General features: G+C 43.2%; 1 pseudogene; it reads right to left on the bottom strand.

Moving 5' to 3' along the window:
* Window positions 1-79,593: 79,593 nt before the first annotated feature.
* On the bottom strand, window positions 79,594-137,675 carry LOC124788657 (annotated as a pseudogene).
* Window positions 137,676-144,179: the final 6,504 nt, after the last annotated feature.

Raw genomic sequence — 144,179 nt, 5'->3', positions numbered from 1 at the left:
ATTGCCATATTCATCCACTAAGACTCAAATGTCGTACGAGGCGTGTTTGTAATGCGGGTACCGTTCCATCTTCTTTCCTGTTACTTCATACCGTCGTTCGTATCAGGTAGTATTAAGTGGGAAGGTTTAGATTGCCCTATTCATCCACTAAGACTCAAATGTCGTACGAGGCGTGTTTGTAATGCGGGTACCGTTCCATCTTCTTTCCTGTTACTTCATGCCGTCGTTCGTATCAGGTAGTATTAAGTGTGTAGGTTTAGATTGCCATATTCATCCACTAAGACTCAAATGTCGTACGAGGCGTGTTTTTAAAGCGAGTACCGTTCCATCTTCTTTCCTGTTACTTCATACCGTCGTTCGTATCAGGTAGTATTAAGTGGGTAGGTTTAGATTGCCATATTCATCCACTAAGACTCAAATGTCGTACGAGGCGTGTTTGTAATGCGGGTACCGTTCCATCTTATTTCCTGTTACTTCATACCGTCGTTCGTATCAGGTAGTATTAAGTGGGTAGGTTTACATTGCCATAATTATCCACTAAGACTCAAATGTCGTACGAGGCATGTTTGTAATGCGAGTAATGTTCCATCTTCTATCCTGTTACTTCATACCGTCGTTCGTATCAGGTAGTATTAAGCGGGTAGGTTTAGATTGCCATATTCATCCACTAAGACTCAAATGTCGTACGAGGCGTGTTTGTAATGCGGGTACCGTTCTATCTTCTTTCCTGTTACTTCATACCGTCGTTCGTATCAGGTAGTATTAAGTGGGTAGGTTTAGATTGCCATATTCATCCACTAAGACTCAAATGTCGTACGAGGCGTGTTTGTAATGCGAGTACCGTTCCATCTTCTTTCCTGTTACTTCATACCGTCGTTCGTATCAGGTAGTATTAAGCGGGTAGGTTTAGATTGCCATATTCATCCACTAAGACTCAAATGTCGTACGAGGCGTGTTTTTAATGCGGGTACCGTTCTATCTTCTTTCCTGTTACTTCATACCGTCGTTCGTATCAGGTAGTATTAAGTGGGTAGGTTCAGATTGCCATATTCATCCACTAAGACTCAAATGTCGTACGAGGCGTGTTTTTAATGCGAGTACCGTTCCATCTTCTTTCCTGTTACTTCATACTGTCGTTCGTATCAGGTAGTATTAAGCGGGTAGGTTTAAATTGCCATATTCATCCACTAAGACTCAAATGTCGTACGAGGCGTGTTTGTAATGCGGGTACCGTTCCATCTTCTTTCCTGTTACTTCATACCGTCGTTCGTATTAACTAGTATTAAGTGGGTAGGTTTAGATTGCCATATTCATCCATTAAGTCTCAAATGTCGTACGAGGCGTGTTTTTAATGCGGGTACCGTTCTATCTTCTTTCCTGTTACTTCATACCGTCGTTCGTATCAGGTAGTATTAAGTGGGTAGGTTTAGATTGCCATATTCATCCACTAAGGCTCAAATGTCATACGAGGCGTGTTTTTAATGCGGGTACCGTTCTATCTTCTTTCCTGTTACTTCATATCGTCGTTCGTATCAGGCAGTATTAAGTGGGTAGGTTTAGATTGCCATATTAATCCACTAAGACTCAAATGTCGTACGAGGCGTGTTTTTAATGCGGGTACCGTTCTATCTTCTTTCCTGTTACTTCATACCGTCGTTCGTATCAGGTAGTATTAAGTGGGTAGGTTTAGATTGCCATATTCATCCACTAAGACTCAAATGTCGTACGAGGCGTGTTTTTAATGCGTGTACCGTTCCATCTTCTTTCCTGTTACTTCATACCGTCGTTCGTATCAGGTAGTATTAAGTGGGTAGGTTTAGATTGCCATATTCATCCATTAAGACTCAAATGTCGTACGAGGCATGTTTTTAATGCGGGTACCGTTCTATATTCTTTCCTGTTACTTCATACCGTCGTTCGTAGCAGGTAGTATTAAGCGGGTAGGTTTAGATTGCCATATTCATCCGCTAAGACTCAAATGTCGTACGAGGCGTGTTTGTAATGCGGGTACCGTTCTATCTTCTTTCCTGTTACTTCATATTGTCGTTCGTATCAGGCAGTATTAAGCGGGTAGGTTTAGATTGCCATATTCATCCACTAAGACTCCAATTTCGTACAAGGCGAGTTTTTAATGCGGGTACCGTTCTATCTTCTTTCCTGTTACTTCATATCGTCGTTCGTATCAGGCAGTATTAAGTGGGTAGGTTTAGATTGCCATATTCATCCACTAAGACTAAAATGTCGTACGAGGCGTGTTTTTAATGCGGGTACCGTTCTATCTTCTTTCCTGTTACTTCATACCGTCGTTCGTATCAGTTAGTATTAAGTGGTTAGGTTTAGATTGCCATATTCATCCACTAAGACTCAAATGTCGTACGAGGCGTGTTTTTAATGCGTGTACCGTTCCATCTTCTTTCCTGTTACTTCATACCGTCGTTCGTATCAGGTAGTATTAAGCGGGTAGGTTTAGATTGCCATATTCATCCATTAAGACTCAAATGTCGTACGAGGCGTGTTTTTAATGCGGGTACCGTTCTATCTTCTTTCCTGTTACTTCATACCGTCGTTCGTAGCAGGTGGTATTAAGTGGGTAGGTTTAGATTGCCATATTCATCCACTAAGACTCAAATGTCGTACGAGGCGTGTTTGTAATGCGGGTACTGTTGTATCTTCTTTCCTGTTACTTCATATCGTCGTTCGTATCAGGCAGTATTAAGCGGGTAGGTTTAGATTGCCATATTCATCCACTAAGACTCAAATGTCGTACGAGGCGTGTTTGTAATGCGGGTACCGTTCTATCTTCTTTCCTGCTACTTCATATCGTCGTTCGTATCAGGCAGTATTAAGTGGGTAGGTTTAGATTGCCATATTCATCCACTAAGACTCAAATGTCGTACGAGGCGTGGTTGTAGTGCGGGTACCGTTCTATCTTCTTTCCTGTTACTTCATATCGTCGTTCGTATCAGGCAGTATTAAGCGGGTAGGTTTAGATTGCCATATTCATCCACTAAGACTCAAATGTCGTACGAGGCGTGTTTTTAATGCGGGTACCGATCTATCTTCTTTCCTGTTACTTCATATCGTCGTTTGTATCAGGCAGTATTAAGTGGGTAGGTTTAGATTGCCATATCAATCCACTAAGACTCAAATGTCGTACGAGGCGTGTTTTTAATGCGGGTACCGTTCTATCTTCTTTCCTTTTACTTCATACCGTCGTTCGTAGCAGGTAGTATTAAGCGGGTAGGTTTAGATTGCCATATTCATCCACTAAGACTCAAATGTCGTACGAGGCGTGTTTGTAATGCGGGTACCGTTCTATCTTCTTTCCTGTTACTTCATACCGTCGTTCGTATCAGGTAGTATTAAGTGGGTAGGATTAGATTGCCATATTCATCCACTAAGACTCAAATGTCGTACGAGGCGTGTTTGTAATGCGAGTACCGTTCCATCTTCTTTCCTGTTACTTCATACCGTCGTTCGTATCAGGTAGTATTAAGCGGGTAGGTTTAGATTGCCATATTCATCCACTATGACTCAAATGTCGTACGAGGCGTGTTTGTAATGCGGGTACCGTTCTATCTTCTTTCCTGTTACTTCATATTGTCGTTCGTATCAGGCAGTATTAAGCGGGTAGGTTTAGATTGCCATATTCATCCACTAAGACTCCAATTTCGTACGAGGCGAGTTTTTAATGCGGGTACCGTTCTATCTTCTTTCCTGTTACTTCATATCGTCGTTCGTATCAGGCAGTATTAAGTGGGTAGGTTTAGATTGCCATATTCATCCACTAAGACTAAAATGTCGTACGAGGCGTGTTTTTAATGCGGGTACCGTTCTATCTTCTTTCCTGTTACTTCATACCGTCGTTCGTATCAGTTAGTATTAAGTGGTTAGGTTTAGATTGCCATATTCATCCACTAAGACTCAAATGTCGTACGAGGCGTGTTTTTAATGCGGGTACCGTTCTATCTTCTTTCCTGTTACTTCATACCGTCGTTCGTATCAGGTAGTATTAAGTGGGTAGGTTTAGATTGCCATATTCATCCACTAAGACTCAAATGTCGTACGAGGCGTGTGTTTAATGCGGGTACCGTTCCATCTTCTTTCCTGTTACTTCATACCGTCGTTCGTATCAGGTAGTATTAAGCGGGTAGGTTTAGATTGCCATATTCATCCATTAAGACTCAAATGTCGTACGAGGCGTGTTTTTAATGCGGGTACCGTTCTATCTTCTTTCCTGTTACTTCATACCGTCGTTCGTAGCAGGTGGTATTAAGTGGGTAGGTTTAGATTGCCATATTCATCCACTAAGACTCAAATGTCGTACGAGGCGTGTTTGTAATGCGGGTACTGTTGTATCTTCTTTCCTGTTACTTCATATCGTCGTTCGTATCAGGCAGTATTAAGCGGGTAGGTTTAGATTGCCATATTCATCCACTAAGACTCAAATGTCGTACGAGGCGTGTTTGTAATGCGGGTACCGTTCTATCTTCTTTCCTGCTACTTCATATCGTCGTTCGTATCAGGCAGTATTAAGTGGGTAGGTTTAGATTGCCATATTCATCCACTAAGACTCAAATGTCGTACGAGGCGTGGTTGTAGTGCGGGTACCGTACTATCTTCTTTCCTGTTACTTCATATCGTCGTTCGTATCAGGCAGTATTAAGCGGGTAGGTTTAGATTGCCATATTCATCCACTAAGACTCAAATGTCGTACGAGGCGTGTTTTTAATGCGGGTACCGATCTATCTTCTTTCCTGTTACTTCATATCGTCGTTTGTATCAGGCAGTATTAAGTGGGTAGGATTAGATTGCCATATTCATCCACTAAGACTCAAATGTCGTACGAGGCGTGTTTGTAATGCGAGTACCGTTCCATCTTCTTTCCTGTTACTTCATACCGTCGTTCGTATCAGGTAGTATTAAGCGGGTAGGTTTAGATTGCCATATTCATCCACTAAGACTCAAATGTCGTACGAGGCGTGTTTTTAATGCGAGTACCGTTCCATCTTCTTTCCTGTTACTTCATACCGTCGTTCGTATCAGGTAGTATTAAGCGGGTAGGTTTAAATTGCCATATTCATCCACTAAGACTCAAATGTCGTACGAGGCGTGTTTGTAATGCGGGTACCGTTCCATCTTCTTTCCTGTTACTTCATACCGTCGTTCGTATTAACTAGTATTAAGTGGGTAGGTTTAGATTGCCATATTCATCCATTAAGTCTCAAATGTCGTACGAGGCGTGTTTTTAATGCGGGTACCGTTCTATCTTCTTTCCTGTTACTTCATACCGTCGTTCGTATCAGGTAGTATTAAGTGGGTAGGTTTAGATTGCCATATTCATCCACTAAGGCTCAAATGTCATACGAGGCGTGTTTTTAATGCGGGTACCGTTCTATCTTCTTTCCTGTTACTTCATATCGTCGTTCGTATCAGGCAGTATTAAGTGGGTAGGTTTAGATTGCCATATTAATCCACTAAGACTCAAATGTCGTACGAGGCGTGTTTTTAATGCGGGTACCGTTCTATCTTCTTTCCTGTTACTTCATACCGTCGTTCGTAGCAGGTAGTATTAAGTGGGTAGGTTTAGATTGCCATATTCATCCACTAAGACTCAAATGTCGTACGAGGCGTGTTTTCAATGCGGGTACCATTCTATCTTCTTTCCTGTTACTTCATACCGTCGTTCGTATCAGGTAGTATTAAGTGGGTAGGTTTAGAATGCCATATTCATCCACTAAGACTCAAATGTCGTACGAGGCGTGTTTGTAATGCGAGTACCGTTCCATCTTCTTTCCTGTTACTTCATACCGTCGTTCGTATCAGGTAGTATTAAGTGGGTAGGTTTAGATTGCCATATTCATCCACTAAGACTCAAATGTCGAACGAGGCGTGTTTTTAGTGCGAGTACCGTTCCATCTTCTTTCCTGTTACTTCATACCGTCGTTCGTATCAGGTAGTATTAAGCGGGTAGGTTTAGATTGCCATATTCATCCATTAAGACTCAAATGTCGTACGAGGCGTGTTTTTAATGCGGGTACCGTTCTATCTTCTTTCCTGTTACTTCATACCGTCGTTCGTATCAGGTAGTATTAAGTGGGTAGGTTTAGATTGCCATATTCATCCACTAAGACTCAAATGTCGTACGAGGCGTGTTTGTAATGCGGGTACCGTTCCATCTTCTTTCCTGTTACTTCATACCGTCGTTCGTATCAGGTAGTATTAAGTGGGAAGGTTTAGATTGCCCTATTCATCCACTAAGACTCAAATGTCGTACGAGGCGTGTTTGTAATGCGGGTACCGTTCCATCTTCTTTCCTGTTACTTCATGCCGTCGTTCGTATCAGGTAGTATTAAGTGTGTAGGTTTAGATTGCCATATTCATCCACTAAGACTCAAATGTCGTACGAGGCGTGTTTTTAAAGCGAGTACCGTTCCATCTTCTTTCCTGTTACTTCATACCGTCGTTCGTATCAGGAAGTATTAAGTGGGTAGGTTTAGATTGCCATATTCATCCACTAAGACTCAAATGTCGTACGAGGCGTGTTTGTAATGCGGGTACCGTTCCATCTTATTTCCTGTTACTTCATACCGTCGTTCGTATCAGGTAGTATTAAGTGGGTAGGTTTACATTGCCATAATTATCCACTAAGACTCAAATGTCGTACGAGGCATGTTTGTAATGCGAGTAATGTTCCATCTTCTATCCTGTTACTTCATACCGTCGTTCGTATCAGGTAGTATTAAGCGGGTAGGTTTAGATTGCCATATTCATCCACTAAGACTCAAATGTCGTACGAGGCGTGTTTTTAATGCGAGTACCGTTCCATCTTCTTTCCTGTTACTTCATACCGTCGTTCGTATCAGGTAGCATTAAGTGGGTTGGTTTAGATTGCCATATTCATCCACTAAGACTCAAATGTCGTACGAGGCGTGTTTGTATTGCGAGTACCGTTCCATCTTCTTTCCTGTTACTTCATACCGTCGTTCGTATCAGGTAGTATTAAGCGGGTAGGTTTAGATTGCCATATTCATCCACTAAGACTCAAATGTCGTACGAGGCGTGTTTCTAATGCGGGTACCGTTCTATCTTCTTTCCTGTTACTTCATATTGTCGTTCGTATCAGGCAGTATTAAGCGGGTAGGTTTAGATTGCCATATTCATCCACTAAGACTCCAATGTCGTACGAGGCGAGTTTTTAATGCGGGTACCGTTCTATCTTCTTTCCTGTTACTTCATATCGTCGTTCGTATCAGGCAGTATTAAGTGGGTAGGTTTAGATTGCCATATTCATCCACTAAGACTAAAATGTCGTACGAGGCGTGTTTTTAATGCGGGTACCGTTCTATCTTCTTTCCTGTTACTTCATACCGTCGTTCGTATCAGGTAGTATTAAGTGGTTAGGTTTAGATTGCCATATTCATCCACTAAGACTCAAATGTCGTACGAGGCGTGTTTTTAATGCGGGTACCGTTCTATCTTCTTTCCTGTTACTTCATACCGTCGTTCGTATCAGGTAGTATTAAGTGGGTAGGTTTAGATTGCCATATTCATCCACTAAGACTCAAATGTCGTACGAGGCGTGTGTTTAATGCGGGTACCGTTCCATCTTCTTTCCTGTTACTTCATACCGTCGTTCGTAGCAGGTGGTATTAAGTGGGTAGGTTTAGATTGCCATATTCATCCACTAAGACTCAAATGTCGTACGAGGCGTGTTTGTAATGCGGGTACTGTTGTATCTTCTTTCCTGTTACTTCATATCGTCGTTCGTATCAGGCAGTATTAAGTGGGTAGGTTTAGATTGCCATATTCATCCACTAAGACTCAAATGTCGTACGAGGCGTGTTTGTAATGCGGGTACCGTTCTATCTTCTTTCCTGCTACTTCATATCGTCGTTCGTATCAGGCAGTATTAAGTGGGTAGGTTTAGATTGCCATATTCATCCATTAAGACTCAAATGTCGTACGAGGCATGTTTTTAATGCGGGTACCGTTCTATATTCTTTCCTGTTACTTCATACCGTCGTTCGTAGCAGGTAGTATTAAACGGGTAGGTTTAGATTGCCATATTCATCCACTAAGACTCAAATGTCGTACGAGGCGTGTTTGTAATGCGGGTACCGTTCTATCTTCTTTCCTGTTACTTCATATTGTCGTTCGTATCAGGCAGTATTAAGCGGGTAGGTTTAGATTGCCATATTCATCCACTAAGACTCCAATGTCGTACGAGGCGAGTTTTTAATGCGGGTACCGTTCTATCTTCTTTCCTGTTACTTCATATCGTCGTTCGTATCAGGCAGTATTAAGTGGGTAGGTTTAGATTGCCATATTCATCCACTAAGACTAAAATGTCGTACGAGGCGTGTTTTTAATGCGGGTACCGTTCTATCTTCTTTCCTGTTACTTCATACCGTCGTTCGTATCAGGTAGTATTAAGTGGTTAGGTTTAGATTGCCATATTCATCCACTAAGACTCAAATGTCGTACGAGGCGTGTTTTTAATGCGGGTACCGTTCTATCTTCTTTCCTGTTACTTCATACCGTCGTTCGTATCAGGTAGTATTAAGTGGGTAGGTTTAGATTGCCATATTCATCCACTAAGACTCAAATGTCGTACGAGGCGTGTGTTTAATGCGGGTACCGTTCCATCTTCTTTCCTGTTACTTCATACCGTCGTTCGTAGCAGGTGGTATTAAGTGGGTAGGTTTAGATTGCCATATTCATCCACTAAGACTCAAATGTCGTACGAGGCGTGTTTGTAATGCGGGTACTGTTGTATCTTCTTTCCTGTTACTTCATATCGTCGTTCGTATCAGGCAGTATTAAGTGGGTAGGTTTAGATTGCCATATTCATCCACTAAGACTCAAATGTCGTACGAGGCGTGTTTGTAATGCGGGTACCGTTCTATCTTCTTTCCTGCTACTTCATATCGTCGTTCGTATCAGGCAGTATTAAGTGGGTAGGTTTAGATTGCCATATTCATCCACTAAGACTCAAATGTCGTACGAGGCGTGGTTGTAATGCGGGTACCGTTCTATCTTCTTTCCTGTTACTTCATATCGTCGTTCGTATCAGGCAGTATTAAGCGGGTAGGTTTAGATTGCCATATTCATCCACTATGACACAAATGTCGTACGAGGCGATTTTTAATGCGGGTACCGATCTATCTTCTTTCCTGTTACTTCATATCGTCGTTTGTATCAGGCAGTATTAAGTGGGTAGGTTTAGATTGCCATATCAATCCACTAAGACTCAAATGTCGTACGAGGCGTGTTTTTAATGCGGGTACCGTTCTATCTTCTTTCCTTTTACTTCATACCGTCGTTCGTAGCAGGTAGTATTAAGCGGGTAGGTTTAGATTGCCATATTCATCCACTAAGACTCAAATGTCGTACGAGGCGTGTTTGTAATGCGGGTACCGTTCTATCTTCTTTCCTGTTACTTCATACCGTCGTTCGTATCAGGTAGTATTAAGTGGGTAGGTTTAGATTGCCATATTCATCCACTAAGACTCAAATGTCGTACGAGGCGTGTTTGTAATGCGAGTACCGTTCCATCTTCTTTCCTGTTACTTCATACCGTCGTTCGTATCAGGTAGTATTAAGCGGGTAGGTTTAGATTGCCATATTCATCCACTAAGACTCAAATGTCGTACGAGGCGTGTTTTTAATGCGGGTACCGTTCTATCTTCTTTCCTGTTACTTCATACCGTCGTTCGTATCAGGTAGTATTAAGTGGGTAGGTTTAGATTGCCATATTCATCCACTAAGACTCAAATGTCGTACGAGGCGTGTTTTTAATGCGAGTACCGTTCCATCTTCTTTCCTGTTACTTCATACCGTCGTTCGTATCAGGTAGTATTAAGCGGGTAGGTTTAAATTGCCATATTCATCCACTAAGACTCAAATGTCGTACGAGGCGTGTTTGTAATGCGGGTACCGTTCCATCTTCTTTCCTGTTACTTCATACCGTCGTTCGTATCAACTAGTATTAAGTGGGTAGGTTTAGATTGCCATATTCATCCACTAAGTCTCAAATGTCGTACGAGGCGTGTTTTTAATGCGGGTACCGTTCTATCTTCTTTCCTGTTACTTCATACCGTCGTTCGTATCAGGTAGTATTAAGTGGGTAGGTTTAGATTGCCATATTCATCCACTAAGGCTCAAATGTCATACGAGACGTGTTTTTAATGCGGGTACCGTTCTATCTTCTTTCCTGTTACTTCATATCGTCGTTCGTATCAGGCAGTATTAAGTGGGTAGGTTTAGATTGCCATATTAATCCACTAAGACACAAATGTCGTACGAGGCGTGTTTTTAATGCGGGTACCGTTCTATCTTCTTTCCTGTTACTTCATACCGTCGTTCGTAGCAGGTAGTATTAAGTGGGTAGGTTTAGATTGCCATATTCATCCACTAAGACTCAAATGTCGTTCGAGGCGTGTTTTTAATGCGGGTACCATTCTATCTTCTTTCCTGTTACTTCATACCGTCGTTCGTATCAGGTAGTATTAAGTGGGTAGGTTTAGATTGCCATATTCATCCACTAAGACTCAAATGTCGTACGAGGCGTGTTTGTAATGCGAGTACCGTTCCATCTTCTTTCCTGTTACTTCATACCGTCATTCGTATCAGGTAGTATTAAGTGGGTAGATTTAGATTGCCATATTCATCCACTAAGACTCAAATGTCGAACGAGGCGTGTTTTTAGTGCGAGTACCGTTCCATCTTCTTTCCTGTTACTTCATACCGTCGTTCGTATTAACTAGTATTAAGTGGGTAGGTTTAGATTGCCATATTCATCCATTAAGTCTCAAATGTTGTACGAGGCGTGTTTTTAATGCGGGTACCGTTCTATCTTCTTTCCTGTTACTTCATACCGTCGTTCGTATCAGGTAGTATTAAGTGGGTAGGTTTAGATTGCCATATTCATCCACTAAGGCTCAAATGTCATACGAGGCGTGTTTTTAATGCGGGTACCGTTCTATCTTCTTTCCTGTTACTTCATATCGTCGTTCGTATCAGGCAGTATTAAGTGGGTAGGTTTAGATTGCCATATTAATCCACTAAGACTCAAATGTCGTACGAGGCGTGTTTTTAATGCGGGTACCGTTCTATCTTCTTTCCTGTTACTTCATACCGTCGTTCGTATCAGGTAGTATTAAGTGGGTAGGTTTAGATTGCCATATTCATCCACTAAGACTCAAATGTCGTACGAGGCGTGTTTTTAATGCGTGTACCGTTCCATCTTCTTTCCTGTTACTTCATACCGTCGTTCGTATCAGGTAGTATTAAGTGGGTAGGTTTAGATTGCCATATTCATCCATTAAGACTCAAATGTCGTACGAGGCATGTTTTTAATGCGGGTACCGTTCTATATTCTTTCCTGTTACTTCATACCGTCGTTCGTAGCAGGTAGTATTAAGCGGGTAGGTTTAGATTGCCATATTCATCCGCTAAGACTCAAATGTCGTACGAGGCGTGTTTGTAATGCGGGTACCGTTCTATCTTCTTTCCTGTTACTTCATATTGTCGTTCGTATCAGGCAGTATTAAGCGGGTAGGTTTAGATTGCCATATTCATCCACTAAGACTCCAATTTCGTACGAGGCGAGTTTTTAATGCGGGTACCGTTCTATCTTCTTTCCTGTTACTTCATATCGTCGTTCGTATCAGGCAGTATTAAGTGGGTAGGTTTAGATTGCCATATTCATCCACTAAGACTAAAATGTCGTACGAGGCGTGTTTTTAATGCGGGTACCGTTCTATCTTCTTTCCTGTTACTTCATACCGTCGTTCGTATCAGTTAGTATTAAGTGGTTAGGTTTAGATTGCCATATTCATCCACTAAGACTCAAATGTCGTACGAGGCGTGTTTTTAATGCGGGTACCGTTCTATCTTCTTTCCTGTTACTTCATACCGTCGTTCGTATCAGGTAGTATTAAGTGGGTAGGTTTAGATTGCCATATTCATCCACTAAGACTCAAATGTCGTACGAGGCGTGTGTTTAATGCGGGTACCGTTCCATCTTCTTTCCTGTTACTTCATACCGTCGTTCGTATCAGGTAGTATTAAGCGGGTAGGTTTAGATTGCCATATTCATCCATTAAGACTCAAATGTCGTACGAGGCGTGTTTTTAATGCGGGTACCGTTCTATCTTCTTTAGTGTTACTTCATACCGTCGTTCGTAGCAGGTGGTATTAAGTGGGTAGGTTTAGATTGCCATATTCATCCACTAAGACTCAAATGTCGTACGAGGCGTGTTTGTAATGCGGGTACTGTTGTATCTTCTTTCCTGTTACTTCATATCGTCGTTCGTATCAGGCAGTATTAAGCGGGTAGGTTTAGATTGCCATATTCATCCACTAAGACTCAAATGTCGTACGAGGCGTGTTTGTAATGCGGGTACCGTTCTATCTTCTTTCCTGCTACTTCATATCGTCGTTCGTATCAGGCAGTATTAAGTGGGTAGGTTTAGATTGCCATATTCATCCACTAAGACTCAAATGTCGTACGAGGCGTGTTTGTAATGCGGGTACCGTTCTATCTTCTTTCCTGTTACTTCATACCGTCGTTCGTATCAGGTAGTATTAAGTGGGTAGGTTTAGATTGCCATATTCATCCACTAAGACTCAAATGTCGTACGAGGCGTGTTTGTAATGCGAGTACCGTTCCATCTTCTTTCCTGTTACTTCATACCGTCGTTCGTATCAGGTAGTATTAAGCGGGTAGGTTTAGATTGCCATATTCATCCACTAAGACTCAAATGTCGTACGAGGCGTGTTTTTAATGCGGGTACCGTTCTATCTTCTTTCCTGTTACTTCATACCGTCGTTCGTATCAGGTAGTATTAAGTGGGTAGGTTTAGATTGCCATATTCATCCACTAAGACTCAAATGTCGTACGAGGCGTGTTTTTAATGCGAGTACCGTTCCATCTTCTTTCCTGTTACTTCATACCGTCGTTCGTATCAGGTAGTATTAAGCGGGTAGGTTTAAATTGCCATATTCATCCACTAAGACTCAAATGTCGTACGAGGCGTGTTTGTAATGCGGGTACCGTTCCATCTTCTTTCCTGTTACTTCATACCGTCGTTCGTATTAACTAGTATTAAGTGGGTAGGTTTAGATTGCCATATTCATCCATTAAGTCTCAAATGTCGTACGAGGCGTGTTTTTAATGCGGGTACCGTTCTATCTTCTTTCCTGTTACTTCATACCGTCGTTCGTATCAGGTAGTATTAAGTGGGTAGGTTTAGATTGCCATATTCATCCACTAAGGCTCAAATGTCATACGAGGCGTGTTTTTAATGCGGGTACCGTTCTATCTTCTTTCCTGTTACTTCATATCGTCGTTCGTATCAGGCAGTATTAAGTGGGTAGGTTTAGATTGCCATATTAATCCACTAAGACTCAAATGTCGTACGAGGCGTGTTTTTAATGCGGGTACCGTTCTATCTTCTTTCCTGTTACTTCATACCGTCGTTCGTAGCAGGTAGTATTAAGTGGGTAGGTTTAGATTGCCATATTCATCCACTAAGACTCAAATGTCGTACGAGGCGTGTTTTCAATGCGGGTACCATTCTATCTTCTTTCCTGTTACTTCATACCGTCGTTCGTATCAGGTAGTATTAAGTGGGTAGGTTTAGAATGCCATATTCATCCACTAAGACTCAAATGTCGTACGAGGCGTGTTTGTAATGCGAGTACCGTTCCATCTTCTTTCCTGTTACTTCATACCGTCGTTCGTATCAGGTAGTATTAAGTGGGTAGGTTTAGATTGCCATATTCATCCACTAAGACTCAAATGTCGAACGAGGCGTGTTTTTAGTGCGAGTACCGTTCCATCTTCTTTCCCGTTACTTCATACCGTCGTTCGTATCAGGTAGTATTAAGCGGGTAGGTTTAGATTGCCATATTCATCCATTAAGACTCAAATGTCGTACGAGGCGTGTTTTTAATGCGGGTACCGTTCTATCTTCTTTCCTGTTACTTCATACCGTCGTTCGTATCAGGTAGTATTAAGTGGGTAGGTTTAGATTGCCATATTCATCCACTAAGACTCAAATGTCGTACGAGGCGTGTTTGTAATGCGGGTACCGTTCCATCTTCTTTCCTGTTACTTCATACCGTCGTTCGTATCAGGTAGTATTAAGTGGGAAGGTTTAGATTGCCCTATTCATCCACTAAGACTCAAATGTCGTACGAGGCGTGTTTGTAATGCGGGTACCGTTCCATCTTCTTTCCTGTTACTTCATGCCGTCGTTCGTATCAGGTAGTATTAAGTGTGTAGGTTTAGATTGCCATATTCATCCACTAAGACTCAAATGTCGTACGAGGCGTGTTTTTAAAGCGAGTACCGTTCCATCTTCTTTCCTGTTACTTCATACCGTCGTTCGTATCAGGTAGTATTAAGTGGGTAGGTTTAGATTGCCATATTCATCCACTAAGACTCAAATGTCGTACGAGGCGTGTTTGTAATGCGGGTACCGTTCCATCTTATTTCCTGTTACTTCATACCGTCGTTCGTATCAGGTAGTATTAAGTGGGTAGGTTTACATTGCCATAATTATCCACTAAGACTCAAATGTCGTACGAGGCATGTTTGTAATGCGAGTAATGTTCCATCTTCTATCCTGTTACTTCATACCGTCGTTCGTATCAGGTAGTATTAAGCGGGTAGGTTTAGATTGCCATATTCATCCACTAAGACTCAAATGTCGTACGAGGCGTGTTTTTAATGCGAGTACCGTTCCATCTTCTTTCCTGTTACTTCATGCCGTCGTTCGTATCAGGTAGCATTAAGTGGGTTGGTTTAGATTGCCATATTCATCCACTAAGACTCAAATGTCGTACGAGGCGTGTTTGTATTGCGAGTACCGTTCCATCTTCTTTCCTGTTACTTCATACCGTCGTTCGTATCAGGTAGTATTAAGCGGGTAGGTTTAGATTGCCATATTCATCCACTAAGACTCAAATGTCGTACGAGGCGTGTTTTTAATGCGAGTACCGTACCATCTTCTTTCCTGTTACTTCATACCGCCGTTCGTATCAGGTAGTATTAAGTGGGAAGGTTTAGATTGCCATATTCATCCACTAAGACTCAAATGTCGTACGAGGCGTGTTTTTAATGCGAGCACCGTTCCATCTTCTTTCCTGTTACTTCATACCGTCGTTCGTATCAGGTAGTATTAAGTGGGTAGGTTTAGATTGCCATATTCATCCATTAAGACTCAAATGTCGTACGAGGCATGTTTTTAATGCGGGTACCGTTCTATATTCTTTCCTGTTACTTCATACCGTCGTTCGTAGCAGGTAGTATTAAACGGGTAGGTTTAGATTGCCATATTCATCCACTAAGACTCAAATGTCGTACGAGGCGTGTTTGTAATGCGGGTACCGTTCTATCTTCTTTCCTGTTACTTCATATTGTCGTTCGTATCAGGCAGTATTAAGCGGGTAGGTTTAGATTGCCATATTCATCCACTAAGACTCCAATGTCGTACGAGGCGAGTTTTTAATGCGGGTACCGTTCTATCTTCTTTCCTGTTACTTCATATCGTCGTTCGTATCAGGCAGTATTAAGTGGGTAGGTTTAGATTGCCATATTCATCCACTAAGACTAAAATGTCGTACGAGGCGTGTTTTTAATGCGGGTACCATTCTATCTTCTTTCCTGTTACTTCATACCGTCGTTCGTATCAGGTAGTATTAAGTGGGTAGGTTTAGATTGCCATATTCATCCACTAAGACTCAAATGTCGTACGAGGCGTGTTTTTAATGCGGGTACCGTTCTATCTTCTTTCCTGTTACTTCATACCGTCGTTCGTATCAGGTAGTATTAAGTGGGTAGGTTTAGATTGCCATATTCATCCACTAAGACTCAAATGTCGTACGAGACGTGTGTTTAATGCGGGTACCGTTCCATCTTCTTTCCTGTTACTTCATACCGTCGTTCGTAGCAGGTGGTATTAAGTGGGTAGGTTTAGATTGCCATATTCATCCACTAAGACTCAAATGTCGTACGAGGCGTGTTTGTAATGCGGGTACTGTTGTATCTTCTTTCCTGTTACTTCATATCGTCGTTCGTATCAGGCAGTATTAAGTGGGTAGGTTTAGATTGCCATATTCATCCACTAAGACTCAAATGTCGTACGAGGCGTGTTTGTAATGCGGGTACCGTTCTATCTTCTTTCCTGCTACTTCATATCGTCGTTCGTATCAGGCAGTATTAAGTGGGTAGGTTTAGATTGCCATATTCATCCATTAAGACTCAAATGTCGTACGAGGCATGTTTTTAATGCGGGTACCGTTCTATATTCTTTCCTGTTACTTCATACCGTCGTTCGTAGCAGGTAGTATTAAACGGGTAGGTTTAGATTGCCATATTCATCCACTAAGACTCAAATGTCGTACGAGGCGTGTTTGTAATGCGGGTACCGTTCTATCTTCTTTCCTGTTACTTCATATTGTCGTTCGTATCAGGCAGTATTAAGCGGGTAGGTTTAGATTGCCATATTCATCCACTAAGACTCCAATGTCGTACGAGGCGAGTTTTTAATGCGGGTACCGTTCTATCTTCTTTCCTGTTACTTCATATCGTCGTTCGTATCAGGCAGTATTAAGTGGGTAGGTTTAGATTGCCATATTCATCCACTAAGACTAAAATGTCGTACGAGGCGTGTTTTTAATGCGGGTACCGTTCTATCTTCTTTCCTGTTACTTCATACCGTCGTTCGTATCAGGTAGTATTAAGTGGTTAGGTTTAGATTGCCATATTCATCCACTAAGACTCAAATGTCGTACGAGGCGTGTTTTTAATGCGGGTACCGTTCTATCTTCTTTCCTGTTACTTCATACCGTCGTTCGTATCAGGTAGTATTAAGTGGGTAGGTTTAGATTGCCATATTCATCCACTAAGACTCAAATGTCGTACGAGGCGTGTGTTTAATGCGGGTACCGTTCCATCTTCTTTCCTGTTACTTCATACCGTCGTTCGTAGCAGGTGGTATTAAGTGGGTAGGTTTAGATTGCCATATTCATCCACTAAGACTCAAATGTCGTACGAGGCGTGTTTGTAATGCGGGTACTGTTGTATCTTCTTTCCTGTTACTTCATATCGTCGTTCGTATCAGGCAGTATTAAGTGGGTAGGTTTAGATTGCCATATTCATCCACTAAGACTCAAATGTCGTACGAGGCGTGTTTGTAATGCGGGTACCGTTCTATCTTCTTTCCTGCTACTTCATATCGTCGTTCGTATCAGGCAGTATTAAGTGGGTAGGTTTAGATTGCCATATTCATCCACTGGAACTCAAATGTCGTACGAGGCGTGGTTGTAATGCGGGTACCGTTCTATCTTCTTTCCTGTTACTTCATATCGTCGTTCGTATCAGGCAGTATTAAGCGGGTAGGTTTAGATTGCCATATTCATCCACTATGACTCAAATGTCGTACGAGGCGATTTTTAATGCGGGTACCGATCTATCTTCTTTCCTGTTACTTCATATCGTCGTTTGTATCAGGCAGTATTAAGTGGGTAGGTTTAGATTGCCATATCAATCCACTAAGACTCAAATGTCGTACGAGGCGTGTTTTTAATGCGGGTACCGTTCTATCTTCTTTCCTTTTACTTCATACCGTCGTTCGTAGCAGGTAGTATTAAGCGGGTAGGTTTAGATTGCCATATTCATCCACTAAGACTCAAATGTCGTACGAGGCGTGTTTGTAATGCGGGTACCGTTCTATCTTCTTTCCTGTTACTTCATACCGTCGTTCGTATCAGGTAGTATTAAGTGGGTAGGTTTAGATTGCCATATTCATCCACTAAGACTCAAATGTCGTACGAGGCGTGTTTGTAATGCGAGTACCGTTCCATCTTCTTTCCTGTTACTTCATACCGTCGTTCGTATCAGGTAGTATTAAGCGGGTAGGTTTAGATTGCCATATTCATCCACTAAGACTCAAATGTCGTACGAGGCGTGTTTTTAATGCGGGTACCGTTCTATCTTCTTTCCTGTTACTTCATACCGTCGTTCGTATCAGGTAGTATTAAGTGGGTAGGTTTAGATTGCCATATTCATCCACTAAGACTCAAATGTCGTACGAGGCGTGTTTTTAATGCGAGTACCGTTCCATCTTCTTTCCTGTTACTTCATACCGTCGTTCGTATCAGGTAGTATTAAGCGGGTAGGTTTAAATTGCCATATTCATCCACTAAGACTCAAATGTCGTACGAGGCGTGTTTGTAATGCGGGTACCGTTCCATCTTCTTTCCTGTTACTTCATACCGTCGTTCGTATCAACTAGTATTAAGTGGGTAGGTTTAGATTGCCATATTCATCCACTAAGTCTCAAATGTCGTACGAGGCGTGTTTTTAATGCGGGTACCGTTCTATCTTCTTTCCTGTTACTTCATACCGTCGTTCGTATCAGGTAGTATTAAGTGGGTAGGTTTAGATTGCCATATTCATCCACTAAGGCTCAAATGTCATACGAGGCGTGTTTTTAATGCGGGTACCGTTCTATCTTCTTTCCTGTTACTTCATATCGTCGTTCGTATCAGGCAGTATTAAGTGGGTAGGTTTAGATTGCCATATTAATCCACTAAGACACAAATGTCGTACGAGGCGTGTTTTTAATGCAGGTACCGTTCTATCTTCTTTCCTGTTACTTCATACCGTCGTTCGTAGCAGGTAGTATTAAGTGGGTAGGTTTAGATTGCCATATTCATCCACTAAGACTCAAATGTCGTACGAGGCGTGTTTTTAATGCGGGTACCATTCTATCTTCTTTCCTGTTACTTCATACCGTCGTTCGTATCAGGTAGTATTAAGTGGGTAGGTTTAGATTGCCATATTCATCCACTAAGACTCAAATGTCGTACGAGGCGTGTTTGTAATGCGAGTACCGTTCCATCTTCTTTCCTGTTACTTCATACCGTCATTCGTATCAGGTAGTATTAAGTGGGTAGATTTAGATTGCCATATTCATCCACTAAGACTCAAATGTCGAACGAGGCGTGTTTTTAGTGCGAGTACCGTTCCATCTTCTTTCCTGTTACTTCATACCGTCGTTCGTATCAGGTAGTATTAAGCGGGTAGGTTTAGATTGCCATATTCATCCATTAAGACTCAAATGCCGTACGAGGCGTGTTTTTAATGCGGGTACCGTTCTATCTTCTTTCCTGTTACTTCATACCGTCGTTCGTATCAGGTAGTATTAAGTGGGTAGGTTTAGATTGCCATATTCATCCACTAAGACTCAAATGTCGTACGAGGCGTGTTTGTAATGCGGGTACCGTTCCATCTTCTTTCCTGTTACTTCATACCGTCGTTCGTATCAGGTAGTATTAAGTGGGTAGGTTTACATTGCCATATTCATCCACTAAGACTCAAATGTCGTACGAGGCGTGTTTGTAATGCGGGTACCGTTCCATCTTCTTTCCTGTTACTTCATACCGTCGTTCGTATCAGGTAGTATTAAGTGTGTAGGTTTAGATTGCCATATTCATCCACTAAGACTCAAATGTCGTACGAGGCGTGTTTTTAAAGCGAGTACCGTTCCATCTTCTTTCCTGTTACTTCATACCGTCGTTCGTATCAGGTAGTATTAAGTGGGTAGGTTTAGATTGCCATATTCATCCACTAAGACTCAAATGTCGTACGAGGCGTGTTTGTAATGCGGGTACCGTTCCATCTTATTTCCTGTTACTTCATACCGTCGTTCGTATCAGGTAGTATTAAGTGGGTAGGTTTACATTGCCATAATTATCCACTAAGACTCAAATGTCGTACGAGGCATGTTTGTAATGCGAGTAATGTTCCATCTTCTATCCTGTTACTTCATACCGTTGTTCGTATCAGGTAGTATTAAGCGGGTAGGTTTAGATTGCCATATTCATCCACTAAGACTCAAATGTCGTACGAGGCGTGTTTTTAATGCGAGTACCGTTCCATCTTCCTTCCTGTTACTTCATACCGTCGTTCGTATCAGGTAGCATTAAGTGGGTAGGTTTAGATTGCCATATTCATCCACTAAGACTCAAATGTCGTACGAGGCGTGTTTGTATTCCGAGTACCGTTCCATCTTCTTTCCTGTTACTTCATACCGTCGTTCGTATCAGGTAGTATTAAGCGGGTAGGTTTAGATTGCCATATTCATCCACTAAGACTCAAATGTCGTACGAGGCGTGTTTTTAATGCGAGTACCGTACCATCTTCTTTCCTGTTACTTCATACCGTCGTTCGTATCAGGTAGTGTTAAGTGGGTAGGTTTAGATTGCCATATTCATCCACCAAGACTCAAATGTCGTACGAGGCGTGTTTTTAATGCGAGCACCGTTCCATCTTCTTTCCTGTTACTTCATACCGTCGTTCGTATCAGGTAGTATTAAGCGGGTAGGTTTAGATTGCCATATTCATCCACTAAGACTCAAATGTCGTACGAGGCGTGTTTGTAATGCGGGTACCGTTCCATCTTATTTCCTGTTACTTCATACCGTCGTTCGTATCAGGTAGTATTAAGTGGGTAGGTTTACATTGCCATAATTATCCACTAAGACTCAAATGTCGTACGAGGCAGGTTTGTAATGCGAGTAATGTTCCATCTTCTATCCTGTTACTTCATACCGTCGTTCGTATCAGGTAGTATTAAGCGGGTAGGTTTAGTTTGCCATATTCATCCACTAAGACTCAAATGTCGTACGAGGCGTGTTTTTAATGCGAGTACCGTTCCATCTTCTTTCCTGTTACTTCATACCGACGTTCGTATCAGGTAGTATTAAGTGGGTAGGTTTAGATTGCCATATTCATCCACTAAGACTCAAATGTCGTACGAGGCGTGTTTGTAATGCGAGTACCGTTCCATCTTCTTTCCTGTTACTTCATACCGTCGTTCGTATCAGGTAGTATTTAGCGGGTAGGTTTAGATTGCCATATTCATCCACTAAGACTCAAATGTCGTACGAGGCGTGTTTTTAATGCGAGTACCGTTCCATCTTCTTTCCTGTTACTTCATACCGTCGTTCGTATCAGGTAGTATTAAGTGGGTAGGTTTAGATTGCCATATTCATCCACTAAGACTCAAATGTCGTACGAGGCGTGTTTTTAATGCGAGCACCGTTCCATCTTCTTTCCTGTTACTTCATACCGTCGTTCGTATCAGGTAGTATTAAGCGGGTAGGTTTAGATTGCCATATTCATCTACTAAGACTCAAATGTCGTACGAGGCGTGTTTGTAATGCGGGTACCATTCTATCTTCTTTCCTGTTACTTCATACCGTCGTTCGTATCAGGTAGTATTAAGTGGGTAGGTTTAGATTGCCATATTCATCCACTAAGACTCAAATGTCGTACGAGGCGTGTTTGTAATGCGAGTACCGTTCCATCTTCTTTCCTGTTACTTCATACCGTCGTTCGTATCAGGTAGTATTTAGCGGGTAGGTTTAGATTGCCATATTCATCCACTAAGACTCAAATGTCGTACGAGGCGTGTTTTTAATGCGGGTACCGTTCTATCTTCTTTCCTGTTACTTCATACCGTCGTTCGTATCAGGTAGTATTAAGTGGGTAGGTTTAGATTGCCATATTCATCCACTAAGGCTCAAATGTCATACGAGGCGTGTTTTTAATGCGGGTACCGTTCTATCTTCTTTCCTGTTACTTCATATCGTCGTTCGTATCAGGCAGTATTAAGTGGGTAGGTTTAGATTGCCATATTAATCCACTAAGACTCAAATGTCGTACGAGGCGTGTTTTTAATGCGGGTACCGTTCTATCTTCTTTCCTGTTACTTCATACCGTCGTTCGTAGCAGGTAGTATTAAGTGGGTAGGTTTAGATTGCCATATTCATCCACTAAGACTCAAATGTCGTACGAGGCGTGTTTTCAATGCGGGTACCATTCTATCTTCTTTCCTGTTACTTCATACCGTCGTTCGTATCAGGTAGTATTAAGTGGGTAGGTTTAGAATGCCATATTCATCCACTAAGACTCAAATGTCGTACGAGGCGTGTTTGTAATGCGAGTACCGTTCCATCATCTTTCCTGTTACTTCATACCGTCGTTCGTATCAGGTAGTATTAAGTGGGTAGGTTTAGATTGCCATATTCATCCACTAAGACTCAAATGTCGAACGAGGCGTGTTTTTAGTGCGAGTACCGTTCCATCTTCTTTCCTGTTACTTCATACCGTCGTTCGTATCAGGTAGTATTAAGCGGGTAGGTTTAGATTGCCATATTCATCCATTAAGACTCAAATGTCGTACGAGGCGTGTTTTTAATGCGGGTACCGTTCTATCTTCTTTCCTGTTACTTCATACCGTCGTTCGTATCAGGTAGTATTAAGTGGGTAGGTTTAGATTGCCATATTCATCCACTAAGACTCAAATGTCGTACGAGGCGTGTTTGTAATGCGGGTACCGTTCCATCTTCTTTCCTGTTACTTCATACCGTCGTTCGTATCAGGTAGTATTAAGTGGGAAGGTTTAGATTGCCCTATTCATCCACTAAGACTCAAATGTCGTACGAGGCGTGTTTGTAATGCGGGTACCGTTCCATCTTCTTTCCTGTTACTTCATGCCGTCGTTCGTATCAGGTAGTATTAAGTGTGTAGGTTTAGATTGCCATATTCATCCACTAAGACTCAAATGTCGTACGAGGCGTGTTTTTAAAGCGAGTACCGTTCCATCTTCTTTCCTGTTACTTCATACCGTCGTTCGTATCAGGTAGTATTAAGTGGGTAGGTTTAGATTGCCATATTCATCCACTAAGACTCAAATGTCGTACGAGGCGTGTTTGTAATGCGGGTACCGTTCCATCTTATTTCCTGTTACTTCATACCGTCGTTCGTATCAGGTAGTATTAAGTGGGTAGGTTTACATTGCCATAATTATCCACTAAGACTCAAATGTCGTACGAGGCATGTTTGTAATGCGAGTAATGTTCCATCTTCTATCCTGTTACTTCATACCGTCGTTCGTATCAGGTAGTATTAAGCGGGTAGGTTTAGATTGCCATATTCATCCACTAAGACTCAAATGTCGTACGAGGCGTGTTTTTAATGCGAGTACCGTTCCATCTTCTTTCCTGTTACTTCATACCGTCGTTCGTATCAGGTAGCATTAAGTGGGTTGGTTTAGATTGCCATATTCACCCACTAAGACTCAAATGTCGTACGAGGCGTGTTTGTATTGCGAGTACCGTTCCATCTTCTTTCCTGTTACTTCATACCGTCGTTCGTATCAGGTAGTATTAAGCGGGTAGGTTTAGATTGCCATATTCATCCACTAAGACTCAAATGTTGTACGAGGCGTGTTTTTAATGCGAGTACCGTACCATCTTCTTTCCTGTTACTTCATACCGTCGTTCGTATCAGGTAGTATTAAGTGGGAAGGTTTAGATTGCCATATTCATCCACTAAGACTCAAATGTCGTACGAGGCGTGTTTTTAATGCGAGCACCGTTCCATCTTCTTTCCTGTTACTTCATACCGTCGTTCGTATCAGGTAGTATTAAGTGGGTAGGTTTAGATTGCCATATTCATCCATTAAGACTCAAATGTCGTACGAGGCATGTTTTTAATGCGGGTACCGTTCTATATTCTTTCCTGTTACTTCATACCGTCGTTCGTAGCAGGTAGTATTAAACGGGTAGGTTTAGATTGCCATATTCATCCACTAAGACTCAAATGTCGTACGAGGCGTGTTTGTAATGCGGGTACCGTTCCATCTTCTTTCCTGTTACTTCATACCGTCGTTCGTATCAGGTAGTATTAAGCGGGTAGGTTTAGATTGCCATATTCATCCACTAAGACTAAAATGTCGTACGAGGCGTGTTTTTAATGCGGGTACCGTTCTATCTTCTTTCCTGTTACTTCATACCGTCGTTCGTATCAGGTAGTATTAAGTGGTTAGGTTTAGATTGCCATATTCATCCACTAAGACTCAAATGTCGTACGAGGCGTGTTTTTAATGCGGGTACCGTTCTATCTTCTTTCCTGTTACTTCATACCGTCGTTCGTATCAGGTAGTATTAAGTGGGTAGGTTTAGATTGCCATATTCATCCACTAAGACTCAAATGTAGTACGAGGCGTGTGTTTAATGCGGGTACCGTTCCATCTTCTTTCCTGTTACTTCATACCGTCGTTCGTAGCAGGTGGTATTAAGTGGGTAGGTTTAGATTGCCATATTCATCCACTAAGACTCAAATGTCGTACGAGGCGTGTTTGTAATGCGGGTACTGTTGTATCTTCTTTCCTGTTACTTCATATCGTCGTTCGTATCAGGCAGTATTAAGTGGGTAGGTTTAGATTGCCATATTCATCCACTAAGACTCAAATGTCGTACGAGGCGTGTTTGTAATGCGGGTACCGTTCTATCTTCTTTCCTGCTACTTCATATCGTCGTTCGTATCAGGCAGTATTAAGTGGGTAGGTTTAGATTGCCATATTCATCCATTAAGACTCAAATGTCGTACGAGGCATGTTTTTAATGCGGGTACCGTTCTATATTCTTTCCTGTTACTTCATACCGTCGTTCGTAGCAGGTAGTATTAAACGGGTAGGTTTAGATTGCCATATTCATCCACTAAGACTCAAATGTCGTACGAGGCGTGTGTTTAATGCGGGTACCGTTCCATCTTCTTTCCTGTTACTTCATACCGTCGTTCGTAGCAGGTGGTATTAAGTGGGTAGGTTTAGATTGCCATATTCATCCACTAAGACTCAAATGTCGTACGAGGCGTGTTTGTAATGCGGGTACTGTTGTATCTTCTTTCCTGTTACTTCATATCGTCGTTCGTATCAGGCAGTATTAAGTGGGTAGGTTTAGATTGCCATATTCATCCACTAAGACTAAAATGTCGTACGAGGCGTGTTTTTAATGCGGGTACCGTTCTATCTTCTTTCCTGTTACTTCATACCGTCGTTCGTATCAGGTAGTATTAAGTGGGTAGGTTTAGATTGCCATATTCATCCACTAAGACTCAAATGTCGTACGAGGCAGGTTTGTAATGCGAGTAATGTTCCATCTTCTATCCTGTTACTTCATACCGTCGTTCGTATCAGGTAGTATTAAGCGGGTAGGTTTAGTTTGCCATATTCATCCACTAAGACTCAAATGTCGTACGAGGCGTGTTTTTAATGCGAGTACCGTTCCATCTTCTTTCCTGTTACTTCATACCGACGTTCGTATCAGGTAGTATTAAGTGGGTAGGTTTAGATTGCCATATTCATCCACTAAGACTCAAATGTCGTACGAGGCGTGTTTGTAATGCGGGTACCGTTCCATCTTCTTTCCTGTTACTTCATACCGTCGTTCGTATCAGGTAGTATTAAGTGGGAAGGTTTAGATTGCCCTATTCATCCACTAAGACTCAAATGTCGTACGAGGCGTGTTTGTAATGCGGGTACCGTTCCATCTTCTTTCCTGTTACTTCATGCCGTCGTTCGTATCAGGTAGTATTAAGTGTGTAGGTTTAGATTGCCATATTCATCCACTAAGACTCAAATGTCGTACGAGGCGTGTTTTTAAAGCGAGTACCGTTCCATCTTCTTTCCTGTTACTTCATACCGTCGTTCGTATCAGGTAGTATTAAGTGGGTAGGTTTAGATTGCCATATTCATCCACTAAGACTCAAATGTCGTACGAGGCGTGTTTGTAATGCGGGTACCGTTCCATCTTATTTCCTGTTACTTCATACCGTCGTTCGTATCAGGTAGTATTAAGTGGGTAGGTTTACATTGCCATAATTATCCACTAAGACTCAAATGTCGTACGAGGCATGTTTGTAATGCGAGTAATGTTCCATCTTCTATCCTGTTACTTCATACCGTCGTTCGTATCAGGTAGTATTAAGCGGGTAGGTTTAGAATGCCATATTCATCCACTAAGACTCAAATGTCGTACGAGGCGTGTTTTTAATGCGAGTACCGTTCCATCTTCTTTCCTGTTACTTCATACCGTCGTTCGTATCAGGTAGCATTAAGTGGGTTGGTTTAGATTGCCATATTCATCCACTAAGACTCAAATGTCGTACGAGGCGTGTTTGTATTGCGAGTACCGTTCCATCTTCTTTCCTGTTACTTCATACCGTCGTTCGTATCAGGTAGTATTAAGCGGGTAGGTTTAGATTGCCATATTCATCCACTAAGACTCAAATGTCGTACGAGGCGTGTTTTTAATGCGAGTACCGTACCATCTTCTTTCCTGTTACTTCATACCGTCGTTCGTATCAGGTAGTATTAAGTGGGAAGGTTTAGATTGCCATATTCATCCACTAAGACTCAAATGTCGTACGAGGCGTGTTTTTAATGCGAGCACCGTTCCATCTTCTTTCCTGTTACTTCATACCGTCGTTCGTATCAGGTAGTATTAAGTGGGTAGGTTTAGATTGCCATATTCATCCATTAAGACTCAAATGTCGTACGAGGCATGTTTTTAATGCGGGTACCGTTCTATATTCTTTCCTGTTACTTCATACCGTCGTTCGTAGCAGGTAGTATTAAACGGGTAGGTTTAGATTGCCATATTCATCCACTAAGACTCAAATGTCGTACGAGGCGTGTTTGTAATGCGGGTACCGTTCTATCTTCTTTCCTGTTACTTCATATTGTCGTTCGTATCAGGCAGTATTAAGCGGGTAGGTTTAGATTGCCATATTCATCCACTAAGACTCCAATGTCGTACGAGGCGAGTTTTTAATGCGGGTACCGTTCTATCTTCTTTCCTGTTACTTCATATCGTCGTTCGTATCAGGCAGTATTAAGTGGGTAGGTTTAGATTGCCATATTCATCCACTAAGACTAAAATGTCGTACGAGGCGTGTTTTTAATGCGGGTACCGTTCTATCTTCTTTCCTGTTACTTCATACCGTCGTTCGTATCAGGTAGTATTAAGTGGTTAGGTTTAGATTGCCATATTCATCCACTAAGACTCAAATGTCGTACGAGGCGTGTTTTTAATGCGGGTACCGTTCTATCTTCTTTCCTGTTACTTCATACCGTCGTTCGTATCAGGTAGTATTAAGTGGGTAGGTTTAGATTGCCATATTCATCCACTAAGACTCAAATGTCGTACGAGGCGTGTGTTTAATGCGGGTACCGTTCCATCTTCTTTCCTGTTACTTCATACCGTCGTTCGTAGCAGGTGGTATTAAGTGGGTAGGTTTAGATTGCCATATTCATCCACTAAGACTCAAAAGTCGTACGAGGCGTGTTTGTAATGCGGGTACTGTTGTATCTTCTTTCCTGTTACTTCATATCGTCGTTCGTATCAGGCAGTATTAAGTGGGTAGGTTTAGATTGCCATATTCATCCACTAAGACTCAAATGTCGTACGAGGCGTGTTTGTAATGCGGGTACCGTTCTATCTTCTTTCCTGCTACTTCATATCGTCGTTCGTATCAGGCAGTATTAAGTGGGTAGGTTTAGATTGCCATATTCATCCACTAAGACTCAAATGTCGTACGAGGCGTGGTTGTAATGCGGGTACCGTTCTATCTTCTTTCCTGTTACTTCATATCGTCGTTCGTATCAGGCAGTATTAAGCGGGTAGGTTTAGATTGCCATATTCATCCACTATGACTCAAATGTCGTACGAGGCGATTTTTAATGCGGGTACCGATCTATCTTCTTTCCTGTTACTTCATATCGTCGTTTGTATCAGGCAGTATTAAGTGGGTTGGTTTAGATTGCCATATCAATCCACTAAGACTCAAATGTCGTACGAGGCGTGTTTTTAATGCGGGTACCGTTCTATCTTCTTTCCTTTTACTTCATACCGTCGTTCGTAGCAGGTAGTATTAAGCGGGTAGGTTTAGATTGCCATATTCATCCACTAAGACTCAAATGTCGTACGAGGCGTGTTTGTAATGCGGGTACCGTTCTATCTTCTTTCCTGTTACTTCATACCGTCGTTCGTATCAGGTAGTATTAAGTGGGTAGGTTTAGATTGCCATATTCATCCACTAAGACTCAAATGTCGTACGAGGCGTGTTTGTAATGCGAGTACCGTTCCATCTTCTTTCCTGTTACTTCATACCGTCGTTCGTATCAGGTAGTATTAAGCGGGTAGGTTTAGATTGCCATATTCATCCACTAAGACTCAAATGTCGTACGAGGCGTGTTTTTAATGCGGGTACCGTTCTATCTTCTTTCCTGTTACTTCATACCGTCGTTCGTATCAGGTAGTATTAAGTGGGTAGGTTTAGATTGCCATATTCATCCACTAAGACTCAAATGTCGTACGAGGCGTGTTTTTAATGCGAGTACCGTTCCATCTTCTTTCCTGTTACTTCATACCGTCGTTCGTATCAGGTAGTATTAAGCGGGTAGGTTTAAATTGCCATATTCATCCACTAAGACTCAAATGTCGTACGAGGCGTGTTTGTAATGCGGGTACCGTTCCATCTTCTCTCCTGTTACTTCATACCGTCGTTCGTATCAACTAGTATTAAGTGGGTAGGTTTAGATTGCCATATTCATCCACTAAGTCTCAAATGTCGTACGAGGCGTGTTTTTAATGCGGGTACCGTTCTATCTTCTTTCCTGTTACTTCATACCGTCGTTCGTATCAGGTAGTATTAAGTGGGTAGGTTTAGATTGCCATATTCATCCACTAAGGCTCAAATGTCATACGAGGCGTGTTTTTAATGCGGGTACCGTTCTATCTTCTTTCCTGTTACTTCATATCGTCGTTCGTATCAGGCAGTATTAAGTGGGTAGGTTTAGATTGCCATATTAATCCACTAAGACACAAATGTCGTACGAGGAGTGTTTTTAATGCGGGTACCGTTCTATCTTCTTTCCTGTTACTTCATACCGTCGTTCGTAGCAGGTAGTATTAAGTGGGTAGGTTTAGATTGCCATATTCATCCACTAAGACTCAAATGTCGTACGAGGCGTGTTTTTAATGCGGGTACCATTCTATCTTCTTTCCTGTTACTTCATACCGTCGTTCGTATCAGGTAGTATTAAGTGGGTAGGTTTAGATTGCCATATTCATCCACTAAGACTCAAATGTCGTACGAGGCGTGTTTGTAATGCGAGTACCGTTCCATCTTCTTTCCAGTTACTTCATACCGTCATTCGTATCAGATAGTATTAAGTGGGTAGATTTAGATTGCCATATTCATCCACTAAGACTCAAATGTCGAACGAGGCGTGTTTTTAGTGCGAGTACCGTTCCATCTTCTTTCCTGTTACTTCATACCGTCGTTCGTATCAGGTAGTATTAAGCGGGTAGGTTTAGATTGCCATATTCATCCATTAAGACTCAAATGTCGTACGAGGCGTGTTTTTAATGCGGGTACCGTTCTATGTTCTTTCCTGTTACTTCATACCGTCGTTCGTATCAGGTAGTATTAAGTGGGTAGGTTTAGATTGCCATATTCATCCACTAAGACTCAAATGTCGTACGAGGCGTGTTTGTAATGCGGGTACCGTTCCATCTTCTTTCCTGTTACTTCATACCGTCGTTCGTATCAGGTAGTATTAAGTGGGTAGGTTTAGATTGCCATATTCATCCACTAAGACTCAAATGTCGTACGAGGCGTGTTTGTAATGCGGGTACCGTTCCATCTTCTTTCCTGTTACTTCATACCGTCGTTCGTATCAGGTAGTATTAAGTGTGTAGGTTTAAATTGCCATATTCATCCACTAAGACTCAAATGTCGTACGAGGCGTGTTTTTAAAGCGAGTACCGTTCCATCTTCTTTCCTGTTACTTCATACCGTCATTCGTATCAGGTAGTATTAAGTGGGTAGGTTTAGATTGCCATATTCATCCACTAAGACTCAAATGTCGTACGAGGCGTGTTTGTAATGCGGGTACCGTTCCATCTTATTTCCTGTTACTTCATACCGTCGTTCGTATCAGGTAGTATTAAGTGGGTAGGTTTACATTGCCATAATTATCCACTAAGACTCAAATGTCGTACGAGGCATGTTTGTAATGCGAGTAATGTTCCATCTTCTATCCTGTTACTTCATACCGTTGTTCGTATCAGGTAGTATTAAGCGGGTAGGTTTAGATTGCCATATTCATCCACAAAGACTCAAATGTCGTACGAGGCGTGTTTTTAATGCGAGTACCGTTCCATCTTCCTTCCTGTTACTTCATACCGTCGTTCGTATCAGGTAGCATTAAGTGGGTAGGTTTAGATTGCCATATTCATCCACTAAGACTCAAATGTCGTACGAGGCGTGTTTGTATTGCGAGTACCGTTCCATCTTCTTTCCTGTTACTTCATACCGTCGTTCGTATCAGGTAGTATTAAGCGGGTAGGTTTAGATTGCCATATTCATCCACTAAGACTCAAATGTCGTACGAGGCGTGTTTTTAATGCGAGTACCGTACCATCTTCTTTCCTGTTACTTCATACCGTCGTTCGTATCAGGTAGTGTTAAGTGGGTAGGTTTAGATTGCCATATTCATCCACTAAGACTCAAATGTCGTACGAGGCGTGTTTTTAATGCGAGCACCGTTCCATCTTCTTTCCTGTTACTTCATACCGTCGTTCGTATCAGGTAGTATTAAGCGGGTAGGTTTAGATTGCCATATTCATCCACTAAGACTCAAATGTCGTACGAGGCGTGTTTGTAATGCGGGTACCGTTCCATCTTATTTCCTGTTACTTCATACCGTCGTTCGTATCAGGTAGTATTAAGTGGGTAGGTTTACATTGCCATAATTATCCACTAAGACTCAAATGTCGTACGAGGCAGGTTTGTAATGCGAGTAATGTTCCATCTTCTATCCTGTTACTTCATACCGTCGTTCGTATCAGGTAGTATTAAGCGGGTAGGTTTAGTTTGCCATATTCATCCACTAAGACTCAAATGTCGTACGAGGCGTGTTTTTAATGCGAGTACCGTTCCATCTTCTTTCCTGTTACTTCATACCGACGTTCTTATCAGGTAGTATTAAGTGGGTAGGTTTAGATTGCCATATTCATCCACTAAGACTCAAATGTCGTACGAGGCGTGTTTGTAATGCGAGTACCGTTCCATCTTCTTTCCTGTTACTTCATACCGTCGTTCGTATCAGGTAGTATTTAGCGGGTAGGTTTAGATTGCCATATTCATCCACTAAGACTCAAATGTCGCACGAGGCGTGTTTTTAATGCGAGTACCGTTCCATCTTCTTTCCTGTTACTTCATACCGTCGTTCGTATCAGGTAGTATTAAGTGGGTAGGTTTAGATTGCCATATTCATCCACTAAGACTCAAATGTCGTACGAGGCGTGTTTTTAATGCGAGCACCGTTCCATCTTCTTTCCTGTTACTTCATACCGTCGTTCGTATCAGGTAGTATTAAGCGGGTAGGTTTAGATTGCCATATTCATCTACTAAGACTCAAATGTCGTACGAGGCGTGTTTGTAATGCGGGTACCATTCTATCTTCTTTCCTGTTACTTCATACCGTCGTTCGTATCAGGTAGTATTAAGTGGGTAGGTTTAGATTGCCATATTCATCCACTAAGACTCAAATGTCGTACGAGGCGTGTTTGTAATGCGAGTACCGTTCCATCTTCTTTCCTGTTACTTCATACCGTCGTTCGTATCAGGTAGTATTAAGTGGGTAGGTTTAGATTGCCATATTCATCCACTAAGACTCAAATGTCGAACGAGGCGTGTTTTTAGTGCGAGTACCGTTCCATCTTCTTTCCTGTTACTTCATATCGTCGTTCGTATCAGGCAGTATTAAGTGGGTAGGTTTAGATTGCCATATTCATCCACTAAGACTAAAATGTCGTACGAGGCGTGTTTTTAATGCGGGTACCGTTCTATCTTCTTTCCTGTTACTTCATACCGTCGTTCGTATCAGGTAGTATTAAGTGGTTAGGTTTAGATTGCCATATTCATCCACTAAGACTCAAATGTCGTACGAGGCGTGTTTTTAATGCGGGTACCGTTCTATCTTCTTTCCTGTTACTTCATACCGTCGTTCGTATCAGGTAGTATTAAGTGGGTAGGTTTAGATTGCCATATTCATCCACTAAGACTCAAATGTCGTACGAGGCGTGTGTTTAATGCGGGTACCGTTCCATCTTCTTTCCTGTTACTTCATACCGTCGTTCGTAGCAGGTGGTATTAAGTGGGTAGGTTTAGATTGCCATATTCATCCACTAAGACTCAAATGTCGTACGAGGCGTGTTTGTAATGCGGGTACTGTTGTATCTTCTTTCCTGTTACTTCATATCGTCGTTCGTATCAGGCAGTATTAAGTGGGTAGGTTTAGATTGCCATATTCATCCACTAAGACTCAAATGTCGTACGAGGCGTGTTTGTAATGCGGGTACCGTTCTATCTTCTTTCCTGCTACTTCATATCGTCGTTCGTATCAGGCAGTATTAAGTGGGTAGGTTTAGATTGCCATATTCATCCACTAAGACTCAAATGTCGTACGAGGCGTGGTTGTAATGCGGGTACCGTTCTATCTTCTTTCCTGTTACTTCATATCGTCGTTCGTATCAGGCAGTATTAAGCGGGTAGGTTTAGATTGCCATATTCATCCACTATGACTCAAATGTCGTACGAGGCGATTTTTAATGCGGGTACCGATCTATCTTCTTTCCTGTTACTTCATATCGTCGTTTGTATCAGGCAGTATTAAGTGGGTAGGTTTAGATTGCCATATCAATCCACTAAGACTCAAATGTCGTACGAGGCGTGTTTTTAATGCGGGTACCGTTCTATCTTCTTTCCTTTTACTTCATACCGTCGTTCGTAGCAGGTAGTATTAAGCGGGTAGGTTTAGATTGCCATATTCATCCACTAAGACTCAAATGTCGTACGAGGCGTGTTTGTAATGCGGGTACCGTTCTATCTTCTTTCCTGTTACTTCATACCGTCGTTCGTATCAGGTAGTATTAAGTGGGTAGGTTTAGATTGCCATATTCATCCACTAAGACTCAAATGTCGTACGAGGCGTGTTTGTAATGCGAGTACCGTTCCATCTTCTTTCCTGTTACTTCATACCGTCGTTCGTATCAGGTAGTATTAAGCGGGTAGGTTTAGATTGCCATATTCATCCACTAAGACTCAAATGTCGTACGAGGCGTGTTTTTAATGCGGGTACCGTTCTATCTTCTTTCCTGTTACTTCATACCGTCGTTCGTATCAGGTAGTATTAAGTGGGTAGGTTTAGATTGCCATATTCATCCACTAAGACTCAAATGTCGTACGAGGCGTGTTTTTAATGCGAGTACCGTTCCATCTTCTTTCCTGTTACTTCATACCGTCGTTCGTATCAGGTAGTATTAAGCGGGTAGGTTTAAATTGCCATATTCATCCACTAAGACTCAAATGTCGTACGAGGCGTGTTTGTAATGCGGGTACCGTTCCTTCTTCTTTCCTGTTACTTCATACCGTCGTTCGTATCAACTAGTATTAAGTGGGTAGGTTTAGATTGCCATATTCATCCACTAAGTCTCAAATGTCGTACGAGGCGTGTTTTTAATGCGGGTACCGTTCTATCTTCTTTCCTGTTACTTCATACCATCGTTCGTATCAGGTAGTATTAAGTGGGTAGGTTTAGATTGCCATATTCATCCACTAAGGCTCAAATGTCATACGAGGCGTGTTTTTAATGCGGGTACCGTTCTATCTTCTTTCCTGTTACTTCATATCGTCGTTCGTATCAGGCAGTATTAAGTGGGTAGGTTTAGATTGCCATATTAATCCACTAAGACACAAATGTCGTACGAGGCGTGTTTTTAATGCGGGTACCGTTCTATCTTCTTTCCTGTTACTTCATACCGTCGTTCGTAGCAGGTAGTATTAAGTGGGTAGGTTTAGATTGCCATATTCATCCACTAAGACTCAAATGTCGTACGAGGCGTGTTTTTAATGCGGGTACCATTCTATCTTCTTTCCTGTTACTTCATACCGTCGTTCGTATCAGGTAGTATTAAGTGGGTAGGTTTAGATTGCCATATTCATCCACTAAGACTCAAATGTCGTACGAGGCGTGTTTGTAATGCGAGTACCGTTCCATCTTCTTTCCTGTTACTTCATACCGTCATTCGTATCAGGTAGTATTAAGTGGGTAGATTTAGATTGCCATATTCATCCACTAAGACTCAAATGTCGAACGAGGCGTGTTTTTAGTGAGAGTACCGTTCCATCTTCTTTCCTGTTACTTCATACCGTCGTTCGTATCAGGTAGTATTAAGCGGGTAGGTTTAGATTGCCATATTCATCCATTAAGACTCAAATGTCGTACGAGGCGTGTTTTTAATGCGGGTACCGTTCTATGTTCTTTCCTGTTACTTCATACCGTCGTTCGTATCAGGTAGTATTAAGTGGGTAGGTTTAGATTGCCATATTCATCCACTAAGACTCAAATGTCGTACGAGGCGTGTTTGTAATGCGGGTACCGTTCCATCTTCTTTTCTGTTACTTCATACCGTCGTTCGTATCAGGTAGTATTAAGTGGGTAGGTTTAGATTGCCATATTCATCCACTAAGACTCAAATGTCGTACGAGGCGTGTTTGTAATGCGGGTACCGTTCCATCTTCTTTCCTGTTACTTCATACCGTCGTTCGTATCAGGTAGTATTAAGTGTGTAGGTTTAGATTGCCATATTCATCCACTAAGACTCAAATGTCGTACGAGGCGTGTTTTTAAAGCGAGTACCGTTCCATCTTCTTTCCTGTTACTTCATACCGTCGTTCGTATCAGGTAGTATTAAGTGGGTAGGTTTAGATTGCCATATTCATCCACTAAGACTCAAATGTCGTACGAGGCGTGTTTGTAATGCGGGTACCGTTCCATCTTATTTCCTGTTACTTCATACCGTCGTTCGTATCAGGTAGTATTAAGTGGGTAGGTTTACATTGCCATAATTATCCACTAAGACTCAAATGTCGTACGAGGCATGTTTGTAATGCGAGTAATGTTCCATCTTCTATCCTGTTACTTCATACCGTTGTTCGTATCAGGTAGTATTAAGCGGGTAGGTTTAGATTGCCATATTCATCCACTAAGACTCAAATGTCGTACGAGGCGTGTTTTTAATGCGAGTACCGTTCCATCTTCCTTCCTGTTACTTCATACCGTCGTTCGTATCAGGTAGCATTAAGTGGGTAGGTTTAGATTGCCATATTCATCCACTAAGACTCAAATGTCGTACGAGGCGTGTTTGTATTGCGAGTACCGTTCCATCTTCTTTCCTGTTACTTCATACCGTCGTTCGTATCAGGTAGTATTAAGCGGGTAGGTTTAGATTGCCATATTCATCCACTAAGACTCAAATGTCGTACGAGGCGTGTTTTTAATGCGAGTACCGTACCATCTTCTTTCCTGTTACTTCATACCGTCGTTCGTATCAGGTAGTGTTAAGTGGGTAGGTTTAGATTGCCATATTCATCCACTAAGACTCAAATGTCGTACGAGGCGTGTTTTTAATGCGAGCACCGTTCCATCTTCTTTCCTGTTACTTCATACCGTCGTTCGTATCAGGTAGTATTAAGCGGGTAGGTTTAGATTGCCATATTCATCCACTAAGACTCAAATGTCGTACGAGGCGTGTTTGTAATGCGGGTACCGTTCCATCTTATTTCCTGTTACTTCATACCGTCGTTCGTATCAGGTAGTATTAAGTGGGTAGGTTTACATTGCCATAATTATCCACTAAGACTCAAATGTCGTACGAGGCAGGTTTGTAATGCGAGTAATGTTCCATCTTCTATCCTGTTACTTCATACCGTCGTTCGTATCAGGTAGTATTAAGCGGGTAGGTTTAGTTTGCCATATTCATCCACTAAGACTCAAATGTCGTACGAGGCGTGTTTTTAATGCGAGTACCGTTCCATCTTCTTTCCTGTTACTTCATAGCGACGTTCGTATCAGGTAGTATTAAGTGGGTAGGTTTAGATTGCCATATTCATCCACTAAGACTCAAATGTCGTACGAGGCGTGTTTGTAATGCGAGTACCGTTCCATCTTCTTTCCTGTTACTTCATACCGTCGTTCGTATCAGGTAGTATTTAGCGGGTAGGTTTAGATTGCCATATTCATCCACTAAGACTCAAATGTCGCACGAGGCGTGTTTTTAATGCGAGTACCGTTCCATCTTCTTTCCTGTTACTTCATACCGTCGTTCGTATCAGGTAGTATTAAGTGGGTAGGTTTAGATTGCCATATTCATCCACTAAGACTCAAATGTCGTACGAGGCGTGTTTTTAATGCGAGCACCGTTCCATCTTCTTTCCTGTTACTTCATACCGTCGTTCGTATCAGGTAGTATTAAGCGGGTAGGTTTAGATTGCCATATTCATCTACTAAGACTCAAATGTCGTACGAGGCGTGTTTGTAATGCGGGTACCATTCTATCTTCTTTCCTGTTACTTCATACCGTCGTTCGTATCAGGTAGTATTTAGTGGGTAGGTTTAGATTGCCATATTCATCCACTAAGACTCAAATGTCGTACGAGGCGTGTTTGTAATGCGAGTACCGTTCCATCTTCTTTCCTGTTACTTCATACCGTCGTTCGTATCAGGTAGTATTAAGTGGGTAGGTTTAGATTGCCATATTCATCCACTAAGACTCAAATGTCGAACGAGGCGTGTTTTTAGTGCGAGTACCGTTCCATCTTCTTTCCTGTTACTTCATACCGTCGTTCGTATCAGGTAGTATTAAGCGGGTAGGTTTAGATTGCCATATTCATCCATTAAGACTCAAATGTCGTACGAGGCGTGTTTTTAATGCGGGTACCGTTCTATCTTCTTTCCTGTTACTTCATACCGTCGTTCGTATCATGTGGTATTAAGTGGGTAGGTTTAGATTGCCATATTCATCCACTAAGACTCAAATGTCGTACGAGGCGTGTTTGTAATGCGGGTACCGTTCCATCTTCTTTCCTGTTACTTCATACCGTCGTTCGTATCAGGTAGTATTAAGTGGGTAGGTTTAGATTGCCATATTCATCCACTAAGACTCAAATGTCGTACGAGGCGTGTTTGTAATGCGGGTACCGTTCCATCTTCTTTCCTGTTACTTCATACCGTCGTTCGTATCAGGTAGTATTAAGTGTGTAGGTTTAGATTGCCATATTCATCCACTAAGACTCAAATGTCGTACGAGGCGTGTTTTTAATGCGAGTACCGTTCCATCTTCTTTCCTGTTACTTCATACCGTCGTTCGTATCAGGTAGTATTAAGTGGGTAGGTTTAGATTGCCATATTCATCCACTAAGACTCAAATGTCGTACGAGGCGTGTTTGTAATGCGGGTACCGTTCCATCTTATTTCCTGTTACTTCATACCGTCGTTCGTATCAGGTAGTATTAAGTGGGTAGGTTTACATTGCCATAATTATCCACTAAGACTCAAATGTCGTACGAGGCATGTTTGTAATGCGAGTAATGTTCCATCTTCTATCCTGTTACTTCATACCGTCGTTCGTATCAGGTAGTATTATGCGGGTAGGTTTAGTTTGCCATATTCATCCACTAAGACTCAAATGTCGTACGAGGCGTGTTTTTAATGCGAGTACCGTTCCATCTTCTTTCCTGTTACTTCATACCGACGTTCGTATCAGGTAGTATTAAGTGGGTAGGTTTAGATTGCCATATTCATCCACTAAGACTCAAATGTCGTACGAGGCGTGTTTGTAATGCGAGTACCGTTCCATCTTCTTTCCTGTTACTTCATACCGTCGTTCGTATCAGGTAGTATTTAGCGGGTAGGTTTAGATTGCCATATTCATCCACTAAGACACAAATGTCGTACGAGGCGTGTTTTTAATGCGAGTACCGTTCCATCTTCTTTCCTGTTACTTCATACCGTCGTTCGTATCAGGTAGTATTAAGTGGGTAGGTTTAGATTGCCATATTCATCCACTAAGACTCAAATGTCGTACGAGGCGTGTTTTTAATGCGAGCACCGTTCCATCTTCATTCCTGTTACTTCATACCGTCGTTCGTATCAGGTAGTATTAAGCGGGTAGGTTTAGATTGCCATATTCATCCACTAAGACTCAAATGTCGTACGAGGCGTGTTTGTAATGCGGGTACCGTTCCATTTTCTTTCCTGTTACTTCATACCGTCGTTCGTATCAGGTAGTATTAAGTGGGTAGGTTTAGATTGCCATATTCATCCACTAAGACTCAAATGTCGTACGAGGCGTGTTTTTAATGCGAGTACCGTTCCATCTTCCTTCCTGTTACTTCATACCGCCGTTCGTATCAGGTAGTATTAAGCGGGTAGGTTTAGATTGCCATAATTATCCACTAAGACTCAAATGTCGTACGAGGCGTGTTTTTAATGCGGGTACCGTTCCATCTTCTTTCCTGTTACTTCATACCGTCGTTCGTATCAGGTAGTATTAAGCGGGTAGGTTTAGATTGCCATATTCATCCACTAAGACTCAAATGTCGTACGAGGCGTGTTTTTAATGCGGGTACCATTCTATCTTCTTTCCTGTTCCTTCATACCGTCGTTCGTATCAGGTAGTATTAAGTGAATAGGTTTAGATTGCCATATTCATCCACTAAGACTCAAATGTCGTACGAGGCGTGTTTTTAATGCGAGTACCGTTCCATCTTCTTTCCTGTTACTTCATACCGTCGTTCGTATCAGGTAGTATTAAGCGGGTAGGTTTAGATTGCCATATTCATCAACTAAGACTCAAATGTCGTACGAGGCCTGTTGTAATGCGGGTACCGTTCCATCTTCTTTCCTGTTACTTCATACCGTCGTTCGTATCAGGTAGTGTTAAGTGGGTAGGTTTAGAGTGCCATATTCATCCACTAAGACTCAAATGTCGTACGAGGCGTGTTTTTAATGCGAGTACCGTTCCATCTTTATTCCTGTTACTTCATACCGTCGTTCGTATCAGGTAGTACTAAGCGGGTAGGTTTAGATTGCCATATTTATTCACTAAGACTCAAATGTCGTACGAGGCGTGTTTTTAATGCGGGTACCGTTCCATCTTCTTTCCTGTTACTTCATACCGTCGTTCGTATCAGGTAGTATTAAGCGGGTAGGTTTAGATTGCCATATTCATCCACTAAGACTCAAATGTCGTACGAGGCGTGTTTTTAATGCGAGTACCGTTCCATCTTCTTTCCTGTTACTTCATACCGTCGTTCGTATCAGGTAGTATTAAGCGGGTAGGTTTAGATTGCCATATTCATCCACTAAGACTCAAATGTCGTACGAGGCGTGTTTTTAATGCGGGTACCGTTCCATCTTCTTTCCTGTTACTTCATACCGTCGTTCGTATCAGGTAGTACTAAGCGGGTAGGTTTAGATTGCCATATTCATCCACTAAGACTCAAATGTCGTACGAGGCGTGTTTGTAATGCGGGTACCGTTCCATCTTCTTTCCTGTTACTTCATACCGTCGTTCGTATCAGGTAGTATTAAGTGGGTAGGTTTAGATTGCCATATTCATCCACTAAGACTCAAATGTCGTACGAGGCGTGTTTGTAATGCGAGTACCGTTCCATCTTCTTTCCTGTTACTTCATACCGTCGTTCGTATCAGGTAGTATTAAGCGGGTAGGTTTAGATTGCCATATTCATCAACTAAGACTCAAATGTCGTACGAGGCCTGTTTGTAATGCGGGTACCGTTCCATCTTCTTTCCTGTTACTTCATACCGTCGTTCGTATCAGGTAGTATTAAGTGGGTAGGTTTAGAGTGCCATATTCATCCACTAAGACTCAAATGTCGTACGAGGCGTGTTTTTAATGCGAGTACCGTTCCATCTTTATTCCTGTTACTTCATACCGTCGTTCGTATCAGGTAGTACTAAGCGGGTAGGTTTAGATTGCCATATTCATCCACTAAGACTCAAATGTCGTACGAGGCGTGTTTTTAATGCGAGTACCGTTCCATCTTCTTTCCTGTTACTTCATACCGTCGTTCGTATCAGGTAGTATTAAGTGGGTAGGTTTAGATTGCCATATTCATCCACTAAGACTCAAATGTCGTACGAGGCGTGTTTTTAATGCGAGCACCGTTCCATCTTCTTTCCTGTTACTTCATACCGTCGTTCGTATCAGGTAGTATTAAGCGGGTAGGTTTATATTGCCATATTCATCCACTAAGACTCAAATGTCGTACGAGGTGTGTTTGTAATGCGGGTACCGTTCCATCTTATTTCCTGTTACTTCATACCGTCGTTCGTATCAGGTAGTATTAAGTGGGTAGGTTTACATTGCCATAATTATCCACTAAGACTCAAATGTCGTACGAGGCATGTTTGTAATGCGAGTAATGTTCCATCTTCTATCCTGTTACTTCATACCATCGTTCGTATCAGGTAGTATTAAGCGGGTAGGTTTAGTTTGCCATATTCATCCACTAAGACTCAAATGTCGTACGAGGCGTGTTTTTAATGCGGGTACCGTTCCATCTTCTTTCCTGTTACTTCATACCGACGTTCGTATCAGGTAGTATTAAGTGGGTAGGTTTAGATTGCCATATTCATCCACTAAGACTCAAATGTCGTACGAGGCGTGTTTGTAATGCGAGTACCGTTCCATCTTCTTTCCTCTTACTTCATACCATCGTTCGTATCAGGTAGTATTTAGCGGGTAGGTTTAGATTGCCATATTCATCCACTAAGACTCAAATGTCGTACGAGGCGTGTTTTTAATCCGAGTACCGTTCCATCTTCTTTCCTGTTACTTCATACCGTCGTTCATATCAGGTAGTATTAAGTGGGTAGGTTTAGATTGCCATATTCATCCACTAAGACTCAAATGTCGTACGAGGCGTGTTTTTAATGCGAGCACCGTTCCATCTTCTTTCCTGTTACTTCATACCATCGTTCGTATCAGGTAGTATTAAGCGGGTAGGTTTAGATTGCCATATTCATCCACTAAGACTCAAATGTCGTACGAGGCGTGTTTTTAATGCGAGTACCGTTCTATCTTCTTTCCTGTTACTTCATACCGTCGTTCGTATCAGGTAGTATTAAGTGGGTAGGTTTAGATTGCCATATTCATCCACTAAGACTCAAATGTCGTACGAGGCGTGTTTGTAATGCGGGTACCGTTCCATCTTATTTCCTGTTACTTCATACCGTCGTTCGTATCAGGTAGTATTAAGTGGGTAGGTTTACATTGCCATAATTATCCACTAAGACTCAAATGTCGTACGAGGCATGTTTGTAATGCGAGTAATGTTCCATCTTCTATCCTGTTACTTCATACCGTCGTTCGTATCAGGTAGTATTAAGCGGGTAGGTTTAGTTTGCCATATTCATCCACTAAGACTCAAATGTCGTACGAGGCGTGTTTTTAATGCGAGTACCGTTCCATCTTCTTTCCTGTTACTTCATACCGACGTTCGTATCAGGTAGTATTAAGTGGGTAGGTTTAGATTGCCATATTCATCCACTAAGACTCAAATGTCGTACGAGGCGTGTTTGTAATGCGAGTACCGTTCCATCTTCTTTCCTGTTACTTCATACCGTCGTTCGTATCAGGTAGTATTTAGCGGGTAGGTTTAGATTGCCATATTCATCCACTAAGACTCAAATGTCGTACGAGGCGTGTTTTTAATGCGAGTACCGTTCCATCTTCTTTCCTGTTACTTCATACCGTCGTTCGTATCAGGTAGTATTAAGTGGGTAGGTTTAGATTGCCATATTCATCCACTAAGACTCAAATGTCGTACGAGGCGTGTTTTTAATGCGAGCACCGTTCCATCTTCTTTCCTGTTACTTCATACCGTCGTTCGTATCAGGTAGTATTAAGCGGGTAGGTTTAGATTGCCATATTCATCCACTAAGACTCAAATGTCGTACGAGGCGTGTTTGTAATGCGGGTACCATTCTATCTTCTTTCCTGTTACTTCATACCGTCGTTCGTATCAGGTAGTATTAAGTGGGTAGGTTTAGATTGCCATATTCATCCCCTAAGACTCAAATGTCGTACGAGGCGTGTTTGTAATGCGAGTACCGTTCCATCTTCTTTCCTGTTACTTCATACCGTCGTTCGTATCAGGTAGTATTAAGTGGGTAGGTTTAGATTGCCATATTCATCCACTAAGACTCAAATGTCGAACGAGGCGTGTTTTTAGTGCGAGTACCGTTCCATCTTCTTTCCTGTTACTTCATACCGTCGTTCGTATCAGGTAGTATTAAGCGGGTAGGTTTAGATTGCCATATTCATCCATTAAGACTCAAATGTCGTACGAGGCGTGTTTTTAATGCGGGTACCGTTCTATCTTCTTTCCTGTTACTTCATACCGTCGTTCGTATCAGGTAGTATTAAGTGGGTAGGTTTAGATTGCCATATTCATCCACTAAGACTCAAATGTCGTACGAGGCGTGTTTGTAATGCGGGTACCGTTCCATCTTCTTTCCTGTTACTTCATACCGTCGTTCGTATCAGGTAGTATTAAGTGGGTAGGTTTAGATTGCCATATTCATCCACTAAGACTCAAATGTCGTACGAGGCGTGTTTGTAATGCGGGTACCGTTCCATCTTCTTTCCTGTTACTTCATACCGTCGTTCGTATCAGGTAGTATTAAGTGTGTAGGTTTAGATTGCCATATTCATCCACTAAGACTCAAATGTCGTACGAGGCGTGTTTTTAATGCGAGTACCGTTCCATCTTTATTCCTGTTACTTCATACCGTCGTTCGTATCAGGTAGTACTAAGCGGGTAGGTTTAGATTGCCATATTCATCCACTAAGACTCAAATGTCGTACGAGGCGTGTTTTTAACGCGAGTACCGTTCCATCTTCTTTCCTGTTACTTCATACCGTCGTTCGTATCAGGTAGTATTAAGTGGGTAGGTTTAGATTGCCATATTCATCCACTAAGACTCAAATGTCGTACGAGGCGTGTTTTTAATGCGAGCACCGTTCCATCTTCTTTCCTGTTACTTCATACCGTCGTTCGTATCAGGTAGTATTAAGCGGGTAGGTTTATATTGCCATATTCATCCACTAAGACTCAAATGTCGTACGAGGTGTGTTTGTAATGCGGGTACCGTTCCATCTTATTTCCTGTTACTTCATACCGTCGTTCGTATCAGGTAGTATTAAGTGGGTAGGTTTACATTGCCATAATTATCCACTAAGACTCAAATGTCGTACGAGGCATGTTTGTAATGCGAGTAATGTTCCATCTTCTATCCTGTTACTTCATACCATCGTTCGTATCACGTAGTATTAAGCGGGTAGGTTTAGTTTGCCATATTCATCCACTAAGACTCAAATGTCGTACGAGGCGTGTTTTTAATGCGAGTACCGTTCCATCTTCTTTCCTGTTACTTCATACCGACGTTCGTATCAGGTAGTATTAAGTGGGTAGGTTTAGATTGCCATATTCATCCACTTAGACTCAAATGTCGTACGAGGCGTGTTTGTAATGCGAGTACCGTTCCATCTTCTTTCCTCTTACTTCATACCATCGTTCGTATCAGGTAGTATTTAGCGGGTAGGTTTAGATTGCCATATTCATCCACTAAGACTCAAATGTCGTACGAGGCGTGTTTTTAATCCGAGTACCGTTCCATCTTCTTTCCTGTTACTTCATACCGTCGTTCGTATCAGGTAGTATTAAGTGGGTAGGTTTAGATTGCCATATTCATCCACTAAGACTCAAATGTCGTACGAGGCGTGTTTTTAATGCGAGCACCGTTCCATCTTCTTTCCTGTTACTTCATACCATCGTTCGTATCAGGTAGTACTAAGCGGGTAGGTTTAGATTGCCATATTCATCCACTAAGACTCAAATGTCGTACGAGGCGTGTTTTTAATGCGAGTACCGTTCTATCTTCTTTCCTGTTACTTCATACCGTCGTTCGTATCAGGTAGTATTAAGTGGGTAGGTTTAGATTGCCATATTCATCCACTAAGACTCAAATGTCGTACGAGGCGTGTTTGTAATGCGGGTAATGTTCCATCTTCTATCCTGTTACTTCATACCGTCGTTCGTATCAGGTAGTATTAAGCGGGTAGGTTTAGTTTGCCATATTCATCCACTAAGACTCAAATGTCGTACGAGGCGTGTTTTTAATGCGAGTACCGTTCCATCTTCTTTCCTGTTACTTCATACCGACGTTCGTATCAGGTAGTATTAAGTGGGTAGGTTTAGATTGCCATATTCATCCACTAAGGCTCAAATGTCGTACGAGGCGTGTTTGTAATGCGAGTACCGTTCCATCTTCTTTCCTGTTACTTCATACCGTCGTTCGTATCAGGTAGTATTTAGCGGGTAGGTTTAGATTGCCATATTCATCCACTAAGACTCAAATGTCGTACGAGGCGTGTTTTTAATGCGAGTACCGTTCCATCTTCTTTCCTGTTACTTCATACCGTCGTTCGTATCAGGTAGTATTAAGTGGGTAGGTTTAGATTGCCATATTCATCCACTAAGACTCAAATGTCGTACGAGGCGTGTTTTTAATGCGAGCACCGTTCCATCTTCTTTCCTGTTACTTCATACCGTCGTTCGTATCAGGTAGTATTAAGCGGGTAGGTTTAGATTGCCATATTCATCCACTAAGACTCAAATGTCGTACGAGGCGTGTTTGTAATGCGGGTACCATTCTATCTTCTTTCCTGTTACTTCATACCGTCGTTCGTATCAGGTAGTATTAAGTGGGTAGGTTTAGATTGCCATATTCATCCACTAAGACTCAAATGTCGTACGAGGCGTGTTTGTAATGCGAGTACCGTTCCATCTTCTTTCCTGTTACTTCATACCGTCGTTCGTATCAGGTAGTATTAAGTGGGTAGGTTTAGATTGCCATATTCATCCACTAAGACTCAAATGTCGAACGAGGCGTGTTTTTAGTGCGAGTACCGTTCCATCTTCTTTCCTGTTACTTCATACCGTCGTTCGTATCAGGTAGTATTAAGCGGGTAGGTTTAGATTGCCATATTCATCCATTAAGACTCAAATGTCGTACGAGGCGTGTTTTTAATGCGGGTACCGTTCTATCTTCTTTCCTGTTACTTCATACCGTCGTTCGTATCAGGTAGTATTAAGTGGGTAGGTTTAGATTGCCATATTCATCCACTAAGACTCAAATGTCGTACGAGGCGTGTTTGTAATGTGGGTACCGTTCCATCTTCTTTCCTGTTACTTCATACCGTCGTTCGTATCAGGTAGTATTAAGTGGGTAGGTTTAGATTGCCATATTCATCCACTAAGACTCAAATGTCGTACGAGGCGTGTTTGTAATGCGGGTACCGTTCCATCTTCTTTCCTGTTACTTCATACCGTCGTTCGTATCAGGTAGTATTAAGTGTGTAGGTTTAGATTGCCATATTCATCCACTAAGACTCAAATGTCGTACGAGGCGTGTTTGTAATGCGGGTACCGTTCCATCTTATTTCCTGTTACTTCATACCGTCGTTCGTATCAGGTAGTATTAAGTGGGTAGGTTTACATTGCCATAATTATCCACTAAGACTCAAATGTCGTACGAGGCATGTTTGTAATGCGAGTAATGTTCCATCTTCTATCCTGTTACTTCGTACCGTCGTTCGTATCAGGTAGTATTATGCGGGTAGGTTTAGTTTGCCATATTCATCCACTAAGACTCAAATGTCGTACGAGGCGTGTTTTTAATGCGAGTACCGTTCCATCTTCTTTCCTGTTACTTCATACCGACGTTCGTATCAGGTAGTATTAAGTGGGTAGGTTTAGATTGCCATATTCATCCACTAAGACTCAAATGTCGTACGAGGCGTGTTTGTAATGCGAGTACCGTTCCATCTTCTTTCCTGTTACTTCATACCGTCGTTCGTATCAGGTAGTATTTAGCGGGTAGGTTTAGATTGCCATATTCATCCACTAAGACTCAAATGTCGTACGAGGCGTGTTTTTAATGCGAGTACCGTTCCATCTTCTTTCCTGTTACTTCATACCGTCGTTCGTATCAGGTAGTATTAAGTGGGTAGGTTTAGATTGCCATATTCATCCACTAAGACTCAAATGTCGTACGAGGCGTGTTTTTAATGCGAGCACCGTTCCATCTTCTTTCCTGTTACTTCATACCGTCGTTCGTATCAGGTAGTATTAAGCGGGTAGGTTTAGATTGCCATATTCATCCACTAAGACTCAAATGTCGTACGAGGCGTGTTTGTAATGCGGGTACCGTTCCATTTTCTTTCCTGTTACTTCATACCGTCGTTCGTATCAGGTAGTATTAAGTGGGTAGGTTTAGATTGCCATATTCATCCACTAAGACTCAAATGTCGTACGAGGCGTGTTTTTAATGCGAGTACCGTTCCATCTTCCTTCCTGTTACTTCATACCGTCGTTCGTATCAGGTAGTATTAAGCGGGTAGGTTTAGATTGCCATAATTATCCACTAAGACTCAAATGTCGTACGAGGCGTGTTTTTAATGCGGGTACCGTTCCATCTTCTTTCCTGTTACTTCATACCGTCGTTCGTATCAGGTAGTATTAAGCGGGTAGGTTTAGATTGCCATATTCATCCACTAAGACTCAAATGTCGTACGAGGCGTGTTTTTAATGCGGGTACCGTTCTATCTTCTTTCCTGTTACTTCATACCGTCGTTCGTATCAGGTAGTATTAAGTGAATAGGTTTAGATTGCCATATTCATCCACTAAGACTCAAATGTCGTACGAGGCGTGTTTTTAATGCGAGTACCGTTCCATCTTCTTTCCTGTTACTTCATACCGTCGTTCGTATCAGGTAGTATTAAGCGGGTAGGTTTAGATTGCCATATTCATCAACTAAGACTCAAATGTCGTACGAGGCCTGTTTGTAATGCGGGTACCGTTCCATTTTCTTTCCTGTTACTTCATACCGTCGTTCGTATCAGGTAGTATTAAGTGGGTAGGTTTAGAGTGTCATATTCATCCACTAAGACTCAAATGTCGTACGAGGCGTGTTTTTAATGCGAGTACCGTTCCATCTTTATTCCTGTTACTTCATACCGTCGTTCGTATCAGGTAGTACTAAGCGGGTAGGTTTAGATTGCCATATTTATTCACTAAGACTCAAATGTCGTACGAGGCGTGTTTTTAATGCGGGTACCGTTCCATCTTCTTTCCTGTTACTTCATACCGTCGTTCGTATCAGGTAGTATTAAGCGGGTAGGTTTAGATTGCCATATTCATCCACTAAGACTCAAATGTCGTACGAGGCGTGTTTTTAATGCGAGTACCGTTCCATCTTCTTTCCTGTTACTTCATACCGTCGTTCGTATCAGGTAGTATTAAGCGGGTAGGTTTAGATTGCCATATTCATCCACTAAGACTCAAAAGTCGTACGAGGCGTGTTTTTAATGCGGGTACCGTTCCATCTTCTTTCCTGTTACTTCATACCGTCGTTCGTATCAGGTAGTACTAAGCGGGTAGGTTTAGATTGCCATATTCATCCACTAAGACTCAAATGTCGTACGAGGCGTGTTTGTAATGCGGGTACCGTTCCATCTTCTTTCCTGTTACTTCATACCGTCGTTCGTATCAGGTAGTATTAAGTGGGTAGGTTTAGATTGCCATATTCATCCACTAAGACTCAAATGTCGTACGAGGCGTGTTTGTAATGCGAGTACCGTTCCATCTTCTTTCCTGTTACTTCATACCGTCGTTCGTATCAGGTAGTATTAAGCGGGTAGGTTTAGATTGCCATATTCATCAACTAAGACTCAAATGTCGTACGAGGCCTGTTTGTAATGCGGGTACCGTTCCATCTTCTTTCCTGTTACTTCATACCGTCGTTCGTATCAGGTAGTATTAAGTGGGTAGGTTTAGAGTGCCATATTCATCCACTAAGACTCAAATGTCGTACGAGGCGTGTTTTTAATGCGAGTACCGTTCCATCTTTATTCCTGTTACTTCATACCGTCGTTCGTATCAGGTAGTACTAAGCGGGTAGGTTTAGATTGCCATATTCATCCACTAAGACTCAAATGTCGTACGAGGCGTGTTTTTAATGCGAGTACCGTTCCATCTTCTTTCCTGTTACTTCATACCGTCGTTCGTATCAGGTAGTATTAAGTGGGTAGGTTTAGATTGCCATATTCATCCACTAAGACTCAAATGTCGTACGAGGCGTGTTTTTAATGCGAGCACCGTTCCATCTTCTTTCCTGTTACTTCATACCGTCGTTCGTATCAGGTAGTATTAAGCGGGTAGGTTTATATTGCCATATTCATCCACTAAGACTCAAATGTCGTACGAGGTGTGTTTGTAATGCGAGTACCGTTCCATCTTATTTCCTGTTACTTCATATCGTCGTTCGTATCAGGTAGTATTAAGTGGGTAGGTTTACATTGCCATAATTATCCACTAAGACTCAAATGTCGTACGAGGCATGTTTGTAATGCGAGTAATGTTCCATCTTCTATCCTGTTACTTCATACCATCGTTCGTATCAGGTAGTATTAAGCGGGTAGGTTTAGTTTGCCATATTCATCCACTAAGACTCAAATGTCGTACGAGGCGTGTTTTTAATGCGAGTACCGTTCCATCTTCTTTCCTGTTACTTCATACCGTCGTTCGTATCAGGTAGTATTAAGTGGGTAGGTTTAGAGTGCCATATTCATCCACTAAGACTCAAATGTCGTACGAGGCGTGTTTTTAATGCGAGTACCGTTCCATCTTTATTCCTGTTACTTCATACCGTCGTTCGTATCAGGTAGTACTAAGCGGGTAGGCTTAGATTGTCATATTCATCCACTAAGACTCAAATGTCGTACGAGGCGTGTTTTTAATGCGGGTACCGTTCCATCTTCTTTCCTGTTACTTCATACCGTCGTTCGTATCAGGTAGTATTAAGCGGGTAGGTTTAGATTGCCATATTCATCCACTAAGACTCAAATGTCGTACGAGGCGTGTTTTTAATGCGAGTACGGTTCCATCTTCTTTCCTGTTACTTCATACCGTCGTTCGTATCAGGTAGTATTAAGCGGGTAGGTTTAGATTGCCATATTCATCCACTAAGACTCAAATGTCGTACGAGGCGTGTTTTTAATGCGGGTACCGTTCCATCTTCTTTCCTGTTACTTCATACCGTCGTTCGTATCAGGTAGTACTAAGCGGGTAGGTTTAGATTGCCATATTCATCCACTAAGACTCAAATGTCGTACGAGGCGTGTTTGTAATGCGGGTACCGTTCCATCTTCTTTCCTGTTACTTCATACCGTCGTTCGTATCAGGTAGTATTAAGTGGGTAGGTTTAGATTGCCATATTCATCCACTAAGACTCAAATGTCGTACGAGGCGTGTTTGTAATGCGGGTACCGTTCCATCTTCTTTCCTGTTACTTCATACCGTCGTTCGTATCAGGTAGTATTAAGTGGGTATGTTTAGATTGCCATATTCATCCACTAAGACTCAAATGTCGTACGAGGCGTGTTTTAAATGCGAGTACCGTTCCATCTTCTTTCCTGTTACTTCATACCGTCGTTCGTATCAGGTAGTATTAAGTGGGTAGATTTAGATTGCCATATTCATCCACTAAGACTCAAATGTCGTACGAGGCGTGTTTTTAATGCGGGTACCGTTCTATCTTCTTTCCTGTTACTTCATACCGTCGTTCGTATCAGGTAGTATTAAGTGGGTATGTTTAGAGTGCCATATTCATCCACTAAGACTCAAATGTCGTACGAGGCGTGTTTTTAATGCGAGTACCGTTCCATCTTTATTCCTGTTACTTCATACCGTCGTTCGTATCAGGTAGTACTAAGCGGGTAGGTTTAGATTGCCATATTCATCCACTAAGACTCAAATGTCGTACGAGGCGTGTTTGTAATGCGGTTACCGTTCCATCTTCTTTCCTGTTACTTCATACCGTCATTCGTATCAGGTAGTATTAAGTGGGTAGGTTTAGATTGCCATATTCATCCACTAAGACTCAAATGTCGTACGTGGCGTGTTTGTAATGCGAGTACCGTTCCATTTTCTTTCCTGTTACTTCATACCGTCGTTCGTATCAGGTAGTATTAAGTGGGTAGGTTTAGATTGCCATATTCATCCACTAAGACTCAAATGTCGTACGAGGTGTGTTTGTAATGCGGGTACCGTTCCATCTTCTTTCCTGTTACTTCATACCGTCGTTCGTATCAGGTAGTATTAAGTGGGTAGGTTTAGATTGCCTTATTCATCCACTAAGACTCAAATGTCGTACGAGGCGTGTTTTTAATGCGAGCACCGTTCCATCTTCTTTCCTGTTACTTCATACCGTCGTTCGTATCAGGTAGTATTAAGTGGGTAGGTTTAGATTGCCATATTCATCCACTAAGACTCAAATGTCGTACGAGGCGTGTTTGTAATGCGGGTACCGTTCCATCTTATTTCCTGTTACTTCATACCGTCGTTCGTATCAGGTAGTATTAAGTGGGTAGGTTTACATTGCCATAATTATCCACTAAGACTCAAATGTCGTACGAGGCATGTTTGTAATGCGAGTAATGTTCCATCTTCTATCCTGTTACTTCATACCGTCGTTCGTATCAGGTAGTATTATGCGGGTAGGTTTAGTTTGCCATATTCATCCACTAAGACTCAAATGTCGTACGAGGCGTGTTTTTAATGCGAGTACCGTTCCATCTTCCTTCCTGTTACTTCATACCGACGTTCGTATCAGGTAGTATTAAGTGGGTAGGTTTAGATTGCCATATTCATCCACTAAGACTCAAATGTCGTACGAGGCGTGTTTGTAATGCGAGTACCGTTCCATCTTCTTTCCTGTTACTTCATACCGTCGTTCGTATCAGGTAGTGTTTAGCGGGTAGGTTTAGATTGCCATACTCATCCACTAAGACTCAAATGTCGTACGAGGCGTGTTTTTAATGCGAGTACCGTTCCATCTTCTTTCCTGTTACTTCATACCGTCGTTCGTATCAGGTAGTATTAAGTGGGTAGGTTTAGATTGCCATATTCATCCACTAAGACTCAAATGTCGTACGAGGCGTGTTTTTAATGCGAGCACCGTTCCATCTTCTTTCCTGTTACTTCATACCGTCGTTCGTATCAGGTAGTATTAAGCGGGTAGGTTTAGATTGCCATAATTATCCACTAAGACTCAAATGTCGTACGAGGCGTGTTTTTAATGCGGGTACCGTTCCATCTTCTTTCCTGTTACTTCATACCGTCGTTCGTATCAGGTAGTATTAAGCGGGTAGGTTTAGATTGCCATATTCATCCACTAAGACTCAAATGTCGTACGAGGCGTGTTTTTAATGCGGGTACCGTTCTATCTTCTTTCCTGTTACTTCATACCGTCGTTCGTATCAGGTAGTATTAAGTGAATAGGTTTAGATTGCCATATTCATCCACTAAGACTCAAATGTCGTACGAGGCGTGTTTTTAATGCGAGTACCGTTCAATCTTCTTTCCTGTTACTTCATACCGTCGTTCGTATCAGGTAGTATTAAGCGGGTAGGTTTAGATTGCCATATTCATCAACTAAGACTCAAATGTCGTACGAGGCCTGTTTGTAATGCGGGTACCGTTCCATCTTCTTTCCTGTTACTTCATACCGTCGTTCGTATCAGGTAGTATTAAGTGGGTAGGTTTAGAGTGCCATATTCATCCACTAAGACTCAAATGTCGTACGAGGCGTGTTTTTAATGCGAGTACCGTTCCATCTTTATTCCTGTTACTTCATACCGTCGTTCGTATCAGGTAGTACTAAGCGGGTAGGTTTAGATTGCCATATTTATTCACTAAGACTCAAATGTCGTACGAGGCGTGTTTTTAATGCGGGTACCGTTCTATCTTCTTTCCTGTTACTTCATACCGTCGTTCGTATCAGGTAGTATTAAGCGGGTAGGTTTAGATTGCCATATTCATCCACTAAGACTCAAATGTCGTACGAGGCGTGTTTTTAATGCGAGTACCGTTCCATCTTCTTTCCTGTTACTTCATACCGTCGTTCGTATCAGGTAGTATTAAGCGGGTAGGTTTAGATTGCCATATTCATCCACTAAGACTCAAATGTCGTACGAGGCGTGTTTTTAATGCGGGTACCGTTCCATCTTCTTTCCTGTTACTTCATACCGTCGTTCGTATCAGGTAGTACTAAGCGGGTAGGTTTAGATTGCCATATTCATCCACTAAGACTCAAATGTCGTACGAGGCGTGTTTGTAATGCGGGTACCGTTCCATCTTCTTTCCTGTTACTTCATACCGTCGTTCGTATCAGGTAGTATTAAGTGGGTAGGTTTAGATTGCCATATTCATCCACTAAGACTCAAATGTCGTACGAGGCGTGTTTGTAATGCGAGTACCGTTCCATCTTCTTTCCTGTTACTTCATACCGTCGTTCGTATCAGGTAGTATTAAGCGGGTAGGTTTAGATTGCCATATTCATCAACTAAGACTCAAATGTCGTACGAGGCCTGTTTGTAATGCGGGTACCGTTCCATCTTCTTTCCTGTTACTTCATACCGTCGTTCGTATCAGGTAGTATTAAGTGGGTAGGTTTAGAGTGCCATATTCATCCACTAAGACTCAAATGTCGTACGAGGCGTGTTTTTAATGCGAGTACCGTTCCATCTTTATTCCTGTTACTTCATACCGTCGTTCGTATCAGGTAGTACTAAGCGGGTAGGTTTAGATTGCCATATTCATCCACTAAGACTCAAATGTCGTACGAGGCGTGTTTTTAATGCGAGTACCGTTCCATCTTCTTTCCTGTTACTTCATACCGTCGTTCGTATCAGGTAGTATTAAGTGGGTAGGTTTAGATTGCCATATTCCTCCACTAAGACTCAAATGTCGTACGAGGCGTGTTTTTAATGCGAGCACCGTTCCATCTTCTTTCCTGTTACTTCATACCGTCGTTCGTATCAGGTAGTATTAAGCGGGTAGGTTTATATTGCCATATTCATCCACTAAGACTCAAATGTCGTACGAGGTGTGTTTGTAATGCGGGTACCGTTCCATCTTATTTCCTGTTACTTCATACCGTCGTTCGTATCAGGTAGTATTAAGTGGGTAGGTTTACATTGCCATAATTATCCACTAAGACTCAAATGTCGTACGAGGCATGTTTGTAATGCGAGTAATGTTCCATCTTCTATCCTGTTACTTCATACCATTGTTCGTATCAGGTAGTATTAAGCGGGTAGGTTTAGTTTGCCATATTCATCCACTAAGACTCAAATGTCGTACGAGGCGTGTTTTTAATGCGAGTACCGTTCCATCTTCTTTCCTGTTACTTCATACCGACGTTCGTATCAGGTAGTATTAAGTGGGTAGGTTTAGATTGCCATATTCATCCACTAAGACTCAAATGTCGTACGAGGCGTGTTTGTAATGCGAGTACCGTTCCATCTTCTTTCCTCTTACTTCATACCATCGTTCGTATCAGGTAGTATTTAGCGGGTAGGTTTAGATTGCCATATTCATCCACTAAGACTCAAATGTCGTACGAGGCGTGTTTTTAATCCGAGTACCGTTCCATCTTCTTTCCTGTAACTTCATACCGTCGTTCGTATCAGGTAGTATTAAGTGGGTAGGTTTAGATTGCCATATTCATCCACTAAGACTCAAATGTCGTACGAGGCGTGTTTTTAATGCGAGCACCGTTCCATCTTCTTTCCTGTTACTTCATACCATCGTTCGTATCAGGTAGTATTAAGCGGGTAGGTTTAGATTGCCATATTCATCCACTAAGACTCAAATGTCGTACGAGGCGTGTTTTTAATGCGAGTACCGTTCCATCTTCTTTCCTGTTACTTCATACCGTCGTTCGTATCAGGTAGTATTAAGTGAATAGGTTTAGAGTGCCATATTCATCCACTAAGACTCAAATGTCGTACGAGGCGTGTTTTTAATGCGAGTACCGTTCCATCTTTATTCCTGTTACTTCATACCGTCGTTCGTATCAGGTAGTACTAAGCGGGTAGGTTTAGATTGTCATATTCATCCCCTAAGACTCAAATGTCGTACGAGGCGTGTTTTTAATGCGGGTACCGTTCCATCTTCTTTCCTGTTACTTCATACCGTCGTTCGTATCAGGTAGTATTAAGCGGGTAGGTTTAGATTGCCATATTCATCCACTAAGACTCAAATGTCGTACGAGGCGTGTTTTTAATGCGAGTACCGTTCCATCTTCTTTCCTGTTACTTCATACCGTCGTTCGTATCAGGTAGTATTAAGCGGGTAGGTTTAGATTGCCATATTCATCCACTAAGACTCAAATGTCGTACGAGGCGTGTTTTTAATGCGGGTACCGTTCCATCTTCTTTCCTGTTACTTCATACCGTCGTTCGTATCAGGTAGTACTAAGCGGGTAGGTTTAGATTGCCATATTCATCCACTAAGACTCAAATGTCATACGAGGTGTGTTTGTAATGCGAGTACCGTTCCATCTTATTTCCTGTTACTTCATACCGTCGTTCGTATCAGGTAGTATTAAGTGGGTAGGTTTACATTGCCATAATTATCCACTAAGACTCAAATGTCGTACGAGGCATGTTTGTAATGCGAGTAATGTTCCATCTTCTATCCTGTTACTTCATACCATCGTTCGTATCAGGTAGTATTAAGCGGGTAGGTTTAGTTTGCCATATTCATCCACTAAGACTCAAATGTCGTACGAGGCGTGTTTTTAATGCGAGTACCGTTCCATCTTCTTTCCTGTTACTTCATACCGACGTTCGTATCAGGTAGTATTAAGTGGGTAGGTTTAGATTGCCATAATCATCCACTAAGACTCAAATGTCGTACGAGGCGTGTTTGTAATGTGAGTACCGTTCCATCTTCTTTCCTCTTACTTCATACCATCGTTCGTATCAGGTAGTATTTAGCGGGTAGGTTTAGATTGCCATATTCATCCACTAAGACTCAAATGTCGTACGAGGCGTGTTTTTAATCCGAGTACCGTTCCATCTTCTTTCCTGTAACTTCATACCGTCGTTCGTATCAGGTAGTATTAAGTGGGTAGGTTTAGATTGCCATATTCATCCACTAAGACTCAAATGTCGTACGAGGCGTGTTTTTAATGCGAGCACCGTTCCATCTTCTTTCCTGTTACTTCATACCATCGTTCGTATCAGGTAGTATTAAGCGGGTAGGTTTAGATTGCCATATTCATCCACTAAAACTCAAATGTCGTACGAGGCGTGTTTTTAATGCGAGTACCGTTCCATCTTCTTTCCTGTTACTTCATACCGTCGTTCGTATCAGGTAGTATTAAGTGGGTAGGTTTAGAGTGCCATATTCATCCACTAAGACTCAAATGTCGTACGAGGCGTGTTTTTAATGCGAGTACCGTTCCATCTTTATTCCTGTTACTTCATACCGTCGTTCGTATCAGGTAGTACTAAGCGGGTAGGCTTAGATTGTCATATTCATCCACTAAGACTCAAATGTCGTACGAGGCGTGTTTTTAATGCGGGTACCGTTCCATCTTCTTTCCTGTTACTTCATACCGTCGTTCGTATCAGGTAGTATTAAGCGGGTAGGTTTAGATTGCCATATTCATCCACTAAGACTCAAATGTCGTACGAGGCGTGTTTTTAATGCGAGTACGGTTCCATCTTCTTTCCTGTTACTTCATACCGTCGTTCGTATCAGGTAGTATTAAGCGGGTAGGTTTAGATTGCCATATTCATCCACTAAAACTCAAATGTCGTACGAGGCGTGTTTTTAATGCGGGTACCGTTCCATCTTCTTTCCTGTTACTTCATACCGTCGTTCGTATCAGGTAGTACTAAGCGGGTAGGTTTAGATTGCCATATTCATCCACTAAGACTCAAATGTCGTACGAGGCGTGTTTGTAATGCGGGTACCGTTCCATCTTCTTTCCTGTTACTTCATACCGTCGTTCGTATCAGGTAGTATTAAGTGGGTAGGTTTAGATTGCCATATTCATCCACTAAGACTCAAATGTCGTACGAGGCGTGTTTGTAATGCGGGTACCGTTCCATCTTCTTTCCTGTTACTTCATACCGTCGTTCGTATCAGGTAGTATTAAGTGGGTATGTTTAGATTGCCATATTCATCCACTAAGACTCAAATGTCGTACGAGGCGTGTTTTAAATGCGAGTACCGTTCCATCTTCTTTCCTGTTACTTCATACCGTCGTTCGTATCAGGTAGTATTAAGTGGGTAGGTTTAGATTGCCATATTCATCCACTAAGACTCAAATGTCGTACGAGGCGTGTTTGTAATGCGGGTACTGTTCCATCTTCTTTCCTGTTACTTCATACCGTCGTTCGTATCAGGTAGTATTAAGCGGGTAGGTTTAGATTGCCATATTCATCCACTAAGACTCAATTGTCGTACGAGGCGTGTTTTTAATGCGGGTACCTTTCTATCTTCTTTCCTGTTACTTCATACCGTCCTTCGTATCAGGTAGTATTAAGTGGGTAGGTTTAGATTGCCATATTCATCCACTAAGACTCAAATGTCGTACTAGGCGTGTTTTTAATGCGGGTACCGTTCTATCTTCTTTCCTGTTACTTCATACCGTCGTTCGTATCAGGTAGTATTAAGTGGGTATGTTTAGATTGCCATATTGATCCACTAAGACTCAAATGTCGTACGAGACGTGTTTTTAATGCGAGTACCGTTCCATCTTCTTTCCTGTTACTTCATACCGTCGTTCGTATCAGGTAGTATTAAGCGGGTAGGTTTAGATTGCCATATTCATCCACTAAGACTCAAATGTCGTACGAGGCGTGTTTTTAATGCGGGTACCGTTCCATCTTCTTTCCTGTTACTTCATACCGTCGTTCGTATCAGGTAGTATTAAGCGGGTAGGTTTGATTGCCATATTCATCCACTAAGACTCAAATGTCGTACGAGGCGTGTTTTTAATGCGGGTACCGTTCTATCTTCTTTCCTGTTACTTCATACCGTCGTTCGTATCAGGTAGTATTAAGTGGGTAGGTTTAGAGTGCCATATTCATCCACTAAGACTCAAATGTCGTACGAGGCGTGTTTTTAATGCGAGTACCGTTCCATCTTTATTCCTGTTACTTCATACCGTCGTTCGTATCAGGTAGTACTAAGCGGGTAGGTTTAGATTGCCATATTCATCCACTAAGACTCAAATGTCGTACGAGGCGTGTTTGTAATGCGGTTACCGTTCCATCTTCTTTCCTGTTACTTCATACCGTCATTCGTATCAGGTAGTATTAAGTGGGTAGGTTTAGATTGCCATATTCATCCACTAAGACTCAAATGTCGTACGTGGCGTGTTTGTAATGCGAGTACCGTTCCATTTTCTTTCCTGTTACTTCATACCGTCGTTCGTATCAGGTAGTATTAAGTGGGTAGGTTTAGATTGCCATATTCATCCACTAAGACTCAAATGTCGTACGAGGCGTGTTTGTAATGCGGGTACCGTTCCATCTTCTTTCCTGTTACTTCATACCGTCGTTCGTATCAGGTAGTATTAAGTGGGTAGGTTTAGATTGCCATATTCATCCACTAAGACTCAAATGTCGTACGAGGCGTGTTTTTAATGCGAGCACCGTTCCATCTTCTTTCCTGTTACTTCATACCGTCGTTCGTATCAGGTAGTATTAAGCGGGTAGGTTTAGATTGCCATATTCATCCACTAAGACTCAAATGTCGTACGAGGCGTGTTTGTAATGCGGGTACCATTCTATCTTCTTTCCTGTTACTTCATACTGTCGTTCGTATCAGGTAGTATTAAGTGGGTAGGTTTAGATTGCCATATTCATCCACTAAGACTCAAATGTCGTACGAGGCGTGTTTGTAATGCGAGTACCGTTCCATCTTCTTTCCTGTTACTTCATACCGTCGTTCGTATCAGGTAGTATTAAGTGGGTAGGTTTAGATTGCCATATTCATCCACTAAGACTCAAATGTCGAACGAGGCGTGTTTTTAGTGCGAGTACCGTTCCATCTTCTTTCCTGTTACTTCATACCGTCGTTCGTATCAGGTAGTATTAAGCGGGTAGGTTTAGATTGCCATATTCATCCATTAAGACTCAAATGTCGTACGAGGCGTGTTTTAAATGCGGGTACCGTTCTATCTTCTTTCCTGTTACTTCATACCGTCGTTCGTATCAGGTAGTATTAAGTGGGTAGGTTTAGATTGCCATATTCATCCACTAAGACTCAAATGTCGTACGAGGCGTGTTTGTAATGCGGGTACCGTTCCATCTTCTTTCCTGTTACTTCATACCGTCGTTCGTATCAGGTAGTATTAAGTGGGTAGGTTTAGATTGCCATATTCATCCACTAAGACTCAAATGTCGTACGAGGCGTGTTTGTAATGCGGGTACCGTTCCATCTTCTTTCCTGTTACTTCATACCGTCGTTCGTATCAGGTAGTTTTAAGTGTGTAGGTTTAGATTGCCATATTCATCCACTAAGACTCAAATGTCGTACGACGCGTGTTTTTAATGCGAGTACCGTTCCATCTTCTTTCCTGTTACTTCATACCGTCGTTCGTATCAGGTAGTATTAAGTGGGTAGGTTTAGATTGCCATATTCATCCACTAAGACTCAAATGTCGTACGAGGCGTGTTTGTAATGCGGGTACCGTTCCATCTTATTTCCTGTTACTTCATACCGTCGTTCGTATCAGGTAGTATTAAGTGGGTAGGTTTACATTGCCATAATTATCCACTAAGACTCAAATGTCGTACGAGGCATGTTTGTAATGCGAGTAATGTTCCATCTTCTATCCTGTTACTTCATACCGTCGTTCATATCAGGTAGTATTATGCGGGTAGGTTTAGTTTGCCATATTCATCCACTAAGACTCAAATGTCGTACGAGGCGTGTTTTTAATGCGAGTACCGTTCCATCTTCTTTCCTGTTACTTCATACCGACGTTCGTATCAGGTAGTATTAAGTGGGTAGGTTTAGATTGCCATATTCATCCACTAAGACTCAAATGTCGTACGAGGCGTGTTTGTAATGCGAGTACCGTTCCATCTTCTTTCCTGTTACTTCATACCGTCGTTCGTATCAGGTAGTATTTAGCGGGTAGGTTTAGATTGCCATATTCATCCACTAAGACTCAAATGTCGTACGAGGCGTGTTTTTAATGCGAGTACCGTTCCATCTTCTTTCCTGTTACTTCATACCGTCGTTCGTATCAGGTAGTATTAAGTGGGTAGGTTTAGATTGCCATATTCATCCACTAAGACTCAAATGTCGTACGAGGCGTGTTTTTAATGCGAGCACCGTTCCATCTTCTTTCCTGTTACTTCATACCGTCGTTCGTATCAGGTAGTATTAAGCGGGTAGGTTTAGATTGCCATATTCATCCACTAAGACTCAAATGTCGTACGAGGCGTGTTTGTAATGCGGGTACCGTTCCATTTTCTTTCCTGTTACTTCATACCGTCTTTCGTATCAGGTAGTATTAAGTGGGTAGGTTTAGATTGCCATATTCATCCACTAAGACTCAAATGTCGTACGAGGCGTGTTTTTAATGCGAGTACCGTTCCATCTTCCTTCCTGTTACTTCAAACCGTCGTTCGTATCAGGTAGTATTAAGCGGGTAGGTTTAGATTGCCATAATTATCCACTAAGACTCAAATGTCGTACGAGGCGTGTTTTTAATGCGGGTACCGTTCCATCTTCTTTCCTGTTACTTCATACCGTCGTTCGTATCAGGTAGTATTAAGCGGGTAGGTTTAGATTGCCATATTCATCCACTAAGACTCAAATGTCGTACGAGGCGTGTTTTTAATGCGGGTACCGTTCTATCTTCTTTCCTGTTACTTCATACCGTCGTTCGTATCAGGTAGTATTAAGTGAATAGGTTTAGATTGCCATATTCATCCACTAAGACTCAAATGTCGTACGAGGCGTGTTTTTAATGCGAGTACCGTTCCATCTTCTTTCCTGTTACTTCATACCGTCGTTCGTATCAGGTAGTATTAAGCGGGTAGGTTTAGATTGCCATATTCATCAACTAAGACTCAAATGTCGTACGAGGCGTGTTTGTAATGCGGGTACCGTTCCATCTTCTTTCCTGTTACTTCATACCGTCGTTCGTATCAGGTAGTATTAAGTGGGTAGGTTTAGAGTGCCATATTCATCCACTAAGACTCAAATGTCGTACGAGGCGTGTTTTTAATGCGAGTACCGTTCCATCTTTATTCCTGTTACTTCATACCGTCGTTCGTATCAGGTAGTACTAAGCGGGTAGGTTTAGATTGCCATATTTATTCACTAAGACTCAAATGTCGTACGAGGCGTGTTTTTAATGCGGGTACCGTTCTATCTTCTTTCCTGTTACTTCATACCGTCGTTCGTATCAGGTAGTATTAAGCGGGTAGGTTTAGATTGCCATATTCATCCACTAAGACTCAAATGTCGTACGAGGCGTGTTTTTAATGCGAGTACCGTTCCATCTTCTTTCCTGTTACTTCATACCGTCGTTCGTATCAGGTAGTATTAAGCGGGTAGGTTTAGATTGCCATATTCATCCACTGAGACTCAAATGTCGTACGAGGCGTGTTTTTAATGCGGGTACCGTTCCATCTTCTTTCCTGTTACTTCATACCGTCGTTCGTATCAGGTAGTACTAAGCGGGTAGGTTTAGATTGCCATATTCATCCACTAAGACTCAAATGTCGTACGAGGCGTGTTTGTAATGCGGGTTCCGTTCCATCTTCTTTCCTGTTACCTCATACCGTCGTTCGTATCAGGTAGTATTAGGTGGGTAGGTTTAGATTGCCATATTCATCCACTAAGACTCAAATGTCGTACGAGGCGTGTTTGTAATGCGAGTACCGTTCCATCTTCTTTCCTGTTACTTCATACCGTCGTTCGTATCAGGTAGTATTAAGCGGGTAGGTTTAGATTGCCATATTCATCAACTAAGACTCAAATGTCGTACGAGGCCTGTTTGTAATGCGGGTACCGTTCCATCTTCTTTCCTGTTACTTCATACCGTCGTTCGTATCAGGTAGTATTAAGTGGGTAGGTTTAGAGTGCCATATTCATCCACTAAGACTCAAATGTCGTACGAGGCGTGTTTTTAATGCGAGTACCGTTCCATCTTTATTCCTGTTACTTCATACCGTCGTTCGTATCAGGTAGTACTAAGCGGGTAGGTTTAGATTGCCATATTCATCCACTAAGACTCAAATGTCGTACGAGGTGTGTTTTTAATGCGAGTACCGTTCCATCTTCTTTCCTGTTACTTCATACCGTCGTTCGTATCAGGTAGTATTAAGTGGGTAGGTTTAGATTGCCATATTCATCCACTAAGACTCAAATGTCGTACGAGGCGTGTTTTTAATGCGAGCACCGTTCCATCTTCTTTCCTGTTACTTCATACCGTCGTTCGTATCAGGTAGTATTAAGCGGGTAGGTTTATATTGCCATATTCATCCACTAAGACTCAAATGTCGTACGAGGTGTGTTTGTAATGCGGGTACCGTTCCATCTTATTTCCTGTTACTTCATACCGTCGTTCGTATCAGGTAGTATTAAGTGGGTAGGTTTACATTGCCATAATTATCCACTAAGACTCAAATGTCGTACGAGGCATGTTTGTAATGCGAGTAATGTTCCATCTTCTATCCTGTTACTTCATACCATTGTTCGTATCAGGTAGTATTAAGCGGGTAGGTTTAGTTTGCCATATTCATCCACTAAGACTCAAATGTCGTACGAGGCGTGTTTTTAATGCGAGTACCGTTCCATCTTCTTTCCTGTTACTTCATACCGACGTTCGTATCAGGTAGTATTAAGTGGGTAGTTTTAGATTGCCATATTCATCCACTAAGACTCAAATGTCGTACGAGGCGTGTTTGTAATGCGAGTACCGTTCCATCTTCTTTCCTCTTACTTCATACCATCGTTCGTATCAGGTAGTATTTAGCGGGTAGGTTTAGATTGCCATATTCATCCACTAAGACTCAAATGTCGTACGAGGCGTGTTTTTAATCCGAGTACCGTTCCATCTTCTTTCCTGTAACTTCATACCGTCGTTCGTATCAGGTAGTATTAAGTGGGTAGGTTTAGATTGCCATATTCATCCACTAAGACTCAAATGTCGTACGAGGCGTGTTTTTAATGCGAGCACCGTTCCATCTTCTTTCCTGTTACTTCATACCATCGTTCGTATCAGGTAGTATTAAGCGGGTAGGTTTAGATTGCCATATTCATCCACTAAGACTCAAATGTCGTACGAGGCGTGTTTTTAATGCGAGTACCGTTCCATCTTCTTTCCTGTTACTTCATACCGTCGTTCGTATCAGGTAGTATTAAGTGAATAGGTTTAGAGTGCCATATTCATCCACTAAGACTCAAATGTCGTACGAGGCGTGTTTTTAATGCGAGTACCGTTCCATCTTTATTCCTGTTACTTCATACCGTCGTTCGTATCAGGTAGTACTAAGCGGGTAGGTTTAGATTGTCATATTCATCCACTAAGACTCAAATGTCGTACGAGGCGTGTTTTTAATGCGGGTACCGTTCCATCTTCTTTCCTGTTACTTCATACCGTCGTTCGTATCAGGTAGTATTAAGCGGGTAGGTTTAGATTGCCATATTCATCCACTAAGACTCAAATGTCGTACGAGGCGTGTTTTTAATGCGAGTACCGTTCCATCTTCTTTCCTGTTACTTCATACCGTCGTTCGTATCAGGTAGTATTAAGCGGGTAGGTTTAGATTGCCATATTCATCCACTAAGACTCAAATGTCGTACGAGGCGTGTTTTTAATGCGGGTACCGTTCCATCTTCTTTCCTGTTACTTCATACCGTCGTTCGTATCAGGTAGTACTAAGCGGGTAGGTTTAGATTGCCATATTCATCCACTAAGACTCAAATGTCGTACGAGGCGTGTTTGTAATGCGGGTACCGTTCCATCTTCTTTCCTGTTACTTCATACCGTCGTTCGTATCAGGTAGTATTAAGTGGGTAGGTTTAGATTGCCATATTCATCCACTAAGACTCAAATGTCGTACGAGGCGTGTTTGTAATGCGGGTACCGTTCCATCTTCTTTCCTGTTACTTCATACCGTCGTTCGTATCAGGTAGTATTAAGTGGGTATGTTTAGATTGCCATATTCATCCACTAAGACTCAAATGTCGTACGAGGCGTGTTTTAAATGCGAGTACCGTTCCATCTTCTTTCCTGTTACTTCATACCGTCGTTCGTATCAGGTAGTATTAAGTGGGTAGGTTTAGATTGCCATATTCATCCACTAAGACTCAAATGTCGTACGAGGCGTGTTTGTAATGCGGGTACCGTTCCATCTTCTTTCCTGTTACTTCATACCGTCGTTCGTATCAGGTAGTATTAAGCGGGTAGGTTTAGATTGCCATATTCATCCACTAAGACTCAAATGTCGTACGAGGCGTGTTTTTAATGCGGGTACCGTTCTATCTTCTTTCCTGTTACTTCATACCGTCGTTCGTATCAGGTAGTATTAAGTGGGTAGGTTTAGAGTGCCATATTCATCCACTAAGACTCAAATGTCGTACGAGGCGTGTTTTTAATGCGAGTACCGTTCCATCTTTATTCTTGTTACTTCATACCGTCGTTCGTATCAGGTAGTACTAAGCGGGTAGGTTTAGATTGCCATATTCATCCACTAAGACTCAAATGTCGTACGAGGCGTGTTTGTAATGCGGTTACCGTTCCATCTTCTTTCCTGTTACTTCATACCGTCGTTCGTATCAGGTAGTATTAAGTGGGTAGGTTTAGATTGCCATATTCATCCACTAAGACTCAAATGTCGTACGAGGCGTGTTTGTAATGCGAGTACCGTTCCATCTTCTTTCCTGTTACTTCATACCGTCGTTCGTATCAGGTAGTATTAAGTGGGTAGGTTTAGATTGCCATATTCATCCACTAAGACTCAAATGTCGTACGAGGCGTGTTTGTAATGCGGGTACCGTTCCATCTTCTTTCCTGTTACTTCATACCGTCGTTCGTATCAGGTAGTATTAAGTGGGTATGTTTAGATTGCCATATTCATCCACTAAGACTCAAATGTCGTACGAGGCGTGTTTTAAATGCGTGTACCGTTCCATCTTCTTTCCTGTTACTTCATACCGTCGTTCGTATCAGGTAGTATTAAGTGGGTAGGTTTAGATTGCCATATTCATCCACTAAGACTCAAATGTCGTACGTGGCGTGTTTGTAATGCGGGTACCGTTCCATCTTCTTTCCTGTTACTTCATACCGTCGTTCGTATCAGGTAGTATTAAGCGGGTAGGTTTAGATTGCCATATTCATCCACTAAGACTCAAATGTCGTACGAGGCGTGTTTTTAATGCGGGTACCGTTCTATCTTCTTTCCTGTTACTTCATACCGTCGTTCGTATCAGGTAGTATTAAGTGGGTAGGTTTAGATTGCGATATTCATCCACTAAGACTCAAATGTCGTACGAGGCGTGTTTTTAATGCGGGTACCGTTCTATCTTCTTTCCTGTTACTTCATACCGTCGTTCGTATCAGGTAGTATTAAGTGGGTAGGTTTAGATTGCCATATTCATCCACTAAGACTCAAATGTCGTACGAGGCGTGTTTTTAATGCGAGTACCGTTCCATCTTCTTTCCCGTTACTTCATACCGTCGTTCGTATCAGGTAGTATTAAGTGGGTAGGTTTAGATTGCCATATTCATCCATTAAGGCTCAAATGTCGTACGAGGCGTGTTTTTAATGCGAGTACCGTTCCATCTTCTTTCCTGTTACTTCATACCGTCGTTCGTATCAGGTAGTATTAAGCGGGTAGGTTTAGATTGCCATATTCATCCACTAAGACTCAAATGTCGTACGAGGCGTGTTTTTAATGCGGGTACCGTTCCATCTTCTTTCCTGTTACTTCATACCGTCGTTCGTATCAGGTAGTATTAAGCGGGTAGGTTTAGATTGCCATATTCATCCACTAAGACTCAAATGTCGTACGAGGCGTGTTTTTAATGCGGGTACCGTTCTATCTTCTTTCCTGTTACTTCATACCGTCGTTCGTATCAGGTAGTATTAAGTGGGTAGGTTTAGATTGCCATATTCATCCACTAAGACTCAAATGTCGTACGAGGCGTGTTTTTAATGCGAGTACCGTTCCATCTTCTTTCCTGTTACTTCATACCGTCGTTCGTATCAGGTAGTATTAAGCGGGTAGGTTTAGATTGCCATATTCATCCACTAAGACTCAAATGTCGTACGAGGCGTGTTTGTAATGCGGGTACCGTTCCATCTTCTTTCCTGTTACTTCATACCGTCGTTCGTATCAGGTAGTATTAAGTGGGGAGGTTTAGATTGCCATATTGATCCACTAAGACTCAAATGTCGTACGAGGCGGGTTTTTAATGCGAGTACCGTTCCATCTTCTTTCCTGTTACTTCATACCGTCGTTCGTATCAGGTAGTATTAAGCGGGTAGGTTTAGATTGCCATATTCATCCACTAAGACTCAAATGTCGTACGAGGCGTGTTTGTAATGCGGGTACCTTTCCATCTTCTTTCCTGTTACTTCATACCATCGTTCGTATCAGGTAGTATTAAGTGGGTAGGTTTAGATTGCCATATTCATCCACTAAGACTCAAATGTCGTACGAGGCGTGTTTTTAATGCGAGTACCGTTCCATCTTCTTTCCTGTTACTTCATACCGTCGTTCGTATCAGGTAGTATTAAGCGGGTAGGTTTAGATTGCCATATTCATCCATTAAGACTCAAATGTCGTACGAGGCGTGTTTTTAATGCGGGTACCGTTCTATCTTCTTTCCTGTTACTTCATACCGTCGTTCGTATCAGGTAGTATTAAGTGGGTAGGTTTAGATTGCCATATTCATCCACTAAGACTCAAATGTCGTACGAGGCGTGTTTGTAATGCTGGTACCGTTCCATCTTCTTTCCTGTTACTTCATACCGTCGTTCGTATCAGGTAGTATTAAGTGGGTAGGTTTAGATTGCCATATTCATCCACTAAGACTTAAATGTCATACGAGGCATGTTTTTAATGCGAGTACCGTTTTCAAATGTGGCCGTTGGAACTTTGAGGTTGCCGAACGTCCCATGCTTGTAATGTGTTTTCGACTGTTAGCTATCCACGAACGCCGTTACTGTAGTTTTCCCCTGTACTGGCGTACATTTATGCGTGGGTAAAGTTACTCACACGATTTAACATGCCGCCGAATTCGTTTATGCGCTGTTATCGTTTCCTAAACGCAAGAGGCGTGAAAGCTGCTGCAATGCAGTACATTGGCAGATTAGTGAAGTGTCTGGAGTTAACGCTATGGGTGCTGAAAGATTAAAAAATGGCGCGGCATTAAAAGATGGCCACATAAACGTGGACTATCAGAAACGATGTGGACGACTGTCTGTCGTAATTGATGACCTGGAGCAGAAAGTCGAAAAAAAATTAGAGAAGACAGACTAAAAGATTTCATCATCATTTCAAGCCGTTCCTCGCTTTTCGCGCTAAACTATCACAGGTGACGACACATGAGCTGCTGACATTACAACGAAATCAAAGCAGCAGTCCCTGGACTGGAGACATTAAATATCCCCCAGAAACTTAAGTCCGAGCAAACAATTTCAGCACTAAAAAATTGTGCACTATGTTTTGGGGCAATCATGGGGTTTTGTTTCTCGGTTTTTTTTACCAAAGAGTAGTACCACCAATGCAGACAAGGATTTTGAGATCTTAAAGAAACTGCGAAGTACAGTCCAAAACAAAAGGCCTGGAATGCTCAGTAGAGGGAACGTTTTTCTGCATGGCCATGCACGCACCATGTGGCTCATCACAATCGAAGCCTCATCACGTCGTATGGTTGGATTCACTGACGAAAATTAAATCGCAACACCAACAAGGAGTTGTGCGAATTAAACAAAACTTGGTAGGCATGTGCCTAAAACTGAAACATAATATGTGTGATTGTGAAGTTATCTGGACACGTTTAACAGGGCTAGGGGAAATAAAGTTAATTGTGGGATGTTATTGCCGGCCACCAGGTTCCAGGGTGACTGTTCTAGAATCATTCAAAGGGAGTCTACATCCTGTTTCGCAGAAGTACCCGGACCATGCTATATTATTCGGAGGCGACTTCAACCTACCTAGTATAGACTGGGATGTCTATGGATTCATTACAGGTGGTACAGACAAGCCGTCGTGTGAATTATTTTTGAACACATTATCCGAAAACTGTCTTGAGCAGCTAAATCGACAGCCAATGTGTAATGGAAATATTTTAGATCTGGTAGCCACGAACAGACCAGACCTCATCGACGGTGTCAGTATTGAGACAGGGATTAGTGATCATGATGTCATTACGACTATGGTTACGAAAGTTAAAAAGTCGGTCAAGAAGGCTAGGAGAGTATTCTTACTAGAAAGAGCAAATAAGCAGTTGTTAGCGTCCCACTTAGTAAATGAATCGACTTCATTTACTTCCGGTACGATGTACATGGAAGAATTATGGGCAAATTTTAAACACATTGTAAATCACGCATTGGACAATTATGTGCCAACAAAGTGGGTTACGGACGGAAAAGACCCACCGTGGTTTAACAGCGCAATTCGGAGAATGCTCAGGAAGCAAAGGCAGTTGCACTCGCGCTACAAGAAAGATCGGGAGAATGAGGACGGGCAAAAGTTAGTAGAGATTCGTGCTACCGTAAAAAAAGCGACGTGCGAAGCATTCAACCACTACCACCGTCATACCTTAGCAAAAGATCTTGCTGAAAACCCAAGGAAATTCTGGTCTTACGTAAAATCGGTAAGCGGGTCGAAGGCTTCCATCCAGTCACTCACTGATCAGTCTGGCCTGGCAACGGAAGACAGCAAAACGAAAGCTGAAATTTTAAAGTTAGCATATGAGAAATCTTTCACGCAGGAGGATCGTACAAACATACCGCCGTTTGAGTCTCGTACAGATTCCCGTATGGAGGACATAGTGATAGACAACCCTGGGGTTGTGAAGCAGCTGAATGCGTTGAAAATAAATAAATCGCCAGGTCCTGATGGGATTCCAATTCGGTTTTACAGAGAGTACTCTACTGCATTGTCTCCTTACTTAGCTTGCATTTATCGCGAATCTCTTGCCCAACGTAAAGTCCCGAGCGACTGGACAAAAGCGCAGGTGACGCCTGTATATAAGAAGGGTAGAAGGACGGATCCTCAAAATTACAGACCAATATCCTTAACATCGGTTTGTTGCAGGATTCTCGAACATATTCTCAGTTCGAATATAATGAATTTCCTTGAGACAGAGAAGTTGCTGTCCATACATCAGCATGGCTTTAGAAAGCATCGCTCCTGCGAAACGCAACTCGCCTTTTTTTCACATGATATCTTGCGGACCATGGATGAAGGGTATCAGACGGATGCCATATTCCTTGACTTCCGGAAAGCGTTTGACTCGGTACCCCACTGCAGACTCCTAACTAAGGTACGAACGTATGGGACTGGTTCCCAAGTATGTGAGTGGCTCGAAGACTTCTTAAGTAATAGAACCCAGTACGTTGACCTCGATGGTGAATGTTCATCGGAGGTAAGGGTATCATCTGGAGTGCCCCAGGGAAGTGTGGTAGGTCCGCTATTGTTTTCTATCTACATAAATGATCTTTTGGATAGGGTGGATAGCAATGTGCGGCTGTTTGCTGATGATGCTGTGGTGTACGCGAAGGTGTCGTCTTTGAGTGACTGTAGGAGGATACAAGATGACTTGGACAGGATTTGTGATTAGTGTAAAGAACAGCTAACTCTAAATATAGATAAATGTAACTTAATGTAGATGAATAGGAAAAAGAATCCTGTAATGTTTGAATACTCTATTAGTAGTGTAGCGATTGACGCAGTCACGTCGATTAAATATTTGGGCATAACATTGCAGAGCGATATGAAGTGCGACAAGCATGTAATGACAGTTGTGGGGAAGGCGGATAGTTGTCTTCGGTTCATTGGTAGAATTTTGGGAAGATGTGGTTCATCTGTAAAGGAGACCGCTTATAAAACGCTAATACGACCTATTCTTGAGTACTGCTCGAGCTTTTGGGATCCCTATCAAGTCGTATTGAGGGAGTCTGTCTCCGTTCTAGACAAAAAAAAAAATGGTTCAAATGGCTCTGAGCACTATGGGACTTAACATCTGAGGTCATCAGTCCCCTAGAACTTAAAACTACTTAAACCTAACCAACCTAAGGACATCACACCCATCCATGCCCGAGGCACGATTCGAACCTGTGACCGTAGCGGCGCCTAGAACCGCTCGGCCACTCCGGCCGGCCGTTCTAGACACACTGCAGCTACACCTGGAGGGATGGTCTGGGGTGCGATTTTGTAGGACATCAGGAGGACTTTCGTGATTATTCCACACACGTCAGTCTGGTGATGTGATCTATTGTGCTGCCTTTCATGAACAGCATTCCATGGGGTGTTTTTCAACCCGTTATCGCTCACCCGTACCACTGCTGAACCCAACATGTTCTGCAGAGTATCGAGATGCCCCTTGGCCTGTTAGACCACCAGATCTCCAGATCTGTGTCCAGTCAAGCACGTGTGGGACATCTTTTTTTTTTTTTTTTTTGGTCATCAGTCTACTGACTGGTTTGATGCGGCCCGCCACGAGTTCCTTTCCTGTGCTAACCTCTTCATCTCAGAGTAGCACTTGTAACCTACGTCCTCAATTATTTGCTTGACGTATTCCAATCTCTGTATTCCTCTACAGTTTTTGCCCTCTACAGCTCCCTCTAGTACCATGGAAGTCATTCCCTCATGTCTTAGCAGATGTCCTATCATCCTGTCCCTTCTCCTTATCAGTGTTTTCCACATATTCATTACCTCTCCGATTCTGCGTAGAACCTCCTCATTCCATACCTTATCAGTCCACCTAATTTTCAACATTCGTCTATAGCACCACATCTCAAATGCCTCGATTCTCTTCTGTTCCGGTTTTCCCACAGTCCATGTTTCACTACCATACAATGCTGTACTCCAGATGTACATCGTCAGAAATTTCTTCCTCAAATTAAGGCCGGTATTTGATATTAGTAGACTTTTCTTGGCCAGAAACGCCTTTTTTGCCATAGCGAGTGTGCTTTTGATGTCCTCCTTGCTCCGTCAGTCATTGGTTATTTTACTGCCTAGGTAGCAGAATTCCTTAACTTTATCTACTTTGTATCCATCAATCCTGATGCTAAGTTTCTCGGTGTTCTCATTTCTACGATTACTCATTTAATTCGTCTTTCTTCGATTTACTCGTTAGACTGTTCATTCCGTTCAGCAGATCATGTAAATCTTCTTCACTTTCACTCAGGATAGCAATGTCATCAGCGAATCGTATCATTGATAGCCTTTCACCTTGTATTTTAATTCCACTCCTGAACCTTTCTTTTATTTCCATCATTGCTTCCTCGATGTACAGATTGAAGAGTAGGGGCGAAAGGCTACAGCCTTGTCTTACACAATTCTTAATACGAGCACTTCGTTCTTGATCGTCCACTCTTATTATTCCCTCTTGGTTGTTGTACATATTGTATATGACCCGTCTCTCCCTATAGCTTACCCCTACTATTTTCAGAATCTCGAACAGCTTGCACCATTTTATATTGTCTAACGCTTTTTCCAGGTCGACAAATCCTATGAAAGTGTCTTGATTTTTCTTTAGCCTTGCTTCCATTATTAGCCGTAACGTCATAATTGCCTCTCTGGTCTCTTTACTTTTCCTAAAGCCAAACTGATCGTCACCTAGCGCATTCTCAATTTTCTTTTCCATTCTTCTGTATATTATTCTTGTAAGCAGCTTCGACGCATGAGCTGTTAAGCTGATTGTGCGATAATTCTCGCACTTGTCAGCACTTCGGAATTGAGTGGATGATGCTTTTCCGAAAGTCAGATGGTATGTCGCCAGACTCATATATTCTACACACCAACGTGAATAGTCGTTTTGGTGCCACTTCCCCCAATTATTTTAGAAACTCTGATGGAATGTTATCTATCCCTTCTGCCTTATTTGACCGTAAGTCCTCCAAAGCTCTTTTAAATTCCGATTCTAATACTGGATCCCCTATCTCTTCTAAATCGACTCCTGTTTCTTCTTCTATCACATCAGACAAATCTTCACCCTCATAGAGGCTTTCATTGTATTCTTTCCACCTATCTGCTCTCTCCTCTGCATTTAACAGTGGAATTCCCGTTGCACTCTTAATGTTACCACCGTTGCTTTTAGTGTCACCAAAGGTTGTTTTGACTTTCCTGTATGCTGAGTCTGTCCTTCCGACGATCATATCTTTTTCGATGTCTTCACATTTTTTCTGCAGCCATTTCGTCTCAGCTTCCCTGACTTCCTATTTATTTCATTCCTCAGCGACTTGTATTTCTGTATTCCTGATTTTCCCGCAACATGTTTGTACTTCCTCCTTTCATCAATCAACTGAAGTATTTCTTCTGTTACCCATGGTTTCTTCGCAGCTACCTTCTTTGTACCTATGTTTTCCTTCCCAACTTCTGTGATGGCCCTTTTTAGAGATGTCCATTCCTCTTCAACTGTACTGCCTACTGCGCTATTCCTTATTGCTGTATCTACAGCGTTAGAGAACTTCTTTGCGTATTGATTCTTCCAGACTAATGTCTTGAACTTCAGCCTACTCTTCATCACTACTATATTGTGATCTGAGTCTATATCTGCTCCTGGGTACGCCTTACAGTCCAGTATCCGATTTCGGAATCTCTGTCTGACCATGATGTAATCTAATTGAAATCTTCCCGTTTCTCCTGGCCTTTTCCAAGTATACCTTCCTCCTCTTGCGATTCTTGAACAGGGTATTCGCTATTACTAGCTGAAACTTGTTACAGAACTCAATTAGTCTTTCTCCTCTTTCATTCCTTGTCCCAAGCCCATATTCTCCTGTTACCTTTTCTTCTACTCCTTCCCCTCCAACTGCATTCCCGTCGCCCATGACTATTATATATTCGTCCCCCTTTACATACTGCATTACCCTTTCAATATCCTCATACACTTTCTCTATCTGTTCATCTTCAGCTTGCGACGTCAGCATGTATACCTGAACTATCGTTGTCGGTGTTGGTCTGCTGTCGATTCTGATTAGAACAACCCGGTGACTGAACTGTTCACAGTAACACACCCTCTGCCCTACCTTCCTATTCATAATGAATCCTACACCTGTTATACCATTTTCTGCTGCTGTTGATATTGCCCGATACTCATCTGACCAGAAATCCTTGTCTTCCTTCCACTTCACTTCACTGACCCCTACTATATCTAGATTGAGCTTTTGCATTTCCCTTTTCAGATTTTCTAGTTTCCCTACCACGTTCAAGCTTCTGACATTCCACGCCCCGACTCGTAGAACGTTATCCTTTCGTTGATTATTCAATCTTTTTCTCATGGTAACCTCCCTCTTGGCAGTCCCCTCCCGGAGATCCGAATGGGGGACTATTCCGGAATCTTTTGCCAATGGAGAGATCATCATGACACTTCTTCAATTACAGGCCACATGTCCTGTGGATACACGTTACGTGTCTTTAATGCAGAGGTTTCCATTGCCTTCTGCATCCTCATGTCGTTGATAATTGCTGATTCTTCCGCCTTTAGGGGCAATGTCCCACCCCTAGGACAAGAGAGTGCCCTGAACCTCTATCCGCTCCTCCGCCCTCTTTGACAAGGCCGTTGGCAGAATGAGGCTGACTTCTTATACCGGAAGTCTTCGGCCGCCAATGCTGATTATTTATCAAAATTTAGGCAGTGGCGGGGATCGAACCCGGGACCGAAGACGTTTTGATTATGAATCATAAGACGCTACCCCTAGACCATGTGTACGTGGGACATCATCGGACGACAACTCCAGTGTCATCCGCAAACAGCATTAACCGTCCCTGCATGGACCGACCAAGTGGAACTCCATCCCACAAACTGACAACGGGAACCTGTACAACACAATTCAAGCACGTTTGCATGCTTGCATTCAACATTCTGGCGGTTACACCGAGTTTGTTAATGTACGAGAATTTCATATTTGCAATGGCTTATCTTGCGCTTACAATTACCTGTTATCTTGAATGTTAATCAGTTAAATATTTTACTTAGACAATTGTATTACCGCAACTTCATCGCTCCACATTAATTATTTTCTGGTGTTGAGACTTTTTTCACTCAGTGTATATGCCTCCGTACGAGCCCCAATTTCTCTTACTCTGCAAATGCGGATCTTACTCGGCATCTATGTTGGTGACAGTAGAATCGCTTCCTTTCTGTCGCAAGTGCTGTTTATCTACGCTTCCTCGATAAGGTTTCGCGAAAAGAACGACTTATTCTTTCCATGGATTTCCATTTGCTTTACGGAGCCTCTCTGTAACAGTCATGGATTGATCAAACCTGTCGGTAATAAATCTAGTGGCACGTCTCTGAGTTGCTTTGATGTCTCCCTTTAAACCGACCTGGTGGAGATTCTAAACATTCCAGCAGTACTTAACTATGGGCCGCAGAAGTATTCTGTATGCGGTCTCGTTTGTAGCTGAGGTACACATTCCCAAAGTTCTCCTCATGGACAAAAATCAACAATTTACCTTCCCTTACAGCGACCTTGCGTGCTCGTTCGTTCCCGTGTCGCTTTCTTTCTGTATGCCTTGATGTCGCAGTGACTGAGTCTAGCAGCAGAGCAGCAGTACTGTATCCGAATAGTATAGGGCTGTTTTACCCACTCATCTGCATTAACTTACAGCTTTGCACATTTAGAACAATCTGCCATTTACCGGGATAACCCTGCAAACTTCTCTAGTTAATTCTATTTTCTCAAAAACTGACATTTTGAGCCCGTGGCTGTGTACAAAATATAGGTTGACTCTTACACAGCAGATTACACAAACAGCCACTTTTTACAATGCTATTTATCTAAACAACACCGTTACCGGTTTCGAACTGACACGTTCATCTTCAGACGTCCAGTTCACGTTTTACATTAGATTTCGCCTTTTGTTTCCCCACCTGACGAAATTTCTTTGGGGTGGTGGTGCCCTACAAGCAAAACAAGATGTGATACAACGTCTTTTTAACTGTGTTGTGCCTCACAAGGACTTGAAGTGATGTAAACAAATTATTATTATTAAAGGGAAGATTCTTCGGTTACTTACGATGAAGAATCCGCATAATTCGTTTGTATCACTTAAAATAGTTGTGAGACACAATTACAGTTAAAAAGACATTGTCTCACATCTTGTTTTGGTTGTAGGACACTACCACCCCAAAGAAATTTCGTCAGGTCGGGATACAAAAAGCGAAATCCAATGTAAAACGTGAACTAGCCGTCTGAAGATGAACCTGTCGGTTCGAAACCGGTAATGGCGCTATTTAAACAAATAAATAGGTAGCATTGTAAAAAGTGACTGGTTGCTGTAATCTTCTGTGTAAGAGTCAACCTATATCTCTCGTTAATTATTTTCTGAATTTCTTTAGTCAAACACTCGTTAGATGCCATCTAAAGTCGCTGAGAAAAGGTGCAGGTATTTATCGCTTCTAAGGCAACCGCAGAGCTGTAGAACCGTATGGAATCATGAGACGCAGAGATACTGGACCTATTTATTGGGCCCTGCCCCAGCCTATTGGTCCAATAGCACGCAGCACTAAAGGTTCTGGCTGAGATTTCACGTGGAATGAGAAGAAGCGATCTGTTTTACTTGGTAAAAAAGTTACTGTGCCCAAAGTCTCATAAATATTGATTTTCCACAACCGGTTTTGACAGGCTTTGGTGTCATCTTCTGATCTTCAAAAAGGTGTTCATTGAGAGCTAGAGCCTCATGTCAAGTTGTCACATTAGTGGATAAACTGTACCACATTGTACAAAGGTTTGTCAAAATAAAATGCTTACAATCACAAAGTACCTTGTGCACGTGGCTAAACAGATCATCACGCCACCCTGAATAGTCGTTTGGTTGCCATGTTCCCTCAATGATATTAGAAATTCCGACGGAATGTTAAGTAGCTTTTCTGCTTTGCTAGATCTTATGTCTCCGGTAGCTCTTTTAAATTGTAATACTGGATTCCCTATGTCTTCCTTATCAATTCCAGTTTCTTCATCTATCAAGTCACCCTACAAGTTCTCCCCACACAGAGGCCTTCAGTGTACTCTTTCCACCTATCCACCGATCCATCTGCATTTAATAGTGGAATTGCCTTTTGACTCTTGTAAGACGTGTGTATTTCTATTGTCTACTGTCAAACTACAATTTATGAAAGACATTTATATTTTTAATAGTATTCAGTAGGGATAATTAATATTTGTCATGTTGGAAATAATTGTGGTAGCAGGGAATGTCTCCACCAAAGTACTGTTGGCAAGAGAGACCGCACATTGATATAATTTTAAAAAGGGCGGGAGAGACAGCGTATGGATACATTTTAAGAAAAGAGCGAAAAAGACCACGCATTGATACATTTTGTAATGGTAGCAGGGATTGTCTGCACCAGAAAGGTTTGTTGGCAGGAGAGACCGCACTTCAGCGTTCGTAGGAAGTCAGTAGTAAGCGAGATGTGAAGCGAGTCGGTAGCAGGTCTGAAGCGAGGGGTTGAGAAGGTCGATGTACCTGCCAGCCACTAGCTATGATTTACAAGAGATTATAAACAGATGTACAGAGACATCAGCTAACTATTATCAAAAGAGGAACTAATATTATTGAATTAATTTTTTGAGAAACTCAAGACTACTGAAGGTATGTTTACGCATTGCTGCTTGTAAGATTATTGTAAAAAGTAAGTCCCATTTGAACGTTTGTAAAATCATTTCATTCAGAATATAATTAATTTTTGCCAGCAATATTACATTACTGATTATAATCCATCTCAAAAACCATCAACGTAAAACTTCGCAAAATTTTACTGTCGTCAAGAAAAAGTTTAACTACGAATTACGTAACTTCAGTTAAATTAATTAAAGAATAAAGCCAGATTTGCTATTAAGGAATAACGTCAGCTTTGCTATTAAAGAATAACGTCAGCTTTGGTAACAAATACAGCCACTTATTATGACATCCCATCAGCAGCTAATAGAGTATAGTAAAACATAGTAAGTATATTCATGTCGCAGTTCGATGTAGCAGTCAGATGGCGATCCAGTAACAGTAAAAAAGGTAAGAAACAGTTTTGGGTTATTGCAGATAACGACTGAGGGCCACGACGACGACACATTCTATGTTTCGTCGAAATAATCAGACAATCACTTTTAATAAGCAGCAATTATATTTGTATGCGAAGATTGAGAAAGAGAATAAATTTAAAAGGGACGATACCAATTGTTATTATTAAGCAAGAGGTAGAAATTCTAAGCGAAGGTTTCATAGATTATAGTAAAAGGGAAGGTTGCGTAACAAAAGAGATATAGAGGAGACGGTTATTGCGTAACAAAAGAGATATAGATGAGGCGGGAAGATTTCACTTTTAATACTACCATCACTGCTTTTAATTTCACCGATGGTTGTTTTGATTTTCTCAATGCTGAATCAGTCCTCCCTTCGATCATTTCTTGTTCGATTCCTTCATACTTTTCCTGCAACCATTTCGCCTTGTCTGCTCTGCATTTCGTATTTATTTCACTCCTAAGTGATTTTCATTGCCGTTTTCCTGTTTTTCCATGGACAATTTCGTACTTTTTTGTTTCGTCGATGAACTAAAGTATTTTTTCTGTTAATTAAAGGTTCTTCGGAGATACCTTCCATATACCAATGTCTGATTATTCAGGATCTGTTATTGCCCTATTTAGAGATGTACGGTCCAATTGAACTGAGCAGCCTTCTGTTACATTCATCATTGCAGTATCCACATCCTTAGCGGTCTTCAAATGCGTCTCATCCATCCACAGTACTTCACTATGCCACTACCTTCCACACTGATTCTCCCGTACGATTCCGTTAATCTTAATTCCACTGTTCACCATTACTAAATTGTTCTCTGAGTCCATATTCGCTCTTGGGTATGTCTTACAATCCAATATCTGATTTCGGCATGTCTGTCTGACCACCATTTGATCTTTCCTTGTGTCCGGGCCTTTTGGATGTAAACCTCCTCTTGTAGTAATTCCTGACAATAACAATCCGTATTACTAGCTGAAATTTATTGTAGAACGCAATTACAGTTTCTCATCTCTGATTCCTATTTACAAGCCTTTATTCTCCCTTAACCCTTTCTTCTAGTTCTTCCTCTGTAACAGCATTTCAGTGGTCTGTGATTAATAGATTTCCATCACCCCCTTACATACCGAAATATACTTTTTGTATCTTCACACACATCCTGTATAACTCCACCTTCCGCTTACGACGTGGTCATCTATATCTGAACGGTTGTTGTTGGCGTTGGTTTGCTGTCGATTCTGATGAGAGCAGCCCTATCACTGAATTGTTCACAGTATCTCACCCACTGCCCTACCTTCCTATTCAGAACAAGTCTTACTCCCTTTAATCACTTTCTGCTGATGTTGATACCATTCTATAATTGTCTGTCCAGAAATCCTTGTCTTCTTTCCGTTTTACTTCACTGATCTCCCTATATCAAAATTGAGCCTTATAATTTCTCGTTTCAGATTCTTTAGTTCCCCGTATAACGTTCCAGCTTGTGACATTCCTCGCTCCGACTTGGTTATTCCATCTGTTCTTTATGGTGAACTCCCCCTCGGCAGTCCCTTCCCAGAGATCCGACTGGGTGACACATGCGGAGATCATCAGGACGCTCCTTCAAAATAGGCCACATTTCCTGTGGTCACACCGTCTGTGTCTTTAGTGCTGTGGTTTCCACTGAACTCTGAAGCCTCGTGCCATTATCACTGATGATTCATCCGCCTTTTGAAGCAGTTTCCCGTCGCGTGGTCAAGAGAGTGCCCCGAGCTTCTGCCCACTCCTCCACCCTCTTCGACATGATTGTTGGCAGACCGAGGGAGATTCCTTATGTCGGAAGTCTTCGGTCGCCATTGTTAATGTTTTTACTCAAAATTTAAGCAGTGTTAAGTGCGAACCCGGGACGTGTGACGTTTTGATTATTAGTAGAAGCCTCTACCCGCAGACCTAGAACTTTACGCATAAAACAGAAATTTGACAATTACATATGAGTAAATACACTCCTGGAAATTGAAATAAGAACACCGTGAATTCATTGTCCCAGGAAGGGGAAACTTTATTGACACATTCCTGGGGTCAGATACATCACATGATCACACTGACAGAACCACAGTCACATAGACACAGGCAACAGAGCATGCACAATGTCGGCACTAGTACAGTGTATATCCACCTTTCGCAGCAATGCAGGCTGCTATTCTCCCATGGAGACGATCGTAGAGATGCTGGATGTAGTCCTGTGGAACGGCTTGCCATGCCATTTCCACCTGGCGCCTCAGTTGGACCAGCGTTCGTGCTGGACGTGCAGACCGCGTGAGACGACGCTTCATCCAGTCCCAAACATGCTCAATGGGGGACAGATCCGGAGATCTTGCTGGCCAGGGTAGTTGACTTACACCTTCTAGAGCACGTTGGGTGGCACGGGATACATGCGGACGTGCATTGTCCTGTTGGAACAGCAAGTTACCTTGCCGGTCTAGGAATGGTAGAACGATGGGTTCGATGACGGTTTGGATGTACCGTGCACTATTCAGTGTCCCCTCGACGATCACCAGAGGTGTACGGCCAGTGTAGGAGATCGCTCCCCACACCATGATGCCGGGTGTTGGCCCTGTGTGCCTCGGTCGTATGCAGTCCTGATTGTGGCGCTCACCTGCACGGCGCCAAACACGCATACGACCATCATTGGCACCAAGGTAGAAGCGACTCTCATCGCTGAAGACGACACGTCTCCATTCGTCCCTCCATTCACGCCTATCGCGACACCACTGGAGGCGGGCTGCGCGATGTTGGGGCGTGAGCGGAAGACGGCCTAACGGTGTGCGGGACCGTAGCCCAGCTTCATGGAGACGGTTGCGAATGGTCCTCGCCGATACCCCAGGAGCAACAGTGTCCCTAATTTGCTGGGAAGTGGCGGTGCGGTCCCCTGCGGCACTGCGTAGGATCCTACGGTCTTGGCGTGCATCCGTGCGTCGCTGCGGTCCGGTCCCAGGTCGACGGGCACGTGCACCTTCCGCCGACCACTGGCGACAACATCGATGTACTGTGGAGACCTCACGCCCCACGTGTTGAGCAATTCGGCGGTACGTCCACCCGGCCTCCCGCATGCCCACTATACGCCCTCGCTCAAAGTCCGTCAACTGCACATACGGTTCACGTCCACGCTGTCGCGGCATGCTACCAGTGTTAAAGACTGCGATGGAGCTCCGTATGCCACGGCAAACTGGCTGACACTGACGGCGGCGGTGCACAAATGCTGCCCAGCTAGCGCCATTCGACGGCCAACACCGCGGTTCCTGGTGTGTCCGCTGTGCCGTGCGTGTGATCATTGCTTGTACAGCCCTCTCGCAGTGTCCGGAGCAAGTATGGTGGGTCTGACACACCGGTGTCAATGTGTTCTTTTTTCCATTTCCAGGAGTGTACATTGTTGCCTCAGCTGATCACTATGATCCTCTTATCAGCTATCGATGTACACTTTAGTACATTATTTAAAAAATATATCTGTGCTGAATCTAATGGTACAACACAACCTTTCCTGCAAGGTAAGTTATAAATAACAATTCTAGTCACACGGAGTGGCCACGCGGTTTGAGGCGCCACCTCGCGGACATTTTAACAATTCTATTGACAAGAAATCACAAGACCGTATTGAGTGTAGGTAATACATATATTACCACACCAAGAAAATAAAACCTATCCCAAAAATTATTAAATTAGTTAAAATTTCGTAGATTTTAAATGCGCTGCACTTCATGATCTGATTAAGAAATCAAATCCACATCTTGTGTTCCACATCTGCCCGGTCAAAGCCCTTACAGAATTCTTTTAATATTGTACGTTCAGCGACGCTTGTCAGTTTATTTTCACTTACGTTTGCTCCTATATGATATGAAGAATGGCTAGCAATTCATCTCTGGGTATTTTCTCTCCATTATCCAAATTACACTCTTTAAAGGAAAACTTCAGTTTCTGCTCTCTTGAATTGAGCTTATTGTCTCGACTTTTCTTAATCTGTCGGAAGTGTGCTAAAACTTGCATGAACTGTAGAAACTGACACGATCGCTTCTTCAAGAAATGCGTGCACGGCCCTGTCATCAAATGGAGTGGTTTGACAGCTCCAGTATGCGGAGAAAGTCTTCCCACCTAATGTTCCGCAACCATCGTGGTCTAAACTTGTGAACCTGCTGTACAATCTCTCAGTGTGTTGGGTACTAAATCCAGTGTCTTCTTGTATCTACGCGATCTCTTCTTCTCTCAAAAGAAGCGGAGATCCATTACCATGACTAGCTGAAGGATGTCAGTTCTTCAAGGCACACAGTTTAAACGCCTCTAAGTAACAAACAAAGATCATCTGAGGCCGACACGCTTGCGCTTTGCCCAAACCACGGGTCCAAGATTCCAAGCAAATTAGCACAGGCAAAGAGAGCTTTCATAACCGATAGCAGTCTACTAGTATGAAACATCAGCTCAATTTGAAGAAGAAGTTTCTGGAGCACAGCATTGTATGAAGTCAATCATACTCTTGGGAAAATCTAAAAATAATTCAAAGAATTTGAGATGTCTCACCATAGAAGGATATTGAAAATTAGATACACTGACAAGAATTAAAAAAAGGGCACTCTATAGCGTCCCCAGTGCTATATTACGAAAAGACTTAAAAAACAGTATTTATAAAGAAGAGACATTAAGAAACTGAATAATATATTTTTATCATGTAGCCGTAAAATAATAATTTCTCTGTGCAGGTTTAGATTGCAAAGAAATAATTTATGACAAAATGATCTAAAGAGACGACAAGACACGCTCTTTTGTTAATTTTTTAGTCGTCTTCACTTCCTCTTTTGTCTTGAGTGTGTATAGACGGACATCTTGCGAGTGCTGGCAAATGTAAGCATATTTGTATGAGTTAGGCAGATAATATATTAATTGAATATTATTGTGCACTTTTAATTTGTAAGAGGTGATCCCGATTTCATGTCCGCCTTCCTTGAATTAACCTGCATTCAAGTAATTTACAGTTCAACAATCACAGCGGCCGATGCAGCCAACGACGCCATTACGTGGCGATATTAACTTATGAAAAATTTGCGGAAGCGAAAAACTCGCCCGTTATTAACATAATATTAATTTTTCTCCACAGCCGCACGAAGTTGCAGAAATACGTAGCTTTAAGATTCTAATTTTCAGTACCATAGCCGACAGCCAGAGCCAGGACCCCGACTACGTGGCAATGATTAACGGAGCTAAGAAAAATACTCTCGCGCGTGTGTGGGCCGCAGTTGTAATTAATAACTAAAGATCTTTTGCTTTAAAGTGAGCTGACTAGCGGAGGAAATTAATATGAAAAAATTTATTACATTGCTCAGCTTACACGCTCATGTTTTAAGATTCAGCGAGTCTAACATTCATTAACACAACAAATAATTTGAAATTAATATTGTTAAAAAGGAGAACTTCAGGAAAGCATTTAATCGTAAAATCAAAATTAAATGAAATATCATTTTTATTAAGGCCCACCACGTAAGTCTGCAACAATCAAAAAATAATAATAACAACAATAATATATTAAATTACGACGGCCGACGGACGCGAGATTGGCGCCGCAGCTTTGGGGCCCGATTAATATGATTCTATTTTACTGAATGTAATTATGTATGTGCCTAATTGTTGTAAAATATTAACGCTTATATGAATTCTTTTACATGTACCACAACAAAACCACACCCTGAGGAGATCTGGAGAAGAAAAAGTGTAGAAAAGAAAAGGGATTGCGAGAAAGAAAAATAAGTAAGGTAAGGCCTATTGTGCAAGCATCCTGTGTAGCTCTGTGCGGAATATCGAATCCATGTGCACATGAGATACCTTCGGTGTTTTGTGTATTTATGTGTTTATTTTTGGAGGGGATAATTATTCGTTTTGTGTATTTATGTGTTTATTTTTGGAGGGGATAATTATTCGTTTTGTTTATTTATATGTTTATTTTTGAAGGGGATAATTATTCGTGTGTGTATCAGTGTTAAAGATTCGTCAGTGGCTTAAAGTGAATTTATTATGGGTAAGATAGGACAAGCTAAAGCATCCGTACCAGACGAACAAAATTTTGTTAATATGGAAAGTGAGGGTCATTTGCAATACGTAAACGAATCCCAAGCCACCGCCTCGGATAACATAATTTCCGGAGCGGGGGGCGAGGATCTGTGGACGGTGAATGACGCTCCACAGCAGAATGGGAATAGAGTAACAACTCCACTGCCTGGGCATGGGGGCCAATCGAGTGCTAGATTAAGCGGGGCACCAGTATGCTCACCGATTGCAGACCCATTTGCAGAATTTCTGCGCAGGTTAGAAGAAAGAGATAGGTAAAAAGAAAGAATGTCAGAACAGAGGGAAAAACAAAGAGACGAAAAACTGGCTCAGATGCTATATGAGCAGGAGAAAAAATTAACGCAAATGCTACATGACCAAGAGAAAAAATTAACGCAAAAGCTCATTGAGCCAGAGCAGCGCAGTGAAGCGAAGCTAGATAGTATCCAAAGCGAACTTGCCGAGATGCGGGACGCTTGCAAAGAAATCCCCGATCTTGTGCAAAGCTTAGCCGGGGAGATGCAAAAATTACAGATATCGCAGGCTAGGCTTGAAGACAATGTCCAGACTTTAACCACCCGCGTCGATAATGTGGAGGTAGATGCACGGAATAGTATTGATACATATTTGGAAGTGCAAGCTCGAAAAGTAGAAAAAGAATTAAATGAATGGCTAGAAGTAAAAGATCGCGAGATATCTGCAAAGATTGAAAGCGACGTAAAAACAGCTGTAGAACAAGCGACTGCGGCCGCGAGTGTAAATATTGACGCTAGCGCTGCCGCACTACATGCCGAATTAACACAGATCAAATCCCGTGTGACTGCGGAGTCGCCAAATTGGCAAGAGGAGGTCGGGCGGAGGCTGTCTGCACTGGAAAGCAATGTAAGCAGTGGCGGACAGATAATTAATCCAACTCCGCGTACTGATTACTATAATAACGCAGACTGTAGGCAGGGTGCGAGTGCGCAACCGCAACCTAATGCGGATTATGAGCACGAACAACATGCGATACCGTGCAGCGCACATCACGAAGTAATGAATGTCCCAGAATGTAGCAATCAGATGTGCAAAAAAGAGGACAATGTAATAAAACACAGGACGTTCCAACACTTCAATAGCGAAAAACTAAATGTCCACCCTGTGGTATTTATTAAGAGCTTCAGCAATGTGTTTCCCAGGACATGGACGGAAAGACAAAGAATACAGTTCGTGGTCTCCTTTATTCAAGGTGACACGGCACTGTGGGCCACCGACGTGTCTAACGATGCAACAGTTTGAAGGTGCTTTCTTGCAAAAATTCTGGTCCGATAGCGTCCAAGAAAGACTACGCAAGGAGTTGTACAGTCCAGAAATGTACAATCCTAAGATGGGATCGTTACGCAAATATTTTGAAAAGTATATAAACAAAACCAGGTACTGGGACGAGCCAATGTCCGATCGTGACATAATCAGATTAATAAAAATGAAGTTGCCCTGTGAGATTAAAAGATATTTCATCAATGTGCCGGAATACGATATAGAACAATTCATGGAAATAGTGGATTCTGTTGACTTATTGATCGAAGATATGAAAACCGAAAACAAGTGGAACCATGCAGGCTGTAATCAACAAAAAGCCGATTACAATGGCAGCCACAGTAACGATAGTAACTTAGTACCAAATGGTAACGGGAATAGGTTAGAGCACCGGCAACAGAATCGAGGCACAAACAATGGCAATGGTCATAACGGCAACGGTTATAATCGTCAAAATCGGAAGAGACGTCATGATGGACGCATTACTAATGGATATAATGGTAACGGCAATCCGCAATGGCGGAACAACCGAAACCAGTGGCGTGGTTGGAATGAACCGACATCACAGTGGCAACAAAACACAGCGCCACAATGGAACGCCAACCCAGGTCCGTCACAGAACATGTCAGGGAGTTACAACCGACCACCGCAAAACCGGAGCCATACACAATATCAAATTACACCATCGGGGAGGCAGGATGGCCAACCAACAGTAGCAACAACAGCAACCAGAACCACAATGTGAGGTTAGTGGAAGTGACAGACAACTGTCAACCCACTAATGCTCATCCGTTAAACTAAAATGGTGCAAATGGCTCTGAGCACTATGGGACTCAACATCTTAGGTCATAAGTCCCTTAGAACTTAGAATTACTTAAACCTAACTAACCTAAGGACATCACACACACCCATGCCTGAGGCAGGATTCGAACCTGCGACCGTAGCAGTCCCGCGGTTCCGGACTGCAGCGCCAGAACCGCTAGACCACCGCGGCCGGCTCGTTAAACTAAAGACAGCCACAATGCGCTCTCCGTTGTTGGCTGCAGGACGGTGTAGTGAGGGCACATTCACGGATGACAGCCATAAACTTTGTATGCTGAGATACAATGAGGGAATAAAATTAGAAAAGGAACTTGTAGACATACCGCAGAAATGTAACCGAACCGACAAACGTGTTGTGCAGGCTATATTGCAAGCAGATATGTACGGAGCACCAATAAAGATAATAGTCGATACCGGTGCGTCAACCAATGTCATGAGTGCAAATTTTTAAAAGTACTTGTGTCAAAATAATAGAATACCAGTGTTGCCAGTGAAGAATTGTCGTGTAACAGGTGCAATAGGTGCACAATCTCATATCATAAAGCTCCAGGTGCAAGTCGAGTTTACGGTAGGAAATGAAGCAATGAAAAGCTCGTTCCTAGTAGTTAAAGGATTAGGTGTTGCTTGCATCCTGGGGATGGAATTTTTACGCCAGAGGGACGCAAAAATCGACCTCTTGTGTGGGGAAGTAAGCCTTATGAATGAGGGTAGACGGGTAATTTTGCCGTTGTTGAGAACACGGGAAGTGCACGGTAAATATTGCCGGAGCTTTCAGTCGAGATTCGAAGGAATACAGGTAATGAATTTATATTCTGACTTAAGTACAAGACACACATGTTATAAAGAGTTTATTACTGAAGACAGAAAGGAAAAACGGAAACTGACAGCCATGAAAGTCAGGGAGTCAGAACATTTGACTGAAGCACAACAAAACGAATTGACTCAGCTACTTATAGATTATGAGCATGTATTTTCGGAAAAACCCGGTGTTATCGAGGGTTACACCTATAACATCGAAGTGGTACCTCACGATACTTTCTGTCACGCAAACTACACCATCCCGTGGTCAAAGGAGGAGGCAATTACGAAGGAAATAAGAGAAAATACAAAGACTTAAAGAAGTTCGCTCAGTAGAGCAACGTTTACATATGTGAATAATAGGTTAAGTTTATTGTGTATCTTTTTCTGTGTGTAAATGATCAGATTTTAGTGTAACATTAAAAGCCAATGAGGCGCACAAGATTAGTGCGATTCAATTTTGTAGATGTTAAGGAATAATAGTATTTTATTAAGGCCCACCACGTAAGTCGGCAACAATCAAAAAATAATAATAACAACAATAATATATTAAATTACGACGGCCGACGGACCCGAGAACTCTCAGACAGCATGTGTTAAGACATCAAGGAATAGCCTCCATACTGCTTCAGAGAACTGTGGAGGGTGAACCTGTAGGGAAAGATATTAACTTCAGTATATTCAGAAAAGAACTGGAGACGTTTGCTGCAAGTGCTGCTATGAGATGCAAAAGTTGGTACAGGATAAAAATTCATGGCGAACCGCATTAAACCAGGCAGTCGTCTGCTGACACATAAAAGACCTAGTTTCCGTAGCCGTTCTGTATTCGCATGTTGACTTGCTTCACCGTCATTTTACCTAGCAGGCGTTCTGCTGAAAAGCACTGCCACATTTACGCAATCCTTATGCGAGAAGAATGACAAAGATATTTCATATATTTTGAATAAATTTCGTGCCTTAACGTCGAGACCACACCTGATGCGCCTAATCCTGTCATTCACAACGCCACGGCTCGCCTTCCTACAACTACTGTCCGCTGCGGCCAATGTTTCACCGTAACGAAGTTGGCTACCGTATCCTATTACTAAAAGCGCTGCAGAGAATGTAATCTTCTCAGCAGATATAAATGTTTTTCGCTCTGCTTTTCTACTTGGGGAACAGAGCGCGCTTCTCGTAGACGGAACTGACATTTCTTCGTAGTTTTTCGCGATGGTCTCCTCGTGTACAATTCTCACCATGTACGAAGGAATGCACTCTCTTCCCGTGTTTGCGCAAATTAATTACTCTCCGGGTGACATCACTTCACTAACAATAATCCAGATCTTTATTCTGAAAAAGACACGTATCAGTCCTGAGATTTCATAGCCAAGGAATAACAACACTCCAAAGTGTGTTAGCCACACTGCCTTCGGGATTCAAATGCCATCAGAATGAAAATATAAACAAACAAATAAATAAATAAAAATAATGAACTACTTCATTAATATTCCCTGAAAACACTGTTACTAAATAGTTTAATTACAACCCGCATTAGAAACCAAGATTTGACAAGTATAAGCTTCCTGCTAAAGTTCAGAAAAACAGATTACCTACAAAAGTAATTCTGGAATAGGTCCTGAACTGATAAGTCCCTCATGAACAAAGTTTCAATGCATGCATTAAACTAGGAACGTGATCTGTCAGCAAAATGTATACAGTATGACATAGACATTGAATGTTCACTTTTTACAAAGATTTAAAATGGGGATATCAAAAGGAAATTGAATTTATGTACACTTTAATAGTAGTAACATGCATCTCCCTTTACGTGAAAACGAGAAAAACTTCGCTTACATTAGTCCGAGAGTCGGTAGCAGAAAAATGCATCTAATTTATAGACTACTACTTGGTGTTTTAATATGTTGCTATTAAAGGTTTAACAAATAAAAAGCTTGTTATCATTAAGTTTGCATTTTGGAACACATGAGGCACGATCAAACGTGTCGTAAAATGTTATTTCCGGAGGCTACCTTACAGTAGCTAAAACTTTTTATGCATTTATAGCAGTATAAATTGTTGATAGAAGACCGCAGCAAGCACCTAGTTCCACATCTATTTACATCTACGCCAATACTCTGCAACCCACTTGACGAAGTATGATGTAAGGTACTTCTTCCACCACTAACAGATCCCCCCTTCCCTGTTTCACTCCTGAGTGGCGCGTGGGAAAAATGATTGTTGGTGAGCCTCTGTATTAGCTCTAATTACTAGAATTTTCTTGTGGTCACTTCGCGAGATGTATTTGGGGCAAAGTAATATGTTTTCTGACTCTTTCCTGAAAGTACTTTTGCGAAACTTCAACGCTTAACCTCTCCGTGATGCGCAAAGCCTCTCTTGTAACGTCTGCCACTGGAGTTTGTTGAGCATCTCTGTAACGCTCTTCCGCCGACGAAACGATCCCGTGATGAAACACCCCGCTCATCGTTGGATCTTCTCTATTTCTTCTATCAGTTTTACTTGGTAACGGTGCCAGACTGACGAACAATACTCAAGAAAAATCGGTCGAACTATCGCTTTGCAAGCCATTTAATTTGTAGATGAGTTACATTTCCCTAAGCCCTAAGAATCTCAGTGTGGTCTACTATTTGATTTATGTGGCCATGCCACTTAAGGTCACTCTGATAGTTACTCCTAAATATTTTATGGTACATAATGTTTCCAGCTCTTTGTCATCAACAATGTAGCGGTAATTTGTTGTCAATAGTGCAGTTGTGCATTAGTGGATTTATTTTCCTATGTATGCGCTGTGTGCTATATTTATTTACGTTCGGGTTCAACTGCTAGAACCAGCACAATCAATGCTTCTGTAATGCTTTCTTTCAGGAGTGCTAGTTCTGCAAGGTTCGCAGGAGAGCTTCTGTAAAGTTTGGAAGGTAGGAGACGAGATACTGGCAGAAGTAAAGCTGTGAGTACCGGGCGTGAATCGTGCTTCTGTAGCTCAGATGGTAGAGCACTTGGCCGCGAAAGGCAAAGATCCCGAGTTCGAGTCTCGGTCGGGCACACAGTTTTAATCTGCCAGGAAGTTTCATATCAGCGCACACTCCGCTGCAGAGTGAAAATCTCATTCTGGAATGCTTCTGTAAATTGGTGCTGTCGTCTGGCGCTGCTCCTTTCGTATAGGCAGCCGCCTCTTCTGCGAACAGTCGTAAGGGGCTCCCGATGTTTTTTACCAAGTCATTCATATTCATTGTATGGAGTGGTGGTCCCATCATAGCTCCTTGGAGAACTTCTGAAATTACCTTTATATCCGTCGCGTTTGTTCTATCTACAAGGAAGTTCTGTATCCAGTTGCACATCTGGTCCGATATATAAGCTCGAATTTTTTCACCAAACGGCAGTGCGGGACGGTGTCCAACGCTTTGCTGAAGTCAAGGAACAAGGCACCAGTCTGAGCGGCGTTGCCTAAGCGTAAATGATTTCTTGTACGAACAGAGCGAGCTGAATTTCACAAGATCTCTCTTTGCGGAATGCATGTTGATCTGTATGGAGCGGGTTTTCGTTCTCCAGAAACATCATGATTCTTGAGCATAAAACTAACATGTTCCGTAATTCTACAACACACTGAAGTCAATGAAATGAAATGAAATGAGCGTATGGCATCGTTGGGCGGGAGGCCCCTATCCAGGGTAGTTCGGCCGCCAAGTCTTATTTCATTCGACGCCACACTGGGCGACTTGCGCGCCGGTGATGACGATGAAATGATGATGAGGACAACACAACACCCAGTCCCCGAGCGGAGAAAATCGCCAACCTGGCCGGGAATCGAACCCGGGCGTGCTTGCATAGGAGGCGTGCCCGTTACCACCCAGCTAAGTAGGGCGGACGACATCAATGATACAGGCCTATAAATATATGTATCTGTCACAAGACTCTGCTTTAAAACGGGAATGACCCGCGTTTTTTTCCAGTCGCTATGTACCCTTTGTTGCTCCAACAAATTCTTTCACATAATGTTTGTAGAATTTTACAGGTATTTCAACTGGTCCTGACGCTTTTCCATCACTGAGCGACTGTAGCTGCTTTCCTGTTCCAAGATCAGTTATTTCAATATCTGACATTTCGACGTCCGTCCGATGATTCAGAGGAGAGACCGTATTGTGATCTTCCACGATGAAACAGTTTTGGAAGACCGAATCCAGTATTTCGGCCTTCTCAGTTCTGTATTCCGTTTTGGTGCCAGTATGGTCTCTGGCTGACTGAACAGACAATTTCGAACTGTTCACTGATTTTACGTAAGAACGAGACGTCTTAGGTTATTTAGTGAGATCGGTTGACGAAACCATTATTTCAAAGTCATGAACGCTTCTCTAATTGCTCTTCTTACTTTCATTTTCGCTTCGTTCAGCTTTTGTTTGTCAGCTTTGTTCTGACATCTCTTGAATCTCTGATAAAGTTCTATCCGTTTACGTAGCAGTTTTATAACACGGCTATGAAATCACGATGAATCTTCCCAGTCCCTTAAGACCTTATTCCAAACATACCTATCAAGGCGATCGAACGATGCTTTTGAAAATATCCATTTGTGCTCCACATCTTCTTCCTCAGCACTGAATATTTGATGTTGACTACTCAGATACTTCGCAATTTGTATCGTGACACCACTCCTAAATTAAAAATTTTCCTGTCATTCTTTGTAACACCCGTGGTCACAATTATTATCAGTGTCTTATGATCATAGATAAGTCTCCATGAACTGACTCGATAAGTTCAGTTCTGTTTCTAGCTAGGAGGTATAGGACTTCAGCTTCACGAGCTCTTTCTCTAATTATCTGCTCGAAGTAATTTTCAGACAAGGCATTCAGAATAATGCTACTCGAATCCCTGTCTCTTGCACCAGTTTTCAACGTATGGCTCTACCAGTATGTATCTGGCTAGTTGAAATCGCCTCCAATTACAACGGAATGATCAGTAAAGTTACTAAGATATTCTGTAAGTTCTCTCTGGAGCGCTCTTCCACTACAGTTCCTGATCCAGGCAACCTATAAAAGCATTATATTACGATTTTAGATAGAACTTTGAGGTTTAACTTCACCCAGATTAATTCACATTCGAAATCCGTGATAACCTCACTAGATATTACTGAATTTTTTATGAGATAAATACCCCCTCTATCACTGACAACCGACGCATCCTTAAGATAAATATTCCAGTCTGAACTTAGAATTTGTTAACTATTCGCTATCTGTTCAACAAAATTTCTGCTCCATATCTTATTTGAACGTTATGATCTTTAATAAGCGATACAAATTTTAAGACATCTCCTTGGAACTATCTGCAGTTTACTGATATCATATTAACTTTTCCTACATCCAACCTTCGAGGATGAGCAAACTCAGAAAATATTCTGGCTGATTTGTTTTCGATTGTGGTACGCAATTCGTCTGGATTCTAAGGGAGTTGGGGTTCTTCTAACCCCTATGAACGCACCACATATGCTCCGCTACCCTAGTACCGCTCAATGCGTGCAGTGCATGCCTGACCTATTAAGGGGAAGCCTACAATCCTACACTCGATAGCGGAGAAATTTGCATCCGACAGCGTCACAGAATCGTCTCAGCCCCTGGTTTAGACATTCTATTCTGCAACGATCGACCCTAGGCGTGATGCTAAAATTAAAGAGTTTAGCCTCAACTCGACGTGTGTTGGTTGCCTTTACCATATCACCTATCTGTCGGAAGGTACGGAGGACAACCTCAGAACCCAAGGGTAAGGCGTCAGTTGTGACAAAATGTGTCACTATTTGCAGTCGGTTGCATCCAGTACGCTCGATAGGCACCGGCAGAGCAACCTTCAAGCCGTGGACGTGGAGCCATTTAAGAGTTTAAAAGACACAGCATACAGAATTAAAACAGGTCGCTTCTTATTAGAAGCTGTGTCAAATCACAAACTAAATGGTGTGCTTTGATGGGCTGCTGCAGGGATGGAAGCTATCTCTCAGCTTCTAATACCGCCAGCAATGTTCCAAAGGTGTGAAAACAATTATATGGTCCAACCATTTGACGCTCTTTGGAACCTTTGAATCTTGCTTCGTTTCTCATCATATTATTATACAAAAATTTTGTTTCATACATTTTTTGGAATCTGGACAATAACAAAGAGGAAAGTGAAAATACACGTCGAATCTAGTTATAATGTTTTTTTTATACCAAGTTTTTTGTTTAAGCAGTACTTTAAGTTTGTTTAAAATATCTATGCAAATATACAAACGTATATTATCAACGTAATTTTGTCTTTACTATTTACAATCTGCCGTTGCTATTATTAATAACATTCAGCATAATGAATGGTATTTGAGCCTGCCGTGGTGGTCGAGCGGCTCTAGGCGCTTCAGTCCGAAACCGCGCGACAGTTACGGTCGCAGGTTCGAATCCCGCATCGGGCATGGATATGTGTGATGTCCTTAGGTTAGTTGGGTTTAAGTAGTTCTAAGTTCTAGGGGACTGATGACCTCATATGTTAAGTCCCACAGTGCTCAGAGCCATTTAAACCATTTTTGAATGTTATTTGAATTCGAAAAAAATTCTATAATTCATAACGTCATACTCGTCAAACGATATCATCATCATTTTTGTTGCTACATAACGCCTTCCATAAAAAATATCGAGTACTGTCTTCCCAACCCAGATGAATTACCAAACTGCCATATCCTCCAGATTTCAGCTCTGAATTGATGAACATCAAATTTATGGAGGCGTTTGTTATTTTTAAATCAATCAGTGGATGTACAACGAAATAATACGATGCCATGGTAAGAAACGAGTGAAAATCAATAATGGTGAACGATACTACTATCACGTGTCTGAAGAGCGGATTGTAAAAACACTATTTTTGGGTACAGTACACACGAACAAGTGTATACAAGTACTGCGTATCACGCCTGTAATATCCATCATGACCCTTCTATTTTGATTCGTTGTCCCGATACTGATATTTTTAAATCCATTGTAGTAATGTAGCCAGTATGAAAAGTAAATTTACTATTGGATGGAAATGGTCATGGGAAGCGCCCATTTACCTCACTACACTACACGAAAAGACGGAAGAACTGTTTCATAGCTCTTTCGTTGGTTTTCACGCATTCATCCTACTTTGGCCCCGAATTCTATAGAAAGAGAAAGAATGCCCTTCGCTATTTTGAGATATTCTGAAGTATATCAAATGGGATTAAAAAATCTAAGCCAGTTACCTATGGAATGTAAAGTTTCTGAAACTCTGTACACCTTCTTCACAGCTTCAGAAATCTCAGTTCCATTAATGATGCAAGATTAGCAATCTACAGTTTTAAAAATACCGACAAAAATTTAGCCAGGAATACTGATGCCTCAAATTCGCAACCCTTCCAGAGATAATTCAACACACACGCTGCAAAAGCTGCATATATCTCACGAACATGGAAAAATTCGAATTTAAAAATATCGCAATTCAGGCACCTTTAAACAACGGATGACAAGAAGTTAATAATTCATATGAGTGCCTGGAGTGCCACTGCTCTGATGGGGACCAAATACCGACTTCAGTAACCTACACTAAGTCATCAAAAGTATTCAGGCACCCCCAAAAACATACTTTTTCATATTAATTGCAGTGTGCTGGCACCTACTGCCAGGTACTTCATATCAGTGACCTCAGTTGTCATTAGACATAGTGAGAGAGCAGAATGGGGAGCTTCGCGGAACTCACGGACTTCGAAGGCGGTCACGTGATTGGGTGTCACTTGTCTCATATGTCTACATGCGAGATTTGCACGCTCCTAAACATCCCTAAGTCCACTGTTTCCGACGTGATAGAGAAGTGAAAACGTGAAGGAACACATACAGCACAAAAGAGTACAGGCCGACCTCATCTGTTGACTGGCAAAGACCGCCGCCAATTGAAGACGGTCGTAATGTATAATAGGCAGACACCTATCCAGACCATAACACAGGAACTCCAGACTGCGTCAGGATCCACTGCAATTACCATGACAGGCGGGAGGTGAGAAAACTTGGATTTCATCGTCTAGCGTTGCTCATAAGCCACATATCACGCCGGTAAATGCCAAACGACGTCTCGCTTGGAGTAAGAAACTTAAACATTGGACGATTGGTCGAAAAACGTTGTGTTAAGTGACGAAGCACGGTATACTATGTGGCTATCTGATTGCAGGGTATGACTATGGCGAATGCCCGGTGAACGTCGTCTACCAACGTGTGTAATGCCAACAGTAAAATTCAGACGCGGTGGTGTTATGGTGTGGTCGTGTTTCTAATGGAGGGGGCTTCTTCTGCGTGTCACTATCACAGCACATGCCTACACTAATGTTTTAAGCATCTTCTTGCTTCCGACAGTGAAGGAGCAATTAGGGGATGGCGATTACATCTTTCAACACGATCGAGCACCTGTTTATAAATTACGGCCTGTGGCGGAGTGGTTACACGGCAATAACATCCCTGTAAGGACTGGCCTGCACAGAGTCCTATAGAGCACCTTTGGGATGTTTTGAAACGCCGACTTCGTGCCAGGCCTCACCAACTGACATCGATACCTCTCCTCAGTGCAGCACTCAGTCAAGAATGAGCTGCCATTCCCCAACAAACTGAGGAGAGGTATCGCATACATCACTTGTAAGGATACATTTTGGGTTCATCATGTGTGTATTTTCGGTGTGTAGTGTTGCCAACTGTCCCTGTGTGTTTATCATTCGTGTTTCACTTATTTGTTTGTTTGTTGTTTGATCTTTTCACTTATTGTGTGTTTGTGTGTGTGTGTGTGTGTGTGTGTGTGTGTGTGTGTGTGTATTTTGTTGCTTGAAAATCTGTCGTTCTTTCTTGAGGGTGAGATTCTTTTTAATGGATGTGTGTGTGTGTGTGTGTGTGTGTGTGTGTGTGTGTGTGATAGATAGAGAGAGAGAGAGAGAAAGAAGGGGGACGAAGATTCGTTAATTATTTATTCTGCTTATGTTTCGGATTTCTGTTTGTGATTGTTTTAGTTGCTAACATGGATTTGGTCACTGAATAGCTTATTTTACGTTGGAGTGGCTCTTTGTATGTGGACGCTTTCTTCCAATGTCAGGAGCTTTTTGTTGTAATTATTCACTCTAATAACTGTCATGTCACCTTCCATGCTGGATAGCTTGTGTCCATGTTGTATCAGGTGTTTAGCAAAGGCAGAACGGCTATTCTCATTTTTCCGACTCCTTATATGTTCTTTACATCTAGTTTTGAAATTCCTATCTGTCATCCCCAGATACGCTGATTTAAATTCTCGGTACTCTAACTGGTAGATCCATGCTCCTTGGTATTTATCTAGTTTGTCTGTTGCTTGAAAATGTGACTGGAATGTGTTTCTTGTTCTGTGAGTAATATTTAATCCATGTTTCTTTAATATATTTGCTACCTCATGTGTTTGTACGTTAAAGTGTTCCATTTTTTTCTGTTAGTCATGTCATGATTGTTAATGTTTTGTGTTTCCGCATGTGCTGTAGCGTCTTTAGTGTTTGTGTTCTCTGATTATTTTCATTTTTCTTTAGTAATGTTTAGTTCTTTGGTTCAGTTCTTGTGCGATATGAGCGTTGTAACCATTGTTTGTGGCTAGGAGTTGTATTATTAGTAATTCTTTTTCATAGTTTTCTCCGCTGAAAAGAATGTTGTTTGGTCTGCGTAGCATGTGTTGCACGACCGTTACTTTTTAACTTTTTGGGCGGTTGGATGAATCATGTATAATTGTGTCTGTGGCTGTTGGCTATTTGAAGATGTTCAAATTTGTGTTTATTGTTCACTCTCTACATTGTTATGTTCAAGAAATGTATTTACTTTCTTGTTTCTTTTTCCATGGTGAAAATATTTTTATGTGTGTTGTTTATGTCTCTATGAAGTTCACGAATTTTCTCTGTTGGCGCATCTACCATACAGATTATGTCATCTACATATCTGTACCAGTAAACAGCTTTGTATCCTTTCTTTCTTATGACTGTACCAAAGATTGTGTTTTCTATGTGTCTGATGAATATATTTTCCAATGATCCTGATGGAATGGGAATCCCATTGGCAGCCCATCTTCTTGTAAGTAAAATTCCTTTTCACATTGGAAGTAATTTTAGGATATGGTTGCTTTGTGGTTTTTAGTTATTTCATTAATATTTTCTGAGGTATTTTCTCGTATGTCAGTAAGTTTTCTTCAATTACTTTTATTGTCCGTCCCCGGTAGCTGAGTCGTCAGCGTGGCAGACTGTCAATCCTAAGAGCCCGGGTTCGATTCCCGGCTGGGTCGGAGATTTTCTCCACTCAGGGACTGGGTGTTGTGTTGTCCTACTCATCATCATTTCCTCCCCATCGACGCGCAGGTCGCCGAAGTGGCGTCAACTCAAAAGACCTGCACCAGGCGAACGGTCTACCCAACGGGAGGCCCTAGCCACACGACATTTCATTTCAATTACTTTTATTGTGCCTGCAGTGGGTACTGAGGTGTACATGTTCTTTGTGCCAAAATAGATGGTTGATGCTGTTTGTGGGATGTGTAAGTCTTAATTTGAGCTATTAGTTATTCCTGTTTTCCACTGTTCTCCTGTTCTTCTTCTCATAATGTTGCACTACTATTTTGCCATATGGTATGATCGCACCTTCATGAAATTAATAACAGGCCTCAACGGAATAAGAGGTTCTTGGAACTTGGGTTGGGAGATCCCCCATATCATGAACATTTCTTGCGTATTTCAACTTAGAGGGACAACAGCAAACATACATTTGTCGGCTTTACAGAGCCAACAGCCACAGACACAATTACACCTGATTCATCCAACCACGCACAAAATCAAAAATTAGCGGCCCTACGACACATGTTAGACAGATTAAATAACATTCCATTCAACAACAAAAACTATGAAAATAATTACAAGAAATGCAACTCACAGCCACAAACAATGGTTATGACAGTCATACATTACAAAAACTCAACGAAACAATAAAAACCCAATTAAAGAAGAATCAAACAATCAGAAAACAAAAACACCAAAGAACCCCACAGACGCTACAGCACACACGGAAACACAAAACAGTAACAATCATGACATGAGTGACAGAAAAGAATGGAACACTTTAACATACAAACACATGAGGTAGCAAATATATTAAAGAAACAGGGATTAAACATTTCTCACAGAACAAGAAACACATTCCAGTCACATTTTCATGAAACAGACAAACCATATAAATACCAAGGAACATGGATCTACCAGTTAGAGTATCGAGAATTTAAATCAGCGTATCTGGGGATGACAGATAAGAATTTGAAAAATTAGGTATAAAGAATATATAAGGAATCGGAAAAATGAAAATAGCCATTCTACCTTTGCCAAACATCTGATACAACATGGACACAAACTATCCAGCATGGAAGGTGACATGGCAGTTATTACAGTGAATAATTACAACAAAAAAGCTCCTGAAATTGGAAGAAAACTTACATGCACAAAGAGCCACTCCAGTGAAAAAGAAGGTATCCAATAATCAAATCAATGTTAACAATAAATCTCTGATCATGACGAAATAAATCTCGGGTGAACAGCCTGGTATGAGTGTGCATAGGACACAATATTTCGGCAATCGACCACGTTTCCATCATCAGGTGCGCTGATGTACTGTAGTTATTTTTGTTTCGTCATAAAATACGCCTGGAGAAATTGAAGAATCAAATCTCTGATCATGATAGCAACCGAAACAATAAGAAACAAAAATCCGAAACATAAGTATATACAAAAGAAGTGAAATTACCAATCCACACACACAACACAAACCAAAGACGAATGATAAAGATACGGCGATAGTTGGCCACACTACACACCGAAAACACAAAACACACACATGATGAGCACAAAATGTAAAGTGCAAGTGATGTATGAGATGTGTTGAATCAGATGTGGCCGTAACACCGCCAATTGGAGCATGGAAACTGATGAACACATCTCTAGAACAACACATATGAGGTAACAGCGCTGAAGATCGTAACCCCGAACGATAATTTCGCATCACGAAATTTGTGCTACGAAAGATCATTCTAATCTAAAAAACAAGACAAAAACAAGAAAAAATGTAAGAGTAACATATTATATATACAACATAATATGTTTATTATGGGTATAAAACGAAACATGTATTATAGGTTACTGAAGATGAGTCACAAATAAAAGAAGCAAAACTCGTATGGCAATAAACAAACTGCTTTCAGTTAGTTGCATAGATGGAACATATACTATGTGATCAAAAGTATCCGGACACCTGGCTGGAAATGACTTACAAGTTCGTGGCGCTCTCCATCGGTAATGCTGGAATGCGAAATGTTCTTGGCCCACCGTTAGTCTTGATGGCAGCTACCACTTTCGTAGGCATAGGTTCAAACAGGTGCTGTAAGGTTTATTGGGGAATGGCAACCCATTCTTCACGGAGTGCTGCACTGAGGAGAGGTATCGATGTCGGTCGGTGAGGCCTGGCACGAAGTCGGCGTTCCAAAGCATCCCAGTGGTGATCTATAGGATTCCAGTCAGGACTCCGCGCAGGCCATTCCATTAAAGGGATATTACTGTCGTGTAACCACTCCGCCACAGGCCGTGTATTATGAACAAGTGCTCGATTGTGTTGAAAGATGCAGTCGCCATCCCCGAATTGCTCTTCAATGGTGGGAAGCAAGAAGGTGCTTAAAACATTAGTATAGGCCTGTGCTGTGATAGTTTCACGCAAAACAAGTCCCCTCCATGAGAAACACGACCACACCGTAACATCACCGCCTCTGAATTTTACTGTTGGCACTATACACGCTGGCAGATGATGTTCACCGGGCATTCGCCATACCCACATCCTGCCACCGGATCGCCACATTGTGTATCGTGATTCGTCCCTCCGAGCAACGTCTTTCCACTGTTCAATCGTACAATGTTTAAGCTCATTACACCGGTGTGATGGGTGGCTTATGAGTAGCCACTCACCTCCCGCCTAACTGTAATAGTACTTGCAGTGTATCCTGATGCAGTTTGGAATTCCCTTGTGATGGTCTGCACAGATGCCTATCTATTACACATTTTCAGCTGTCAGCGGCCTCTGTCAGTCAACAGATGAGGTCGGCCTATGCACTTTTCTGCTGCACGTGTCCCTTCACGTTTCCACTTCACTATTACGTCGGATACAGTTGACCTACGGATGTTCAGGAGTGTGAAAATCTCGCGTACAGGCGTTTGACTCAAGTGACACCCAATGACCTGACCACGTTCGAAGTTCGTGAGTTCCGCGGTGAGCCCCATTCTGCTCTCTCACAATGTCTATTGACTACTGAGGTCGTTGATATGGTCTGCCCGACAGTAGGTGGCAGCACAATGCACGGAGTATCAAAAACGTATGCTATAGCGTCTTTTCAAACCCGCTATCCAGGGTTCGCCGCGAGGCCGGCCGGGATCTGACTGGCTCACTAAACTGGAACTCAAAAGGAGTCCTTACTGAACATGCCAGACCTTGTTCTAAAGACAAATTATTTTGCTAGCAGTCGAAAACTGTGTACAGAAACATATCTTGGAAGAAAACCAGCAGCAAATAATACGCGAAGAAACAGTGACAGATGCAGATGTAGTGGGTAACTTTCACAAGCTCAGGAACTGGCTAAATAGTTCGTTTGCAGTGAGCGTCTAAGGAAATAGTGTTGGGAAAAAATAGAAATTTCACAAGAAAGTTTACACTAGATGATTTCCTGCAATTTTCATAAAGACTTAACAGCAACGATTCGAACAAATCAAATGGTTCAAATGGCTCTGAGCACTATGGGACTTAACATCTGAGGTCATAAATCCCCTAGAACTTAGAACTACTTAAACATAACTAACCAAAGAACATCACGCACATCCATGCCCGAGGCAGGATTCGGACCTGCAACCGTACAGGTTGCGCGGTTCCAGACTGAAGCGCCTAGAACCGCTCGGTCACAACGGCCGGCAAGAATTCGAACAGCGTCATTCAACGTTTGATCATTTTAACCTCCAAAATTTAACGTTCAAGCAATAGCAATTAAAACAATCCGATTGGATAAGGAAGTTAACATATACGCACTACAAGACTATAAATTTTTTAACTGACTTGTAAGTAGCCATTCCCGTACCATCTCAACTCAATAACATTCTAATTAAATTTGGACTAATAATCTAAAACCTATTGACAGAATAAATAAAAAAACAATAACAATAAAACGATTTATACTCTTTTCAGAAGACATAAAATGTTTCCAGTAATAAATAACTAAAGAGCAGATATATACAAGGTGTCCGGGGAGGAATGGTCATTATTCAGGGATATGACAGGAACGACAATTCGAAGCAAAATAGTCCAGTTTATTTGGGCACTAAGATGCAGATTTTAAGAGTTGAGAGCATTTCGTCTACGATGCTACGGAAAAAATCTCTTCTACTGAACGCTCTTTGCTTTCCGTATTTTGGCAGACTGTAGTATGTACGAAAACAAGAAAAAAAATTCAGTAAAAATGGCTCTAGAATGTATACCTTCACTGCTACGACCATTTCTTCAGTAGGACACATGCGTTACGGAATGGCGAAGATGAATAAGCGCTCAGATACTTTAAGGTACGCACTTTAGAGCCCATGCTGACTGAAAATCTTTCTCTTGTTTTGGTTCATACTACCACCTCTAAAAATCTGTAATACTGAGTGTTTTAGTAGAAGGGATTTTTTTCAGAGTATCGAAGGTGGCGAAGCGCCCTTAGGTCTTACGTATGCAATGTAGTGCCTTGTTTACTTGACTTATTTGCTTCGAATGGTCGTTCCTGTCATATGCCCGAAAATCAAAGTTCTTCCGGAAACATTCTGTACAACAAAAGGTATGTAAATGAAATTTATTCAATCCATAATCAAAGGTATGACCACTAAAAGTTTTCCGAAACTCTTCGTTCCAATTAATGCAGAAGGTAGAGAACACGATAACAAGTATATTTGGTTACGGTACATATGGTCCCTGACGGCACATTCTGATGCTATGGCAGATTTACACAAAATGTAGTTTAGCAAGATAATTACTGCGGTGGCACTTACAGGAACTGCTGGAATGCGTGACCATTGGTCAGTATGAGAGCAGTAGATCGTCGGAACATTGACTGTCGTATCCGTTCGAAGATCCCTGGCATGTCCGCAATGGTAGAAGCAGCGACGACAATTCTAGCGATGTGGTGTTCTTGTGTTCTCAGAATCGTTTCTCCCTGCATCTGCTTCATAATAAATTGAGATACGTGATGTCAGGTAACCTGGGTGGCCAGGCCATAGGGCCAACTCGCCCTGTTTATCGATTCCTGTTGATTCTTCACAGCAATGCTGAAGTGGACTGCCACCCCACCGTGCTGGAAGTACATCCTTTGACTGACGTTCAGAGGTCCATCGAACCAATATAGACAACTATCCGTTGATAGGGCAGTTTTCAATATCAGTGCACATTTCCAGTCAGCGATGCCGTTACAACATTAAACGTCAGCACCATTAACAAAATGTTTCCTAACATTTCAAACTGACTTCAGAGAACATATGTCCGTATCGAAGCACATTTGTTTTGATGTTCTGTAGCTCCTGTATTAATCTGGACGAATAGTTACGGAACGCCATGCATAGAGCAATTTAAAAAGTTCCCATCAACGAAAACTCCAAAGCTATTAGTAAATAGGAAATTCCTAAAATAAAAATTAGTTCTTCATAAAAACGAATAAAATAATGAAGAACATGGCTGAAGGTGAAGAAATTCATGTCATCGATACCACAAAGCAAACACAGCGCCATCGTCTGAAGGCATTTCCCTGGACAACACCCTTATGGTTTTCCCCTTGTTATCTGCAGCTTCACTTACTACAGTAGGGGAATCTAGGCTCCAATTATCTTGAGACTTTCCAATTTCTTGTTGAAACTATTGCCGCGCTTGTCAGTCTACATGGCTTCCTTGAACAAACAGGCATAGTAGTTTTCCTCCACTGTGGGAACCCGTTATCCGTGACGCTTCTTACTTCGTCTTACTCCTCGGAACGTACGACGGGCGTTTGAAAAGGCCGTGCAGGGTCCGAGAGATGACACCATCGAGGTCATGTTTAGTTAGTAGCATCTTTGGAAAGAACGCACACCACGTTTCAGCCATATTGGTCTGTTTCTTTGTGTTTGGCATTCGTGTGAATCAAGGAAGTCGAGTGATTGTCAAAAAATGGACGAAAAAGAATTTCGTGTGGTGATTAAACGTTCCCTTATGAAAAGCGAGGTCGCGCCGGATTAGCCGAGCGGTCTAAGGCGCTGCAGTCATGGACTGTGCGGCTGGTCCCGGTGGAGGTTCGAGTCCTCCCTCGAGCATGGGTGTGTGTGTTTGTCCTTAGGATAATTTAGGTTAAGTAATGTGTAAGCTTACGGGGACTGATGACCTTAGCAGTTAAGTCCCATACGATTACACACACATTTGAACATGAAAAGCAAAACACCTCAGGAGAAGCTTGATAAACATTACCGTTACTCTGCACCTTCCATTAGAACAGTTTATAAGTAGTTTCAAAATTTTCGGAGTGGCCATATGGGCATAAGTGACACTCAACCTTCTGGACGCCCTCCAGAAATCATTGATGAAACACATGATATGGTGATGGATGACAGAAGAGTTAAGGTGCGTGAGATTGCTAATGCTGTGGGCATCTCGAATGAACGGGTACATTATATTTTGCATAAACATTTGGACATGAGAAAGCTATCCGCAAGATGGGTTCCGCAATTGCTCACGCTTGACCAAAAATGGAATCATGTGAATTGCTGCAAGGATGGTTTGCAGCTGTTCAGGAAGAATCTGCAGGACTTTAAGCGTCGTTTCGCCACTGTGGAAGAAACATGGATACATTGCTGTACTCCTGAGACCAAAAAACAACCTAAACAATGGGTTACCAAGGAAGATCTGCACCAAAAAGGCGAAAACCATTCCTTTGGTCCGAAAGGTTATGACGACTGTCTTTTGGAACTCGCAAGGGATAATCCTCATCGACTATCTGGAAAAGGGTAAAACTATTACAGGTGCATATCATTCATCGTTATTGGACCGTTTGGAAACCGAGTTGCAAGAAAATCGCCGGTGATTGGACTGCAAAAAAGTCCTTTTCCATCATGACCTCAGCAGCTATGGTCGCAAAATTATTGGGAATAGGATTCCAACTCGTTTCACATCCCCCGTATTTTCCAGACTTGGCTCGCTCGGACTACTGTTTGTTCCTCAATTCGAAGAAATGGCTGGCGGGGCAAAGTTTTTATTCAAACGAGGAGGTGATTGCAGCAACTAATAACTATTTTGCAGACTTGAACAATTGCTATTATTCGGAATGGATCAACAAATTAGAACAGCGTTGGACGAAGTGTATAAGTCTAAAAGGAGACTAAGGCGAAAAATAAATAAGGTTTACCCCAAACACGTAAGTAGTTTTTATTTTTGCACGGTCTTTTCAACCACCCCTCGTATTGTAGGTGGAACAGGTCGCCTTACAGACAAGGGGAGAACTACAGTGGTAATGATCAGGAAACGGCACCAAACTGTGGCGCGGCAACTTCGCATAGCCGTCGGCCGTGTGCTTGATTCTACTCTGCCACTTGCAGTTAATCTTCGTACATCCGTAGTTGAAATGGAGGACAGTGGGACGTCAGCTAGTATAAATTTATATTAAAAATGAAGAAGTTCCTCCAGCTGTATTTAAGGTGTCGATTTTATTTTGGCAACTAGTTTCAACGTCATCTTCAGGCCCGTACACTTGTTGACGTCAACTGCGTGCGGCTGATACTAGAAGTCAGTGGTGAGATACGGACGTGCTCCGTGTGGAAGGTGGTTAGTAACTCGCAGTTAAGGTGATGCTGGCAAGATACCTACGGTGTCAAGAGAACGATGCATGCGTGTCCGAAGGAACGTTTCACAGTTCTTCTTTACAACACAGACACTGAAATATCAGTTTTGTAAGAGTCTCCAGGCAGCTCGGTAACGTCAGTATGCCAGCACGGCCTTCATTGGCGAGCGAGTTACCTAGATAAAATATAGTTCGACTCTCTGATGCCATTATCACTTCTTAACCAGTTAACTTGAGTCCACGATCTGCCATCTCTCTGTCACTCCGTAAAGTCAATTCGGACTACGATTGAGCCGAACAGAGGGGATTAAAGGGCTTGTCCCAATTGGACTCTGCAGCGTTGGCAGAATTCTACCCGTCGCCTCTCCGCAGTAAGACGGCCCAGCATCAGTGGCGAGAGCGGACACCCGCATAAGGAAGAGAACCATCGAATAAGTCGGGACGAGCTCGCAGCGGTCACCCTTAGAACGCCGCAGCTTCCCCTCTACCCTTTCTCACCGCAGCTCGCCGCTCGTCTGCATAATGCGGACATTCGTGTGCAGAGCTGGCTACGCCTTGCGCGCCACGACTCGCGCCGCCCCTCTGCCGCCCCCGCCGCCACCGCCGATGCTGACGGCGCCCCCGCCGCAGATTGCCGCCGTTACACGTCCGGCCGTCGCCGCCGGCGCTCCGGAACAATTCGTTCGGCAGCAGAGGCGGAGGCCGGCCTGCCGGCGCGGATACTGCGCGGTAGTAAAGTGTGGCGCCGCGTGACGGGTTGGCTCGCGCCTCGCCCGGGCTTTCAGAGGCCTTCCTGGAGCGCCGCTGGAGGGCAGGTCGCACACGTGCCCTGGACAAAGCCCACCCCGGCCTGAGAGCCCAGCTCAAAATTCAGCCGTCTCTGGAGCCATGTTCAGATATAGGCAAGTTAAGAATGTCAAGGAAAGAAAAATTAAAAGCAGGACGCCACTTTTCCGTCACTTGCTTTCCATCTAGATTGTTCTACCTCTATTCCTTTTTGCCATCTGAGGAGCACAATTCGGGTCAGTTATACTTCTTCTGGTTTTTATCCTATATTTTTTTCGTTCTCATGTTCTGCAACTTTCTTCCTTCATCAGTCCATGAGGATTTAAACCTGGATCTACGTCTATGCTGAAAATCTAGGGGTTGGGTTGTTTGGGGAAGGAGACCAGACAGCGAGGTCATCGGTCTCATCGGACGAGGGAAGGACCGGGAAGGAAGTCGGCCGTGCCCTTTGAAAGGAACAATTCCAGCATTTGCCTGGAGCGATTTAGGAAAATCACGGAAAATCTAAATCAGGATGGCCGGACGCGGGATTGAACCGTCGTCCTCCCGAATGCGAGTCCAGTGTCTAACCACTGCGCCACCTCGCGTGGTGAAAATCTAGGACAGCCTGTTTTTTTTTTTTTTTCTCTCTCTCTCTTCTTCTTTTCATGAAAGGCACTCTGTTGTGAATCTCTCTTCCCAGTTTCCCATTTCTTCCAGATACCTTTTGTACCGTTTAGTTCCCTTGTTCAGAAGAATCTGTTATCTGAACAATCTATTGCCTCGGGTGTCAATGTTACCTTATCTATTCTAAAGATGTGTCAGAGAAACAAGCTCCTTATGGTTACCTGAAATTGTCAGGAGGAGAACGATCTCGTATTATGAAAAATATAATCTTCTTGTTAGACAAGATCTTTGTCTATAATCGACTAGTTTCGGCAAATTTTAATTGCCATCGTCAGATCATCTCCACACATCAAGGGTTGTGCCACTGTACCTAGTGCATTGTTCATGTCTAGATGACGTTGCACTACACAGAGTGGCACAATGTCTAATGTACGTAGATGATCTGAAGACGACAATTAAAATTTGCAGAAACTAGTCGTTTATACACCTATTTGACCTAATTACTGAGATCTGAGCAAATAAAACTTCTCTAATAAGAAGATTATGTTTTACAATATGCTCCTTCTTTTTCTAATGGTGATCGAGATTCTCTTTATCTGGATATACATCATCTGATCAAAAGTATTCGGACTCTCCTTGAAAAAAAATTCAAATGGCTCCAAGCACTATGCGAGTTAACATCTGTGGTCATCAGTTCCCTAGACTTAGAACTACTTAAACCTAACTAACCTAAGGACATCACACACATCCATGACCGAGGCAGAATTCGAACCTGTGACCGTAGCAGCAGCACGTCTCGGGACTGAAGTTCCTAGAATCGCTCGGCCACAGCGGCCGGCCACTCCTTGAAACGCGGAGTCGACCACTAATGTCACGAGAGCTGAACCCGCCAGTGTAAAGAAGAAGTCAGGTATTATGTTGAAACTAGAGAAGCAGTCAAAGCAGCCTGAGTGGGTCATAAGAGCGCTGTGACTTCGGAGGTGGAATACTCACTGGATGTCACGTGAGTAACAAATCTATCAGAGACATTTCAACCTCAAGTGATGATGTTATTTTGAAGTCGAAACGTGAAGGATCAACCGCAGTTAACCCAAGACCAGACAGATCTCAATTACTGACAGACAGCAACCTTCGATCATCGTGATGGATGTTTGTAAAAATCGCACGAAATCAGTGCAAGGAACCACTCGTGTGTTCCAGAGTGCTATCAGCAGTCCGCCAGCACAGTGACTGTGCGTAGGGAGTTAAAATCAGTGGGGTACAGTGGTCGAGCAGCTCTTCAAAAGCCACACATTTCTGTTGTCAAAGCTAAGCGACGCGTGAGGTGGTGTAAAGGGGGAGGCCACTGGACACCTTGCTTCTGGACGACTGGATGTGAGTGATTTGGAGATCACTCTGTACCCTGTGGCAATCCGATGGTACTACCAATAGTAAAGTATGAAGGACAATGTGTTAGGGATGGGGTATTCTGGTGATTATGGTGTGGTCCTCTTATTGAACTTAAGGAAAGGAGGGATGTGAACATGTTTTACAGCATTGTGTACTGCCCAGAGTAGAGGAAACTATGTATCAGCATGACAATGTACCATGTCATAAAGGAGTCTCTGTGAATATGTGCTGTGTGGACAATGACATTTCTAAAATGGATTGGCTTGTCTTGAATCCCGATCTGAACCCAATTAAACACCTTTGGGATGACTCAGAACGTCGTATTCTCTCCAGACCGCAGCGTCTAACATCTCTACCTTCTCTGGCGTCGCCTCGTGAGGAAGAAAGGGCTGCCAGACGTTCAGGGACCTATTTAAAAATTTTTTTAGCACAATTTAAGTCCTCAGGGCGTAGGTTGCACGCACCCCATATCAAAGTCGACCGATAGGTGGCTGGATATGTTTGATCAGATACTGACTTAATCCTGTTAGAGATCCTAGTAACCTTCTGAGAAACATTCATTCCATAAATTCTACCCTGTCAATTAATCCTGTTGTTATGAGTCGGAGACGTTATGCTGCGTGTACAGCTGCAGGTTGTATCACTCTTTCGTAATGTCTCAATTTTTCATTTACCGAAATGTTCTTATTATTGTATATGTTCATTTTTTACTTTGTATGCTAAATTCGTCTTGTTTATTAGTAATCCCACTGCTCCTTTTACTGCCAGACCAGTTTCTGTTCATTCTTCTAGGTATTTGAATTTTCCCTTCTTCTATTGTTACCCACCTAGGAGCTGTCTCCTCATTAGATTTCTGCGGATCTGCTTTAGATGCCTGCGTCGTGTGATTATACGCCAGTTCTAATGATTCCGACAATATCGCCTGCGAATATCACACAGTTTACCTGTTTTCGGTTATTCTTGCACCCCAGTCGAAGTCCACCTGCTCCTTTCATTTCTCGTAGCCATTCTCTGATCATCTTATCAACGAGAAACTTAAAAGGAAAAGTTGAGAGTCTGTCTCCCTTCCTCTCTCCGGTTTGCATCCTGAAGGATTCTGAAAGTATTTTCTGTACTTTACCTTGGATGTGATGATGCTTACGGTCTCTTTATTCAATTCACTGGATTTTCTATCGAATCACATCGCCTCCAACAGTATGCTTCTTTCACTGTTTATTCAGTGTTAAAAATTTCCATCACTGTTCAGATTCTCATGCGCGTATTCCTGCACGGTAGTATCTAATGCTTTACACAAAAAAGAAAATTTGGAAACAGTTAAACATCTCGCAACTACCTCAGTTGCGCTGTAAAACTGCCGTGTTAGTTCATTGCCACCTGCGGTTGTAGCCAATATAAACTCAATTTCAAACGTGTTAAAATATTTTCAAGTATGCATTCGTTATTGTTTCATAGAGTTTGCATGTTTACGGATAGTTTTCTCTCCAGTATGGAGTGTTAACGGTAATATTAACTTTTGGAATATCTTTAATTTTAGTAGCTACTATTTTTCGTCGTTTTCTAACTAACTTAAAAATTACATAGTAGTAACGCTTCAAAGTCGGGCTATTACACAATGTCTAAATTTGTGTTATAGCCAGGTTTTGGAACATTTTGTCAATATGACTAACCTGTGCCTTTGTCATTCTTCCAGGGCAAGAACAATGCCAAAATGTATATTCCGCAGGGGAAAAGCAAGAAATGGAACTAAACATATATGAGCACGGCGATTCTTGCAGTCAGAAATAAAGCTGCGGGGGTTGCCCAGACAGTAATGCACCGCTTCTTTTTTTTTCTCAACTGGAAACTATGCTACGAATGCGAAACGTTACGTATGTATTATTTGAAGTCTCCTGAGTCAGATCACCAAGTTTCTGCCACTTCCGACAGATAGCGTAGCTGCAAGACAGTTTCAAAATTGCGTCTGTAGGTGATGTACGTTACAAGCAACGTGCCGTCTTTGAATTTCTCACTGCAGAGAAAGAAACTATGGGGACTATTCACAAACGCTTGGGCAAGGTCTATGGAGCAGCTGCTGTCGACAGAAGTACAGTTAGTCGGTGGGCACGGAGAGTGAGGTCATCCGAAGGCGATTCGGCGGAGCTCCACTATTTGCACCGGTCGGGGAGACTATCCACGGGTGTCACAAACATAGATGTTGCAGCGAGAGGATACTAACATTCGCGAGAACACATGCGTTACGACTCGGCAGTTGGCGCTGCAGCTACCAATCAGCAAAGGAAGTGTGGGTGCAATCATCCACACTCTTGGATATTCAAAAGTGTGTGCAAGATGGGTCCCGCGATGTCTAACGGTAGATCACAAATCGCACAGAAAAAACATTTGTCTTGATTTGTTGCAATGTTCTGAAGTTGAGAGGGAGGCCTTCTTGTCCCGGAATGTGACAGGAGATGATATCAGGGTTCACCATTTTGAGCCCAAAACAAAACGGCAGACGATGGAATGGCGCCATTCCCAGTCTCCACAGAAGCAAAAATGCACAGCAGTTGCTTCCGCTGGAAAGGTCACGATCACCGTGTTATGGGACTGCGAAAGTGTGATGCTCGTTGATGTGATGTCAAGAGTCTGTGCCATTAATTCAGAAGCATATGTCAATACATCAACGAAACTCAAGACGTGCTTCCAGCAACTTCGGCGCCACAGCAACCCAGGTGATGTTTTGCTACAACACAATAATGCACCACCCCACACGAGTCAGACTGCTGAACACATCGCAAAATATGGTTGGACAGTGTTACCCCATCCATCCTGCAGCCCTGATCTAGCCCCCTCGGACTTCCATTTGTTTGGGCCATTAAAGGAAGCCATTCGTGGAAGACATTTTGAGGACGATGAGGAGGTGATTTACACAGTGAAACAATGGCTCCGTCACCAGGAAAAGGATCGGTACCCATAGGACAAACATGCCCTTGTTTCATGATGGAGGAAGGCCATACAACGGGATGGAGATGAAGTGGAAAAATAGGGTGTGTAGATAAGACACCATTCTTTGGTGTATGTCATTCCCATTATGTTCAATAAAGAATTGTTGAAGAAAAACATGCGGTGCATTACTTTCTGGGTAACCTCGTATATGGACACTGAAGGCTCCTAAAATATTAATCAGAAGAGAAATTTTATGCCTTCTTATGTCGTTACAAGAGTCGAATAGCTTGCCAGTTAGCGTCAAGGAATTTTCTGCGACCTTCGTTAGGAAGAGAAGGACGGAAGAGGTTGGGTAAATCTATAATTGCAACGTCATAAGAAATGGACAAGAATTAATTGTTTTTAATTATATAATTTGAGGCCAACTGTAAACTTTAACAGAGGATTCTCAGTTTAACTGCTCACCTCCGAGGGAAAAATTTGTATATATTTGTTTTCTGAATGTGGACGATCAAAATCACACGAGGCTTGACACTAGGCAAGACTGAAACCTTGTAATTCGTTTTTCTCTCCTGCGACGCTTGACACAGCGCTAAACCTTGCGAACTCCATCGGTTTGCAGTCGCGGCTTACATGCCATGTAATAACTTGCGTTTACTTGTGAATGAAGACATATCGATGTCACTACCATTTTAAAAACTTGCTTGTACTTTTAGCTATATTTAACTCACAATGATACATAATGTAGCGATAAGTAAGCTGCACACTATCACACTTTTTCAACACAAGGTATGTAAACGAAGTATTGTGCATTTACAGGTAGAGTCATTTCACAGTGTGAAAATGTCAGATTTTTTAACCGCGTGCTTTCTCCAGAACCGACTTAGAACATTACGGAACCTGTAACTAGAAGTAGCAGCTTTCTTTTTTCACAGAGAAAATAGACTTACAGTTTTTGATGAAAAATTCAATGCGTAAAACCTTCAAGGGTTTTTACAGAGAGAAAATCGGGGAAGAGCTTTCCCAAGCAATAAGAGCGTAGGAGGCTTGAACGAGCTTAAGTTAAGTCGAGTGCAGTTGCTCCCTGTGTCCAGATCTACTACCTGTACATCTGCTGGATTTTCATAGAACTATGTACACCAAACAATTTGAACGAAGATAAAAGCCAGATGCAGGCCTCTGGTACTCAAATGACACTCTTGGCTGAATTTATCATCTACTTCTCCAACCGGTTGCCTTTGAGGCCTCATGAACGAGGCTGCATAAAAAAAACATTTATGTACGATAAAAGTTTACGTACAAGTTGTCCACGTATAATATATGTACCTTCTTTGAGTCATCAGTCTTGTGACTTGTTTGTTGTGGCCTACCAAGAAGCACCTCTCCTGCGCCAACAATTTCACCTCAGAGTAGTAATTGCAACCTAGGTCCTCAGTTATTTGCAAAATATATTTGAGTCTCCGTCTTCCTCTACAGTTTTAGCCTCGAGGGCTCCCTCTGATACCATGGAAGTTACTCCTTGATGTCTTAAAAGATGTCCTACCAACGTGTCCCTTCTTCTTGTCAATGTTTTCAATATATCCCTTTCCTCACCGATTCTGCGGAGACCCTCATCATTTCATACTTTATCAGACCAGCTAATTTTCAACATTCTTCCGTAGCATCACATATCTTCACATCTTTGATCTCTTCCCACAGTCCATGTTTCACTACCATACGACGCTGTGCGCCAAACGTACATTCTCATATCTTCCTCATATTAAGGCTTATGTTCCATATTAATAGACTTCTCTTGGCCAGGAATACCTTTTTTCCAGAGCTGGTCTCATTTTTACGTCCTCCTGGCTCCATCCTTCAAGGGATAGTTTGCTCCCTAGGTAGAAAAATTCGTTAACTTCACCTACTTCATGATCATCAATTCTGATGTTAAATTTCTTGCTGTTCTCGTTTCTGCTATTTCTCATTATTTTCGTCTCAATCCGTAATCTGTACCCACTAGAATGTTCATTCCATTCAACAAATCCTGTAATACCTCTTCATTTTCATTGTGGATAGCAATGTCATCAGAGAATCATGTCACTGATATCCATCCACCTTGAATTTTAAACGCACTGATGAGCATTTCATTTTTTCAGCCATCGCTTCTACGATGCCTAGATTGAACAGTAGAGGGGAAACACTTAATCCCTGTCTTACACTCTTTTTAATCAGAGCACTTAGTTCTTGGTCTTCCATCCTTATTGCTCCGTCTTGCTTCTTGTAATATTATGTATTACCAGTCTTTCCCTACAGATTACCCCTATTTTCTCAGTATTTCGAACACCTTGCACCATTTTATTCTTTCGAATCCTTTTTCCATGTCGAGAAACCTATGAACGTATATTGATTTATCTCCAGTTTTTCTTCCATTAGCAGTTGCACCGTCAGAACTGCCTCTCTGGTGCCTTTACCTTCCCTAAGGCCAAAATGATAGTTATCGAACAGATCCTCATTCTTTTCCTTTTTCTGTATATTATACTTGTCAACAGATTGAATCCATGGACTGTTAAGGTAATTGTGCGATAATTCTCGCACTTTTCGGCTCTTCTTGCTATCTTCGGAGCTGTAAGAAAGATGCTTATCCGAAAGTCTCATAGTATATTGCCAGTTTCCTACATTCCAAACATCAACACGAATAGAAGTTTGGTTGCCATTTCTCACAATGTTTTAGGATTTATGATGGAATGTTATCTAGCCTTTATGCCCTGTTTGATTTTATTCAGAGCTCTTTTAATTTCTCACCGCAATACTGGATCTCTTATTTCTTTCCTTTCAACTCCAGTTTCCTCTTCTATCCCATCAGATACACTATGTGATCAAAGGTATCCGGACACCTGGCTGAAAATGACCTACAATTTCGTAGTTCCATCCATCAATAATGCTGAAGTTCAGTATGGTGTTGGCCCACTCTTAGTCTTGATGACAGCTTTCACTCTCGCAGGCATACGTTCAATCAGGTGCTGGAAGGTTTCTTGGGCAATGGCAGCCCATTCTTCACGGAGTGCTGCGCTGAGGAGAGGTATCGATGTCGGTCCGTCAGGCCTGGTATGAAGTCGGCTTTTCAAAACATCCTAAAGGTTTTCTATAGGATTCAGGCCAAGACTCTGTGCAGTCTTGTCCATTACAGGGATGTTATTGTCGTGTAACCACTCCGCCACAGGCCGTGCATTATGAACAGGTGCTCGATGGTTTTGAAGGATGCAATCGCCATCCCCGAACTGCTCTTCGACAGTGGGAGGCAAGAAGGTGCTTCAAACATCAATGTAGAGCTGTGCTGTGATAGTGCCGCCCAAAACAACAAGAAGTGCAAGCACCCTCCATGAAAAACACGACCACAGCATGACACCACCGCCTCCGAATTTTACTGTTGGCACAACACACGCTGGCAGATGACGTTCACTGGGCATTTGTCATAAACACACCCTGCCGTCGGATCGCTACATTATGTACCGTGATTCGTCACTCCATACAACGTTATCCACTGTTCAATAGTCCAATCTTTATGCTCCTTGCACCAAGCGAGGTGTCGTTTGGCATTTACCGGCGTGAAGTGTGGCTTATGAGCAGCCGCTGCACCATGAAAACCAAGCTTTCTCACCTCCCGCCTAACTGTCATAGTACTTGCAGTGGATGCTGATGCAGTTTGGAATTCTTGTGTGATGGTCCTGATAGATGTCTGCCTTTTACACATTTTGACCTTCTTCAACTGTCAGCGGTCTCTGTCAGTCAACAGACGAGGTCGGCCTGTATGGTTTTGTGCTGTATGTGTGCCCTGACGTTTCCGCTTCACTATCGCTTCGGAAACAGTGGATTTAGGTATGTTTAGGAGTGTGGAAATCTCGCGTACAGACGTTTGACGCAAGTGACTCCCAATTACCTGACCACATTCGAAGTCCGTGAGTTCCGAGGAGCGCCCCATTCTGCTCTCTCACGATGTCTAATGGCTACTAAGGTCGCTGATATGGAGAACCTGGCGGTAGGCGGCAGCAGAATGCACCTAATTTGAAAAACGCATGGTCTTGGGGGTGTCCGGATACTTTTTATCACATAGTGTAAATACTCTCCCTCATAGAGGCGTCCAATGTACTTTTTCCATAGATCCAGTCTCTCCTTGGAATTTAATAGTCGAATTCCCATTGGCTCTTAATGTTACTAACCTTGTTTCTAATTTCATAATAGGCTGTTTTGACTTTTCTGTCTGTTGAGTTATTCCCCCTACCCGACAACCATTTCCTATTGATTTCTTCACATTTTTGATGCAGCCACTTCGATTTAGCTTACCTGCACTTCCTATTTATTTCATTCTTAAGTGACTTGTATTTCTGTATTCTTAATATTCCCTGGACGTATTTGTATTTCCTTCCTTCGTCTATCGATTGAAGTACTTCTTTCATGAATGCTTTCATGATGTTCTTTCGCATACGTATGAAACAACAGGCACCACGCGGAATTCATGGCTGTTATATGTACACTCCTGGAAATTGAAATAAGAACACCGTGAATTCATTGTCCCAGGAAGGGAAAACTTTATTGACACATTCCTGGGGTCAGATACATCACATGATCACACTGACAGAACAACAGGCACATAGACACGGGCAACAGAGCATGCACAATGTCGGCACTAGTACAGTGTATATCCACCTTTCGCAGCAATGCAGGCTGCTATTCTCCCATGGAGACGATCGTAGAGATGCTGGATGTAGTCCTGTGGAACGGTTTGCCATGCCATTTCCACCTGGCGCCTCAGTTGGACCAGCGTTCGTGCTGGACGTGCAGACCACGTGAGACGACGCTTCATCCAGTCCCAAACATGCTCAATGGGGGACAGATCCGGAGATCTTGCTGGCCAGGGTAGTTGACGTACACCTTCTAGAGCACGTTGGGTGGCACGGGATACATGCGGACGTGCATTGTCCTGTTGGAACAGCAAGTTACCTTGCCGGTCTAGGAATGGTAGAACGATGGGTTCGATGACGGTTTGGATGTACCGTGCACTATTCAGTGTCCCCTCGACGATCACCAGTGGTGTACGGCCAGTGTAGGAGATCGCTCCCCACACCATGATGCCGGGTGTTGGCCCTGTGTGCCTCGGTCGTATGCAGTCCTGATTGTGGCGCTCACCTGCACGGCGCCAAACACGCATACGACCATCATTGGCACCAAGGCAGAAGCGACTCTCATCGCTGAAGGCGACACGTCTCCATTCGTCCCTCCATTCACGCCTGTCGCGACACCACTGGAGGCGGGCTGCACGATGTTGGGGCGTGAGCGGAAGACGGCCTAACGGTGTGCGGGACCGTAGCCCAGCTTCATGGAGACGGTTGCGAATGGTCCTCGCCGATACCCCAGGAGCAACAGTGTCCCTAATTTGCTGGGAAGTGGCGGTGCGGTCCCCTATGGCACTGCGTAGGATCCTACGGTCTTGGCGTGCATCCGTGCGTCGCTGCGGTCCGGTCCCAGGTCGACGGGCACGTGCACCTTCCGCCGACCACTGGCGACAACATCGATGTACTGTGGAGACCTCACGCCCCACGTGTTGAGCAATTCGGCGGTACGTCCACCCGGCCTCCCGCATGCCCACTATACGCCCTCGCTCAAAGTCCGTCAACTGCACATACGGTTAACGTCCACGCTGTCGCGGCATGCTACCAGTGTTAAAGACTGCGATGGAGCTCCGTATGCCACGGCAAACTGGCTGACACTGACGGCGGCGGTGCACAAATGCTGCGCAGCTAGCGCCATTCGACAGCCAACACGCGGTTCCTGGTGTGTCCGCTGTGCCGTGCGTTTGATCATTGCTTGTACAGCCCTCTCGCAGTGTCCGGAGCAAGTATGGTGGGTCTGACACACCGGTGTCAATGTGTTCTTTTTTCCATTTCCAGGAGTGTATAACGCTATTCAGCAGCCTATGCTTACGAATCACAGCACTATCCCAGACAGTCTGACATAGGGTCACTGACCAATTTGAATGCCCTGGAAATGTGGATGTTGAACAATTCGACTAGTGGCCGCCAGGTTCTGAAAAAATCTCTTACACTTGTATGCTGCATCCCTGACAGTGACCAGTCAACGTTCTCCAGTCAGATTTCTCTGATCACCGCCTATGTTCGGCGTCAACGTGCAATAACGTCTCACATACGGCAGGTGGCAACAGTTGCAATGGTAGGTGTATAGGGAATTTCGGGGTATGCTGAAAACAACCAAATCATTGTCTTATATGCTGAAACGGAGCGATTTGTCCGACGTCCAAAAGGGGGCCATCATTGGCTTTCCGGCCAAGGGTAGAAGCATTTCTGAAACGGCTAAGTCTGTAAACTGTTTGGTGCCACTGTCGTTAAAGTATACCGTGAATGGCAAAATGGCACTATCCAAAGCAGGCGATGATGTACTGGATTCATGAAAGGGGTGAATGATGGCTGTGGAGATGTCTACTGGTGAATATACGCGCAGCTGTTGAACTACTGACCGCTCAGATAAACCTAGGGGCTACAACTGTTCAGAGGACACTGCTGCGTATTGGCCTCTGCAGGAGGTGCCTGGCTCATGCATCCATACTGACTGTTCTTCATCGGCAACGAAAGGTTGGAATTTACACGCCAGTACCGAATCTGGACGTGTACTGAGTGGTGACAGGTGGCCTTTTCAGAAGTCCCATCAGATAGATGGCGTTGTCTTATACAGAGTCAAACCTCTGAAAGCGAACAGTTCTTATTTCAATTTCCAGGAGTGTACTTTGTTTAGCAGTGAATCGTGGTTCTGCACTTCCCTGGACGAGTACTGTCGGCGAATGTGGCGGCATTCTTCCAAGGTTTTGGAGAAACACAGCAGTTTTACTCCTGGTGTCATGTACGGGGAGACATCGGTTACGACTTCATTTCATGCCTGGTAATAGTTAAGCAAAATCTGATGGAACAACAGTGGGTCACAGTGAGCCGTGCGCGTCTCGTGTTCGTGCCGTTTATTGCTTCACATCTTCCCTTTGAGGTTTCTTATTCGATTTACTGGGCGTCACTAAGTTGCTGGCTTGCCTGCGCATGAGTGGCAGCAGCAGCGCTTATCGACAAGAGCACTGTCGTACTATCTCTGGAGCGACCGCTACTATTTCTGAGTCGTCATGTCTCAGGAGTTGAGTGGGGGACGGAGCAGCAGTGATGTCCGAACAACCATGACTCGCCCAACCGTTGCCGGCACTCATGCACTTTTTTTTGCATTTTTTTCGTTATTGATCGTTGTGTTTGGTCGTTGCGGACGTCGCAAAACATCCTGTTCAAATTCGGTGGTTGGCCGTTCCACTCAGTTTTTTTTATTACAGAGGCCAACCGGCTCTCTGGCCGAACACGAAAGAGCTACCGTGCCGGCTGAATGCACTGGGAACGACCTTGGTTGGTCGTTCGGTCGGTCGTCTCATCGGACGACGTGTATTATGTCGCCGACCACTTCCGGGTTCTCTGTGTATGTCGACTTGTGATTCCTCCTAGTTGTTCCACAGTGACTGGTTTTAGTATTGTTAGAGTTGTTTGTGGAAGTGTTTTTGCGGAACCATGTGTAGTTTGTGTCGTTTTGACTGAGCAGTTATTTTAATGCTGTCTGCGTGCTGGACTGAGTCAGTCAGTTGGGACAGAGCAGTGAGGAATTCTCTGCAGTGTGAGGACAGGCCGGGACTGCTGACGGCATGCACGCACTGTCGGATCGTGAGGCGCTAGCTGCGTGAGCGACAAAGTTCGTCGCCCACTGAAACTGGACGCTGAAGTTGAGTGATCAGTTAACCTGTTATGTAACCACAACTATTGTGACATCTCTTCGTTCATTTGCAGGTTGTTGCTCCCTGGGCAGTTTGGGCTAGCAGCAACGTATGATGTGTTGGATTCAGCGAAATCTTGCAGCCGTTTTCCCATATTGTGATTAATTATTAAATTTAGTGATACTTGCCAGTTAAGTGCACCAGTGGTCATTGTTCCATTGGCTGTTTTTAGACGCCAATTTCTGAAGACGTTGCGCTGTTCGTACCCTTGTCCTCGGCCAGTATTTTCCATCGTTGTGCCATTGGTCGGACGGAAGGGAATTGATTAAATTGTTGGTCGGTCCTTGGGCCACCCCTAGTTTGTTTGTTAACTTCAACTCTTGGCTGCCTGTCTCACCTCACCTTACGTTTGAGCTACCTTCTCAGGCCGACCGTTGGAACACTCCTGAGCACCACTTGTTATGTTAGTTTTAGACTGTGATTTTCATTTTAGTTTGAAGTATTGTGCGAGGTGTTTGGCCATTATTAATTCTGTTCTTTTTAAATTTTACATAAAGCCCTTCAGCAACGTTAAATTAAAATTTTGAACATTGATTTTATTTTTCTTAAAAAAGAAATTTTTTGTCCCTTAAAACTGGTACTAACTAAAAAAAAAAGTTTGTAATCCAGGCCCTAAGCTGTTAGTTGTTCGTTGTGTTATGTGTCGCCTTCAACAGAGGATTTACGTGAACCCCTTTTAATAAGGCCTTTAGGTGTGTGTATTCTTTAAAGGAAAAATTTTAATAAGAAGGAAGGGGTTTATTTTAAATTGTTTGTCTGACTTGTTGTTCAGGCCTTCAGCCGTTGTTTCATATTTGTTTGTGGCCTTCAGCCTTGCAAACAGTTAATATTTCTTTAATTAGGCTTTTGGCCGTCCTGTTGTAAGTTTAAAAAGAAATTTCTTGGTTGGAAAAATTGTTTATTATTGCGATTTAGTTATAGTTGTACTTCAGACGTGTAGTGTTGGTCTTCAGCTGCTAATTGTTTTCAATTGGATGTTTTTTTTTAATTTATTTCCTATTTTTAATTGCTTCTGATTTCTAAGCCAGGCCTTCAGCCATCCTTGTTTTTGGTGTTTCACTGTTCGGATGTCCTACTTTATTTATCAGTGATTTCCGCACGTCCATTCAGGAGAATACTAGTAAACTTGATTGGTTTCGACAGGGCTAAGCTACCATCTTCAGATCCACAGAGTGCAGCATGATTTCATAAGCTGCACTATGTGCATCTGAAGATGGCAACTTGGTTGGTTGGTTGGACAAATAAAGGGGCCAGACTACTAGATCTTCAGTCAAATCAAATTCAAATGGCTGCAAGCGATATGGGCCTTAACATCTGAGGTCATCAATCCCCTAGACTTAGAACTACTTAACCATAACCAACATAAGGACATCACACACATCCATGCCCTAGGCAGAATTCGAACCTGCGACCGTAGCAGCATCGCAGTTCCTGACTGAAGCGCATAGAACCGCTCGGCCACAGCGGCCGGCGGTCATCGGTAATCCACTTGCACAGACAAGCGATCAAGACAATGAAAAAAATTATATCAGAAACTTTCTTTACACTGAATTAATTGATCGCTGTCCAGCCGACAGTGTAAGGCATGTGTGATAATGGCAGACTTTCTTCAACATGACAGTAGTTCATTGCTGTTGTCATTGTCGGAAATAGGCGCTTTCCATTGGAGTTTCTTTTGTTGCTTGCCATTGGTGGAAATCGGCGAATAGGAGATTGAGCGGCGACTGCAGCGTAGCGTTGTTTACTAACTGCCTAGTATGGGCTAGGGCGCGTCACAACTCTGAGTTCCATCCTCCGCTGTAGCCTACTGTGCGCCTGTTGCTTTGCGAGAGCCGTCCTTCCGCAAAGCTGTCACTGCTGGCAACCAAGACGCTGGGAGTCCGTACCCGTCTTCTCTATTCATGTTGTCGGGTCGCTTGGCTATTTCTATAGCCTCTCTGATCTTCCTCCTCAAGCTAAACGGCTCTTTCGCCAGTACGGGGGCCTCCCGAAATTCAATCTTCATCCTGCTCTGTTCCTGATGATCTGCCACCTCTGATTTGTTGTATTGTCTGAGACGGATATATCTCTCGTGCTCAAACAACCTTGTCCTTATTGGACCCCCAGTATAGCCTACATACCCCACTTCACATTCGCACCCGATTTCAGAAACTCCGGCGGCATGAAACTTGTCAATTGTATCTTTCGTCGAGCCCAGAATGTCTTTTATTTTGTTGTTGCTACGAAAAATTGGCTTAATAAAAATGGTTCAAATGGCTCTGAGCACTATGGGACTGAACATCTCAGGTCATCAGTCCCCTAGAACTTAGAACTACTTAAACCTAACTAACCTAAGGACATCACACACATCCATGCCCGAGGCAGGATTCGAACCTGCGACCGTAGCGGTCGCACGGTTCCAGTCTGAAGCGCCTAGAACCGCTCGGCCACCATCGGCCGGCTTGGCTTAATACCTGCCCGGCGGAGAATTCCGCTCGGACGTTCAGTGACCATTTGTATGTATGGCAGTAGGACGGTGTTCTGTGCTTCGTTCTACATTTCCCTACTGCCCTCCTCCTTTGGCAGCATAGTTTTAAGTATCATCCTCATGTCGTAGCCATTAGCTCCAGAAACGGACCTGAGAGTCTGTAGTTTAGCTTTGAGATTGTGTTCATCACCTATCCTGTAGGCCCTCTTAGTTAATGTCTGCAGGACCGATTTCTTTTGCTTAGGATGGTGGTGGGAGGATTCATGCAGGTATCTGTCCGTGTTGGTGGGCTTTCTATAAACTCTATGTCCAAGCTTCCCAGCAGGCTTACGGTAAACTTCCACGTCGAGAAAAAGAAATACACCGTTCTTTTCTATCTCCAAGGCGAAGTGAATTTTGCCGTGCTGCTGATTGAGATGTTGGTGGAAGTTATGAGGCTCTTCTTCTCCGTGTGGCCAGATGACAAAGGTGTCGTCAACGTATCGCAGCCAGCATTGTGGACGTAATCGTGCGGACTGAACTGCTGCTTCTTCGAACGCTTGCATAAAAATGTCTGCTTCGACAGGCGGTAAAGGGGAACCCATAGCTACACTCCTGGAAATGGAAAAAAGAACACATTGACACCGGTGTGTCAGACCCACCATACTTGCTCCGGACACTGCGAGAGGGCTGTACAAGCAATGATCACACGCACGGCACAGCGGACACACCAGGAACCGCGGTGTTGGCCGTCGAATGGCGCTAGCTGCGCAGCATTTGTGCACCGCCGCCGTCAGTGTCAGCCAGTTTGCCGTGGCATACGGAGCTCCATCGCAGTCTTTAACACTGGTAGCATGCCGCGACAGCGTGGACGTGAACCGTATGTGCAGTTGACGGACTTTGAGCGAGGGCGTATAGTGGGCATGCGGGAGGCCGGGTGGACGTACCGCCGAATTGCTCAACACGTGGGGCGTGAGGTCTCCACAGTACATCGATGTTGTCGCCAGTGGTCGGCGGAAGGTGCACGTGCCCGTCGACCTGGGACCGGACCGCAGCGACGCACGGATGCACGCCAAGACCGTAGGATCCTACGCAGTGCCGTAGGGGACTGCACCGCCACTTCCCAGCAAATTAGGGACACTGTTGCTCCTGGGGTATCGGCGAGGACCATTCGCAACCGTCTCCATGAAGCTGGGCTACGGTCCCGCACACCGTTAGGCCGTCTTCCGCTCACGCCCCAACATCGTGCAGCCCGCCTCCAGTGGTGTCGCGACAGGCGTGAATGGAGGGACGAATGGAGACGTGTCGTCTTCAGCGATGAGAGTCGCTTCTGCCTTGGTGCCAATGATGGTCCTATGCGTGTTTGGCGCCGTGCAGGTGAGCGCCATAATCAGGACTGCATACGACCGAGGCACACAGGGCCAACACCCGGCATCATGGTGTGGGGAGCGATCTCCTACACTGGCCGTACACCACTGGTGATCGTCGAGGGGACACTGAATAGTGCACGGTACATCCAAACCGTCATCGAACCCATCGTTCTACCATTCCTAGACCGGCAAGGGAACTTGCTGTTCCAACAGGACAATGCACGTCCGCATGTATCTCGTGCCACCCAACGTGCTCTAGAAGGTGTAAGTCAACTACCCTGGCCAGCAAGATCTCCGGATCTGTCCCCCATTGAGCATGTTTGGGACTGGATGAAGCGTCGTCTCACGCGGTCTGCACGTCCAGCACGAACGCTGGTCCAACTGAGGCGCCAGGTGGAAATGGCATGGCAAGCCGTTCCACAGGACTACGTCCAGCATCTCTACGATCGTCTCCATGGGAGAATAGCAGCCTGCATTGCTGCGAAAGGTGGATATACACTGTACTAGTGCCGGCATTGTGCATGCTCTGTTGCCTGTGTCTATGTGCCTGTGGTTCTGTCAGTGTGATCATGTGATGTATCTGTCCCCAGGAATGTGTCAATAAAGTTACCCCTTCCTGGGACAATGAATTCACGGTGTTCTTATTTCAATTTCCAGGAGTGTATTTCGTCCGCCTACTCATAGGAATCCCCTTTCCACCTGAAACAGGTGGTCGTTAAACAGTAGCGCACTTGTTCGCAGATATCAGGTGCCATGCGTTCCTCTAAGATATTCATGGTGTCCGCCACGGGTACATTCGTGAATAAAGACTTCATGTTGAAGCTGGCGATCAGATCCACACCAGAGACACGCTATTCTTTGAAAAGTGCTACAAAGTGGGTGGAGTCCCTGACGTATGAATCTGTGTGGCTCACTAGATGCCTAAGCTTCGGAGCCAAGTCTTTTGCTAGCTTGTAGGTCGATGAATTAATACTACTCACTATCGACCGTAAAAGAAAGGATTCTTCGTCGAGCTTTGGTACACCATGTATTCTTGGTGCCTGTGGAACTTGTGGAATGAGTCTTCGGGCCGTGTCAAAATAGTTTGCTTCAGCAGCGCTTGCGGCGATTTCATTACCTTGGCCGTCGGACCCCTTACGTATATGGTAAATGGATACACTCAGAAGATCCTCCATCCACTTGTCTACAACTACATTCTGTATGATTTAGTTACAGACCCATCAACAGGTCCATGCCAGTAATGAACCGTCTTTGACACATCAAGACAGACAGAAATAACAGTAATAATTAGGTTTTCCTGTAGATGACGCAACGTTAAAAAGATTTTTTACAATACATTTTCTATTACCCTCTAATACCGCAGCTACAGCTGCAATTCATTTATTTTCCCTCCACCAAACGGGGTCTAACAATCCTTTACATTAAACCTTACATCTTTGTAGCAGGTGATGGTGCTAGTACTGAATGAAAGGTTTACTCCACACTGATTTGGATCTAATGTCTGACAGTTACAAAAAACGAAAGCGGTTTTCCTGGTATGTTGAAATACAACAAAAGCGTGTACTCAGTAAACGGTGAACAGAAATGTTTCCCAGACGAGGAACTGTCGTCATATTAATCGTCATTAAGTTTTTAACTAAGGTCTTCCCTTGGCTTCCGCACATTTAGTGGAAGAAGCTGGAAATTTATCCAGAAGACCCATAAACGTAAATGGAAGGCGGCACATGCTTTCGAAACAAGATAAATGCGCTACCAGAATGGTAAGCTACAGAATACAGCAAATACTGGATTCGCTTCCAGAGAACTGCAGAGGAGCCAGGAAAGTACTGACAGTGATAAAAAATATGGCTGTAGGGGGGGTAGGGGGAAATACACTGCAAAATACATCACTCATGTTATTGCAACAAGAGAAAAATTTTACTTTCTTATTTTTGGAGGTCCTTAATTCGTCCAGAACTGTCTGTCTAAGCTAAACTGTTCATAATTAAAAACGTTCTCGTACATGTGCATCTACGTCTACACTCCGCAGGCTACCTGATTGTTGGGTCTACTATCTGCTCCTTGTCCGTAAATCTCCGTATTAGATCTAAATTCTCAAACTTTCTCCTTGTGGTCACAGTGAGAAGTATGTAGAGGGAGTAACATATTGTCTGGGTCTTCCCGAAAAGTACTCTCTTGGAATTTCAATAATAAACGTCTCGTGTTGCATTGCGCTTCGGTCGTAGTGTCTACCATTGGAATTTGTTGAAGATGTTTGTAAAACTTTCTCAATTAGATTAGATTAGATGAGATTACTACTTGTTCCATAAATCTACACTAAACAATCCCCTAACGAAATGTGCCACACTCATTTGGACCTTCCCCGTCTCTTTCAATGATCCAACCTGGTAACTATACCGTCAAGATGGCTCAGTGGTTAGCACAGAGGACTCGCACTCAGGAGGACAACAGTTCAAACCTGCCTCCGGCCATCCCAATTTAGGCGCGGAGGACGGCGGATGGTCAGTCAGCTGCCCACAGGTAGAACGGACACGTCTTCTGGAAGCAAGTGTCGAGTGTGTGGTGGGGGCCGGCTGCGCGCCGACGACATTCAGTGCGAGGCAGTGTGGTCTCTGACTGCAGCGTAGGCTGGAGACTAAGCCTGTGTTCAGTGATGAGCGGTCAGTGATGGGGAGTCGCAGGGGAGATACCAAAGAAAACAGTTCTGTGGGAAGCCAAGTCCAAGACCCTCACCAAGCAGGCGTGTGGCTCAACATCAGAGTGACGTGGCCAGCAATTGTGGCGATGGCGTGTGGGCAATAACCTGTTGGACCAGATGCTATTTTTTCCTTTCGCACATTCGACATCGCAAGAAGGCTTCAGCAGATTGCAGTGAGCACAGTGAGAATGCTTTTGAGTTAACGTTGGCACCTGGTTTCTCTTACTATCTAAGTTATAAACTATAGATTTTTTCTTACTTTCATGTGTGATGCTTCAGTGACAGGTGGGAGTTATGTATTAGATGTAAGTTGGCTCCGAAAAAAGAACCTGCTTACGAAGTAGCTGTGCTTGTGTATCTTCTGGCATTCCTAGTGACATAGTTGTCCCAGGTCGTGCGGTAGGTGTTGGGTGAGTCGGTTTAAATGACTGAAGTGTATCACAAGTACGTAAGTAATACTGTCGGTGTTGTTGGTTTGAACCTCTTGCATTTGGACCCTGTTGATCAGTTCTTGCACTGTGAATTACCTACGGCAAGCCACGTGCGTAGATTACTACCCAGAGTTGCTCGTTAAAGGAATAGGTAAAGTAATCTGTTAGGAGCTGTTGCGGATGAGAGGGTATTCAAATTAAAGGTGTTGGAGAAGAGGTTGGTCCGATTAGAAATTGCGGTCGGGGATCTACACTGAAGCACCCAAGAAACTGGGACACAGCATCTCCGAGGTAGTGATGGAGTAGCGATTTTCCCGTACGACCATTTCACGAGTGTACCGCTAATATCAGGAATTCGGTAAAACATCAGATCTGCGACATCGCTGCGGTCGAATAAAGATCCTGCAAGAACGGGACCAGCGAAGACTGAACAGAATCGTTCAGCATGACAGAAGTGCAACCCTTCCGCAAATTGCTGCAGATTTCAATGCTGGGCCATCAACAAGTGTCAGCGTATGAACCATTCAAGAAAACATCATCGATATGGGCTTTCGGAACCGAAGGCCCACTCCTGTACACTTGATGATTGCACGACACAAAACTTTATACCTCGCCTGGGCCCATCAACAACGACATTGGTTTGTTGATGACTGGAAACATGTTGACTGATCGGACGAGTCTCGTTTCAAATTGTATCGAACGGATGGACGTGTACGGGTTTGGAGAAATCCTCTTGAATCCATGGAACCTGCATGGCAGCAGAGGGGCTGTTGAAGCTGGTGGAGGCTCTGTAATGGTGTGGGGCGTGTGTAGTTGGAGTGATGTGGAGCCTCTGATACGTCAAGATACGACTCTGCCAGGTGATACGCACGTAGGCATCCATTCATGTCCATTGTGCATTCCCACGGACTCGGACAATTCCAGCAGCACTATGCGACATCCACACGTCCAGAATGGCTACCAATGTGATGCTTTTAAACTGTGGCACATAGAAATTGTACAGTTAATCTATCAGTATACTAACGGTGCTTCGGCAAGTAGGATGGGTAAGTCCGTAGCGGGAGACGTCTCCCCTCCCAAGTGTCACAGTTTAAACAATCCTTTTGTTCAATCAACCATAGAATACAACAAAGACATTTCACCATATGAGATGGGAAATCAACTGAGATATCTTTATTACTAAACACTGCCACTATTGTGTGAGGAGTAGTAGCAAGCTGTGTCTGCAATCCTATAGCTGTCCCTGACGACAACAGGTCTTTAGTATCTTGCGTCATATCATCGTTCACTACCTTGTTTAAATCAGTACGACTCCCTTGCAATGATCCCATTGGTTATGCACTGAAGAGGCAAAAACCGAGACAAGATGTATTCTAGGAACAGTGGTAAGCTGAATAGGACAAAGACCAGGCTCACGGGTATCTGCCATGCATTTGGGGATGTTAGCATGTGTGCGAGGGTTGCTACTCCAGTTTCTACGCTGATTTCAGCCCATCTGCTCCTAAAGAATAAAAAGAAGTCTTCTCTCTCCTCAATTCAACTTTGTGGTCTCTGTTGATCAGTTATGAATTTTTGTAAAGCAGTTGAAGTTCCCTCCATTCTCCTAGCGAAGGAGGTGGAAAATGTTTCAGGGGAAGGACTGTACCGTGTCAAAAGGCGCTGCTATGCTCCCGGTGACCTTCTTCTCGGCTATGTAGTAATGGTGCCACCAGAGTTCGCCCGCTGTGAGACTTGTAACCTTGGGGAGCGCCGCTGTGTCCATGCTGACAATGGGCGCGAACGGCGGTCGGAGGTCGGCGACCAGTCAGCTGGACTGAAGTAGAACGGACACATCTCGCTGAGCTCGGGGAGCTGTGGCGGCGGCCTGTGCTGGAGGCTAGGCGTGCTCACAGACAGACGGTCAAGATGTTGCTAGAGAGGCGCCAAGGAAATAAGTTCTTAGAGAAGCAGAGTCCAAGACCCTCGCCAAATAGCCCTGCGCGTCGACAGCAGACGGGCATAGCCAGCAATGGCGGCGCTGGCGTGTGGACAACAACCTGTTGAAGTGGCTGCTACTTTCCCAGGTCGCGCACAGGCACTGCAGGAAGGCCAGGAACGGCTTCAGCACACTGCAGGCATAACGACCAAAGATATTTTGTTGTCCTGGTGCTCTTGTGTTCCACCTGAGTCTATGTGTCATATGCAACGGTAGATAAAGCGTAGTCGATTGTAACTCACTTCTTCCAGAAGGTGAGCATCCAGTTACGGCTTCTTGTGATTATACTTCGTGTGGGCGTTCAAAACGAATATTTTGTATTGCGTGTTGGACTTGCTGAAATCAATACTTTATCGTAAGGTAAGCCGGTTGCAAGACTACACTGGAGTTGTGGTATGATATGAAAGGCGACAGGCGACTATGAGTTTATGCCCTGACAGCAATCACTTTAACAAGAAAGCCACTTGACTGCTTGCCCATGTGTCTGCTGAATTGATTTTTCCCTTTTACTCTGTTGGTGATAGCCTTCAGTATGGATTACCACATTTATCAGAATCTAAATTAACTTGCATGCTGCAATAACACTAATTAAACGATTGCCTCTCATTATAGTAGTCAATTATTGATGGGTGATTAATATGTCAGCTCAGGATTGATCTTTTATAAATGTTATGATACAAGTTTATTGATTATTTTTATGGCTGCCATTACTGTTCACAAAGGACATTTGCGACACCGTCGAAACGTGTTGGCTGGGCGACATGCATTTCTCTCGCGTCCCTGCCCTTGCTGTGGCTAGAAGTGAATAACAGGCAGATCCAAGTAGACAGTTTTCCTCCTCTTTGGCCGAACGTATTGTCTTCACATCGGTGCTAGAAATTCTTGGGATCAGCATTCCGTCCCCGGTAAGTGCTTCAAGATGTTCCTTTCCCTAATAGCTGCACATGGTTTCCAAGCCCCAGACATCAACCGCAAGGTTGAAATGCACACGGAGTGAACACTGGATTTCTTCCCCTCCTTAGCCGCCATATCCCTAAGGGGCCCCATTACGCACCTAACATTGGAGCTCCCTACTACCAATAAGCGCACCCCCTGCGATTGCCCGGACCTTGAAGGCTGAGAATGATCCTCTGAAACAGGGCAGGCAGCTGCATCTGGCTCAGCCAGAGACAGTGCCTCAAACCTGTTTGTCAGACGCACCGGGGAGGCTTTCTGATCACCCTCCGGGGACGTCTTTCGCTGCCTGCCACGCCTTGGAACGACCTCCCAATCAAACACAGGCGAGGGCTCAGCCCCACTGCGGGCAGCAACCGGGGCAACCACAGCGGCAGACCGATCTGGGGACAGACGGGACGAGGTTGCCATCCCTGTGATACCTAAGTCCGGCTCCCCACAGTGGTGCCCATTGGCAGCAGCCTCAAGCTGCGCGACCGAAGTCAGCACCGCTTGCAGCTGTGAGCGAAGGGATGCCAACTCAGCCCTCATCCGAACACAGCAATCGCAGTCCCTGTCCATTCTAATCGATGTTGAACAACAGTTACTGAAACACGAGTCGGTGCCTAGATAACGCAAGGGAAACACGCAAAGAATGTATGAACTAACCTGTACAAATGCCTAACGACTGCGCTACAATCTGCCTGAATTTACGATTACAGTAACTAAAACTCGAAATTACACCTCCTATACGAAACTCACACGCAATTTAAGTTAGAATCTACGAAGTAAACACTAAAGCGCGATGCTGCAACTCTCAAATACTATAATACGCCCGAAATGTATGAATTAAACAATGCAAGTACCCAAAAACATGCAAAGAAATTAAGAATTAAACTATGTAACAAGTAAGTAAGCTAAGAGTATACGACTTGCTGTTGGCAGCTGCTTATCCAACGGCGGCAGGGAGCACACTGATGTGGAAAGGGTCCTTCCGGATGCCATGAAGAGCCCAGGGTGCAGCCAGCTGCAGGTGGTGGCACATGTCGGCACTAATGACGTGTGTCGCTTTTGATCTGAGGAAATTCTCTCTGGATTCCAGCGGCTATCTGATTTGGTGAAGGCTGCCGGTCTTGCTTACGAGATGAAGGCAGAGCTCACCATCTGCAGCATCGTTGACAGAACCGACTGCGGACCTATGGTGCAGAGCCGGGTGGAGGGTCTGAATCAGAGGCTCAGACGGTTTTGCGACCATGTTGGCTGCAGATTCCTTGACTTGCGCCATAGGGTGGTGGGGTTTCGGGTTCCGCTGAATAGGTCAGGAGTTCACCACACTCAGCTGGCGGCTACACGGGTAGCGGAGGCTGTGTGGCGTGGACTGGGTGGTTTTTTAGGTTAGAAGGCCTCGGGAAAGTACGGGGTGGGCTGCAATCTCAAAGGGTGCATGACAAATACAGGACGTGCTTGGATCAAGGAACAGTCGGAATTGTAGTTGTAAATTGTTGTAGTTGTGCTGGGAAAGTCCCTGAGCTACAAGCGCTAATAGAAAGCACAGAAGCTGAAATTGTTATAGGTACAGAAAGCTGGCTAAAGCCTGAAATAAGTTCTGCAGAAATTTTTACGAAGTCTCAGAGGGTGTTCAGGAAAGACAGATTAGGCAGAATTGGTGGAGGAGTGTTTGTGTCTGTCAGTAGTGGTTTATATTGTTGTGAAGTCGAAGTAGATACCCGGTACGAATTGGTATGGGTGGAGGTTATACTTAACAGCCGAACTAAGTTAATAATTGGCTCGTTCTACCGACCCCCAGACTCCGATGATATAGTTGCTGAACAGTTCAGAGAAAATTTGAGTCTCGTAACAAATAAATACCCCACTCATACGGTTATAATTGGTGGGGACTTCAAATTTCCCTCGATATGTTGGCAAAAATACTTGTGCAAAACCGGTGGTAGGCAGAAAACATCTTCTGAGATTGACCTAAATGCTTTCTCCGAAAATTATTTCGAGCAGTTAAACCACGAACCCACGCGAATTGTAAATGGTTGCGAAAACACACTTGACCTCTTAGCCAGAAACAATCCAGAGCTAATAGAGAGCATCATGACTGACACAGGGATTAGTGATCACAAGGTCGTTGTAGTTAGGCTCAATACCGTTTCTTCCAAATCCACCAGAAACATACGCAAAATAATTTTGTTTAAAAAAGCGGATAAGGTGTCACTAGAAGCCTTCCTAAGAGACAATCTCCATTCCTCCCGAACTTACTATGCAAATGTAGACGAGATGTGGCTCAAATTCAAAGATATAGTAGCAACAGCAATTGAGAGATTCATACCTCATAAATTGGTAAGAGATGGAACTGATCCCCCATGGTACACAAAACAGGTCCGAACGCTGTTGCAGAGGCAACGGAAAAAGCATGCGAAGTTCAGAAGAACGCGAAATCCCGAAAATTGGCTAAAATTTACAGACGCGCGAAATTTGGCACGGACTTCAATGCGAGATGCCTTTAATAGGTTCCACAACGAAACATTGTCTCGAAATTTGGTAGAAAATCCGAAGAAATCCTGGTCGTATGTAAAGAACACAAGCGGCAAGACGCAGTCAATACCTTCACTGCGCAGTGCCGATGGTACTGTTACCGACGACTGTGCCCTTAAAGCGGAGTTATTGAACGCAGTTTTCCGAAATTCCTTCACCAGGGAAGACGAATGGAATATTCCAGAATTTGAAACACGAACAGCTGCTAGCATGAGTTTCTTAGAAGTAGATACCTTAGAGGTTGCGAAGCAACTCAAATCGCTTGATACGGGCAAGTCTTCAGGTCCAGATTGTATACCGATTAGGTTCCTTTCAGATTACGCTGGCACAATAGCTCCCTACTTAGCAACCATATACAACCGCTCGCTCACCGATAGATCTGTACCTACAGATCGGAAAATTGCGCAGGTCGCACCAGTGTTTAAGAAGGGTACTAGGAGTAATTCATCTAACTACAGACCTATATCATTGACGTCGGTTTGGAGTAGCGTTTTGGAGCATATACTGTATTCAAACATTATGAATCACCTCGAAGGGAACGATCTATCGATACTTAATCAGCATGGTTTCAGAAAACATCGTTCTTGTGCAACGCAGCTAGCTCTTTTTTCGCACGAAGTAATGGCCGCTATCGACAGAGGATCTCAGGTTGATTCCTTATTTATGGATTTCCGGAAAGCTTTTGACACCGTTCCTCACAAGTGACTTCTAATCAAGCTGCGGGCCTATGGGGTATCGTCTCAGTTGTGCGACTGGATTCGTGATTTCCTGTCAGGAAGGTCGCAATTCGTAGTAATAGACGGCAAATCATCGAGTAAAACTGAAGTGATATCAGGTGTTCCCCAGGGAAGCGTCCTGGGACCTCTGCTGTTCCTGATCTACACTCCTGGAAATGGAAAAAAGAACACATTGACACCGGTGTGTCAGACCCACCATACTTGCTCCGGACACTGCGAGAGGGCTGTACAAGCAATGATCACACGCACGGCACAGCGGACACACCAGGAACCGCGGTGTTGGCCGTCGAATGGCGCTAGTTGCGCAGCATTTGTGCACCGCCGCCGTCAGTGTCAGGCAGTTTGCCGTGGCATACGGAGCTCCATCGCAGTCTTTAACACTGGTAGCATGCCGCGACAGCGTGGACGTTAACCGTATGTGCAGTTGACGGACTTTGAGCGAGGGCGTATAGTGGGCATGCGGGAGGCCGGGTGGACGTACCGCCGAATTGCTCAACACGTGGGGCGTGAGGTCTCCACAGTACATCGATGTTGTCGCCAGTGGTCGGCGGAAGGTGCACGTGCCCGTCGACCGGGGACCGGACCGCAGCGACGCACGGATGCACGCCAAGACCGTAGGATCCTACGCAGTGCCGTAGGGGACCGCACCGCCACTTCCCAGCAAATTAGGGACACTGTTGCTCCTGGGGTATCGGCGAGGACCATTCGCAACCGTCTCCATGAAGCTGGGCTACGGTCCCGCACACCGTTAGGCCGTCTTCCGCTCACGCCCCAACATCGTGCAGCCCGCCTCCAGTGGTGTCGCGACAGGCGTGAATGGAGGGACGAATGGAGACGTGTCGTCTTCAGCGATGAGAGTCGCTTCTGCCTTGGTGCCAATGATGGTCGTATGCGTGTTTGGCGCCGTGCAGGTGAGCGCCACAATCAGGACTGCATACGACCGAGGCACACAGGGCCAACACCCGGCATCATGGTGTGGGGAGCGATCTCCTACACTGGCCGTACACCACTGGTGATCGTCGAGGGGACACTGAATAGTGCACGGTACATCCAAACCGTCATCGAACCCATCGTTCTACCATTCCTAGACCGGCAAGGGAACTTGCTGTTCCAACAGGACAATGCACGTCCGCATGTATCCCGTGCCACCCAACGTGCTCTAGAAGGTGTAAGTCAACTACCCTGGCCAGCAAGATCTCCGGATCTGTCCCCCATTGAGCATGTTTGGGACTGGATGAAGCGTCGTCTCACGCGGTCTACACGTCCAGCACGAACGCTGGTCCAACTGAGGCGCCAGGTGGAAATGGCATGGCAAGCCGTTCCACAGGACTACATCCAGCATCTCTACGATCGTCTCCATGGGAGAATAGCAGCCTGCATTGCTGCGAAAGGTGGATATACACTGTACTAGTGCCGACATTGTGCATGCTCTGTTGCCTGTGTCTATATGCCTGTGGTTCTGTCAGTGTGATCATGTGATGTATCTGACCCCAGGAATGTGTCAATAAAGTTTCCCCTTCCTGGGACAATGAATTCACGGTGTTCTTATTTCAATTTCCAGATGTGTATATAAATTACCTGGGTGACAATCTGAGCAGTTCTCTTAGGTTTTTCGCAGATGATGCTGTAATTTACCGTCTAGTAAGGTCATCCGAAGACCACTATCAGTTGCAAAGCGATTTAGAAAAGATTGCTATATAGTGTGGCAGGTGGCAGTTGACGCTAAATAACGAAAAGTGTGAGGTGATCCACATGAGTTCCAAAAGAAATCCGTTGGAATTCGATTATTCGATAAATAGTACAATTCTCAAGGCTGTCAATTCAACTAAGTACCTGGGTGTTAAAATCACGAACAACTTCAGTTGGAGAGACCACATAAATAATATTGTCGGGAAGGCGAGCCAAAGGTTGCGTTTCATTGGCAGGACGCTTAGAAGATGCAACAAATCCACTAGAGAGACAGCTTACACTACACTCGTTCGTCCTCTGTTAGAATATTGCTGCGCTGTGTGGGATCCTTACCAGGTGGGATTGACGGAGGACATCGAAAGGGTGCAAAAAAGGGCAGCTCGTTTTGTATTATCACGTAATAGGGGAGAGAGTGTGGCAGATATTATACGCGAGTTGGAATGGAAGTCATTAAAGCAAAGACGTTTTTCGTCGCGGCGAGATCTATTTACGAAATTTCAGTCACCAACTTTCTCTTCCGAATGCGAAAATGTTTTGTTGAGCCCAACCTACATAGGTAGGAATGATCATCAAAATAAAATAAGAGAAATCAGAGCTCGAATAGAAAGGTTTAGGTGTTCGTTTTTCGCGCGAGCTGTTCGGGAGTGGAATGGTAGAGATATAGTACGATTGTGGTTCGATGAACCCTCTGCCAAGTACTTAAATGTGAATTGCAGAGTAGTCATGTAGATGTAGATGTAGGTTTACAATGAAATGACCAAAAACTATGTACTTATTATCAGTTCCAGAAATCACTGCTCGAAGAAGAGCCATCACAAATATCCCACATGAATTAACAATGTACATGTTCCCAACAATATCAGCTCATGATGAAAACTTCTCGTCTCCACACAAAAATGATGTATTGGATGTAAAATCAACAACGAAAGTAGCCTTAAATATAGAGAACAGTGAGAGAGTGACTCGTCCTCTCTCACTGCCCCCCCCCACACCCCCCCCACCCCCCCACCAAGGTTGATTTCTGCATGTGTAGTGTCTCATTTCAAGAATGTCATAGACTGATATGGAACAGAGGAAATCATCAAATAGTATTGAGATCCCACAGTTTGACGTGAGTCTTGGGGGTAACTTCGCCAACCAAGACAACGTCGTAACGTGACCTCATTCATGTTAGGGGCCACTCACTCACACAAACCGGCACATCTGCAAGACATACACATGAACATTGCTAACCGTAGTATGATTCATGTGGCCCCAGGGTCATGGCAAACCACAGCCTTCAAATGGACAATTACTAAGTGATTTAAAAGGCTTTCAAGCAGTATTTTTACTCACTCATATAATTTCTGAGGTCGGAGGCAACTAACGTCCATAATCATGTTGCAATTCTATGGATTTTGTGCAGTTCTCTGCCTAAGTGATTTACCCCTGCACAGTTATAAACAACGTTACATTCCTCCGGAATACACAAACGGGCAATAATTATAACTTCAGAAATGTACTCGCTATCAAAATTTAAACAAGTCGGTAACATGTGTCATCTGTTGTGCTTGTTTCCTATGACAGTACAATATTGTTAATGCTACCTACAAGACATTTGAAAATCACTCTCTTCAAGTGAAATTAACATATATGCATGACTAATTATCTACAGTAGATCAGCTGTATAAAAAATTAAATTAATTTCATAAGAAAATATACAGAATTACATGAAAACCTGAGTCGTAAATCATCCTGTCGCTCCCTCCATAAGGATCGTTGGGGAGACTATTTACATTTACTAAGTCACTAAGTTTCAGCTAGCAACAGCCTCTGTTCAATAATCACAAGAGGAGGAGGTATAGTTGGAAATGGCCGGGTGATAAGAGAAGATTTCAATAAGATTACATCATGGTCAGACAGAGATTCCAAGATCTCATGCTACATTGTAAGGTGTACCCAGGAGCAGATATAGACTCAGATCACAATATAGTAGTGATGAAGAATAGGCTGAAGTTCAAGACATTAGTCAGGAAGAATCAATACGCAAAAAAGTGGGATACGGAAGTACTATGGAATGACGAGAGGCGGTTGAAATTCTCTAAGGCTATAGATACAGAAATAAGAACTTGCTCAGTAGGCAGTACAGTTTAAGAGGAATGGACATCTCTAAAAACAACCAGCACAGAAATTGGGAAGGAAAACATTGGTACAAAGAAGGTAACTGCGAGGAAACCATCGGTAACAGAAGAAATACTTCATCTGATCGACGAAATAAGGAAGTACAAAAATGTTCAGCGAAATTCAGGAATACAGAAATACAAGTCGCTGAGGAATGAAATAAATAGCAAGTGCTGGGAAGATAAGACGAAATGGCTGCAGGAAAAATGTGAAGACATCGAAAAAGAAATTATTGTTGGAAGGAGAGACTCAACATATAGGAAAGTCAAAAAAATATTCGGTGACATTTAAAAGCAAGGGTGATAACATTAAGAGTACAACGGGAATTCCATTGGTAAATGCAGAGGAGAGAGCGTATATGTGGAAAAAATGCATTGAAAGGCTCTATGAGGGGGAAGGTTTGTCTGATGCGATGGAAGAAGAAACAAGAGTAGATTTAGAAGAGACAGGGATCCAGTATTAGAATCAGAATTTAAAAGACCTTTGGAGTGAACTGTAAAATTACTACTGGTTCACCAGAGGTTATTAATCTCAATCAGTACACAGAATGTAAAAGTAGACGTAGGTGCCAAGGAATAACTGTTGAAATAACACACGATTTTTAGTAACATTTTTTTATTCAAATCTGGTACAAGACTTTACGGTATTTTTTAAAAACCAACAATCATTACGATATTAAAGGACATTTAAATTATTAAATTATTATAATAAATTTCACGCCAGTAAAAGGCAAGTACAGGCAACAGGCAAGCAATTCAACGTATACAACGCGACGCGGTATAATATTTGAAGCTCAGCTAAAATTCACGTGAATTTCACTCCATTCATTAAATGGTGCAGAATCTAACTGCAACGTATAAAGACAATCCTGTTTACATAAGTTCTCAAAACAGAAAAACCAAAACGCATGAGTCATGCACACATGGGGACACTCACAGTTAATAACATTAACATTTCCAAAACATATAAAAAACAAATTTTACAAATTTCTGCCAGTTAACTTAGGCAAACACACACACTCGCCAGGTAGGACTTGCGAACTTTTACAACATTCTCCTTTCAAGACAACAATTTCTACCCGTAATGAAATGGCGAACGTTTGCATGGCAAGTAAACCAACTACCTGTATAAAACACATAAGCACGTTGAGTAAAAGCCTTAAAAAGTACTGAAGTGGAAAAACACAACCGTTTTTGCTGACTAGAAACAATATAAAAAAACTACTACGACGTACGTTAACAACCTTGATTAATCATAGTCAAATATACATAAACACAAATTTACGTAAGTTACAGCTTCCAGATGAACAGGAAGTCGTTATGCAATTGACTAGTTCTCACCATGAAGCAAAAGGAATTTTTCTTCTTCCTTAGAGTACCTTTTACACGTGAATCTAGGAATACTAGTTATGGCAAGCGAGAGAATGGATCAGGTCTTAGTGCCTTGCATTTTAAACAGTACATTCATTGGTGCCTTAGGCTTTCACAAACATGGCAGAGGCTAACAGTCGAATAAACCCGTAGGAAAGCTGGGAGGGGAAAGAAGCAATCCGAACCACAGATTTACTCTGACTCCCCCCCTTTTGTCATCAGAAGGGGACAAACGGAGCACCCTTTCTGACACCACCCTCCCGTGGGTGGGCAGACGAGAATGGCGGGAAACCCCCAAAACATACGGCTGGTATAATTAACAAGAATAAGTAAATTGAATTGAATTAAACTTCATAAAATCTGTTAGCAATCAATACTCAACTTCTGGTGCGCTACGACTCCCAGGACTGAATCGAGGCAGCACCTCCAAATGCTCTGCCGGGCCGCCCGCTGCCAGCCACTTCCTCGGACGTAGGAAGGCGCGCCAATTTTCAGAACCTCCTCGCCGGTCGATAGCATACGGCCAAACTGCAGATTAGGCCCCTTGCGGATCCACACTCAGGAAGATTCCTTTGGCGACGAGCAGTTAACGCCCCATACCACGGAGCCGCTGCTCGCGTCGCTTACGCTGATGCCGCGGTCTGCGTGCTGTCCCTCTAGCACCGGCGGAGAAGTCGCTTCTTGATGCCCCGACTGCCAACTCTCCACAAGAGCCCATACAGCCACTTCTTAAACCCACGCGAACAGTCCACTTTTCCCCTTTCCCGCTAGAGGAAGACACCGAAGCCTTCAATTGCGACAAAGGCGCCACCGCCAGAAAACGGAGGGCGACTGCTTCACGCTGCGTGCTGCGGCGCGCTTTTCAAAGCTAACTTTACTACGGCTCATGGAGGACTTAAGATCAAATAAGGCAGAAGGGATAGATAACATTACATCAGAATTTCTAAAATCACTGGGGAAGTGGCAACAAAACGACTATTCACGTTGGTGTGTAGAATGTTCGAGCCTGGCGACATACCATCCACACAATTCCGAAAACAGCACGAGATGACAAGTGCGAAAGTTACCGTACAATCAGCTTAACAGCTCATGCATCCAAGTTCTTTACAAGAATAATATACAGAAGAATGGAAAAGAAAATTGAGGATGCGCTAGATGATCAGTTTGGCTTTAGGAATGGTAAAGACACTAGAGAGACAATTCTGGCGTTGAGGTTAATAATAGAACCAAGACTAAAGAAAAATCAGGACACGTTCGTAGGATTTGTCGACCTAAAAACAGCATTCGACAATGTGAAGTGGTGCAATATGTTCGAAATTCCCAGAAAAGTAGGGGTAAGCTATAAGGAAAGACGGGTCATATACAATATGTGCAATAGCCAAGAGGAAATAATAAAAGTGGACGACCAAGAACGAAGTGCTCATATTAAAAAGGATGTAAGACAACCTTTCGCCCCTACTGTTCAATCTGTACATTGAGGAAGCATTGATGGAAATAAAATAAAAGTTCAGGAGTGGAATTAAAATTCAATATGGATGGATATCGGTGATACGATTCGCTGATGACATTGCTATTTTGAGTAAAAGTGAAGAAGAATTACATGATCTGCTGAACGGGATGAATAGTCTAATGAGTACAGAATATGGATTGAGAGCAAATCGAACAAAGACGAAGGTAATGAGAAGCAGTAGAAATGAGAACAGCGAGAAACTTAACGTAAGGATTGATAGTCATGAAGAAGATGAAGCTCAGGAATTCTGGTACCTAGGCAGTAAAATAACAAATGATGGGTGGAGCAAGAAGGACATTAAAAGCAGACTATCAATGGCAAAAAGGGCGTTCCTGGCGAAAAGAAGTCTACTAATGTCAATTATCGGCCTCAATTGAGGAATAAATTTCTGAGAATGTACTTCTGGAGTACAGGATTGTATGTATGGTAGTGAAACATGGATTGTGGGAAAACTGGAACAGAAGAGAATCGAAGCATTAGACATGTGGTGCTACAGACGAATGTCGAAAATTAGGTGGAGTGATAAGGTAAGGAATGAGGAGGTTCTGCCCAGAATCGGAGAGAAAAAGAACATGTGGAAAACACTGATCAGCTGAAGGAACAGGATGATGTGGCATCTGTTAAGACATGAGGGAATGACTTTCATGGTACTAGGGGGAGCTGTAGAGGCCAAAAACTGTAGAGGAAGACAGAGATTGGAATAAATCCAGTAAATAATTGAGGACATAGGTTGCAATTGCTACTCTTACATGAAGACGTTAGCACATGAGAGGAATTTGTGGCAGGGCACATCAAACCATTCAGAAAACTAATGGACAAAAAGAAAAAAGGCACACAAATAGAACATGACACTAAACACCCAAAGACACACTCAAATAGTCTTTGGACCATTTGCAGATGCAGTGAGATTGCACCTTCATCTAAGGTTTGGTGTAGGTGCAGCACTGGATGGCTCTGGACCCCCATCTGGTCCATGGCACCACCAGGATGGCAGCTGGCCTGTTGGCATCATCTTGACCTGGCAGGAGTTGGCAGTCTAGCATGCTGTTGGGCGTGATGGATATGACATCTGGTGGGAAGGCAAGAGACATGGGTATGGTTGTGCAGTGCACAACATCTCCATCTCAGGTAGTGACATCTCTGCCTGTGGGTCGTCTCTCGATCTGGTAGCTGAAAGAGTCAGTCTACCCTTGGATTAGTTGGTCAGACAGCATTGCATTTGGTGTGCAAATCTCGTAGTAAGGATTTCCTCTCTCCCAGTGAGCCAGTGGATAACGTCTCCCCCATCGCCAGTGCCCATCTGCGTCATATTACATGACTGCAGGAGCACATTTCCGGATCTCGGCCACCTGGTTCTGTACACCATCTTTAGAGGGGCTGTCTCCGCCTGGGGAAACCCTCTGAGACTTTTTGTGGCCCTGGCTCACCTGCGGCTCCTCTGAAGGCATGGCATGATGTCCGGAACAAGACTCCAGTCCAGTGGTCCCATTCACAACCGCTCAGTGAGTGGCTGCTGGCGGCTGTCGTTTACTCCTGTCATTTACGCATGTCTGCCAGGCTGTCAAGGAAGTTATGTGGTATCAATGGTGGGCCATCCTTGTCCTGCAGGTCGCCTCCTTTCACAGCCACCCAGGGCAGGCAGGTTTATGGCAGCTGTGGCACATGGTGCAGCTCCCCTCCACTTTCACTTTCACTGCGCTGCTAAGGCGCCAGGCAGACCCCCAGCTGCCCCACCATTCATTCAGTACTGACAACCAGCCATCCACTTGGCAGGTCTCTCGGCCTTCAGGCTACCTCGTGACCGTTGTCACCGACCATAGGATATTGTCTCATGATGTCCCTCAGTATGCATCGATAGTGGGTTTTTACAGCTCCCAAAATCTTCGCAATCCTCATAGTATGTTTCAGTGCCAAGTATTACAATGATCTACACACATCAAAAATGTTTTGCATCACCCCAGTTCCCAGAACTCCTGATGGTAGACGTTGACTGTGGATATTGTATCACAGACACACTCCCTTTGACTGTTCAGAGGTGTCACTAAACTTGCCCAAAGATGTAAACAACCAAGCGTGAGCAGTGCCTGTTAGATGGAGGGGGTCCAACAGACAGTCAGTTTCAGTCATTCCGCCAGGGAGGAGGTACATGGCTCGTGTTGTCTGTTTGGTTCGACTGCGTCCACATTGTTACTTTCTGCCACAAAGGGCACTCACAAGGGAAGTATCCAGGAGTTTCAGAGTGAACCAAAGTGATGTTGTTCGGACATGGAGGAGATACAGGGAGACCGGAATTGTAGCTCAAGGGCTACTATTGCAGCGAATGACCGCTACCTATGGATTATGACTCGGAGGAACACTGACAGCAACGCCACAATGTTGAATAATGTTTTTTGTGAAACAACAGGACGTCGTATTAGGACTCAAACTGTGCACAAGAGGCTGCATGATGCGCAACTTCACTCCCAACGTCCATGGCGAGGTCCTCCTTTGCAACCTCGACCCCACGCAGCGGGGTACAGATGGACCCAACAACATGCCGAATGGACTGCTCAGTGCTGGCACCACCGATGAGTGTCGCATAGGCCTTCAACCAGACAATCGTCGGAGACGTGTTTGGAGAAAACCCCGGTCAGGCTAAACGAGTTAGACACACTGTCCAGCGAGTGCAGCAAGGTGGAGGTTCCCTGCTGTTTTGAGACGGCATTTTGTGGGGCCGACGTACGCCACTGGAGATCATGGAAGGCGCAGTAACGGCTGTACGATATGTGAATGCCATCCTCCGACTGATAGTGCAACCATATCGACAGCATATTGGCGACGCATTCGTCTACATGGACGATAATTCGCTCCCCCAACGTGCACATCTTGTGAATGACTTCCTTCAGGATAACAACATCGCTCGACTAGAGTGGCCAGTATGTTCTCCAGACATGAATCCTGTCGAACATACTTGGGAGAGATTGAAAAGAGCTGTTTATAGACGACGTGTCCCACCAGTCACTCTGAGGGAGGAGTGGGACAATCTGGACCAACAGTGCCTTGATGAATTTGTGGATAGGATGCCACCATTAATGCAGGCAAACATCAACGCAAGAGGACGTGCTACTGGGTAGTAGTGGTACCAGTGTGTACAGCAGGCTGGACCACCACCTCTGAAGGTCTTCTGTACAGGTTCCGGGACTCTTGCAACCGATGTGATGCAAAACTTTTTTTGATGCGTGCATTATGAAAAAAAATGGTTCAAATGATTCTGAGCACTATGGGACTTAACATCTGAGGTCATCCCCTATAACTTAGAACTACTTAAACCTAACTAACCTAAGGACATCACACACATCCATGCCCGAGGTAGGATTCGAACCTTCGGCCACAATGGCCAGCTGTCCCGTCTTTTAGATTCTGTGTTGGGAGACATGAAGTTCAAGTGTCACAATTATCTTGGCTATGTCGTGATTTATAGCGAGAGCTTTGAACAACATTTAAGTCATTTAGGTCAGGTGTTAGGCCGGCTGCCGGATGCGGGGTTAACGGTTAAGCCGTCAAAAGTTAGCCTCAGAGGAAGGAAATTTCATTCTTGGATCACATAGTTTCGGGCAATGGGGTAACAATTGGTGAAGAACGTACGAAAGCCATCCATCAGTTCCCGGTGCCTCAGAATAAGCAAATTGCGGGATTCATCGGAACGACCAATTATTTTCGAAAATTTGTGCCAAATTTTGCATAGTTGGCGGCCCCTCTTAATCAATTGAGGCGTAAGGGGGAAAAATTTGTTTGGGGCGAATCTCAGCAAGCATCCTTCGACACTCTGAAAGTCACTTTATCTAATGCGCCGGATTTGGCCGTACCTAATTTCTAGAAGGATTTTTTCTCCAAACCGATGCTTCTAATTCTGGGATTGCCGCGGTTCTCTTTCATAAAACGTGGGTGATATATGGCCAATTGGCTATCCCTCTACATCTTTATCCACCAAGGAAAAGAAATATTCGGTATATGAGTTACAAACGTTGGCGATGTTATTCGGCTTGGAGCGTTTCAGGTTTCATCTAGAATATTAACCTTTCCTGTTAGAAACCGACAACCAAGCATTGTCGTGTGTTTTGGCCCGGCAACGGAAAAGAGGACGCATAGCCAGGTGGGCGGTGAGAATTTCCGCATTCCGTTTTAGCCGCTATTTCGGGCTTGTTTGGTGATCTTAGTCGGCAGTAGAATGAAACTCCTCAGTTAGCTCCCATAAAGCACAAGCTGCTGCAAAGCGTGGAGGTTCCGGGATATTCCATTAAAAGAGGAATCCTGTGTTTAATACTCGTTATAATTTGCAAACAGAAGTTGTCTCTACCCAGAGGTTTGGTGCTGGTTGCGTTTCAGTATTTCCATAAGTCCGCGAATGGGAGTCATTTGGGTGTTTATAAGACTATCATGAAGATAAACCAAAACCTTACCCGGCCCACCTTCAATAGGGACGTCCGATAGTTAGTGGGCCGAGGCCAAAAATGTTGTAAAGCGAAACCCGTTCAGAATACGCGTAAAGGGGAATTAACTTCGACCAGGGAGGAAAACCATATGGACAAATTCTTTGTTGATTACTTGGGCCCTTGCCATGCACCCCGGATAGAAACAGGTATCTCTCCGTCATGGTTGACGCCTTCTCTATATGTGAATGGTTAACGCCGAGCAAGTCAGGAACGTCGGAAACCACTATTGAACTTCTGGGTCAGGTGTTTGCTTGTTTGGTCCTCTCAAAGTATTGTTGTTGTTGTTCTTGTTGTGGTCTTCAGTCCTGAGACGGGTTTCATGCAGCTCTCCATGCTACTCTATCCTGTGCAAGCTACTTAATCTCCCAGTACTTACTGCAACCTACATCCTTCTGAATCTGCTTAGTGTATTCATCTCTTGGTCTCCCTCTATGATTTTTACCCTCCACGCTGCTCTCCAATGCTAAATTTGTGATCGCTTGATACCTCAGAACATGTCTTACCAACCGGCCCCTTCTTCTTGCCAAGTTGTGCCACAAACTCCTCTTTTCCCCAATTCTATTCAATACCTCCTCATTAGTTATGTGATCTACCCATCTAATCTTCAGCATTCTTCTGCAGCACTACATTTCGAAAGCTTCTATTCTCTTCTTGTCCAAACTATTTATCGTCCATGTTTCACTTCCATACATGGCTACACTCCATACAAATACTTTCAGAAACGACTTCCTGACACTTAAATCTATACTCGATGTTAAAAAATTTCTCTTTTGCAGAAAAGCTTTCCTTGCCATTGCCAGTCTACATTTTATATCCTCTCTACTTCGACCAACATCAGTTATTTTGCTCCCCAAATAGCAAAACTCCTTTACTACTTTAATTGTATCATTTCCTAATCTAATTCCCTCAGCTTCATCCGACTTAATTCGACTGCATTCCATTATCCTCGTTTTGCTTTTGTTGATGTTCATCTTACAACCTCCTTTCAAGACACTGTCCATTTCGTTCAACTGCTCTTCCAAGTCCTTTGCTGTCTCCGACAGAATTACAATGTCATCGGCGAACTTCAAAGTTTTTATTTCTTCTCCATGTATTTTAATACCAACTACGAATTTTTCTTTTGTTTCCTTTACTGCTTGCTCAATATACAGATTGAATAACATCGGGGAGAGGCTACAACCCTGTCTCACTCCCTTCCCAACCACTGCTTCCCTTTCATACCCCTCGACTCTTATAACTGCCATCTGGTTTCTGTACAAATTGAAAATAGCCTTTCGCTCCCTGTATTTTACCCCTGTTACCTTTAGAATATGAAAGAGACTATTCCAGTCAACATTGTCAAAAACTTTCTCTAAATCTACAAATGCTAGAAACGTAGGTTTGCCATTCCTTAATCTTTCTTCCAAAATAAGTCGCAATGTCAGTATTGCCTCGCGATTTCCAACATTTGTACGGAATCCAAACTGATCTTCCCCGAGGTCTGGTTCTACCAGTTTTTCCATTCGTCTGTAAAGAAGTCGCGTTAGTATTTTGCAGCTGTGGATTATTAAACTGATAGTTCGGTAATTTTCACATCTGTCAACACCTGCTTTCTTTGGGATTGGAATTATTATATTCTTCTTGAAGTCCTAAGGTATTTCGCCTGTTTCATACATTTTGGTCACCAGATGGTAGAGTTTTGTCAGGACTGCCTCTCCCAAGGCTGTCAGTAGTTCTAATGCAGTCTACTCCCGGAGCTTTGTTTCAACTTAGGTCTTTCAGTGCTCTATCAAACTCTTCATGCAGTATCATATCTCCCATTTCATCTTCATCTACATCTTCTTCCATTTCCATAATATTGTACTCAAGTACATCTCCCTTGTATAGACCCTCTATATACTCCTTCCACCTTTCTGCTTTCCCATTTTTTACTTGGAACTGAGTTTCCATCTGAGCTCTTGATATTCATACAAGTGGCTCTCTTTTCTCCAAAGGTCTCTTTAATTGTCCTCTAGGCAGTATCTATCTTACCCCTAGTGAGATAAGCCTCTACATACTTACATTTGTCCTCTAGCCATCCCTGCTTAGCCATTTTCCACTTTCTCTCGATCTCATTTTTGAGACGTTTGTATTCCTTTTTGCCTGCTTCATTTACTGCACTTTTATATTTTCTCCTTTCATCAATTAAATTCAATATTTCTTCTGTTACCCAAGGATTTCTACTAGCCCTCGTCTTTTTACCCACTTGCTCCTCTGCTGCATTCACTACTTCATCCCTCAGAGCTACCCATTCTTCTTCTACTGTCTTTCTTTCCCCCATTCCTGTCAATTGTTCCCTTATGCTCTCCCTGAATCTCTGTACAACCTCTGGTTTAGTCAGTATTAGCGAACGATAATGCGTCGGCATTTGTCTCAAAAGAATTTAGAAGTTCTATTTTGGTACTGGGATATCTCACGTAACCACCATTTGGTATTACTCTCAGCCATCGTTCGCCGAGAGAGTCAACGAAATTTGAAGACGGCGCTTACCGTCTTTCACTCGCACTCGCACCAAGTGGGAACAATCTATTGTGTGGTTAAAGTTTGCTTTGAATATCTCTGTGCATGATGCCCACAAGATGACTCCTGCCAAGTTGATGTTTCCTTATTCAGTCAATCCTCCAGTTTCTAACTTATGGGGGGTCAACGATTTGCTCCAGGAGGATAATGATCCCGAAACCATAAGGAATCATTGGGAGGCTGATAAGAAAAATATTCAGCTGGCGGATAGAAGGTAGGCTGTTCGCTACAATCAAGGAAGGCTTCCGGTCTTGTTAACGGTGGGTAGTTCTGTATTTTTTGGAGAATTTCTGGGCACAAGGTAAAGGTGCTCAGAAGGTCACTGCTAAAATGTGTAACTCCCACGGATTTGGAATCCCTCTGGCCGCAAGAGCACATGGAGCGTTACTGCCGCCGGTAGAGGGCAGGTCGGAGGAGAAGGCAGTTAAGGGCTGCGGCGACCTGGAGAAGAGGGTAAGTGTGACACGGCGACGAAGAGCGCAAGTGAGGTGGCGTGTTGTGGCCAAGCGTCTGCCGTGGCCCGTTGGCAAGAGTGGTCTCTTTGCTCACTGTGGGTTTGGCGGGGCCGAGTGTTGGTCACAGTCCCTAAACATTGCTCGTTAAAGGCTACCTCGGCAGGACGCTCAGTATTCGGCGTGTCCTCTGCTATTGAAGTTGCAAGCAGTTTGTGTCCACTGTGGAGCCGGGTTTCAGTCCAGTCTGACCTTTGCAAGTACTGTACGCAGTGGCGCCTGCTGGATGATACCCGTGGGTTTTCGGCTACGAGTAATCTTTGTTACATCCTTCTCTCAGCGCTCTCTAAGCAAGCGTTTGTCCATGGGCGCTGGATTTTACAAGAAGTCGCGGTGACCATCCTATTAGTGTGCACGTCACTTGGTATCGTGTGGTGGTCATTTTGACTCCGTATCCTGGTTGCATGTTGTTATGTATATAGATGCATTA

This window comes from Schistocerca piceifrons, chromosome 3, assembly GCF_021461385.2.
Source record: "Schistocerca piceifrons isolate TAMUIC-IGC-003096 chromosome 3, iqSchPice1.1, whole genome shotgun sequence".
Taxonomy (NCBI): Eukaryota; Metazoa; Arthropoda; class Insecta; order Orthoptera; family Acrididae; genus Schistocerca; species Schistocerca piceifrons.
Note: the sequence above shows the minus strand (reverse complement) of the source record. Positions and strands in the feature narration are given on the sequence as shown.